Source organism: Vipera berus, assembly GCF_964194415.1.
Source record: "Vipera berus genome assembly, chromosome: 3".
In the NCBI taxonomy this organism is placed as follows: domain Eukaryota; kingdom Metazoa; phylum Chordata; class Lepidosauria; order Squamata; family Viperidae; genus Vipera; species Vipera berus.
Genome location: NC_138204.1, coordinates 203304368 through 203430368, shown reverse-complemented (window position 1 = coordinate 203430368; position 126001 = coordinate 203304368). Strand labels below are relative to the sequence as shown.

The 126001-nt window shown below is 43.3% G+C and overlaps 5 protein-coding genes across 7 annotated transcripts; 3 read left to right on the top strand and 2 right to left on the bottom strand.

The window, feature by feature from the left end:
* The first annotated feature begins 4624 nt into the window (after window positions 1-4624).
* ZHX1 (zinc fingers and homeoboxes 1) lies at window positions 4625-17836 on the top strand. Of its 3 annotated transcripts, none has more exons than XM_081324891.1 (4): window positions 4625-4903; window positions 8143-8279; window positions 10066-10217; window positions 14003-17836. In XM_081324891.1, the coding sequence occupies exon 4, from the start codon at window positions 14230-14232 to the stop codon at window positions 16828-16830; it is 2601 nt and encodes an 866-aa protein (XP_081181017.1). In that variant the 5' UTR covers window positions 4625-4903; window positions 8143-8279; window positions 10066-10217; window positions 14003-14229; the 3' UTR covers window positions 16831-17836. The 3 variants fall into 3 exon arrangements, with proteins under 3 accessions (XP_081181017.1, XP_081181018.1, XP_081181016.1); XM_081324890.1 differs by lacking the exon at window positions 8143-8279 and adding an exon at window positions 5273-5751 and having other exon boundaries at window positions 4881-4903; XM_081324892.1 differs by lacking the exon at window positions 8143-8279.
* Window positions 17837-23327: 5491 nt separating this feature from the next.
* On the top strand, window positions 23328-31245 carry LOC308666248 (zinc fingers and homeoboxes protein 1-like). Its single transcript, XM_081324900.1, has 6 exons — window positions 23328-23452; window positions 25232-25327; window positions 26049-26192; window positions 28068-28567; window positions 29652-29784; window positions 31012-31245. The coding sequence occupies exons 1-6, from the start codon at window positions 23339-23341 to the stop codon at window positions 31174-31176; spliced, it is 1152 nt and encodes a 383-aa protein (XP_081181026.1). The 5' UTR covers window positions 23328-23338; the 3' UTR covers window positions 31177-31245.
* A 5029-nt stretch (window positions 31246-36274) lies between these two features.
* Window positions 36275-68639, bottom strand: TBC1D31 (TBC1 domain family member 31). Its single transcript, XM_081323519.1, has 22 exons — window positions 68496-68639; window positions 67569-67715; window positions 66902-67017; window positions 65747-65925; window positions 63986-64137; window positions 61784-61943; window positions 60697-60897; window positions 58337-58510; window positions 56516-56595; window positions 56280-56426; window positions 55295-55428; window positions 54237-54370; window positions 52766-52945; window positions 51516-51748; window positions 49378-49530; window positions 46142-46277; window positions 44070-44162; window positions 42431-42571; window positions 40924-41118; window positions 39509-39659; window positions 37680-37805; window positions 36275-36535 (listed from the first exon to the last, which is right to left on the bottom strand). The coding sequence occupies exons 1-22, from the start codon at window positions 68570-68572 to the stop codon at window positions 36405-36407; spliced, it is 3240 nt and encodes a 1079-aa protein (XP_081179645.1). The 5' UTR covers window positions 68573-68639; the 3' UTR covers window positions 36275-36404.
* A 185-nt stretch (window positions 68640-68824) lies between these two features.
* DERL1 (derlin 1) lies at window positions 68825-89294 on the top strand. Its single transcript, XM_081324880.1, has 9 exons — window positions 68825-68974; window positions 70071-70426; window positions 73988-74099; window positions 76911-76975; window positions 77615-77641; window positions 79385-79480; window positions 80353-80405; window positions 83875-83985; window positions 88131-89294. Exons 2-9 carry the CDS (start codon window positions 70274-70276, stop codon window positions 88267-88269), a joined length of 756 nt encoding a protein of 251 aa, XP_081181006.1. The 5' UTR covers window positions 68825-68974; window positions 70071-70273; the 3' UTR covers window positions 88270-89294.
* A 4568-nt stretch (window positions 89295-93862) lies between these two features.
* Window positions 93863-109189, bottom strand: ZHX2 (zinc fingers and homeoboxes 2). Its single transcript, XM_081324897.1, has 2 exons — window positions 106629-109189; window positions 93863-94323 (listed from the first exon to the last, which is right to left on the bottom strand). Exon 1 carries the CDS (start codon window positions 109168-109170, stop codon window positions 106633-106635), a length of 2538 nt encoding a protein of 845 aa, XP_081181023.1. The 5' UTR covers window positions 109171-109189; the 3' UTR covers window positions 93863-94323; window positions 106629-106632.
* Between the last annotated feature and the right edge of the window lie 16812 nt (window positions 109190-126001).

Here is a 126001-nt window from a genome sequence, read left to right as displayed (position 1 = left end):
GACCTTCGTTCCTTCCGACGTGACCTAAAAACATATTTATTTGAACAAGCCGGCCTGGTCTGATGGGTTTAGGGGTATTTTAACGTTTTGTAATTTATTAAATTGGGCTATTGTATTTAATATTTTTTAATTTTTATATATTGTATTTTATTGTATTGCCCTGTACACCGCCCTGAGTCCTTCGGGAGAAGGGCGGTATAAAAATTAAATTAAATAAATAAATTAAATAAATAAATAAACTAGGAAAGTGATCTCAGGGTTGTGTGGATAGGAAAAAGAAAAGTCCACTCCAAATGCTATGATTTGGATGATCAGGGATGAGAAAATTGCCAGTACTGTAAAGCTTTCATCATTCAAAAAAAAAAAAAAAGCACGGCTGAATTTGCACAACACGCTAATCCAAAGCCAAGTAAATAACGCAGGTCAGCATATTTGTGTACAATATCCAGTTGGAGTTCGGCATTTGTAAGTGAGCCATCACGTTTTAGCTAGACCGTTCCCAGTGCTTCTGGCACTGCCCTCATGTTAATTATTTAGAAAAATGTAAAATATTGATGTGTAACAGTGCAATCCAATTTGCATCTAGAATGAACGGTGGGTCCTTTGTGCCCCGACTGGCTTTTAGGAGTGTTCAGTTTTTCCCTAGGCACTGTTCTTTTGTAGTGTTTGCTTTCATATTGTATACCACCCAAAGCTTTATAAAATTTCATAAACTGTTAGATGTTTAGTGCCAGCCATTGGCAGTTCCCCAAAAGGGTCATCAGATGGAGGCAAAGAGACTTCTTTGCTTCCACTGATGAGCCAAGGGTCCCAGACCCACAGCCCCATTGGCGAGAGAGTTTTATGGTCAAGGAGGGGCCAAGACCCCCCATAAATACCTCTGCACGAGGGGCTGTTCTTTGTTCTGATTCTAGTTTCTACTTCTTGTTCTGCTTCTACTCCTAGTTAGTTTAGTCATGTAATCCTAGCTTGTTTTGTTTTATTTTATTTCTCTCTCACATGCAGGCATGAATGCTTTCATGCCAAGTATTTCTTTCTCTTTGATCTATCATGAATAAAACTAATATGATTACATCTCTGCGTGATGCCTTTGCTTGGAAGCTCCTTTAACGATTCATTGTGAGAACACCTCACATAAACAAAATACAAAACCTGTGCAAAATACAGGAGATAATTGAAACGGAGTAGCTTAGGGCAGTTTCTCTCCCCCACCCCCCAATTTATCGCAAACCCTGGCCTATGGTGAAACTGGACAAAGGTTTTTTTATCCTAAATGCTGGAGAATTTCAATCTGATGCTCTTCAGATGAACTATGAAAATATCCCCAAAACTGATACCAGAGTATGGAGGAGCCAGCAACCCACGAGCAGGGGTGTCTAAGGAGATCCTCAGTCATCCAGGTCATGATTGTCCCAAAGGTACTTTTTCAAAAAGTAAATAAAGGTGCTTTTAAAAGATGTTTTTCTTTTCATCCAAGAAGCTTCAGTTCTTCATGAGAAGCGAAATGTCTTCAAAGAAAAAAAGTCCAGTTTCCAGCTTTTTTCCTTATTTGAAAAGGCATCATAACCTTCCGCAAAAGAGGTTTTAGGTGACTTGAAGTGCACGATCGACTGCTACACAAGGTGTGGAATCCAAGACTGATTCTCCCTTAAGAGTCGCCCAAATTTTTAAGATAAGATACAGTAACCTTTATTTTTTTATTATTTTTTAACACCATTTATATCCCGCCCTTCTTCGAAGAAGATTGTCGTTTTTTACTGTTGGCACACTGGCACACAAGAGTGAAATTGTTGCCTGCTCTCAAAAGTGTACACATAACACATATAGACATACTATACAGATACATATGTATATACCTACACCCTTACATATAAATGCATATAAATACTAATCACTGTCCACCTTGAATACATAGTGGAAAGAGGAAGCTTGAGAGTTCACAAGGCTGATACTGTACGGAACAAAAATGGCTGAATTGGAATGTTCTGCTTCGCATATCCCAAAGCCTCCCCCAGAAGGTAACAAGGAAAACAGGTCGTGAAGAGAATGTGTAGCATCCCAGTTAATCCTGCGGATCTTCCTTGAGCATCGCTCATATGCCATGTCCTGGATGGGAGGGAGGGAACTGCCAATAATCTTTTCTGCCATCCTCACCACTCTCTGCACCGCCTTCCTGTCTGAAGCAGTGATGCTTCCAAACCAAACTGTGATGCTGTATGACTGGATGCTCTCGATCGTCCCTCTGTAGAAAGTGGTAAGGTACCTTTATTGTCATTTTTTTTAGCGTGGGCACACTGAGACACATTAAAAAAATGAAATTCTGCTGCCTGATCTTAAAAGTGTACACATACAAAAATACACAACATGTAAGCATGCTATTGTAAGGTTTTACACTTAGCCTCACAATTGCCCCAGCATTACTCAGGAATTTAAAAGAGCCAAAAGAAACTCCTGAGCCGAGGTTTCAGCAAGCAAACAACTTTTATTTTAATCAAAATAGATTTGGGTGGCCACATCTCTCTTCGTGGCTGGTAGAGAGATGAAGGCAACAACCAGGAAAGATGTCTTCCACCTTTTATACTCCTTCAGAACAAAGAGATCTGGTCTTGGTACTAGGAACCAAAAGGTACAGAAAAATAATTCCTAGATGAGGACTCATACACAACAACACAGCCTCCACCACAGCTCCTTTTCCCCCTCCCCTTACTATGCTCTTTTCATGTAAGCAATCCCCTGTACCTAAAGCATGGAACATTTGCTTTTATATAACTAATTTCCTAATATAAAGCACCTAAAAAGCTGCTTGCACATATATATATACATACACGCATATACATATATATATATATACATATATATATACACATACACGCATATATATATATATATATATATATATATATATATATATATATATATATATATATATATATATATATATATATATATATATATATATATATATACACATATGCTCCCTTGGTGGAGCAGTGGGCTAATGCCTCCTTAAGTAACACCAGCTGCCTGCAATTAGTGCAGGTTCGCATCCCACCAGGCTCAAGGTTGACTCAGCCTTCCATCCTTCCGAGGTAGGTAAAATGAGGACCCAGATTGTTGGGGGCAATTAAGCTGACTTTGTAATAATGCCGCTTGGGGTGTGTGTGAAAGCCCTAACAAGCAGGCATATACATAGAATGAAGGCTACTGCTAAGCTTGTAAGCCGCCCTGAGTCTTCGGAGAAGGGCGGGATATAAATGGAATTAAAAAAAAAATATATACACACACACACATATATATATATACACACACATATACATATATATATACATATATATATACATATATATATACATATACATATATACATATATACGCACATATATATATACACATATACATACATACATATATATATATATACACGCATATACATATATATATACATATATATACACATATATATATACATATATATATACACATACACGCATATATATATATATATATACATAGACATAGACATATATACATATATACATATATACATATATACATATATACATACATACATACATACATACATACATATATATATATATATATATATATATATATAGATCTTTGGTCATTCGGGTTTTTTCCTGCGTAGAATTGAAGGTGTAGGAGCAACGTTTCGACGGAATCCCATCCGTCATCCTCAGGCTGGTGGCTTCAGCTTCCTTCTTCTGGGAGAAGCATTTGGTAGTGGCTGTTTGTTCCTCTTTTTTAAACTGCCAGAGGGGGTGTATTCTGTGGGTGGAGGTATGCTCTGATTGGGTGGGGGATAAGGTGTGTTCTGATTGGGTGGGGGTGTGTTTTGAATGATGGGTGTGTTCTGATTGGGTGGGGGGGTGTTTTGAGTGGATGGGCTGGTCTCAGCTGCCAGCCTATATACATATATATATACATACACGCATACACACACACACACACACACACACACACACACACACACATATATATATATATATATATATATGATTACAAAGTATCACTACTAATATCAATATTACTAACATCAACCTTAAGCATAATAAAATCCCTTCACTATATATAACATATGTATATACCTACACCCTTACATATGGGTAAGCCCCCATCTGGTGGCTCCCATAAAGGGCAGAATGAACTTCCAGACCGCTTTGAACCTCTGCCCTAATTTTCCCGGGACCGCTCGGATCCTCCCCTTGGTTTGCGGGTGGAAAGAAAGCGAGCGGCCATTGGGAATCCCGCGGAGCGTCCCGCCTTGCCTTGCCTTTTCAGCCCCGTCGAACGTGGCCGCGGCCAATCAGGCGCTTGCTTTCTTTTGCTCCGGCTCGCTCACGGGGAGGCGCTGACTCCACCCACCGCCTCCTTTCCCACACTCGGGGGAGGTGGGGGGGAGGAGTTAGAGACGCTCGCCGAGAGGGCTGGCCCCGCCCCTCGGCTGCTGCTCCTGCCTGCCCGTCCTCCGGGTTGAGCACGGAGGGATGCCCGGATCCGCTCGCCGCCGCTCGCTCCCTCCCTCCCTCCTCCCCTCCTCCCTCCCCCTTTAATAAAACAGATGCATTTTATAGCTCCGGACGCGCGTTACTTTCAACCGGGATTTCGCAAGCTGGATGGAAAAAGTGAATCGGGGAAAGGAGGTGGTGTATTTTTGTTGTTGTTTTGTTTAACCCCCCCCCCCAGCCCCGTCTCCCCCAAAAGGATTTTTTTTAATTTTTTTCTTTTTTTAAAAAGCTGGATTCCAGTTCAAAGTTCACAAAGCATCACTCCCCCCTCCCCCCAAAAAGTGCAGTAGATTTTTTTTTTAATGCAAGATGGCGGACTTTCCCTGAACAGGCACAATCCGAGGACTCGAGCAGCAGCCTGCAAACATTGCGAGGTAGGGCTTTTTTTTTTTTTGCAGCGGCTCTTTTCGCGCTGGGCACAAGCCGAGTCCAGTTTGTCGGACTTCTTCCCCCGGGGCGACGGTTAGCCCGCGGGCTGAAGAACGGCAAGGCAAGGGAAAAAAAAGCCCTGCCCTCCTTTCCTTCCATACAAACAATCGGGAGATCTCCCAAGCCCAGAGTCCCGGCCAGGAGGTTCGCCTCTCCCCGAGAAGATCCGTAGACGCTTTGGGGAGCGGAGGGAGAGGAGCCAAGGGCGGCACCCCCCCCCCCGATTTTCTGCCCGGGATCCCCTTCTTGGGCTAGGCTGGGTGGGAACCCGAACAGGAAAAGAGGACACCCTTCCCCCCCCCCCCCAAATTTAGGGGATTTCATGGCAGGAACGCAGGAGCCGAAGGGATGGGGGTCCTTGGAAGTCTTTCCAAGAGGGAAGAAGAGTTGGCCTCCTTGTGCAAGAAGGAGGTTTGGAAGCCCCCCCCCCCCATAAGCCCCTCCGCCTCTATTGTTTGCTGGTGGGTGTTCAGAGCCTTGTTGTGTTCTGGTTTTTATGATGATTCAGAGGTTGTTAGGAAACTGGAAGGACAGAGGTGGCGGGCCAGATCCAGGCCTATTCTGTAGGGAAGTGAGAAACTAAGTCGTGGTGGAAACATTCACACCACTTTTGGGCTTTAGAAAAAAGAAAAGAAAAAAAAAAGATCGCTGCGCTATGCACGGATACGTTGCACAAGGGTTGGGTTGGCCAAGGCCAACTGTGTGTGCCTCCACTGGTGACACCAATGTAGCTGCCTGCAGGTTAGGGTGCCCTCTGAAAAATACATGGGACATCAAGTCGTGAGAACGCTAGGTAGGTTTCGGGTTTGTGAGTTTAACACCCCCCCCATGCCCCCAGGTTGAAAGGAAAGGTGAACAAGCTGAAATAAATGGAATAGTTTCTGTGAATGGTTCCTCCAATCTTTCACTGAACTGGCAGTCCTCAACTTACCGATCACAGTGGAGCCCAAAATTTCTGTTGTTAAGTGAGGCATTTGTTACTTGAGTTTTGCCCTGCCATAGTTGTTAAGTGAATCACTGCGAGGGATAACATAGTAATAACATAGTAATCCGGTTGTTAAGTGAATCTGGTTTCTCCATTGACTTTGCTTGTCAGAAGGTGGCAAGAAGCAGTCACATGAACCCAGGACACTGCAAATATCATAAATATGAATCAGCTGCTAAGCATCTGAATTTGGATCATGTGACCATGGGGATGCTGCAGTGGTCGTAGGTGTGAAAAATGGTCCTAAGTCACTTCTGACAGTGCCGTTGTAACTTTGAATGGTCACTAAATGAACTGCTGTAAGTTGAGGACTACCTGTACTCAATTTATTGTAGAGTTTTTCTTATTATTCCTGTAGGCAGAAGAATTTCTCCAAGCTTAATTGTGCTCAATCAGGACTTTGTGGTGGGTTTCCCACTGCCAGCTCTGTAATCCTGGGATTCCAGATAGAACCCCTTCCCTTTGGGCATCTACCTGTCTCCGTGCTCTCTGTCAATCATTTGGTAAAAAGGATCCTTGCATTTTGTGTTTTTAAAGTCACATGGGAATAGCCATTAGTATGGAATAAGGAGTCCTGCCTTGGGCAGGGGATTGGACTAGAAGACTTCCAAGGTCCCTTCCAGCCTTATAATTCTACGTTCTTTCATATTTTCAAGGCTACTTGGGCCACATTGATGTTTAGAATAATAATCCTGATAGAAGTCAGTGTTTTCTTGAGGTGCTCATCCATCCAAGTTAGGGGGCAGGGGAAAAACAAGGCTGGGATGCTTCTGATTATCTGGACCATCAAAAGCAACTTCACCAGAAGGGAAGTGTTAGGGCTGGAAATTTTAAGTTTTAGGCTGCTGGAGAGAAGCACAAGAGGATGGAGTGGGGTAAAGCCTGTCCACATTTGGCTCTCTGTCCAGTCAGTATTCATGCTGCTGCTTCTTGCTGAAAGTTCCTTGTGAGGTCCAGCAGCCAATATGTAATAGACCAGGAGTGGGAACCATGGCCCTTTTATGACTTGTGGACTTCAGTTCCTCAGCCAACCACAAATTGAAGTCCATAAGTCATAAAAGAGCCATGGTTCCCCACCCCTGGTGGCTCAGGAACTGATGGCTGGCTCAGGAATTCTGGGAGTTGAAGTCCACAAGTCATTAAAGGGCCATGTTTCTCCACCCCTGGGTAGACTATTTAGCTGTGACACATTGCCAAGGATGCACCACGAGGAAGCTAGTCTCTATGGCACTGTGACTGTGGGAATGTCCCACAAACTACATCATATTGCGATGGGATGCCCCCTCAGAAGGTTCCCTAGATCCTTGCAAGAACTACATAATCTTGAGGGCACTGCTGTCCAATGGCTAAACAATCTACATACCCGGGCATAGGATTAACCACTTACTAATTGCTTGTACATAATCTAATGTTATTCATAATTTTAATTCATCATTTGTACTGTGTGTTTTTAAAATAATTCACTGTTCTGGTGTAGTATACAGGTAGACCTTGACTGACGGCCACAATTGAGCCCAAAATTCCCATTCCTATGTGAGAAATTTTGCCCCATTTTATGACGCTTTTTGCCATAGTTGTTAAGTGAATCACTGTAGTTGTCAAATTAGTAACACAGTTGTTAAACGAATCTAGTTTCCCCATTGACTTTGCTTGTCAGAACACCACAAATGGTGATCATATGACTCTGGGACACGGCAAACGTCATGAATACGAGTCAGTTGCCAAGCGTTTAAACTTGAATCACATGACCAAGGGGCTTCTGTTGTAAGTCGAGGACTACCTGTATGTTGATACACATTTTATATACCTCTGTTTTTGTGAATTTTATGCATTATGCATTAATTCTGTTACCTCATATGAAATAAATGAATAAAAATTGGTTCAGTCACTCCGTCTTGAGCTGCTAGACAGTGGTAGGCAACCTTGGCTCTTTTATGATTCGTGGACTTCAACTCCCAGAATTCCTGAGCCGGCCATGCTGAGGGGAAAGGGAGAGGTTTCCAAGCTGAGCCATGCTGGCTCTGGAATTCTGTGACTTGAAGTCTACAAGTCGTAAAAGAGCCAAGTTTGCCTACCCCTGTGCTAGAAAGCTTTCCCATAAATTAGGGGGAAGTGGTTCCTCATTCCTACACTGCCAAGTTGTGTTTCCTGGACGTATTATAACCTTATCAACAAAGTGTGTGCCATTTTGTTTTTCAGACCAAGCAATTATCATTGTGATACATGATGCTCATGCTTTCGTCCCAAGGACTGATGGAGCCTTAGAAGAGACTTAAATAAAGCATATGCACATAGAAAGTTCTAGGGCTCTGGAAGAATATCTGAACTCATGATAGGTACTCATGTTTAAGTTGAGGGGGGGGGGTTTATAGGTACTCCTGAATTTACCACTGGTCACTTAACAACCATTCAAAGTTATAACAAATTTTACTTAGGACTGTTGTCGAAGTTACAACAGCCCCCACACACTTCTGTGGTCACATGACTGCATTTTGGCACTTGACCAATTGAGCTCAACTTACATACATTTGCAGCATCCCGCAACCATGTTTTCTGGTGTTTTTCACCAGCTTCCGGTCTTTACTTCCAGTTTCTGGGGGAAAAAGGCCCATTGAGGAAAATTGATTTGCCTAATGACTGTGGTATTTGCTTAATGACCACGGTGCTTATTTAATGACTAAAATGCTGAAAAATTGAGTCTGGTCACCCAAAGCCTCTGCTTATGACCAGGCTTAATTACGGTGGTAGGTTGAGTGCTGTGTTGGATAAAATCTGCAAAAATTGTTTTCATCCTACAGCAGGGGTCTTCAAACTTGGCCCTTTTATGACTTGTGGACTTCAACTCCCAGAATTCCTCAGCCAGCGCGCCTGGCTGAGGAATTCTGGGCGTTGAAGTCCACAAGTCATAAAAGGGCCACGTTTGAAGACCCCTGTTCTACAGCCTTTCTCTCCTCATCTCTTGCTCTTCATTTGTGTCTGCAAAAAACGGCTAAATAGAGGTCACTATTGGCCAACCATGAGAAGGCTGCTTATTTAAGAAAAATCACCTAGCATAATTTTTCTGTGTAGGTTGTATTGACTCAAGGTTAGATGGATCCTCATCTCTGCCCCAATATTGACCTTAGATGACATTGGTCACATATGTGTTTATGCGCATCAGCAGAAGCTGTTTTTCATGCAAAGGGCCAGAATTAGCGCCTGCAGTAGGTAACATCACCTCACAGAACCCTTTTGTTACCTCAGCGGCAGTAGCCCAGTAGGGCAGGAAAACAATACCTAAGGCCATCTGCTGCCTGAGATGCACTAAGTAATTTACAGATAGTCCTCAACTTACAACAGTTCAATTAGTGACGGTTCCAAGTTACAACAGCACTGGAAAAAGGCTGCAATGGTCATAAGTCCCTTAAAAAAATGTGGCAAGAAAAGTTGTAAAAGGGGACAAAACTCACTTAACGAATGTCTCAGTTAGCAACAGAAATTATGGGCTCAGTTGTGGTCATCAGTCGAGAGCTACCTGTGTTATACGTATTATTAACATTTTAAGATTTGTATGGTTAGTATGTGATTGGGCAACTCAGTATTTTTCATAACCACATTTGTATGAGAGTACTGTGGAGCTAAGACCTATTTTAAACTCATTTGGAAATTGAACTTGTGGAGATCCGGGGAAAGGAAAGGGATTTACGAACAACTTCTCTCATTGATACTAGAAAGACTTTAAAAAGACAGTCTCTCATTTTCTTCAGCTAAAGTTCGCCCTTTTCTGCATCGTCAGCTTAGAAGAACTATTGGGAACCTATCCATCTATAGTTCAGAAGTGAGTTCCTGGAGGGAAAACAAGTTTAGGCCTGAGGGGTCCTTGCTGGTCTCTGAACTTGGTTGTTTTCTTGCAGATGTTTCATTACCCAACCAGGTAACATCAGCAGTGCTAGTGTTAGGTCTATGCTTCAGAAAAAGCAAAAGAGTCTTATGGCCCTTTAGAAACCAACAAATACAATGTGATACAGGTATATCCTCGTTTAGTGACCATAAAAGGGACTGGCAACTTTGTTGTTAAGTGAAGCAGTCACTAAGTGAAATCACAATTGTGCTTACCATCTTCACCTTTCTTTTTCTTTACAGACCTGCAAAGATCATAATATGAGGATTGGTCACGAAATTACTTTATCGTCACTATTGTAAGTCACTAAATGAGGTGTTGGTAAACAAGGACTACTGTGTACGTTTCCATTGACTTCAGCCACTTCTTCAGGGGCACGTGCTGTAGAATTCAGGTAAATGTGTGTAGAATTCAGCCTAATAGCCGCAAACCTTGTTAATTGACTTGGAAAAATGGCTGCATTATGATCAGTGAGATTTCTGTTAAGTAAATAGAAATACGTTTTTACACTGTAAATACTCTTCATCTTATTCCACTACCTGATTTCCTTCCTTAGGATTGCTTTAAATCTCATGATTTCATAGCTTCCTCTTTCATTTATTCCTTTTTACCTCAGAAGAAACGCAAAATAACAAGTGCAGAGAGTCGTCGACTTACACCAGTTTATTTGGTAATTGTTCAAACTTAACAATGGCACTGAAAAAAGCTGACTTATGACTGCTTTTCACACTTAGGACCGTTGCGGCATCCCCATGGTCACGTGATCAAAATTCAGGTGCTTGGCAACTGACTCATATTTATGACGGGTACAGTATCATCCCCTTTGGCGACATTCTGACAAGCAAAATCAATGGGGAAGTCAGATTCATTTTCACAACCGTGTTACTAATTTAACAACTATAGTGATTCATTTAACAACTGTGGCAAGAAAAGTCATAAAATAAGGCAAAACTCACTTAACAAATGTCTCACTTAGCAAGAAAAGTTTTGGGCTCAATTGTGGTTGTAAGTCGAGGACTACCCGAAGAGCATTCAGGAAAAGGATTAACAGCGGACTACTTAAAGGCCTCAGCTTCAATACCAGTTTTAATACAATTAGTTAATTACTGTAATTGGGACTGGCAACTCGATGCCATCATAAAGCGAAACATCACATGACCATATCAACATATGACAGCCATTTTGGTCATTAGATTTAAAATACTTGGAAATTCATTGAAAATAAGGATTTTATCTGTTTAATATTTAAAAATTAGACCTAAAAGGGAAAAGAAAATTAACTATTATGAATATATTTGATTTATAGATTAACCCAAGTAATATACATAATGGTTTTGATTTATTAAAGGGGATATTGTATTATTAAGTAGATGACTTAATAGGGTGGGAAATAGATAACTTTTAAGATTACATTCCAATAGATAAAATGTGTATTTTGGATATCATTTTTTGTTATGAATTGAGACAAGGGAAATCTTAGTTACCCAAAGCCTGAAAATTATAAATATCAAAGGTTAAATTGGAATATTGATGAGAAACAAAAAATTAATAATGGGATATGGATTCTTTATGAAGTTTGAATGTAATTAAGATATGTATAAGCTAAAAATGTATTGATAAATGTAACAATGATATTTTTATTGAATTGATATAACTAGAACTGTACTAGCTTGAATACGAGACAGTAAATGTTAAGAGAAAAAGAGAAGAAATATTTGATGTTGTAACCTGAAATTTGCGCTAAAGGTTTTGTTATTGAACTATTGATTAACCCAGTCACCACGTTGCTTTTTAAATACTTAAATGTAAAATTGGAAAATTAATAAAATATTATTAAAAGAAACATATGACAGCCGTTCTGACAGTGGCCTTTAAATGAATCACTCATGGGCATTAAGCACAATGTTACTCGACTGTGACTTGCGACTTCTTGCTAGCTTCCCCATTGACTTTGCTTGTCTGACCCATTGACTTTGCTTGTCCGAAGCCGATTGTGAAGATCACAAATAACAATCACATGGTTGCAGGGATGCTGTGACCACCATAATTGCGCTCTAGCTGCCAGGCACCCATATGAAAATTACATGACCACTGGGATGCTGTGACGGCCACAACTTGAGAAATGATCATGAGTCTCCTTCTTTAGCCCTATTGTAATTTTGAACAGTTGTTGAAATAGTAGTTAGTATCTGTATGGATTAACGGGTGGGGTAGTTTGCTTCAGTTTAATTAGTTTAAAAAATTGTTTACAAACAGGAAAAAAAAGTTGAGTTAGAAAAGCCATCAGCTATGATTTTAACGATGTAGAGCTGGCCATGCCCACCCAGTAGGCCATATGCACTTTAGCCACGCCCACCCATTAAGCCACGCCCACCCAGGCCACACCCACCTGGGCCCCTGAGGGCAACCGCAATGCTGATGCGGCCCTCAATGAAATTGAGTTTGACACCCCTGCTCTAAACCAATCCAGAAGAATGGAATAAAAAAAATTGGCTTCCAAACATCCATAGAATAGCATCTGCATATATAAGGCTACTCGGCACTTAGGAGCAGCAGAAGCTCACAGATAATTATTTACAACTTCCAGGGTTAAACCCAACCTCAACAACGTTAGGCAGGTTCTTTTCTCTCACAAAGACTGGACAGAAAACAGGCTAATTCTATTATCTCAATCTTGTTAAAGGAAACCACTGCTTCAGAGAATTACAGGCCAGTATTACATGAACATTTGCACACATTCTGAAGCATTGCACAGCCCTATTTCTTAGACTGAAATGTTTATGGAAGGTGAAATAATTGTATTTAGAAATCTGTACCAGGTATTCTTTCTGCATTGTAGCTTAGACCAGTGGCCCCCGACATTTTGGGCACCAGGGCCCTGGCTAAGGCTGAAGGATACAGTGATCTACCATACACGCTGTTTGTCCAGCTATGATAGCAGAATCCCATATGGCTCAGTGACAGCACTTTGCTGAGTCTCCTGACTGGAGGATCCCTGTTCCTATACGTGTGCAGGTAGCGCTCGACTTATGTCTATGTAATGATTGTTCAAAGTTACGATGGCACTAAAAAAAAGTGACTTACGATAGGCCTTCACATTTAACTATTGTTACCATGGCCCTGCAGTCACACGCTCAAAATTCAGGCAGCAATCTGCATGTATTAATGACCGTTGCTGTATCCTGGGGTCAACCTTCCCAGGGGGCTTCCGACAAGCTATGGGGGAAAGTGGCTTCTCTTAACAACCATAGATTTGCTTAGCAACCATGGCAAAAAAGGTAAAATATGGCATGACTCAAAAGCTGCATCACTTAGAGACTGAAGTTCTGTTCCCAATTGAGGATGTAGGTTGTAACCTGATCTCTTTTGAAAATTAGAGATAGAAGGGATTGAGTACAGGACTTTGGAGTTTTTTGCATGCATGCATGCGTGTGTGTGCCAGGAGCCTATGACAGAGTCTCTACCTTGAGTAGACTCTTAATAGAAGCATGGTTTCTGAACCCAGTCTTAGAATCCCATTAGTTAGGCGAGTTAAAATTCAGGCTTCCTTAATGAAGCGCGGGGTTAAGCTCTTTGCATTCCCAGAGTAAGTGCTTTATAGCGCAACACCTGTTTTAGTTTGGCAAGATTTCTGTCCATAGGTGAGGAACAATACAGGTGGTCTTCAACTTAAGACCACAGTTGAGCCCAACATTTACGTTATGTGAGTTTTGCCCCGTTTTATGACTTTTTCTTGGTGCATTTATTAGACAAATCACTGCAGTTGTTAAATTACTAACACAATTGTTAAATGCATCTGGTTTTCTCATGTCAGAAGGTTGCAAAAGGGGATGACATGACTCCGGGACACTGCAAATCATCATAAATGCGAGTCAATTTGTCAAACATCTGAATGTAAATCCCATGACCATGGGGATGCTGCAAAGGTCGTGAGGGTGAAAAATGGTCATAAGTTGCTTTTTTCAGTGCAGTTGTAACTTTGAACGGTCACTAAACGTACTGTTGTAAGTCGAGGACTGCCTGTAAAGGAAACTACTTAGAAGAAACTCAACATGTCTTTCTTGGTTTCCGGAGTTAGTATGAAATTAATTGAAATGCATATGGCCTCATACGATGAAAACAACTCTTTAAAAAAAATTCTCATTTTTCCCCCCTTCCCTTTTCTTTTTTTAAATCCAGGGTGCATGGATAGTTGTTAAGAAGTTGCTGCTCCTTGCCTTTTCCTTTGGACTGCAAGTTGTTGTCTTACTGAATTGCACTATGGCGATGCTGCTGAGGGCCGAAATTGGGAGAAGCCACCCTGCAGGGCTGTAGTGCCCAAAGCCCATGACCAGATAAGCCTCTGGAAAGCTTGAAGGGTTGAAACTTGAATTGGTGTGACTTGTTGCCTTTTCTTCGGAGGGGAAATGGCCAGCAAACGAAAATCCACCGTGCCTTGCATGGTCCTGGCGAGAGAGCCGGATATGGATCTAGAAGCCATATCTGATGCGGAGGAGGTGTTACCTCCTGCGGTGATGACCTCTGCGGGAAGCGTGTCAAGCGACGAGGACTCTCGAGAATGTGGAGATTCAGACAGCCAGCCAAATAAAAAAGTTGAAGGCGGCTACGAATGCAAATATTGTACCTTCCAGACTCCTGATTTAAATATGTTTACTTTCCACGTGGATTCTGAGCACCCCACTGTCGTCCTCAGCTCCTCTTATGTCTGCCTCGAATGCAAATTTGTTACCAAAAGGTATGATGCTCTTTCGGAACATAATACCAAATACCATCCTGGAGAGGAGAACTTTAAACTGAACATGGTGAAGCGCAACAATCAAACCATCTTTGAGCAAACGGTGAACGATCTTACTTTTGATGGGAGTTTTGTCCAAGAGGAGAAAACGGGAGAAGAATCCGAGGGCTCAGAAAGCCACTTGACTGGCATCTCCATCAGCAAAACCCCCATTATGAAAAGGATGAAGAATAAGAATGAAACAAAGCGAATTGTGGTTTTTCACAACGCAGCCGAAGATGATCCTACGGAAGAAAAAGATGGCGACACCGATTTGGAGTGTGAGGAAGTAGTAGAAAAAGGAGCCACTGCGAGTTCAGACACCAACACAGATAATTCCTTAGCTGTGGAAGCGGCCACCAATGTTGTGAACCCCACCACAGTGATTCAGCCTGCCCAGGTGATCACCACCCTCGCGTCTCCACCAACATCTAATTTAATTTCTAAAGTCTTGATCCCTATTAACAGCATCCCAGCCTATAACACCGCTTTGGATAACAATCCTCTCTTGCAGAACACTTACAATAAATTTCCATATCCAACCGTGTCAGAAATCGCGCTCCTGGCTACTCAAGCTAAATATACCGAGGAACAGATCAAAATCTGGTTTTCCGCCCAACGCTTGAAACACGGGGTCAGCTGGACCCCAGAAGAAGTAGAGGAGGCAAGAAGGAAGCAGTTTAACGGCACGGTGCACACCGTTCCTCAGACAATTACTGTGATTCCAGCACATATTTCGGCGGCTAACAACAGTCTACCTTCCATTTTGCAGACTTGCCAAATCGTTGGCCAACCGGGCCTCGTCCTTACGCAAGTCACGGGAACCGGCACACTTCCCGTGACGGCCCCCATCGCATTGGCGATGGCAGGAGTTCCAAATCCAGCCCAACTACAGAAAGCCCAGGGCCAAGCTACGCAGCCTGTTCCCGAAACTAAGCAAGTAGCGGCTGTTCCCGCGCCCCAGCTTACAAAATCGGAGGTGGTGGCGGCTGCAGCTACCACCAACATTGATACCGTTGCCGTCCGGGCGAAGAAGACGAAGGAGCAGCTGATGGAATTAAAAGTCAGCTATCTCAAAAGTCACTTTCCTCTTGATTCGGAGATAATCCGGCTGATGGAAACCACAGGATTGACGAAAGGGGAGATTAAAAAATGGTTCAGCGATACCAGGTACAACCAGAGGAATTCCAAGCACAATTATCACAATCATCAAAACAGTGATTCCTGCACTATCATTATCGACTCCAGTGATGAAACGAGTGAATCTCCCGCGCTGATCCAGGCACACCAGAAGCGGCCTGCAGCCTTGGATTTGGGCTCTCAGAAGTTCAAGGACAAGAGCGCGGAGCAACTGAAAGTCCTCCAGGACAGTTTCCACAACCACCCAGTCCTTTCTGAGGATGAACTAAGCAGGGTATGTTCAGAAACTAAGCTGGCCAGGGAAGAGATAGAGGCTTGGTTTCAAGAACAGAAAAAATTGAGTGGTTCTGGGGAAGAAGGTGAAGAATTGAATGCAGGTCATGGCGAGAGTCAGAAGGAAATTGCTGCAGCAGAAACCTCTGGAGGTGAAGGCTCTGGAGCCCAGAAGGCAGGGAAGCAGACCAAAAAATCCCCGGAGCAATTGCACATGCTCAAAATGTCATTTATCCGAACTCAGTGGCCTTCCTCCGAGGAGTATGACAAGTTGGCAAAAGAAACGGCGCTTCCTCGAACGGAGATTGTGAGTTGGTTTGGGGACACCCGCTACGCCTGGAAAAACGGTGGCTTGAAATGGTACTACTACTATCAAGGGAACAATGCCAACAGTGCGAATGGTCAGGGCCATTCCAGGCGGAGAGGGAGGGGAAGGCCCAAGGGGAGGGGTCGGGGTCGGTCACGTGGGAGGCTGACATCCAACAAAAGGATCAAACCCTGGGACCGAACCCCGGTCATCAAGTTTAAAACTGGAAAAGCAATCCTCAAGGATTATTACCTGAAACACAAGTTTCTTAACGAGCAGGATCTTGACGAACTGGTTGCCAAATCACACATGGGCTATGAACAGGTCAGGGAATGGTTTGGAGAGAAGCAGAGGCGAGCCGAACTTGGCCTTGAGTTGTTTGATGAAGAAGACGAAGAGATGCTAGATGAGCAGGAGGAGGAAGAGGAGGAGGAAGAGGAGGAAGAAACAGATGACAGTGACAACTGGGAGCCCCCACGGCACGTTAGGCGTAGGTTGTCAAAATCGGACTGACGTGGACATCCTTGGGCGTGTCAGGACCCAACCTTGCCACGTGATTGGCCTTGCCAAGCGATTGGTGCTGTCTACTTCTACTTCTAGCAAACTGTCTACTTTGAGTTTGCTCCACCTTGAAGGCGGAATTGAAAGGTTGACTCTTGCCTCCAATGCAAACTTGTTCCTTGTGTGGAGCAGAAATGGAAAAACCAAGTCTGGAATTTGGATCCCACAAGTCTCCAGAAAGTTAGCCGTTGTCCATATCTGCTGATAGGGGCACACTATGTGCTCAATTGCCTTATGTTTGCTTCCAAAAATCCCGTAAGGAAAGAGGTTCGTTTTTAAGAAAGTGACAACCCCTCTGGGTTGAAAGAACTGTCACTAAATGGAAAAAAAAAGTGATCACGGTGTCCCTATTGCTACGCTGCATGTCAGTTTTCTTCCCTCCAAACATAAGAAAGCCTTTGTAAGAAACTTCAGGTACCTGAAAAGATGTCCCACAGAAGAGAATCAAGATTTGTTGGCTATCTTCCCAGCATGCAAGATGTTAAATCATGGATTTCAGTTACAGGAAGACAGATTCTGGTAGAAGGTCAAGGGAGATAAAACCCCCATAGATAAGAGCAGTTCATAATTTCTCCAGAGAAGTGATGGGCACGTTGAGACTTGAGACTAAACTGCCATTGGTTGGACATGCACTCATTTGGATTCCTACCCTGAGGAGGTGGCTGGCCACAGTGACGCTTTTGGCTCTCTGCGACTAGAAAAATAAAACGATTTGGGGAGAAAGGATACCAAAAGTGGGAAACCAGGGAATGGTGACAGTCGCTTGAAGTTTTTGAGGGGTTTTTTTTAAAGGAAATTAGAGGAAAAAGACTATCTTTGTTACATAGAGAGCCTGTGTACTAGGTTTACAGAACTCCTGCTGAATGTGTCTCTCTAGCTGTGTTCAGGGAATTGGGGTCTGAACTATGTTTTTATATTAAAACTAATCAGTGTATATCATATTTAAATACTAGAATCAATTAATGCAGCCAATACCAAAAACTTAGCCTTGTTTGTGCAATTCTTTTTTTCCCCCCTTCCATCTATCAAAGAGGAAAAACCCACTTCCCCTAAAATTCTGCAGGACAGTTTCTTTAATGAAAGGTTCATGGCTGAGAGGTCACTTGGGACCTTATTGAAAGGGAGACTCATGACATTTTTTGTCTTCAGAGGACCTTTAATTGTCTTCTTCCACCCCCTTGTATCAAGACTCTTTGGATCAGTGTTTCTCAGTCTTGGCAGCTTCAAAAATGTGTGGACGTCAAAAATGTGTGGGCGCCTGTTACTTGTCCCAGCTTCTGCCAACCTAGCAGTTTGAAAGCACGTAACCACATGACCACGGAGTCGTCCTCAGACAAGCGGTGGCTCTTCGGCTTTGAAATGGAGATGAGCACCGGCCCCTAGAGTTGGAAACTACTCGCACGCATGTGCGGGGGAACCTTTACCTTTACCTTTACGTAAACGCAAGGTTGGGATTGAAACAAGTTTAGCAGGTTGACAGCTAATCTTGGTAGGTTAGTCTCTTTAACACAGACATGTCAAACACAAGGCCCGGGGGCCAGATCCAGCCCGCGAAGTGGTTTCATGTGGCCCGCGAAGCCATCCTAGAAACAGTGAGGGAACAGCCCCCACTGCCTTGGCCCTGGCCCAGAGACCCTCCTTCTGCCAGAGACCCTCAGATCTGTCCCACTCCTGCCCGGGCCCCCATAGGCACCCTTGATGCGAATGATGTAGAGCTGGCCATGCCCACCCAGTAGGCCATACACACTTTAGCCACGCCCACACAGTAGGCCACACCCACCTAGGCCACACCCACCCGGCCCCTTGAGGGCAACTGCAATGCTGATGCGGCCCTCAATGAAATTGAGTTTGACACCCCTGCTTTAACAGGATGTCAGTAAGGCAATTGCCTAGCTGGCCTTTGGTTCCATAACGCTTCCCCCCCCCCCCCCGCTCTCCCCTCAAATGAGTAGAATCTTATATACGGATGCAAAGACTTGCAAGATTCTGCCATTTTGGCAATCTCATGCAAGGTCTCGCCCTAAAATATCTGGGCTTACTCTCAGTGGGACCTGTAGGAGGGAGAAGGAAAGTAGGGACAGATAGACAGAAGCAGAGTTGAAGGACTAACACACATCTTGTTCCTGTTTTGTGTGCACCACCACTTACAAAAGGAAAAGGTGTAGTAACGCTGCTTTTGTCATGGTTACAATGGCAAGAACTAGCAAATGTTGCTGCCTAAATTACATTGTGGGGTGTGGCCATAATTGGGCGTAACCTAAGACTCAATAAGCAACTCAACTGGCTTTACTAAGTCTGGACTTGCAGGTTTGTGGATGGTCAAACTGCAAAGAGCAAAGCAAAGGGAAAATTGGCCCTTTTCAATTAATGCCAAAAGATTGTAATACAGATAAGTCCTTGACTTACAACCATTGGTTTAGCGATCATTCAAAGTTATAGCACTGTCGCGGCATCCCCAGGGTCGTGTGATCAAAATTTGTCAACCAGTATGTATTTATGATAGTTACAGAGTGCCTAAGTCACATGATTACCATCTATATCCTTCCCAGCAATTTCCAACAAGCAAAGTGGGGGGGGGGAGCTGGATTTGCTTAATGACCATATGTTTCGGTTAACAACTGCAGTGATTCACACCATAATTGTGGCAAACAAAAAAGTCTCACTTAAAGTCATTAACCACTTTGCTTAGCCACAGGAATTCTGGTCCCTATTGTAATAACTTGAGAACCTCCTTAACAAGCAGAACTGAAGCCACCACTTCTGTTGCTAAGAGACATTTGTTAAGTGAGTTTTCCTCCATTTTACCACCTTTCTTGTCACAGTTGTTTAGTGAATCACTGCAGTTGTTAAGTTAGTAACGTAGTTGTTCAGAAAATGTGGCTTCCCCATTGACTTTGCTTGTCAGAAGGTTGAAAGGGGATCATATGAGCCCTGGACACTGCAACTGTCATAAATATGAGTTAGTTGCCAAGCATATGAATTTTGATGACATGCCCATGGGGATGCTGCAACTATCATAAGTGTGAAAAATGATCATTTTTCAGTGCCGTTGTAACACTGAACAGTCACTAAATGAACTGTTGTAAGTCAAGGACTACCTCTCGTTGGCAGTTGTTGCAATTAAAGGTTGCAATTAAGAGTTTCAACTTGTCATGCCTCCAAGCTGTGCAGTGTGGAGATTTCATGAATTGGCCCAGGTGCACATACTTAGCAGAAATGTTCAGTCAGCCGTGCAGTCTTGAAACCTGAGATTTACAGCACAGATTGACCAGCGAGAAGTAAAAAAGCATTAACAGATTCTTATAGGAGATTCTTTTAACAGAGATCCAGTGTGGCAAAACTTAAAATACAGTAATGACATTTCCTGCTATTCAGGCTTTAGCGTATTGCTAAATCTTTCCTGTATTTCATGCAATTCATCATTGCTTAATCCACCTTCCTTTCCATTTACTAGTTTGTGCGAATTAATCTCTGCAACTGCCTAATTTGAACAGGCCTTTATCATACTGAAGTAATGGAATTAATTTTTTTATGGAATGCAGTTGCTCATATTCCCTTTTAGAGTTGTTTTAGAGTGAAGCTTCCCCCCACCCCAGTGTCTTTTAGTTGGGAAGATTTATTTTAGGAGATTCAATGTAAATGTTGGAGCTGTGTTTCTTCAAATTTTGGAAGGGTCAACTTCAAAATACAGGTAGGCCTCAAAGTATGACTATCACTTGGTGATGTGTCAAACTGCCAGCCTGCGGGCTGCACGCGTCGTCCGGGAGCTGCGCCCACCCCATTGCCAGCAATGGCAAAACTCTCCCAATTCGTTGCGCGACATCACGTGACATCACGAGTTTGACATGTCTGCAGGCTTACAACCCGGATTTGAAATTACAATGGCCGCTCCCTAGTCAATGTGAATGCATTTTGGATGCTTAGCAACTGGCCCACATTCAGAGCTATTTGCAGCGTCCTGTAGTCATATGACCAGGATTGACAACTTTTTTTTTTTTACCAGAAACAGATATTTATTTCCAGTTTCTGGTAGAAATGCCCAATAGCAAACCATGGGTTTGCTTAATGACCATGGCATTCACTTAAAGACTGTAGTGTTCATTTTATGACCGCTGCATTTGCTTTATGACCACTGCAAAAAAAAGTAAAATCTGTTGCAGTCTCATGGTGATTTTTTTTCCCAATCAAGGGTCATATTCCCTTCCTGAGTAATCTGTATGGGATTAAGCATTAAGTGGGCAAACAATGGTTAGAGTAATCCATTTAGTAACTGTTCACTTTTATTCCCAAACTGCAGAGGAAGGATAGAAGGCTTTCATCAGAGATCAGAACTTATTTCTTGCAAAAATAAAGGTGGGGTTAAATTTTATTTATTCAATTTCTATAGCTACCCAACTCAACCAAGTGACTCTAAATAATACTGATTATGTGCTACCCTGTTATTTTTACTTATTGATCACATAGATTTTCTCCATGATGATCTGTCCCTCACCTAGTTTTTCCAAGTCTCAACTGCACTCATGGCCACTGAGACGGACACCATCCTCCTTACTGTTGGTCATCCTCTTTCCTTCCACCTTTCCCAGCCTTTTTCACAGATTTATTCTTTGTATAATATGTAGGATATAATTTGAGTATGGTCATTTGTGCCTGTGGGTTGATTCATCCAATGATCCATTCAATGATAAATAATCACATTGTTATGTATAATAATAGTTTGGTTCCACAATAACTGGACTGGAAGGCCAACAGCATTCTGCATCTATAACTTTGAAAAAGCATACATTTTAAAAATTTATACTTATTAAGCATTTTACCTGAAATAAATAACAAATCTAAAGAAAATCAAAGGGGAAAAAAGTGCAATAAAGAAAAAGAAATTAAAGTTACAATCACTTTCAACCCTCACTACAACAAATAATTACAATATTATACTCTTATAATTACAACCTTATAATCTTCCCTGAATTACTTTAATTAGACTTCAATTCTCAGAATAGGCTGAGGAATTCTGGGAGTTGAAGTCCACCTATCTTAAAAGTTGTCAAGATTGGGAAACACTGCTTTAGGGTCTCCAGATCAGCAGTGATTTCATATGAATAGGTAGTCCTCAAACAGGTAGTCCTCAAACTTACGACCACAACTGAATCAAAAATTTCTGTTGCTACGTGAGACATTTGTTAAGGGTTTTTTTTTGCTCCATATTATGAATTAGAGTGAATTGCTGCACTATTTATTTATTTATTTATTTATTTATTTATTTATTTATTAAATTTATATACTGCCCTTCTCCCGAGGGACTCAGGGTGGTGAACAGGGCACATATAAATAACAAATACAAAAATTAAAAAGAATTAAATAATCGCCCAATAAAACAATACAGTATAAAAACTCATTAAAAACCCTAAAATCCCCCCATCAGGCCAGGCCAGCTTGTTCGAATAAGTGGGTCTTCAGACCGCGTCGGAAGGAGCGAAGGTCCGGTGCCGTCCGGAGCTCGACCGGCAGCTGGTTCCCTAAGGCTGGAGCGCCCACAGAGAAGGATCTCCCCCTGGGGGCCACCAGCCGACATTCTCTGACCGGTGGCACCCTGAGGAGGCCCTCTCTGTGGGAACGCACAGGGTGGAGGGAAGTTGACGCCGGCAGCAGGAGTAACATGGTTGAATGGATTTGGTTTTCCCATTGACTGCTTGTCAAAAGGTCAAAAAAAGGTGATCACATGACCACAGAAGACAACAACAACCATAAACGCGAGTCAGTTCCCAAGCACCAGAATTTTGATCACACTACCATGGGGATTTGCAATGGTCATAAGTGTGAAAAATGGTCATAAGTCACTTTTTTCAGTGCTGTTGTAACTTTGAACAGTCACTAAATGAAATGTTTTAAAGTTCTACCTGTACTGATCAAGAGAAAGCAGGAACTATGGGAGACTATTGTCTTTCACCCAGTCACCTTTTAGTTAGCTTGTTGTGTGAACTTAACTAAAAAAAATGCTGACTGGGGGATTCTGGGAGTTGAAGCCCACACCACCTCAGTCTCCCATTTCAAAAGCATTGAATTAAGTTGTAGCACAGTTTGCTATGCAAACCGGCTCAACTGAGTCAACTGAAATGCACCGAAGTGAAGTTAACAGGTTGCATGAGCTTGTGTTCTCCTCCATGCTACTGGCTCAGCCATTTCGGAAAGGCAGCCCCGCCGCATCTGAAGACCATCGCTTCCCAAAAGCGCTGATCTACACGTGAATAGCTCTCTCTTCCTCACCGAGAAAGAACTTCTAAAGCGAACCCGAAAACTCGAAGCAGCGGATGAGTCCCCACTGGACAGAGTGGTACTCGTAAGTCTAGGACAGCATCGTTCGGTTTGAGACCATCTAGCCGGGATCGACGGCGTCGTCTATGATCCGGCGAAGCCGCTCTAGCAGCGAAGCCTCTGGGGTTGTAGCTCACCGGCGCGGAGGATGGCGTTGCTACCGTTTGCGTTCGAGGACTCGGTCTTCGAGGAGGGCGGCGGGGCGTCCAGGGCCGGCAGCCCCCTTGCTTCCCACTACAGCGCCCGGTGCTGCGAGCCCGAGGTGACAGGGACAGGGACATTCGTGCCCCCAGACCCACGTGTTGGGGCTGGGCTGTCCGACTGGGTTGGAGGAAGGACATTGCACTCTGCACATGCTCTGGGGCAAGCTGTTCTTCAGCTAGCCCGCAGGAACTAAGGGCAGACGTGGCTGGATTTAATTTAGTGTGGTGCGGTGGGGCATTGCCCCACTTAGATGACCGTCCCAATCCTTGCAGATCTGAACAGGCTGGGATTCGGGGCTGTTGTTATTGATCATCTATGCTGAAATCAGAGCAGGTTGCTGCTGGAGGTCAGGGCCTGGAAAGGAGACCACCAGGAAAGCCGGAGAAGCTCTCAATCCCAGCCATATAAAAGCTAGAGTTCCAGTGGTGTTCTTCAGGGTGCCTTTTCTCTTACTATTAAATAGTTGGTTGCACAGTCAGCCAGATGCTTAGACTGGATTTGGCAGTTTTGTCCACCTATTGAGCCCTTCCCAAGGACCTGGAATAAATTTGATGATATGAAAGGTGTCTTTTGCAAGATGGAAGCTGTTCCTAGTAAGGCATTCAAGTGGTGCTCCAGTTGTTTTGGGATTGCATCCACGGCACTTATTACTATTGGCACTATCTTTGTTTTCTTTTGTCACAGTTCTTCTAATTCTGTCTGCAGGTCCTTGTATTTTGTTACCTTCTCCAGTTCTTTCTCTTCTCTTCTGCTGCCTCTAGGTATCGTAAGGTCCTCTAGTCTAGCCAGATTTTTTTTTAGCTTTCTTATCAACAATTGTTAAGCATGGGATACCACATCATAATATTTTTTTCCCTGTCATTTGTATATTGTGTGTGTGTGTGTAAGTAAAAATAACCGAAGGCAGCGAACACACCTAACTGTTCTGCCTCCTGTTTTCCCCACTACAACAGCCTTGTGAGGTGGGCTGGGATGAAAGATAGTGACTGTCCAAAGTCACCCAACCAGCTTTTGTGCCTAAGGGAAGACTAGAACACACAGCACCCTGATTTCTAAGCCAGCTACTCATCATCACTATCTCAAATTGGTTTTCGATTATCTAGTCAAAGCTATGATCTCCTGGTGGTGTCCTCTCTGGGCTCTAACCTCCGACAGTCAATGGTGTCACTAGAACAGTGATGGTGAACCTTTTAGAGAGCGGGTGCCCAAAAACCTGCCCGCCCCCTCCACCCTGTTCCGCCCTCAGGGCTATCCATAGCCCACCGCATATCACCCAGGCAGCCCTGCGGCGCCATAGTGGCCACGCCCTCCACCCACACCCCGAAGCATCATCTGCTGCCCAGCTGCCATGTGCTTGGCTATGCTGCTCCGCATGAGCCACACCCAGGGGTGAGACTCCTCTGGAGGGGGCTGCGGGGGGAGGAGGGGCTGGGGCGACGGCGTGCGTGCCCACAGAGAGGGCTCCGAGTGCCGCCTCTGGCACTCGTGCCGTAGGTTCGCCACCACTGCACTAGAAGTTAAATTCCACTTGGAGCCTTTACCTTTCTCGATGGTGGAAGGAAGAAATGGGGGATGGAAGGGAAAACCTGTTAGGGCACTGCGGTTGTCTGGCCAAGTAGTTCTTGTATGGTCACTCCCCGAATTCAGGGAGGTTCCAACTAAATTCTTTGGAGGGGTGGATTTGTCATTGGGAGGAAATTGTAGGAACTAATAGTAAAGCATCCCTGAGTTGTTTAAGAGAGACTACGTAAAATTTGGTTTCACCTTTACAGTGTATTATACTGGTATTCCTTTGTAGTAATGCAACAAAATGTCTCCCCCTTCTTCCTCTTGACAGTGGTTTTGTGAACAGGTTGATTGCCAGGATGATCTTGAAAGGATCAACACAAAAAAGTTCAGAGGAGATCTGGCTTATAAACAACAAGAATTTCAGGTATTTTCATGCTTGCTCTGTATTGATACACACACACATTCTGGAAAGGCCAGACATTATTTGGGAAGTAGATTAATAATCCAGATCTAGGAAAAAGAGCCTTTTTGAGTTGGATGGAACTTAAAAACCAAGAAAATGTCCATGTGATGCTCGTGTTTACTTTTAATCACATACAGTTGTTGTTAGCTGCGAAGTCGTGTCCGACCCATCGCGACCCTATGGACAATGTTCCTCCAGGCCTTCCTGTCCTCTACCATCTTCTGGAGTCCATCTAAGCTCACGCCTACTGCTTCAGTGACTCCATCCAGCCACCTCATTCTCTGTTGTCCCCTTCTTCTATTGCCCTCGATCTTTCCCAGCATTAGGCTCTTCTCCAGTGAGTCCTTCCTTCTCATTAGGTGGCCAAAGTATTTGAGTTTTAGCTTCAGGATCTGGCCTTCTAAAGAGCAGTCAGGGTTGATCTCCTCTAGGACTAACTGGTTTGATCGCCTTGCAGTCCAAGGGACTCACAGGAGTCTTCTCCAGCACCATAGTTCAAAGGCCTCAGTTCTTTGGCGCTCAGCCTTTCTTATGGTCCAACTTTCACTGCCATACATTGCAGCTGGGAAGACCATATCCTTGACTATATGCACTTTTGTTGACAGGGTGATGTTGAATAATTTGGGACAGTTCACAACCCACTCACACTTTTGGAGTTACACTAAAATTTTATTAATTTCAGAAGGCTCTTCAGGAATATTCCAGTTGCCTTGCCCTTGTACCTTCCAGTAATGCTGCCATGAGAAGAGATTTGAAAGAGAGCCAGGCCCGCTGTTTAGCTCATCTAGGGAAACACGAGGAAGCCTTGAGAATTGCGGAAAACCTGGTTGGTATTTTTCCAAGTGACTTTTCTTTTTATAGATCAGCTTGGATCCTCAACATATCTATGTCAGTATATCTGGGGCTATTTTTTTTTTCATGCCTGTCACCTCCCATCCGATTCTTTTTTAAGTTTTTTAATTAAAAAAGGCTATTGGCAAAAAAACCAAAAAGGCAGCAAATAAATTTAAATAAATAAGAGAAACTAGCATGCTGTCAAGTAAGTGCTATCATTAAGCACTTACTTAATCTCTGTTTTCAGGAATGCTTCTGGGCCCACATGTACACTGGAGACGTTCTTGGAAAATAAATGTTAGAACGATATTACCTCAGTTTTTATATGGGAGTATGTCCCTCTGTCCAGAAAAAAATAAAAGGTGAAAGTCGAGGGAGGTAAAACATTTTGAAATGGCAATATTTTGTGCTTGAAACACAAGCACAAAGTTTGAAAGAAAAGTTATTCTGGCCTCCCAAAAGATTTTGGAATACTTTCGATATTCAGTCTGTTCTGAACTCAAGAGTATTTCAAATGCACCAATTTCCCTTTGATGAATGGACCTTTTGTGCCTGGCTAGAGCTATTAGGGCAGCCATTTCAGGAAGCATCCTTCAGTATCACTTAAAATTGCAGACATGTGCTTTGTTCTTGAAAGCTGGTGTAATGTACAGGTAGTCCTCAACTTACAACTGTTCATTTAGTGACCATTCAAAGTTACAACGACACTGGAAAAAGTGACCTATGACTGTTTTTCACACTTACAACCGTTGCAGCAACTCCACAGTCATGTGATCAAAATTTGAAAGCTTGGCAACATGTATTTATGACGGTTGCAGTGTCCTGGGGTCATGTGATCATCTTTTGTGACCTGACAGAGAAAGCCAATGGGCAAGACAGATTCACTTAACAACCGTGTTACTAACTTAACAACGGCAGTGATCCACTTAACAGCTGTGGCAAGAAAGGTCGTAAGATGGAGCAAAACTTACTTAACAATCGTCTTTCTTAGCAATAGAAATTTGGGGCTGAGTTGTGGTCGTAGGTTCAGGACTACTATAATGGGTAAATTGCACTTGAAAGACTAAAATTCTAGTCCAGCCTTAGGCATGGAAACCACTTGGGTCTCTTTTGGCCAGTCACGCTCTCTCACCCCAACCCACCTCACAGGGCTGTTGTTGCCAGGGAAAATGGGAGGAGGGGATGCTATGAATACCACTTTGCACTCTTGGCAGAAAGGAAGGGTAATAAATAAATGTTGGGGATTCAGCATTCTTGTCCATCAGCTTTCGGCTGGTTTTTGTATTTTATCTTCTGCAAAATCAATCAACCAGTCAATCCATTGCCACTCTATTGGGAGACCATCTAAACCAGGGGTGTCAAACTGCCGGCCCACGGGCCAGATGGGTCATGACAAAACCACGCCCACCCCATTGCCGGCAATGAGGAAAAAGCTCCGATACGTCGCGCGACGTCACGTGACGTCTCGAGTTTGACACCCCTGATCTAAACAGAAAAAAAATCACATTGGTGTGTATTGCACTGAATAGCTCGCCGTACCATAAAATATACCAGCTGGATGATTTCTAGAATGTATTGTGAATTAAATTTTTAGATTGCCATTTCAGTAGATTGTGGGTTTAGTTTTATCGGGGAAAGTATACTTTGTCATTTCCAAGTTTAGGGTAAGAAGACGTTGGCACTGTTTTTTTTCAAACTTGGCCACTTTAAGATGTCTGGACTTCAACTCCCAGAATACCCCAGCCATCTTATGCTGGCTGGGGAATTCTGGGAGTTGAAGTCAAACATCTTAGTTAACAAGGTTACAAAACATCACGTTAGAGCATTAACTCTTATTCACCCTTCACTCCTTTTTCTTTTTTTCTAGAGAAACGGGGCAACGAATACTGACCATGTAACAGCCGTACTTAATCTGCAGTATGCCATTTATCACCACCTGGAGGATATTGAGAACGTAATTGGATGCTTGCAAAAATTGATCTTGTTGCACCCGTTTCATCCACAGACTTGGAATTTACTTGCTGAAGCTTACATGAGTTTGTTGCAATTTCCACCCCCCTTGTCTGCAAGTGAAGCCAGTGTGTCACAAAGTGATGGCTTAATTGCAGGCAGCTGCCTCCCGGTAGCATCAAAAGAGGCCAGCTTTGTGTGTCATCAGACACAGAGCCAGAGGAAGGATGATCTTTTGTTGTGTACTGTCCACCCAAACGACAGCTTTGGATCTTGTGTGGAATGCCAAAGTGTGCAGAGACCTGTTTGTACGCTGGGAAATTCAGGGACACGACCCACAATGAAGAGAGCTTCCTTAGGGGAGCGAAGACTGAGCAATATTTGTATTTATGCATGTGCCTCCTTTGTTAGAGCCAGGTACGATACTCTCTTTTCAGTCAATCAGAATAGAGCTGGAAGGGACCTTCGAGGTCATCTAGTCCAATCCCCTGCTCAAGCAGGAGACCCTGTACCATTTCAGACAAGTGACTATCCAATCTCTTCTTTAAAAACCTCCAGTGATGAAGCACCCATAACATCTGAAGGCAAGCTGTTCCACTGGTTAATTGTTCTCACTGTTAGGAAGTTTCTCCTTAATTCCAGGTTGCTTGTCTCCGTGATTAGTTTCCATCCGTTGCTTCTTGTTTTGCTTTCAGGTGCTTTGGAAAATAAGTTGACCCCTTCTTCTTTGTGGCAGCCCCTCAAATACTGGAATACTGCTATTATGTCACCCCCAATCCTTCTTTTCTCTAGAACAGCCATACCCAGTTCCTGCAACCGTTCTTCATGTGTTTTAGTCTCCAGGCCTTTAATCATCTTAGTTGCTCTTCTCTGTACTTTTTCCACTTTTTTTGTAATGTGGTGACCGAAACTGGATGCAATATCCCAGATGTGGCCTTACTAAGGCTTTATAAAGCAGTAGTACTACTTCATGTGATTTTGATTCTATGCCTCTGTTTACACAACCAAGGATTGTATTAGCTTTTTTGGTTACTGCTGCCACACCCCGTCCTTATTTGCATATAGAGTACAGGTGGGTCTCGACTTACAACCATTCAAAGTTGGAACAGTGGTGGGAAAAGTGACTTAGAGCTGTCCCTGTGGTCATGTGATCAGACTTTGGGCACGTGGGAACAGGCATAAACAGGCAGTCCACAACTTAACAACAGTTCATTTAAGTGACCGTTGAAAGTTTCAGTGGCACTGAAAAAAAAGTGATTTAATGACCATTTTTACATTTACGACCATTCTAGCGTTCCCCACAGTAGTGTGATAAAAATACAGACACTTGGCAACTGACTCATACTTAGGACAGTTGCAGTGTCCTGGGGTCATGTGATCCCCTTTTGCAACTTTCTGACAAGGAGAGTCAGTGGGGAGGCCAGATTCACTTAACAACCACGTTATAACAACTGCAGTTATTAACTCTGGCTTTAACTCTTCATTTCTCTCTCGTTTCTAGGCTTTTGTTTCAGCATATGCAGCTGACTCAGTCTTCTTTCGCTTTAGAGAATAACCTGAGAACGCAACAGGAAATTGAAGACAAAATTAGATTTTTTGAATTGGAGGCAGATAGCTTGTCCCTGATGGCTGAGGTCAGTCACCATTCAGCAAGGGTTGTGTAAACACTCACCGTTAAGTATGAATCGTGAATTAAGAAATAGCATCCAATAATTTGCAGCTAGCTGCTTTAACTATTTTTCTCCCATTAGCCTTTCAGAAATATAAGAGGTGATGGCGACAGTCATGTAAAGGAGTGCCTGTTCAAAAATGTCAGGATGTGGGTAGTTGCAAGCTATCCTAGGGGTCATCTCCTCTATCGCTCCAATACAACAGGAATTCTGCAGTTAACAGGATTAATTAAAATGTTTTTTGCTTAAGATAGTTGTCGACTTAACATTTGTTTAGTGACAATTGAAACCCTGCCCATTAACGGGCGTTGCAGATGCCATCTTGACTTTCGTGACCACATCTGTGAATACTTTTTCTGCTCCAAACAGTAGCTGTCCCACCCCAAAGGCTAGCTAGGGAAACTCTTAACTAATTTTACTTACTAAGCCAGCCAAATCTAAAAGTGAAAGGGGTCTCTGACTTTGAGAAGATGTGTTTCACCTAGGCCAGGGGTAGGCAACCTTGGCTCTTTTATGACTCGTGACTTCAACTCCCAGAATTCCTGAGCCAGCATGGAATTCTGGGAGTTGAAGTCCATGAGTCATAAAAGAGCCAAGGTTGCCTACCGCTGACTAGGCCTCTGCCCTAAAGTTGCATTCCTGGATGAGATTTCACCGTCCTGTTTAGGAGAAAATTCACCCCATCCAGAAGGACAAGCTGGATTGCGGGGGGAAAAAAAGCATTTATAGTACTCGACTTACAGCCATTTGTTTAGTGAACATTTGAAATTACAACAGCACTAATAAAAGTGACTTACGACTGTTTTTCACACTTATGACTGTTGCATCATCCCATGGTCATGTGACCAAAACCAGGACGCTTAGCAACCTGCACGTGTTTGTCTGTTGTAGTGCCATGGGATCATGGGATCCCTTTTGTGACTGACAAGGAAAGTCAGTGGGAAAGCCAGATTCCCTTGACAACTGTGTTTGCTAACTTAACAGCTGCAGTGATTCACTTAACAGCCGTGGCAAGAAAGGTCATAAAATGGGGCAAATCTCACTTAACCACTGTCTCACTTAGCAGCAGAAATTTTGGGCTCGATTGTGGTCATAAGTCGAGGAATATCTGTATTTGCAGTTAAATCTGAATGCTTTTAAAGCTACTGTAAAACTAAAACTTGTGCTTCCCGCATACACATTTTCTCGTAGGTTATGGGAGAAGATCTTGTTCCAGAAAAGCTGAAAGGAGACGCTCAGGAAGAGGTTAAATGTCTCTCTTCAGCATCCATCAGGGCTGAATCCACCGTGGAGTTTGAAAGAAAATGGTTCCGGCAACTCAAAGATTGCTTTTCTCACATGGACTGTCCGACGTAACACCCAATGGCTGCACTGAAGCGCTTCTCCAGTTTTTCAGTTCATCTGTTGCAAACCCTTGTGTAGAAGCGGCTTAAAGGTCTCCACAGTGGACCACCTGTATTTTAACAGAATAACAGAGTTGGACCTTGGAGATCTTCTAGTCCAGAAGTGTCAAACACAAGGCCCGCGGGTTAGGATTAGATTTAGGGTTATTGAGTTGGACACCCCATTCTAGTCTAGCCCCCTGCTCAAACAGGAAGAACCCCACATCATTCCAGACAAGTGGATCAGCTTGCCAAGAGAACATATGAATAGGAACTCAGCCTTCCGTTGTACCTCTGTTGATATTGGGGTGTTTTTTACAATTGGGAAGAATGAGCCGTTTCATTTGAAAAGCACTTGTAACATCTGGCCCCTCTTATACCTGTTTTTGCCAGCTGTGGTGCCATCACTTTCTCTCTCTAGACCTTGCCCACCCTTCCTCCCCAGCTTTTAATTGAGGCTCGGTAATTGGATCTTGACAGTATTTTGTGTCTTAGGTTTTGCATAGTTTTTATCTCTTTAAGATTGTAAGCTGCCCAGTTACCCTGTGGAAAGATAGATGAGATAGGTAGGTAGGTAGATAGATGATAGATAGATTAATTCTGTTCAATAGACTTTTAATTCATCACCATTTGAAAAACCTTAGTCAACAGAAAACGGATTTTTATCATTATTATTGCTTTAGAAATGATAACACTAATATTTTGAATGAATAAAAGTGTAAAAACAGTTGACTTGAGAGGGTAGGGCAGGGTGCTCCTGAGCAGTTCTTTGGGGTAACTTAAGTTTAATCCATGTAAGTAGTCCTCAACAATTCATTTAGTGACAGTTTGAAGTTATGCTGACACCAAAAAAGGGACTTATAAGCATTTTTCATACTAACGACCGTTGGAGAATCCTAATGGTCACATGATCAAAATTCAGATGCTGTTATAAAATGCAGTCATGTGACTGCAGGATGCTGCAAATTGCTAAATGTCCAAATTTTGGTCACGTGACCGCAAAGGGGGCCTGACTGTCAGAATTTTGGATTCAGGACATAAGTCCCCTTTTTTGGGGTCAGTTGCAATGTCGAACAGTCACTAAGTGACTGATCATAAGTCAAGGATTATATACACACGCTGGCACACAAACACACAGACAAACCCTTTTTAAGTAACAATTTTAAGGGAGACTTTATTGAGAAATCAGATTGGTACCTCTAGTATATAACAATTATTTTGTTGTAAGTTGTGGTTCTCCACCATCCAATCTTATCCTCAAATTTGGTTTAAAAAACTAAATAATGCTTGTAATATTGCCTTCCAAATTGTAACACCAATAGAATATTTTTCCATCCCATTTTTTAGTCTCAATACTCTATTTATAGAACCAAATGTTAACAAATTTCTAATCATATTGTGCAAATATCAATGGACGGAACAATACCAGCTACTAAGATTTATAACCATAATAAAAAGGGAGGGAAAAGCATTAAAAATGCCATCTTTTGTCTTTTACTGATTTGACTGCAATTTATTTCTTTGATGGTTATGAGTCACCCCAAATTTCTGGGACTCGGGCAAGATACATGTTTCATTTTTTAAAAAAAATCACCACCACCACCATCATCATCATTATGACAAAAGGCAGACACACTGGTCTTCGTTCACAGGGCTGCTATGTGTGGGGTGACCACTAGAGGGCAGCAGAGGCCTGAAGTCTTCTCATGGCTGCCCTCTAGCGGGCATCCAGAATTATGCTGCCTATTGTTTTGCTCCTTGGTCGATCCCTGCTTGCCTTTCAAACCCAGCCGAGGTAGCAAGATCCCCCCGATCCACGGGTCCCCTCGATGGATGGTCCAGCCCCTGGACAGAATCTGCAACTCTTTGACCACCCGCATTCCTTTCACTGCATTTTTCTCCCGAGGGCGGGTGGAGAACGTGAGAACGGCTTGTCGGGAGAGGCGGAAATCTTTCCTACCTCCCATTCGTTCATTCCGGGGCTGTTTCTCACCGATGCAACTCGTTTCTCTACAGAAGGAGACATTTTATTTTCCTGCTTGATACTTAAATACGTTAAGCCTGTGGAAGATGCGATCCTCCCCCCCCCTTTTTTTTAATTTAGTTAAGGAATTAGGACGTCGCTTCTGCAGACTTTTCCTCTTTATGAGGAGATTTTCTGCCCTTCTCTCCGTGCGCCTCGTTAGCGCAGTAGGCAGCGCGTCAGTCTCATAATCTGAAGGTCGTGAGTTCGAGCCTCACACGGGGCAGCGCAACTTTTTCGCCCCGAGAAGAAATAAAAATACCTACTCATTGGACCTTTAGTTAGGTAAAGAGACCCCTGGTGCCATCCCAACGACCTTACGTTTCGAGTTGCAAACGCCTGCGCCTGCTTCCGGAAGGAGAGCAAAGATGAAATGGCTAAAGTGGGCAGAAATGGCTTTTTGCCTCTTCCAACTTAGAATTTAATCCATGCTCAAGTATATTTCTTACACATTTACTTCTCTGCATTTGCACTAAATTTTTCTTTTGTTAAAAAAAAAAAAAGATTCTGGCATTTATTTTAGGACCCAACATTTGGATTTGCTTTTCCTTCGAGCAGGGCAGCTTGTGATTTTCAGCCAAAGTGCCAGATATTGTTTTAAAATGTCCCTATCTTTTATCACAGCAGTCTTTGGATCTTTTATTTTAGATAAGATAGCCTTTATTGTCATTTTTTTTTACTGTGGGCACACTGGCGCACATTAAAAATGAAATTCTGTTGCCTGCTCTCAAAAGTATACACGTACACAGCACATTTTATTCAAAAAGTACATGCAGAAATCCTTTGATTTTTTTTTCTTAAGCAAAAAAAAACCTGTGAGAAATGAACTGAAGCAGTGATTCTCAATCTCAACAATTTTAAGACAGGTGTACTTCAACTCTCATGGCTGACTGGGGCACTCTGGGAGTTGAAGTCCATACATCTTAAAGGCTTGCAGCTTGCATTCCCACAGAACACCACATTTGGTTTTTGTGATAGCTAGCCTGCGATGATACCACTCTAATGGCAGAAAGTGAAGAGGAACTGAAGAGTCTCTTGTTGCGGGTGAAGAAGGAGAGTGCAAAAGTTGGGTTGAAACTTAACATTAAGAAAACCAAGATCATGGCATCCAGCCCTCTCGATTCCTACCAAATAGATGGGGAAGAAATGGAGGTAGTGACAGATTGTATTTTCCTGGGCTCCAAGATCACTGCAGATGGGGACTGTAGCCAAGAAATTAAAAGACGCTTGCTCCTCGGGAGGAAAGCCATGACAAATCTAGACAGCACACTAAAAAGCAGAGACATCACCCTGTCAACAAAAGTGCGTATAGTCAAGGCTATGGTCTTCCCAGTTGCAATGTATGGCAGTGAAAGTTGGACCATAAGAAAGGCTGAGCGCCAAAGAATTGAGGCCTTTGAACTATGGTGCTGGAGAAGACTCCTGCGAGTCCCTTGGACTGCAAGGCGATCAAACCGGTCAGTCCTAGAGGAGATCAACCCTGACTGCTCTTTAGAAGGCCAGATCCTGAAGTTGAAACTCAAATACTTTGGCCACCTTATGAGAAGGAAGGAGGGCGGGATATAAATGGAATTAAAATAAAAATAATGCTAGGAAAGGTTGAGGGCAAGAGAAGAAGGGGACGACAGAGAATGAGATGGCTGGATGGAGTCACTGAAGCAGTAGGCTTGAGCTTAAATGGACTCCAGAAGATGGTAGAGGACAGGAAGGCCTGGAGGAACGTTGTCCATGGGGTCGCAATGGGTCGGACACGACTTCGCAGCTAACAACAACAGCCTGCGATGCTAAATGTTGGCTAATTTTTAATACTGCGGATGAAAACTTTCCCTCTGGCCATCTTTAGTATTTCAAAATAGGATTCATGTGCTAAGATAAGTACACGGTGTGTCTTTGGGGTTTCTGGAGAATGAATGTGGTCACTAGGCCCATAAATCCTGGCTTCTGGGATTCACAAATGGCAGCCATTCCAGGTATGAATGACACTGGAAGCCAGATGCCTCTTAGGGATTCAAATATGTGAACAACCAGTTCTCTGCCACTTTCGGAAGTACATTCTGGGCCTGGGCAACAAAAAATTAGCTACCAGTTCTGCTGAAGTGGTGAGAACTGCCTGAATCCCACCACTGGCCCTGTGTGCTTATTATCTACAACGTTGATCAGAACTGTACAATCACAGCACAATGAAGAGGTTTAGTAGACGAACCCTTTCACAAGGCTACGGTTTGCAGTTGCGACATCCCTCGGAATGGCTGCCCAGCTTTCTCTTGGTCAAACAACTCTTCCATTGAGAATTTTCCATTAGGATACAGCAACCAAAATAGATGCCCGCCAGGGGATAGCATTGACCAACCTTGTGGGCTTCTGAAGTTAAGTAGGGCCAGGCTGGGCTGGCATTTGGTTGGGAGACCAATGTATAGCTGTTGGTTTCCCTGTGAGGCTGAGAGGGAAACAGCAGACTTCTTCTGGGTTATGGCCAAAGTAATGATCTGGATGTGTCAAAATTTCCAAGGAGGCTTTATTGGCCTGGGGTCAGTATGATGACTGCAACTGGTCAGGCTCAGGCTGCCACTGGAAACCTGAACTAAAGATGATCTTTGGAATGGATTTCAGAGGGCTTATTCAACAATGCACAAGTGCAAATGCAACAAGCCATTGTCTCCTAGAGATGCTTGAAAACAAGTCTATTTCCAGGCTCAAGTAGATGTACAACAGGTATGCCTACATGCAGCAATTTTTCCCCAATGTATCACTCTCCAAACATTACTCCTAGCATCTCTTCGTCTGTAAAATCCTAATGATCCTTTCGTATTAAGCATTCAGGGTTTAGTGCTATTATTATTATTTTTTAAAAAGCCTCAAATCAGCTGATACAAGGCCGACAGACCAAGAGATCAACAGAAATAAAGCCATTCCTGAAGGAAAAAATCCCCATCCATTTTTTTTCCAGCTCTTACCCAGCAGCAATTCTGTGATTGAAGATAGATTGCAACTCTTTACTTAAAACTTATTCAAACTGCTGGCTAAAAGTTTAAAAGATCCAATGTTTGTTCAAATGTTTTATTTTTATGTACAAAAATAATTTTAAAAAGTATTTTGAAAACATGATACAAAATCAATCTTGTCTTCCCGGAATCTCATTGAACAAGACCATGGACAGTTGGATCAGGACTCTTCAACTTTCACTGGACATCTGGTGGTAAACCTGGCTTCCCCCGAGCGTGAGACATGAGCTTCTTTCTGAGTTGTCTAACTTCAGCCATTATTTCCCGTTCTTTCGATTCCAGCTCCTGCCGTCCTCGGTCTAAAGAGACTTGAAAGGTGAAAGGAGTTCTTAAAAATGATAGGTTACAACATCAACATCACAAGCTCAGTGACTATATCTTGTAAGACCTAAGAAGCATCCAGCTGTTTTATTTTGAAAGGACAAATATTCCTAGAGATTCTATAAGCAATCCCTATTCTATAAGGAAGGGTATCTGTTTGTTTGTCTATCTATTTATCTTCTATCATCAATCCAATTTATTTGCTGCCCATGCTGGCTCAGGAATTCTGGGAGTTGAAGTCCACAAGTCATAAAAGAGCCAAGGTTGCCTATCCCTGGTTTAGGCAATTCAGGGTACGTTGAGGGTTGCATCTATTGTGGATGTACATCTGGTGGGATCACGAAAAAGGGTCTTTTCAGTGGTGGCTCCTTCTCTATGGAACATCATTCCCCTAAGTAAGATTGGCTCCCCACTTTGTTGCTTTTCCAAAAGGCCGCAAAGGCCATTTTGTTAGTGGGCATGGGGACCACAAATGGTTTTTATTTTTGTGGATTTTTAATGTTGTAAGCCGCCTGGAGTTAACCTGGGTGTGAGGTTAGGCAGCCATATAAATTTGTATAATGAAATAAATAAAAGCAAACAGAACTTAACCATCCAAATGGACTCCGGAAGGCAAAGGAAATATGCAATTATTCTGGAGAGACTGTTTAAAAAATAAATCACTGTTTGTCCTTCCATTGCTGATTCAAGAAGCTTGGGTCACATCTGGATCTGAGGAGCTGTAGAACTTGTAATCCCAATACACCTGAACAGCACCAGGATGGGGAAACTGTCTGCACCCTGATTTCAATCTTGTCCTTGTTTGTATAGAAGAAGGAAGATGACCTTGATGGAGAATTTAAGTTCAAACCAAGCAGAAATTATGTGGAAGAGGCTCAGACAGACACTTCCTTAATTCACATGAGTATAAGAAGGGGAGGAAGTACAACCCCAATCAGATAGTTATTACAGCTCCTCTTAATAAAAATAGCTTTAACCTTCTCAATGAGTTGATTCCTAATTTGGTTGGCATCTTTCCACCTTCAACAAGCAATTTGATTGCAAGTATTATGGCTACCCACAACAACAGACGCAAGAGCAGATTATCACACCTAAGGCTTTCTCCTTCAAAACCCATGTTTTGCCACTTACAGTGGATGGAAGAGTTTCCGCCTGAGGATTCGTTTAAACAAGCATTGCCCACTTGCATCTTCCAGGGTTCCTGATGGCCTTGTGAACCTTGTTGGCTCTTGGAGGTTCTCAGATCCCGCAGTCGCTCTGTAGAAAGTGGACACGTTACATTATCAGCCAGATAACGTACTCCTGGTTTATAGGTATAGGGCCCGGGTCGGCAACACGCTGCTCTGGAGCCCTTGTCCTGCGGCTCCCAATTGTCCTCCGCCTGTCAGAACCCACCCCAATTCACATCTTAGGAAATAAGGACTCTTGGAGCCGAGTTGTCCAAAAAGAAAAAAATTACTAAGAATAAGATTGGTTGTGGAGATATGAGACAGGATCTGGTCTTGAGTCACATTTCAAATCTATATAAGCATTCCCGGTTCAACCCACTCCCCTCAAAACTCCATTTGGTTAGGATCCCATCAATTTGGTTGTCAGGTCCTTCCGTGGGAAGAAAGGAACTTCATGTATTCCTTTGTTGATTACCATTTTCCTACAGCCCCAACAGACAGATCACTTCCCCCCCTTTGTTCCCCCAGATCAAAGGTTCTTTGAAAGCAGCTACAGATAGACTGAATAAACAATCCCCCCTCCTTCTACCAGTATGGCAGAATCCCGGTAGACACAGTATTTTAACCATACATTTATGAATGTGATATCAATGGATTCTGACACAGCCATTTGCAGACAGAGACAGAGAGAGGCACTTGCGCTTCCCTTCTCTCTCTCTCTCTCTCTGTGTGTGTGTGTAAAAGAGAGTGGCCTCACGCTGTTCTCCAAGAAGCTGACAAGCCTTTGCTGCGTCTCCACAGGAAGCAGCAGAAAGCAGGGCAGGAGAGCCAGCCCAATAAGAACGTGTGTCAGCTTGTCCGAGAACAGCGTGAGCAGAAGATCAGAGAGAGGGAGAGAGAGAAGAGGGGGGAGAGGGAGGGAGGAAGGAAGGGAGGGAGAGAGAAAACGGATGCACAGCAGCCTCTATTTCTTTTTAATTATACTCTTCAATCAAGCTCTCCTCCTGTGTGTCCGTGCGTGTGCACACGCACGTGGGTTTTGCGACTCTCAGTGGTTTTTTTCCCTCTGGGAAATGGGTCCAAGTGGCTCTTTGAGTGTTTAAGGTTGCCGACCCCTGGTATAGGGTATTCCTTGGGTTGGCTTATAAAACACTTACTTACTTATTTATTTAATAATTCAGAGTATGGGACATAAACTGCCCCCAAATCATCTGGGACCAAGCAGCCATAATAAATTTATTATCTTTTTTTTAAAAAAAGATTCTAATACCATCTCAAGTAGCTGTAATGTTTGGCAAGGTGTAGTTTTAAAAAAAATGAGACCGGTTACAATGTGACCTACGGCAAAAGTGAAGAGGTGGATTGCGCTCTCTCTCTCTCTCTCTCTCTCTCTCTCTCTCTCTCTCTCTCTCAAGCAGTGCTCCCCAACCTTTCCAAGTTGGCGGCCTGGTGCAGGGAGGGGGAGAGAAGAGGGGATGGTTTTGTGCCAGGGGCATGCGTACCGATGCCCACTACTCACGGTCAGAGTGGTCCTGCGAGCGCCGGCCTGCCGCTCGCGGGGCCCGGTTGCAAATAGCCCACAGCCCGGGAGTGGGCTGCGGCCCACAGGTTGGGGGGACCCCTGCTCTAAAGTCTTCGGGGCAGTGCTTCTCAACCTTGGTAAGTTTCAGATGGGTGGACCTCAACTCCCAGAAGTCCCAGCCAGCGTAATACATACAGTATCACGCGAACGAAATAACGGAAATTTCTATCGGTCTGTTCTGCTGTGTACAAACAGCTCCTCCCGCTCACCAAAATAGCCATCTTCATCCTGAAGTTTCACTGCCAGTTCTATGGCGTCGTTCATTTCTTGGTTCAGAAACCGCTTCCTGTTGGCATCCGAAGCAGCAGCGATGTCTTGCTGGGCCATCAGCTGCTCTTTTTTTTCTACGGTGTCCTCCAGCTAAAAGGCGATAGAAAAGCAGGACATTTCCGTTAGAAAAGGAGAAAGCAGGAAGGATTATCTCCAGAATGGAAGGCCGCTTAAAGTGACACCATCGGGGGGGTGGGGGGGGGGGAAAAGAAAAGACACCAGAAATGTGACCGTGTCTCAAGGAAGTACAAGTAGTCCTCGACTTACAACAGTTCATTTAATGACCAAGTTACAACGGTACTGGAAAAAGTGATTGATGACTTTTTTTTTAAGGACCGTTTTTAGGACCATTTTTCACACTTACAGTCGTTGCAGCATCCCCATGGTCATGTGATCAAAATATGGACCCTTGGCCACTGAGGGTCACAGTGTTCCAGGGCGATGTGATCCACCTTTTGCGCCCTTCTGACAAGCAACGTGAACGGGGGAAGCCAGATTCATTTAACAACTGTTTTACTAACTTTAACACCTGCAAGGATTCCCTTAACAACTGTGACAAGAAAGGTTGTAAAATGGGGCAAAATTCACTTAACACATGTCTCGTTGAGCACAGAGTTTTGGGGGGTCAATTGGGTTGTGAGTCAAGGACTACCTGTACAAGAGTTTGCTCCAGCATATTGTGATCCAACTCCGAGAATTCTCCAATCGACACGCAGCTTGAGAATTCGGAGAGTAACAGGCCCAACACTGTGTTAAGAGCCCCACTGAATGGAATATTCCAAATCTTCCAAATCAGTGGGAGTGTAGCAGACAGGGCTTCAACTGATCCAAATCATGGCCAGATCAATTGGCACCAGATGAGGAAGAAGACAGAAATGAACAAGACCAGGTGCTCATTTGCCTGGGAGACAGAGCAACCCAAATCTTAATTTTTATCACACGGTTAACTACAATACCCCAAATGAAAGCCACGAGTTCCTTTGGGCTTGTGTGAACTGGCTTCACGGACTTCATCGGTCACCATAGCAGCAGTGGAGAAGATTTCTGGTTCCAATAAAGGAGACTATCTGAAGCTCAGGGTTGAAACGAGGGGTCCTTGGTGGCCTCTGAGCTTGCTTGTTTTCTTGCAGACGTTTCATTACCCAAACTGTGTCACCTCATCAGGGCTAGTCTGCTATCACTAACACCAATAGCACTGATGAGGTTAACCTGGTTTGGGTAATGAAGCGTCTGCAAGAAAACAACCAAGTTCAGAGAGCATCAAGGACCCCCTCAGATTTCAGGTTCTCATCCTTTCACCCTGCCGTGGACAGAACAGCAGAGGCCAGTCTTTAACAGACTTTTATCCACTCACCTTTTCGGCCAATTCTTCTTTCATTGCCTCAAGCAGCTTAACTTCTGCCATTCTGGTCTTGTGAAGGAGTTTGGCCACCTCTTGGTATCGCTGGTCCCGGTCCATGTCGTCACGGATTCGCTTGTGGAGGAGTTCCACTTGCCAATTCACGTCAATGTTTTCTTGATGGGCTTTGGCCAAAGATTCCTCAAGCACCTAAGATGGCACAAATTGTGTCAGAGAGCACCAGACAATGAAGCTGCACAACTTCCTTCCAGCTTATGAGCTTGCCAGTTGTATGGTTGTCTGTGACTAAAAATCTGCCTCAGGTAATTGAGAAGGATTAGTTTATCTACAAATTATTTCCTCAGCCTGGATTGGTCTAAAAAAAAAAAGTGGGAGATGATATTTACTAGGTATTTGTGAGACTGAGACAGACAACAATCATTTTCTCTAAGTAGGGGAAAGAATCTTCAAGGAGAGAGAATGAGAAACTACTTTGGATATGTAGGAATTTGGTCCGCTAAGACAGGGGTCGTCTTCAAACTTGGCCCTTTTATGACTTGTGGATTTCAACTCCCAGAATTCCTCAGCCAGCGTACGCTGGCTAAAGAATTCTGGGAGTTGAAGTCCACAAGTCATAAAAGGGCCAAGTTTGAAGACCCCTGAGCTAGGATGTACCTGCTTGAAGGAACTGCAAACAGAGTTTGTGTGAATGCTCCCTCCATATTCTGAAGCCCTTTTTTTTGCTTTTAAATCCAAAGTAGCACTCAGAGCTACAAGTAGTCCTCACTTAATGACTGGTTGCTTAGCAACTGTTCAAAGTTTCAATGGATCTCCCCAGAGCTACTTATGATCTGGCTCTGGAGGACAGCTGGACCCAGCGCAAAGCTCACTTTTATGGGAGCAAAGCAGCAGCATCCCATGGTCATGTCACCATGATTTTTTTGCCAGTTTTTGCCGGTTTCAAGCATTTACTTCTGGTTTTTGGCAAAAAAAAATCTACTGAAGAAAATGAGGTTTGTTTAATGACTGCGGCATTCGCTTAACAATGTGGCATTTGCTTAACAGTTCCTAAAACTGGGCAGAGTTACACGGCACCTGCTTAATGACCACCACTTAGAACTGTAATTCTGGGCTTAGTTACAGTCACAAGTTGAGGAGTACCTGTACAAGATAATCCTACGTCAATGACGTAAAGGAATTCATCCTGGAAACTTCCAAATGTCCTAGGACAGGGGTAGGCAACCTTGGCTCTTTTATGACTCCTGGACTTCATGCTGGCTCAGGAATTCTGGGAGTTGAAGTCCACGAGTCATAAAAGAGCCAAGGTTGCCTACCCCTGTCCTAGAATCTTTTGCACCAATTAAAAAGCAAAGCAACCTTTTTATAAGCTCCCCACTTCCCCCCCACCCGCCCACCCTTCATTCCTATTCATCCTGCCTGGCATGGCCAATGGAGAGTGAATATAGGAACAGAAGCCCCAATTATCTGGAGCACATTCAATAGTCTTGCGTGAGGCCCTCACTTCGTGAGCTTTCTGGTTTCCTCCGTGTTTTGCTTCAATCAACCTCTGAAACAAACGTTCTTCGAGATCAGCTTTCCTCTGGCTGGTGTCCACCTCCCCTTTGACTTCTTGTGTCATGGCTTCCTGCTCTTTGACAAGTTTCTGATTAAAAAAAGGAAAGACACTCAGCGGGATGACGAAGTCCAAATCAAAACTAAAAAGATTTCTCACAAGGGGGTGGGGATAGCTGCATTGTGGTCAGTATGCCTCCTTCGGCTGTCTTTTAATGATTGGATATAAATTGTATGGATGTATTATATAAATATCGGAATATTGAGGATTATTTTGGAGAACTGAGCCATCTTCTCTTTTCCCAGCCCACTTTTCTTGAATCAAATCTCAGACACAAAGACCATCTTTGGAGAAGTTATTGGTCTCTGACGCATTTGGTCTTATTCTTATTAAAAGTAAAGGTAAAGGTTCCCCCGCACATGCGTGCTAGTCGTTTCCCACTCTAGGGGCCGGTGCTTATCTCCGTTTCAAAGCCGAAGAGCCAGCGCTTGTCCGAGGACGTCTCCGTGGTCATGTGGCCAGCATGACTAGACGCCAAAGGCGCATGAACGCTGTTACCTTCCCACCAGAGTGGTCCCTATTTTTCTACTTGCATTTTTACGTGCTTTCGAACTGCTAGGTTGGCAGAAGCTGGGACGAGTAAGAGGCACTCACTCTGTTACGCGGCACTCGGGATTCGACCCGCCAAACTGCCGACCATCTGATCGACAACCTCAGCGTCCTAACCCACTGAGCCATCGCGTCCCTTTTATTCTTATTCATTATTATTATTATTATCATTATCATTATTATTATTATTAAATACACCCTAAAACCAAAATAATCGAGAATAGAAACAATGAATTTAATTCCCTCCCCTCCATGAAGCTGGGAATCATTTAATGAATTATGGCAAGCTCAGAGCAACATAGTCCTTCAAAAATGACTAGAGGGCATCTGCAAATTCCTACGTTTAAAAAATTAACAGGGGTATTCATAATGCATTTGTATATGCCCATACATTAATTTTCCAGGCACTGGTGTTATATCTCAATAGTTAAAAATGTGCAAGATGATTTAACTCCTACAGATTTTTGTGTTCTTTCTTGGAAGAGAAAAGCATTGTCATTTTGTTTGCTTCGTTGTTTGTAGCCCACCTTTATTATTTTTACAAATAACTCAATGGGACAAACATATTCAGCATACTTTCCCCCTTCTATTTTCCCTAGAATGCCAAACTCTGTGTGAAAGAGAGAGAGTTCACCCAGTTGGCTTTCACTAGATCAAACCTGACTGTTCAAATACTTTTTTTAAAAAAATTACTTCTGATGCGTGGGCCACAGTGAACAGTAGCATCTGAAGATGTTGCTGACCTCTAACTTGGAATAGCAATCACGCATTCAAGACTTCTATCACTCTGCAACCTGGGCAAATCTAACTCTAGCAGTAGCAGCCCTTCATACTGATTTGCAAGATTCCAAATCTAATTTCTACCAGAAGCCAGCGCAAGCTAAGTGTATAAGCTAGAAGGATTTCTTTGGCACTCACAGAACAGACCTAGATGTCTGGTTATTTGGCCTCAGGAACACCACACGTTCTGGTCACGTACCTGTTCAAACAGTCGTCGCTGAGTTTCGAGCTCCATCTGCCTCACCTCGACGTCTCGAATGGTAGCTGCTGTTTCTTCTTCTCTCATGGAGGCCTACAGCGAACGCAGGTGGTTACACCAAACCAGTAAAATTGCTTACCCTTTGCTACCATCTCTTTGTTTAATTCAGGGGTCTTCAAACTTGGCAACTTTAAGACTTGTGTTGTGATTCCTCGCCAGCCAGTGGATCCGGCAGCTGAGTCTGAGGAATCAGAGGAGGAGGAGGAGGGGCCTGGAGTGACATCAGAGTCAGAGAAAGGTTCTGAGGAGCTCCAAGACTTACAGTCGGACGAGGAGCTTGGCCCCTCTATTTGCGCTCAGGCTGAGACACAGCTGTGCTGGGAGCCTGAGGCGGACAGTGATGAAGAACAGCTGGGACAAATCCAGGATGCACAAAAGCACAGGCAACAGAAGCGAGTAGGACAGAGGAATACAATGGGGCGGCTTCAAAGGCAAAGGAGAAGGCATTAGGAAGCCACGGCTTGGCTGAATTATAACAGGGAAGGGGTGGGAGGTGCTGGTTGCCAAAGGCAACCGTTCGTGTTGAGGATCGAGTTTCTGTGGACTGTATTTGTTTGCCTTGGACATTGACTCAGGTCTGTGAGAATAAAAGGGGTTGTTTTTTCTTGCAGTTCCTGCCTATTTCTTGGAAGAGGGGTTTCTCCTTGTGAGCATAACAAGGACTCACGTCGGCTGAGGAATTCTGGCTGAGGAATTCTGGGAGTCGAAGTCCACAAGTCTTAAAGTTGCCAAGTTTGAAGACCGCTGGTTTAATCCTTTGCTTTGGGTTTAAAAAAAAACTGCAGGAGTTGCATTCTAACTGCTTGTGAAAAGTATTTTACCCCATGTTTTTCCTATTTCTAAACCAGGAATGCATGTAGTCCTCAACTTACAACAGTTCATTCAGTGATCCGTTCAAAGCTGCAATGGCACTGAAAAAGTGACTTCTGGCCATTTTTCACACTTATGACTGTTGCAGCATCCCCATGATCTTGTGTGATTTATATTTAGATGCTTGACAACTGACTCATATATATGATGGATGCAGTGTCCAGAGTCATGTGATCCCCTTTAGTGACCTTCTGACAAGCAAAGTTAATGGGAAAACCAGATTCACTTAATAACCATGTTACTAATTTAAGAATTGTAGTGATTCACTTCTTCTGTAGTGATTCACCTAATCACATCCTCCTGTTCTTATTCTCCACTGCCTGATACTGGAGATTGTAATCTATCCATCATGGCTACTAACCTGTCAACTTGTAGGAGTTTAATTTGCCCCCCTTTTAATCCCAGCCAAATTGGCCATCACTCATTTCAATAACAAGTATCACAATTTCTTTATGGATGGTGTTAAGTAGGACAACACTAATCTATCCTTAATCTACACCAGTCTCCAGTTTCCTAGAGGACCTATGGGAAAAAAATCCTAAAACCTTTGGTTAACATTCTTGAGATCTGTTGGATTCCAACTCCCCGCCAGCAGGGCCAATGATTGGAGCTGTGTGTCATGGCTCCGACTAATGAGACAGTTCAAAGAACATTCAGGCATTGTTTCTTCTAAAAAGTCTATAATAATGAGAACAAAGCATCGGCACTCATCGATGGATGCCAGAATCTGAATTCTCCACCCTTGAATACATCGTATCAAACACAATTCCCTCCCTTAATTTAAACGTCATAAATCACATTCTCCAATTAGTTTAACATGCAGAGCTTCTCTTCCATTCTCTTTCCCGCCATTCCTTATTAAAAAAAAAACAACCGGGGTAGCATTCTCCTCCCCCCCACCCCCCAGCTTCATTTTTCAAAAGCAAAACAGTTTAAAGGGAAAGGTTGCCTCTTACAAGGCAAAAACCTCCAATGTTTGCAGCGTTGACACTGTGGTCTAATAAGCCTGGGAGAGACCAGGAACAGCGAATTGCGGTCTAGACTTATTCCCTGGGAGGAACTGAGGAAGCCGATCAAACAAAATTGCCAGCACTGCAGAGGTCCCTGTTCTCTTGCCCACAGGTGAAGTGGTCACAGGTTACCTTCCTTGCAATTTCATCGTCGAGCCTTTTAAGCTCCATTTCCCGCTGATCTTGCTGGTATTTTAGAAAGCGCCTCCGTGCGCCTTCCACCAACTGCAGCTCCTTCACTTTCAGTTCTCTCTTGACGGCAGCCAACCTTCAGGGTCAAAAAGGAAAAAAAAACGGGCTTGAGAAGGGCAGGAGCACAGGGATGGATGCAAACAGGCCAGGTGAAACTTTGGGCAGCTCATCTTACATTCATTCAGTTGGAGTAGGGAAAGGAGTCTCGTGATGCTGCATTCTGTTGGTGGCCAGTCAGGTATCTGAGAATACTACGTAGAACAGTGATGGCAAACCTTTTAGAGACAGAGTGCCCAAACCGCAACCCAAAACACATTTATCGCAAAGTGCCAGGGCTGCATCAGCATTGTGGTGCCCTCAGGGGGGGCAGGGAGGCGCCTCTGAGTGCCGCCTCTGGCATGCAAAACCCAGGGGCACAAAAATGGTCCACTGTGCTGCAAGGGGCAAAAACGGCCTCCGCAGCACTGTGGGGTGCAGATACAAGACGCTGCACCACGGAAGAACGGGGCAGGGCTAGTGAGTATCATGCAGGCACTCGACCTGCCCCATTTGTAGCGTGAGTCTGCTTGCAGCCCTGTGCGTGCATGCATGCATGTAAAATGCTTCCCCCTCCCTTTTGTTCCAGTCCGCCAATCGACAATGGTTAGTGACCTCTGCTCTACCACCTCTACTCAAGCTTGCTAGTCGGCCGCTTCGTCTCCTTTGTGCTGGGCGGGGCTCCTGCTCTGGGTGGCGGTGGTGGCCTGATGGACCTGCTGCTGGCGGCGGTGGCGCGTGTGCCAACAGAGAGGGCTCTGAGTGCCGTCTCTGGCACTCGTGCCATAGGTTCGCCACCACTGACATAGAAGAAAGAAGACAATAGATCTCTCTCTTGATTTAAACTTTTGCCCTCCCATTAGGCTTCTAGATGCAACTCAATGTGTTGGTTGTACAAGGGCCTTCATGGGATGGGGGGGGCCAAGAGATTTGAGGGACTATGTGTCTCCAGTTGTCTTTACCCTCCCATGAATTCCAGTAAGAGGGGCATGCTTTGGGTTCCACTGATTAAAGAATGCCAGGGGACATTTTTGGCCACGGTGCCTATCCTTTGGAAACGCCTATTTCATGGAATCAGATGGGATCTGATACTGCTGGCCTTTGGCCCAGAGTTAGTGCAGCCCAAGTGGCTTGTTACTGTTGGAGAGAGTGGCCATTCTTTTGCTTTGATTGTGTGTGATCTTTGTTTTGTATTGTCATCAGCACCTCTGTTTTTAAACTTGTTTGCTGCCCAAAGTCACACTGAGAAGATGAGCCACCGTATCAGTAAAAGCAAATACAACATAAAATAAATGGTTGTGCTTGAGTTAACTATATTTGAGATGCATTCTGTCTTGGTTTTAAAACTGGAGGAAGAAACATCACGAACCCCGGGCTATGCCAATGATGTTACTCCGACAGCTAAAAATGCATAGGATCTGGAAGCTCTGGTAATAAACTCCAGGAGCACAGACATAAAGAAGATCAAACTAATGACAACAAGTACAACAATCAACCTTAGAATTGATCGTGAAGGTGTGGAAGTGGTATAGAGCTTCTGCCTTTTAGCATCCAGCATCAGCGATAAAGGAACAAACAGTCAAAAAAATCTGTTACAGACTAGCATGTGGGAGAACAGCCACGAAGGTCTTGCAAAAGATATTCAAATATGTCTGTATATAGAAAGGTCAGAACTGGGCAAACCATGGGTATTCTCTGTGACAGTAATAATAATAATAAACCTTTATTGTCAAAGTACAACATGTGTACATTGAGATTAGCTGAGCCTCCCCCCATGCTCTCTCCCCCCAACACACAGTGACAACAAACCCTCCATCCTACCACACCATGTGAACCAACTACACCACCACAGTCTATGGAAGTGAGAGCAGGACTTTGAAGCAGCAGCACAGGAAATGTCTTGATGCTTGTGAAATTTGGTGTTGGAAAAGGCTTTTCAGAATATCATGGAAAGCCAAGAAAACAAACTGAGGGATAATTGAGCAAAACAACCCAGAGTATTCACTTTAGGCACAAATGACCAAGCTCAAATTATCTCACTTTGGACACATAATGTGAAGATCCAACTCTCTGGGAAAAGTAGTATTTGTCCACTCATGATGCAGCTTCACTGGGCAGCCCCGGGTTCCAGTTATTACAAAAGAAACCAAAACATTTTCCCATTCGTTTTATCCCGCCTGTGCATAGTTTTATATACCTGTCACATCCTTCTCTCACTTATCTTTTTCTCAGGCATAAATGGTTTTCATCCAGAGACACAGAGATCTCTACAAAGGGGTGATCTAAGCAGGCAAACTCCATTTTGGAAGAGGAATGGATATCAACTGAATAATGGAGTAGACAACAATTAGGGCAGGGGTCCCCAACCCCAGGTCCGTGGACCAGTACCAGGCCGCGGCATGCCAGCAACCGGTCCGCACAAACAAGCAAAGCCCCATCCATGGGATGCAGGCAGCACACAAAACCAGGCCCCCTCCGGACCGCGGAAAAAACTCTCTCCATGGAACTGGTCCTTGATGCCCAAAAGGTTGGGGACCTCTGAATTAGGGTGTTGAGACAGGCTTAGATACCATGGTCGGTATATGTTAGTTAAGTGCAGCCCCGTGTTTGGCTTATGATCACTCGTCGGCACACAGCCTGGACCATGAAGTGTGATCCTGCTGCCTCCACTTGCTTTCTACCTGGGCTTTCCAGACAGGAGCAGGTCGGTTGCTGAATGCCTGACATGCGGTCTTGTCACCACGGGGTTGGGGGCAACCGGCTGTCAGGATTCAGAACTAGGGGTGTAGGTACCCCCCAGAATGATCCATTATTGTTGGACGAAAACTATCTGAAGCAGGTATCCTCCTGAAGCTCAGCATTCAGTTTCCTGATAACTACCACTAGGAGCAAAGATGGAGAAGAGCCTAATGCTGGGAAAGTTTGAGGGCAACAGAAGAAAGGGACAACAGAGAACGAGGTGGCTGGATGGAGTCCCTGAAGCAGTAGGCGTGAGCCTAAATGGACTCCAGAAGATGGTAGAGGACAGGAAGGCCCGGAGGAACGTTGTCGATGGGGTCGCGATGGGTCGGACACGACTTCGCAGCTAACAACAACAACAACAACAACAACAAGGAGCAAAGATGTAAGACTGAACCTACCGCCGTCTCTGCTCCACTAGTTTTTCCTCTTCGGTGAGTAGCATCTTCCTCCTTTGCTCCTCAGCTTCTTGAAGCAGCTCCTGCTTTCGATACCATGTTTCATCCTCCACTCGGTGCTCGATTGCTTTAGCTTCTATTTCATGCAGCAGCTGCCTGCAAGGAAGTATTTAATCAGGGAGGCTCTACTGGGTGTGTGTGTGTGTGTGTGTGTGTGTGTGTGTGTGTGTGTGTCAAGGAATCCTGTTGTCCTCTCCGGACAGGCAGGGAAAGGAGGTTAATCTTGCTTTCAGCCATGGAATGACTTGCGTTTCATCTGATCAGCAGGAAAACATATTCTGGCTAATGGGCTCAAAGTCAACTCTCTCCACATTGGAGAACACGTGGACCAAAGCAATTCATAGCACGCAAGGGTGGTGTCAAGACCCTAACCCAATCCACATCCCAGGAAAGAACGAACTCTTGAAACAGAAATTGTCCAAAAGGAGTTTTTACTGAAACATGATTGGTAATGGGAATACAAGACAGGATCTGAACTGTTTTACAGTTTGGTGCTTTTTTAAAGAGACCCCAGGTCGAACCACCCACCCCCCTCCAAGCCATCTGGTTTGTCCTGGATCAATTTAAATTCAGGTGTCAAATCCTTCCATGGGAAAGAGGGAACTCTCATATCTTCACAATTGCTCCCTTCCTTTAGAGATTCTAATCTGAGATACAAACCAGATCTCTTCCCCCCACTTCCTTTGTTGTTCTCAGTTCAAAGGTTCTTCCCCTGGTCTTTGAAGACAGCCTCCCTGGCAGGCTGAATACACATCCTCTCTTCTCCTCCTTGGAGAAATGGCAGAATCCAGGGGGAGGGATAAGATTTTAAAAACATACAGATAGAGTTTTATGAATGGGGTATAAATGGATTCTGACAGGTGGTGATACTCATTTTTCTTTCTGACAATCATTTCCCCCCCCCCCCAAACACTTTATTCTCTATCTCCCAAACATCAGGCAGGGAAAGTCAGACAGTTCATCTCCCAAACAGAGGCTCAATTTACGCTGGGTTCATACACGGATCAGGTTACAACTTCAAATTGGATTGCCTTAAGACCTTCAGACTGAACTCACAAGGAAGAGTAAAACCGATATAGCTTATTGTCTGTGGAGGGTTTCAGCCATCCGGGTCAGGGTTGCCCCAAAAGTGCTTTTTTCAGAAGGGAATTGGACTTTCTTTGTTTTTTTCCTTGAAGACATTTCCCTTCTCATCCAAGAAGCTTCTTCAGCTCTGACCTGGTCTAGTCGCCTTTTGAAAAAGCACTTTTGGAACAATCTAGCTCAGTGATGGTGAACCTTTTAGAGACCGAGTGTCCAAACTGCAGCCCAAAACTCACTTATGTATCGTCAGGTGCCGGGTGGGCATGGCCCGTTGGGTGGGTGTGGCCAATTGAGTGGGCATGGGTGCAGTGGTAACGGCAGACTGGGTGGGACTAAAACGTTCAATCAATCAATTCCAACTTTGCAAGATCTTTTTTTTTCCCGCGAGAAGTTGAAATTGATTGATTGAAGCTTTTTTTTTTTGGCCCACGCTGGCGGAGGCCTAAAGCGAAAAGGTTTTATAAAAACCAGCTGAAGGCCTAGGACTGGGGCAACGGCACGCGTGCCCACAAAGAGGGCTCTGCGTGCCACCTGTGCCATAGGTTCGCCACCACGGATCTAGCTTATATTCTATAAAAGTCCAGAACAGGTTTTTCCAACCTCCCAGCTGTCTTGGACTGTAATTCAATCATCTTGGTCAGCAAAGATGCTGTGTTTGCTAGAATAATGGATGGATATTGTAGTATAATAGTTTGCTTTCTTCAGACACTAGTGCTTTCAGGGCACTGAATTGCATTAATAATGATTGGGGATGTGAAGATGTGCTTGGACATTTTTTTCCCCTGATGCTCCCCATCTGGTCTGATTAGGTGAAGATTACTCTGTGTAAATCAGATCAAAAATGTGGAGAAAAAGGTAAATGTATGAGGCGTAATCCTCTATTGGCATTGAATATCTGAGCCCATGGGTCTGAGTGAGCCTCTAACAGTGTTATTATGATGTTCCTCCATCTAAATTATGTTCATATTTATCTTTCCATCGGATCCAAGAATACCTACCTCTCCCTTAGGTACTCAATCTCCTCCTGCCTGATCCGTTCTCGCTCCTGGGACTGGTAATCCACAATGAACTTGGGGTACTTATTAAAGATGGGGTACTGCCCTTTGGTCAGTGGTGCAAAGTCCTCCAGCATACGGGCGGGATGGATGTCGTCTGGGGTGCACTCCATGAGATGGTAGGCCTCTCGGATCACCACGCTGACGTCCAGGTGGTTCCGATGGTGGAAGAAGTACTGCAGACCAACATTTAATAAATTTAGTAAGGTAAAGGTAAAGGTTCCCCCGCACATGCGTGCTAGTCATTTCCCACTTTAGGGGCCGGTGCTCATCTCCGTTTCAAAGCTGAAGAGCCAGCGCTTGTCCGAGGACGTCTCTGTGGTCATGTGGCCGGCATGACTAGATGCCAAAGGCGCACGGAACGCTGTTACCTTCCCACCGTAGTGGTCCCTATTTTTCTATTTGCATTTTTACGTGCTTTCGAACTGCTAGGTTGGCAGAAGCTGGGACGAGTAACAGGCGCTCACTCTGTTACGCGGCACTCGGGATTCGACCCGCCAAACTGCCAACCTTCTGATCGACACGCTCAGCGTCCTAACTCACTGAGCCACCGCGTCCCTAAATTAATAAATTTACATCTATTAAAAAAGGATTGGGGGGTAGAAGATGTACGAGGCCTTCCTGACACCTTCCTTAAGTTGGAGGGCTGATTCTTCCAGGGATCCCCTTTTCATTTTGTCCAACTTCCAAGTTAAAGATCCATTTTCCAGGTTCCAAACTTTGCAGAGGGTTTCTAGAAGTGGCCATGAGTTTCTTCTGAGGGCAAAGCTACATCCATTATTTCTTCTCTTTCTTCTCTAGTGATTTTAGGAGCTTTACTATAGGGCCTGACCTATGTTTCGTGTGTCAGACAGGAAAATCCAGGTTTCTAAACCCATTTCCAGAAAGTGGACTAGAACTTTGCTGAGCCCAGGATCATACTGCTTGGTCAAATTTTTAACGCACCAGGCTCAAAAGTGGGAGACCCTGAGTTCAAGTCCCGTCTTAGCTATGAAAGCCAGCTGGCAGATTTTGGGCCAGTCCCTCTCTTTCAGCTCAACCTACCTCACAGGGTTGCTGTTGCGGTGGGGAAAAAGAGCAGGAGGAAGATGAGTTGGATACATTCGCTGCCTTGAGTTATTTGTAAAAATTAATAAAGGCGGGATACGAATAAATAAGTAAATAAATATACATACATACAGTGAGGGACTTACCTCAAAGTCCTCCTTCTGATTGCAATGCAGCAATGGAGCCCTGGAGCAGATAAGGTAGGCAGCCACCACCATCAGCAAGTAGGAGGGGTGGTTGGAGAAGATATTATCAAACATTTTAAGCCATTCTTCCCTCGTCAGGACTTCAGAGAACATGGTTTCCAGAAGGGGCCAGGCATAGCCCTGCAGTTACAGGCAGAGAGATCAGTTACAATCGCTGTATCCTGCGCATCAAAACAGAAGATCAGCTCAAGCACAAAATGTCCACGGGGGGAAAAAAAAGCTCATTATGTCTTGGAAAATTCATATTCCAATTGTCCCAGGTTCACATACCTTGTCGAGGAACAACTTGACTTGGAGTGGCAGGAATGATAATCCGGCCATTTTAGAGGATACCAGTTTTAAAAGGAAGTTTTATTGTATACAGAATTACAACTTAACAGATTGATTGAAGCCCTGGTGGTACGTGATTAAAGTGCAGCATTGCAGGCAAACTCTGCCCACAGCCTGGCGTTCGATCCTGACCGGCTCAAGATTGACTTAGCCTTCCATCCTTCGGAGGTTGGTAAAATGAGGACCCAGATTGTTGGGGGACAAGATGCAAATAATTCTTCGATACTGTAAATCACCCAGAGAGTGCTGTAAAGAACTATAGGGCAGTATAGAAGCCTTAATATTGCTACTGAAGGCTGTAATCTTTGGTTATAAATTGGGGCTAGGAATTTGGGATCATGGAGCCTTCTATGATTTCTGAAACCCTCCTGCATGATTGTTTCCTACTACAACTGTCAGACTAGAGGCAAGAAATGCAGAAAAAAATGTACCATAAACCTCGAATAGACATAACCTAATTTACACAAAAATGTAAGGTACCACTTTGGATGCTCATGTTGCCGGACATACCACAAGCATACAAAGTACAAGTTGAAAATATGAGGGCCCAAGTCCCTTAGAGTGGTGTGGTGACTGCAAGATAAATGTTTACTTGAGCATATGCGATGCCCACCTTGAATTTGCATTCTCACAATAAAGAGATGGTGATAAATTTTCAGAGGTTTTGACACCTTAATGCAGGGATGTCAAACTCGCAACATCACGTGACATGTCGTGACATATCACGGCTTTTCCCCCATTGCCGGCAATGGGGTGGGCATGGTTTTGGCCAGCAGTTTGACACCCCTGCCTTAATGCCTTGTATTGGTGTTTCCCAACCTCAACAACTTTAAGAGGTGTGGACTACAACTCCCAGAATTCCCCAGACGCTGGAGTCCACACTTAAAGTCCCCCAGGTTGAAAAACATTGCTGTATACAATGACAAACTGTCTTCCCACATTTTTCTTAAGAAACAGTGTGGTTTGTTTGATACCATACACCCTTCAGGAAAAAAAACAAAAATCTCAGTTGCTTGCAAACCATGGTTTACGGCTCATCTCAATGTAAAAAGCAGTTTCCTTTTTCTTTCTTTCCTTTTACCTGAGAGGTTATATTGTACTTCATTAAATGGTGAAGAAGCTCTTTGTCATGATGTGCCAGAATATTTTCCACCATACTGAGGACATTGACAGGAGGATTTGGGAAAAATTCAAACCAGTGCTGACACCAATTGACTGAAAAAAGAAAACATAAAAAGAATCTCAGCAGTTATCGGCTAGTATCTCAATGAAGTGTTACCAGAATGTAAGGCAAAGATTTCTTTCACGATGGCAAATAAAGGGCCTCTGAGTGGCCCCTTCTTTCCTCAGCCAATCTGAGGAACATTAAGAACTACAGTCCAACATATCTGAAAGGCACAAAACTGAGGAAATAATAAGGGACCTGAAGGGGTCCTCTGGATTTCTCTACCACCTGCTTTGTTTTTCCTTGGCGAAAAAGAAGGCCGGAGCCGCAACTGGCAAATTGGATTCCTCCCCCTTCCCAAGATGCTCAGAGGCTCCGAAGGGAAACCGAGTTGCTCCAGAGTTTCAGCTGGCCGTGGTTTTGTTTGGAATACAGGTAGCCTGCGACTTAAAACCATTCATTTACTGGCCGTTCAGTTACAATGAGATCGAAAACTGACTAATGACTAATGGCCGTTTTTCCAACTTAGGGCCTTTGCAGCATCCTCGTAGTCACGTGATCAAGATTTGGACCTTTGGCAACTGCCATCTCTTTATGACAGTTGCGATATCCTGGGGTCATAGTGATCACTTTTCGGACCTTCTGACAAGCAAAGTCAATGGGGAGGCCAGGTTCACTTAGCAACCATGTTACTAACTGAACGACTCCAGTGATTCGCTTAACGACTGTGTCAAGGAAGATTGTGAAATGGGAGCAAAATTCAACAACTGTCGTGCTTGGCAACAGAAATTTGGAACTGAATTGTGATCGTACGTCGCGGACTAGCAGTACTCAACTTCCATCTTTCCACCTAGCTGTGATGAACACGGGCAGCTCTCTATGCAGAAATGAGCTCCAATGTCCCATCAGCAACATTTGACCTCTGCCAGACACTGAACTGTTTGGTGACCTTTCCATCAAAAACCCTTCCTTACTTATAACGGTAGCCACCACCTCGAAGCAGATAAGCTGGTTGTTCTGGAAGAGTTTGACAAAGGGGAAAACCAGCAAAGGAATGTAAGGCATCTCTCCAAAGATGGTGGACCAGTGAGCCAGGCCAGACAGGGTCCTGAGGACAAAGAGAAGGAGCTTCGTGGAAAAGATAGGCAAGAATTCTGCACAATAAAAAAACAGATCCTTCTAAAACAGTGTTTTCCAACCTGGGCAACTTTAAGAGGTGCGGATTTCAATTTCCAGAATTTCCCAGCCAGCCATGTCGGTTTGTCTTTGAAACCCATTTTGGAGAGATACAGTAAAGTTTTGTTTCTCTCAAAGCCTCTGCCCTTGTTGTGATTCAGGGTCAGCCTGTGGGTTCGGCAGTTGGGTCGGACGATTCAGAGGAGGAGGAGGGGGGTGTTGGAGAGCCTGCAGAGGATAGCCCTGATGCTTTGCAGAGCCCTCAGCCAGGCCCCTCCCATCTGGTCACGACGCAGACCCAGCTGTGTGAGCCTGACAGCGTGGATGAAGATGACCCACAGCTGGCCCTGTTCAAGGACGCCCGACGTAGGAGGCAGTCAATCAGGAGTAAACAGAGGAAGGCAATGGGGCACCTCAGAAGGAGGCAGAGAGAAGCCACGCCTTGAACTGTTTAAAAGGGGAATGTGTGGGAGGGCTGGTTTGCTGAAGGCAACCGTTTGAATAGCTCCTGTTTCATGGTTCGTGTTTGGTTTTGCTCTGTTTTATGTCAATAAATTTGGCAGGCTTAGTTCCAGCCTCTTGCCTTTTTGTAAAGGGGTTGTCCCTGCCTTTTCTGCAGGGCCGGTAGTAGGCTGGTACAGAACAGCCCTCCCACCCATCCTCCTTAAAATTCATGGCAGATAATAAACGGTTGGTGAAGGGCAAGCGTGAGGTGGCATCTGACATTCTATCTGTACAACAAATGCAACTCACATCTCTGGCATAAAATAATCCGACCCTTACCTTTGTAGGACTCTCAAGAGCTTCCTGCTTTTAATTGGGTATTCATTCTGAAGGTGTGCGACGGCAGAATGGGTCCCTTTATCCAACAGGCTGTTAAAGGCCAAGTGATTTTCTGGCAGGCGAAGCAAGGAGCGCCAAATAAACATCCTGCAATCGTAAAGCAAATGAGCAGGGCCAATTTTGACTACCTGTTTAGAATGCAGGACACCGGGCTCGGCGTGCAGGACTTCACAGACCTGTATTTTGCTGGGTACTCTCCAAACCCTTTCAGCAAAGCTTGGAGACGCTTCTTATTCAGCCCCTCTGGCAACTCATTCTGCAATAGGAGTGAGAGGGTTATTTCTTCCCTGTGTGGGCTGCAATTCACCCCAAGAATCTTCCCTCCATTCTAAATGTGGCAATTTGAGGAAACTATCTCTGCTTTTCCTTTATGTCAGATTAGCATTCTCTGTGGCTAGCACTGATGATGTTACCTAGTTTGGTAATGAAATGTCTGCAAGAAAACCACTAAGCTCAGAGAGCACCAAGGACTCCACAGTTCAACCCTGAGCTACAAATATTTTCTTCTGTCGGTACCACGTAAGGGCGTCCAGCGCTTCAGAAAGCACACAAATGTGAGAAATTTGCACGTAGGCACAGTTCCACCAGCTAGCACTGACGATGTTACCTAGTTTGATAATGAAATGTCTGCAAGAAAACGATTAAGCTCAGAGAGCACCATTCTGTTTGCCACTTTTTTTTAAAAAAGAGAATGTAAACACACACGCACAAACCTTATTCTGATTTTTAATCTAGCTTTGTAATGGCCATTCTGCAAGTTTAGTCTCCAACACTATCATTCCATGCTTTCCACCAGACTGGATACTTCCGTTTTCTAAAACGACTCTATTATGATAGGCATGTCCTAAATCACAATCTGAATATTTAGAGGTATAACCAACTCCCTCCAAGCCTTGGACAGAAGTGCCATCACACTGAAATTTTTAGTGGATGGAGAAAAGTGGGGAGCAGTCAGGTCAAGGTATTGGTTTAAAAGCTAACCAGCTGATGTAATGTAGGATGTGAGATGTAATGATGGGAATGACTCAGCAGGGTCTGTGTCTCTTTAAGAGCAAGCAGGGCCTGTGTCTCTTTAAGAGCTTTGTATAAAAGGGAAGGCTCCGCAAATATGTGCTCTCTCTTCCCTTTTCCTCCTGGATTCTGATGTATTAGAACATGTATGTATATTGTTCCTGGTGTATGATATTGTAGTTAGTGTGAGATAAACCACCATTTACTATAGACCACTGCTTACTGTGTTTACTCCTGGGTTATCTCAGCGCAATAAGACTGTGCATGCCCTGACAAGTCATATCAACAGTTTTTATTTTCAGTTTAATGTGAAGCACATTTAAATGTCAAAATAAATCTTTTTTTGGGGGGGCTTCAGCCTTTGTTCTGTTCCTTTCTGCTGTAGTCTCTTTTCCCCACTTCCCCCACTGTGTTCCTTGGCTTAAAAATAGCTGCTCAACCTCTCCAATAAAGGATCATAGATTTTTGTGATCTAGCTTAACTTCCATAGTCAGCCACTCAGGATTATAGCGCTGGAGATTTTCAGAGGCTGAACAGCCATCTGATGGGAGGGTGGAATTCAGAGTTTGGCTTCCACAGAGAGAGAACAATGCAATCCCCCAACTCTGACCCCAGTTCACCTGAGTGCAGTCAGGGGCATCTGCAGCAATTTTGCTAAGTTACAGTGGAAAGTTGCGGACGGGGGGAAGGATCTCCCTAGAAAGAAAACATCATGACTGATGTTTTGGTGATCACTGGTTCACCTAACCTAACCCCTAACCCTAACCCCTCCACTCACACCTATGAACAAATGCCCAAACGGAATCTCTCTCTTAATTCTATTCCCAGTTAGCTGTAGTGGGGGTGTGTGTGGCAAGGGTGGGGGGAGGAAAGAGGGAAAAGCATTTCTAAAATTATGTAAAAGAGGCTCTTCAATGGAAACCATTAGGTTTGCCTTTCCTACCTCAGTCACCGAGTTTGGGGTTCAGTCCTGAGGCAGCTCTTACCTCTTTGTCCTCATACGACACGTCAAGCGGAGGCTTCAACACCTTGGACTGGATTTTGCCTTTTTTGGCTTTCCATGGCCTCTCTGAGGTTCTGGATGTGACTCTCACGCTACGTTTGTTGGCATCCAACTTGTTTTTAGATTCCTCGATCACTTTAAACAGAGGTGGGGGAGGCTGAAAAAGCCAAGATTTCGGGTATCTGTTAAAAATCCTCCCTGGTTGGGACTAAAAGATTCACAGGAGGCTCTGGGGATGGGAAAGCCCATTTTTAACCACCAAAACAATCTATCTAAATATGAAGCAAACTTCCTATGTTGCAGAACCAGAACATAAACCTCACTTCATTCTAGGAGTCAGTTATTCCATCTAATTTCTGCCCCATTGAGAACACTAAAAAAAAACCCAACAACAACAAGCAGAAAAGATAATTTGCAAAAGCAGAGCTGGAAAACTGAGTATCTTCCATGTGTAAATTGTAGCTGGCTTGGCGCATGCAACTATAGCAGGGGTCTCCAAACTTGGCAATTTTAAGACTTGTGGGCTTCATCTCCTAGAATTCCTCAGCTAGCCATGCTGGCTAGGGAATTCTGGGGGTTGAAGTCCACATGCCTTTTTTTTTACAAGTTTTATTAGAAGTCCACATGTCTTAAAGTTGCCAAGTTTGGAGACCCCCCGCCCTATACTACAGGTGATCCTCGACTTATAGCCATTCGCTTAGCAACCGTTTGAAGTTACAAAGAGCACTGGAAAATGCCCTGACGCTTAACAACCATCGAAAGCTTTCCCGATCATAGGATCAAAATTTGGCCATTGGCAACTGGCATGTATTTGTGAAGGTTGCAGTGTCCCAGGGCCACGGGATAGCAGTCAATGGGGAAAGTCAGATTCACTTAACAACTGTGTGATTCACTGAACAACTATAGCGATTTGCTTAATAACCATGGCAAAAAAAGCTCATAAAAATGGATGCAACTCATTTAACAAATGTCTTGCTTAGTGACAGAAATTCTGGTCCCTACTGTGATTCATATTGAGGACTATCTGTATAGACCAGTGTTTGTCAATTGTGGCAATTTTCAGCTATGTGGATTTCAACTCCCAGCAAGGCTAGCTGGGAAATTCTGGGAGTTAGGTCCACACACCTGAAAGTTGTCAAGCTTGAGAAACACTAAACTAGACTAAAATGAAATCTGACTGTTTGTGATCAACCAAATAGTGGGAGGCCAGACGCAGGAGGAGGAGGAGGAGGAGGTGTGGCAGAACTTGGGGGCAGAGAGTTAAAAGCAAGGATCAGCCAAGAATCCCTACGTAGCCACAAGCAAATTAAATCCAACCCCTCTGGGATTTGGTTGATTCTTATCTAACTCCAAGCAGTTGCTAATTTTATCTAACTCCAAGCAGTTGTTAATTGAGAAGATTCCTGGGTGTGTTTTTTAAAAGTAATAAATCGGTTTAATTGGACCTTCAGGTATGGATCTTCCAAGCCTGATACTGGCCATTATATTAGCAGGCAGCACTGTGAAGAGGCATTCACATTCAGTTGTGGTATAATTCATATATTTAGACATGGTGTATAAATATAAGGTAAAGGTAAAGGTTCCCCCGCACATGCATGCTAGTCGTTTCCGACTCTAGGGGCCGGTGCTCATCTCCGTTTCAAAGCCGAAGAGCCAGCGCTTGTCCGAGGACGTCTCCGTGGTCATGTGGCCGGCATGACTAGACGCCAAAGGCGCACGGAACGCTGTTACCTTCCCACCGTAGTGGTCCCTATTTTCCTACTTGCATTTTTACGTGCTTTCGAACTGCTAGGTTGGCAGAAGCTGGGACGAGTAACAGGCGCTCACTCTGTTACGCGGCACTCGGGATTCGACCCGCCAAACTGCCAACCTTCCGATCGACAAGCTCAGCGTCCTAACCCACTGAGCCACCGCGTCCCATGTATAAATATAGGATGTGTATTTTTCTTTTAGCCTGGGTTTTAAGATGCACGCATTGGGGTACATCTCTCCTTATTACGCCATACTGAGGGCCATGACTATTGGATGGAAAAGCACCTTTTGCTGTCGGTTTCCTTTTGGCTATTCCAAAACAGGCGTGAGAAACGAAGAATAACACGCACTGATAGTTTTCACTGGGATGTCGCCCCCGAACAGCCTCTTTGCATGTGCCTAGGCCAGGGGTGGGGAACCTTGGCTCTTTTATGACTTGTGGACTTCAACTCCCAGAATTCCTGAGCCAGCCATGGAGCTTCATGGGAGTTGAAGTCCACAAGTCATAAAAGAGCCAAGGTTGCCCACCCCTGGCCTAGACCAAACACACTAGGGAGAAATGGGAATTTTGGAGGTTTCCTCCCAGCCTACCTTGTTGACCTCTTGGGTCAGAGCCTGGACGCTGTAGATGCTAAGGCTGCCGTTCTCCATCACGGCTGCAATGTATCTTCCAGAAGGGCTCACCGCAGCAACGCTGATTCCCTCTTCGTGACTGCCAAGGTCAAACAGCAGTTTGCAAGTGCTGATGTTGATAAATCTTATGATGTTATCCTGGCTCAGCACTCCAAGGACCTGGGGTTGGTGGGGGGGGGGGGGGAGAAAGAGATTTAAAAGACAATTCGTTTGCATTCATTTTAGTAATTTATTAAAAAAAAAACCAAAAGCAAACCTTGAATTACTGCAATTCAAGATATTTAGAACTACAGACCGCAATTGAACCCACAGCTTCCGTTGCTAAACAAGGCAGTTGTTGAGGGAGTTTTGCCCTACTGTACGACTTTTGCCACAACGAATTGCTACAGTCCTTAAGTGAATCTGGCTTCTCCCATTGACTTTGCCTCTTGGAAGCTGGCTGGGAAGGTTATTCACGTGACCGTAGGGGATGCTGCAACGGTCGTTAAGTGCGAAAACCAGCCATAAGTTACTTTTTTCAGGGCTGTTGTAACTCTGGTCACTAAATAAGCGGTCGTTGAGTCGAGGACTACCTGTAGTGGGTCATGCATCTGAGGAAGAAAAAAAATCTTTCAAGGTTTTTGGCTGCAGCTTCAAACAGACTCTGGCTGATTCATACTATTGTGTAGTGGGTCTGGACCGCATGGCAAGGAAGAAACGGATGAGTACCGCATGTCAGCTCTTTATTAGTGGTAGGCGTGTACTAGGCAAAGGGGGTTACCTGGACCCCTTATATACCTAGCCAGGTATCACTCTGGCCAATCCATCCATCCGAATCTCCAGCCGAAAACCCTTCGGCCAATCCAGCCACAGCACAGCGCCACCTGGTGGTACCTGCAGAGCTGCTGCTCCTACCCCATACATAACACATACCACATGCTAAATCTTAAACCTGGATCAGAAAGGGAGGTGGAATAAGGTGGTGTAAAGTGTGAATAATACCCATTCGATGGCTATCTGATTCTGATCAATACTCTTCATCCTGTGCTTCAGCTTGTCAACTCACCTGATTAGAGCCCCCATCAAAACTGTCAGAAAGAAACTCCAGCTGACGCATGGCTCGCACTTGGGTTGGCATCTGGATAATTCGTAGCAGCTGCTTAGACTCCAAGCACCAGAGGTGGAGGTGATTTGATTTGCCTCCCGCTGCCAGGATGCGGCCATCTCTGAAACCCCGCGCAAGACAATGGGCATTCATTTACTCATCTTCGTGGCAGCTTACATCTCAAACTCAGCTTACTCTCACAGCGCTCAAGTATGACTTGCGAAGGACGGCTCAGTCCGGGTAAGGAATCAGCCTGATGTACAGGATCTCTGGTTTCAAGATGGTATAAATCAAGTGATTCCTTGTCTGGATTGAAACCATCTCTGGTTGGGACAATGAAATAATCCCTTACGATGACTAATTTAACATTCTGCAAACAGGCTTATGTTTGTGGACACTACATCTCATTGAGTTCGGGGGGATTGATCTCAAGGTTAAATGTGTTTAACTCCAGGAGGCAACCCGATGCTCTTGCCAGGCATTTTGGACTGTCGCTTGCTTGGAGGGTCATTAAGATCTGGGAAAACTGGAGTCTAAAGTCTCTAGAAAGCTCTTAAACCAACTTGTAGCCTAGAGGCAACTGGGCAACGGCTGTAACTCGCTCAGAGAGAATCAGCTTTGGATATCAAAATGCCAGGATCCATGCTCTACATCAGGGCTCTTCAAACTGAATCCCCCAAAGCTACTACTAGCTGATGGACAGAGAGGTTTCAGGCAGAGAGAGAGAGCACAATTTCTTATAAGTCATGGCTTATGTTTTCACAGGCTATTGAAAGACATCCAGAGAGCTGGGAAGCCATGACCTCAAACCACGAAAGTGCCCTTGAGATCCTTTTTTCTGACTCCTGGTGCCCTTTAAGATCACATCAACAAATTATTGTGTGCAACCTTTCCCTTCCTCTTGGTACAAATAATAATGCAACACGGTGTACAGTAATAACTTCATGCACCTACAGGTAGCCCTCGACTTACAACATTCATTTAGTGAGCATTCGAAGTTACAATGGCACTGAAAAAAATGACTTTTAACCATTTTTCACATTTTTTTTTAATCCCATTTATATCCCGCCCTTCTCTGAAGACTCAGGGCGGCTTACAATCTAAGAAGCACAAATCAATGGGCTTAGCAATAGCCTTCATTCTATGTATATGCCTGCTCATTAGGGCTTTCACACACACCCCAAGCGGCATTATTACAAAGTCAGCTTAATTGCCCCCAACAATCTGGGTCCTCATTTTACCTACCTCGGAAGGATGGAAGGCTGAGTCAACCTTGAGCCTGGTGGGATGCGAACCTGCACTAATTGCAGGCAGCTGGTGTTATTTAAGGAGGCATTAGCCCACTGCTCCACCAAGGCTCTTTATGACCATTGCAGCATCCCCATGGTCCAAGTTATTTACATTTGGATGCTTGACAACTGACTCACATTTATGACGGTTGCAGCGTCCCGGGGGTCATGTGATCCCCTTTTGCGACCTTCTGACAAGCAAAGTCAAGGGGGAAACCAGAGTCACTTAAAGAACCGTGTTACTAATTTAACAACTGCAGTGATTCACCTAAGAAATGGGCCAAGAAAAGTCGTAAAACGGGGCAAAACTCACTTAAGAAATGTTCTCACTTAGCAGCATAAGTTTGGGGCTCAATTGTAGTCATAAGCTGAGGACTACCTGTATTTTACAGTTCCTCTCAGTTATAATTTCAGTATTTTAATTGCATGGCATTGTTCCTCTGCAGGACTAAGCCCTGCGTTTAGTAAAGTCCAAAAGCCTTGGTGGAGCAGTGGGCTAATGCCTCCTTAAGTAACACCAGCTGCCTGCCATTAGTGCAGGTTCGCATCCCACCAGGCTCAAGGTTGACTCAGCCTTCCATCCTTCCGAGGTAGGTAAAATGAGGACCCAGATTGTTGGGGGCAATTAAGCTGACTTTGTAATAATGCCGCTTGGGGTGTGTGTGAAAGCCCTAACAAGCAGGCGTATACATAGAATGAAGGCTACTGCTAAGCTTGTAAGCTGCCCTGAGTCTTCGGAGAAGGGCGGGATATAAATGGAATAAAAATAAAAATAAAATAAATAAATAAAAAATAAATAAAATCTGGACTTTAGCGAAAACTAAATTCAAAGAGGACGAGGTCGGAGATTTGCAGGCTGAAAGACTAGGCCTACCGGGTCATGGCAAAGACCTTGTAGCGCAACGAAGAACCTTCGATGGGCGCTGGCAGCTGATACTTGCAACGAAGAGTATCAAAGTCCCACGCAAAGACCGAGTTATCCTTGAAGCAGCTGAGAATGGTGTTACTCAGTGGAAGAAAGAATACCTGAAAGCACAGGGACAAAAAAGCACATGGAAAAGACGTTTTAAAACGAGCAGCTGTCTCTCTTCAGAGTGAGTATTAGACTGGTACTCTCATAATTGCCTGTGGTCACAGCTGGGACTGGAAGTTCCCTTGCTAACTGAAGCGACTGTTAAAAAGAGTCACACCGAACTGTATGATTTTTGATACACTCGTTAAACAGACCCTGCAGTCATTAAGTGAATTTGGCTTTCCTACTGACTTTGCTTGTTGGAAGCCTCCTGGGAAGATCACGAAGGGCGACCACGGGATCCTGCAACTATTGTATGTACATGCCGTTTGCTAACCAGGGATGCTGTGATGGTCGCCAGTGCTAGGACCCGTTGTAAATCACATTTTTCAGCACCCTGCAGCTTTGAACAATTACTAAACAAATGGTCATAAGTAGAGGACTACCTGACATTAAAGAAACATATAAGTTTCATGTTTTCTCATTTTTTTGATTGAGGCTTCTGAAAGCCTTGATTAGGCTGTGTTTATTGGCTTTGAGAATGCCTTGCAAATGTGGCAGGGCTCTCTGATAAGGATCACAAACGGATCACATGTTCAGGGTGACAAAGACTCCCATCTTAGCTTCCCAGACCAAATCAGGTGGCACTGATTTGCTGAGTTCATAGAGAAGGCAACGTGTTTTCTTCTCTATTTTTATCTCCATTCCAAAAGTCCATGACTGCATTGTGATTTTTTGTAATGGTGAACCCCCTCCCCCCAAAAGTGATTGTGGTTGGTTCCTAGAATGGTTCCCCCTCACCTTCTGCTGGGGTCTAATGCCCCTAATATACAGAGACCAAACAGGAAGCAGAAATCCACTCTCGGCCCCAATCATCAGTTAAATCAGTTTATCAGCAACAACTGAACTAAGACAATTTACAACAGGTGTCATAATCCATTTATATCACATTCATAAAGGTATGTTTAAAACATTATCCCACCCCCCTGGATTCTGCCATCTCCTGAGGAAGGAGGAGCGCATGTGGATTCAGCCTGCCTTAGGTTATTTCAGAGACCAAGGGAAACCTTTTGAACTGGGGGAACAAAAGGGAGGGTTAGAGAAGAAGGCATCTGGCTTGTGTCTTCTTTAAATTCTGGAGAGGAAGAAGGCAATAACCATAAAGTTCCCTTTTTCCCACGAAAGGGATGACACGAAGTAAAATGATGGGGGGCTGACCAAATGAGGTTGAGGGAAGGGGGGTTGAACCGGGAACTCTTTATAAAGTTTCAGTTTGTAAAACAAGACCAAGTCCTGTCTTGTATTTCCACAACCAAGCATGTCCTAGTAAAAATTCCTTTTGGACTAGAACTGACTCCAAGAGTTTTTGTTTTCCTAAGACGTGGATTGGGGTGGGTCCTGACAACAGGAGCAGCTGCCAGACAAATGCAAATTAAGGAATACCTAACACTGGGATCCAGGGGTCAAAAGGCTAAAGTGGATGTTAACCAAGGAGAAAGTTTCCTTCCATAAAGTCAGTTTTACTGTGATCCTGATTGGGACCTGACAAAAATTGAAAATGGCCACAGATTTCAGGAGACCAGAGCATTAATTTGGCAATGGAGGACTATCTCAAAAATTCACCTTCTGGATCCCCACAGAATGGCGGACGTTCAGCTTCCTTTTGCGCTGGAACGTGTCCAGGTCCCAAAGCTGGGCTGTATCTGTAGAACACGTGATGGCATATCTGCCAGAGCCATGAACTGAGATTGAAGACACTGAAGAGTCGTGTCCTCTCATCCAGCTGACAAGTTCTTTGGTTGCTGTGGAAGGAAGGAAGAGGGGGGAAAGGTCAGAATCAACTCAGAAAGAACCAGGAGACTTTTAAGATTTCAAATTTGAAAGAAACATGACTTCAGAGATTGTGCTAACTTCTCTAGAAATGGCCCAGTGGTGATTTGACCATTGCAGCATTCTAAGCCTGGAGTAGAACAGTTGGAACTAAAACTATTCCTTCTTTAGAGCTCAGTCTAGCTCAAAGGTAGGCAACCTTGGCTCTTTTATGACTCGTGGACTTCAACTCCCAGAATTCCTGAGCTGGCTGTGCCTCCGATCAAAGAATGTCGATTGGTGGCCCCCAGGGGGAGGGCGTTCTCTGTGGGCGCGCCAGACCTGTGGAACCGCTTGCCGGTCGAGCTCAGGATGGCTCCCGACCTTCGCTCCTTCCGGCGGGATCTAAAAACTTATTTATTTGAGCAATCCGGCCTGGTTTGATGGGTTAGGGTCGGGGTTTTAACATGGTTTTAATTACTGTTTATATCGGGCATAATATTTAATTGTTTTTTAACTTTTGTACTTCGTTTTTATATTTATTGCCCTGTACACCGCCCTGAGTCCTTCGGGAGAAGGGCGGTATAAAAATTTAATAAATAATAATAATAATAAGTCCACGAGTCATAAAAGAGCCAAGGTTGCCTACCCCTTCACAAACCTAAGTGGTTTTGCACAAACCTAGGCAGATCATTTCTACCAGTAAGTTTTGTACCAGTTGAGATGAATGAGTACGTGGTCAAAATAACTGTTTCAAACTTGAAATAGTCTGCACACCATTATATTACATGACAGCAGTGTTTTTCAAACTTGGCACAAGATGTGTGGATTTCAACTGCCAGAATTCTGGCTGAGGAACTCTGGGAGTTGGTGCACTATGGAATTATGAAGTCCATTAGGAATTATGGGAGCTGTTGTCCCTGCACCTTTGACAAGCTGTCTACTATGGATTGGAATTTTTTAAATTACCTGTATCGAAGCATTTGATGGAATAATCTGCCAAAGCCACAAGGAATTCTGTTTTCCTACGAAGAGTAAATGCCAGAGCAGTGCAAGCTTGTCCTGTTCGTTGAACCAGGTTAAACCTGTTGGGTCAAAACAAATTTATTCCGACAGAGCATAAGACATCAGTTACAGCAGCTGTCAGTCAAGCAATCTGTAATGTTTCATAGACTCCTTACACGCTGGCTAACAGATAACCATGCTAATGCTAAAAGAGAACCATTTAACCAGAGGATTCAACTTATTCTAAAACACGGCAGATCTTCTTGTATTTATGTATATGTCTCTCTGTATGTGTGTCCGTGTACTGTTTGTGTGTGTCTCTGTTTATATCTATGTCTAAAGATGTATTTCTATAGATCTCTCTTTTTATCTATAGGTTGTTAAAGAGTCTGACGGCCTTGAAATGGGAGAAGTAAAATAAATTTAGGCCATAATCAATCCTCAACAAAATATTATTTTATTAACAATGCAATAATTATTTCAATATTAATAATTATTATTATTCATTGTGTGGATGGAGAGCATCTTGGGAAAAGCCCACATGGCATTAGCATACTTGTACTGCTATCTCAAGCAATTCATATATTTTAAGCAAGCATAAACTAAACAATGAGAGATATGACATACCAACCTGTTGCCCACCAAATCAAAAATATAAATATTCCCTTGATGATCTCCAGCAAGTAGAAACTCGCCTGAACAGTCGAAAGTCACATTCAAAAAACGTATTGTCTTGGAATGATATCCTGTGGTAGTATGAATAATATTTACAATGATTCTGGAAAGAAAGCAAAATAAAGTTAATATATGGAGAACTGTAGGAGAAAGGAGATCTAGAGGGAGAGAATGGATGGCCTTGCATATTTTTTGGCAGTTGTCTTACACACTGCTTAATTCCCTGACTGGGATGAAATGAGTCCACCACCCATGTTATGGGGATACCAATCCCCAACTGAAAAGGAGATGCTTGCCCCTATGACAGAGTTTCAATGGGTCACATCCCTATCAAATAAATCCACTTCAAATGATAGCTCTTTTTTAACTTTTTATGGATGTAATAACAGATTATCCTGGGAGAGAACGCACACACCTACCTACCTTTCCCTTATATGATGTCAGCCACTTTTTGCAAAGAAATAGGGACTTTTTAATCTGGAGTGGTTTCTTCTTATCAATTAAAGATGAGAAACCCTATTTAGTACAGTGAGTATATTTAAGGCAGTTGCACCATGTCCTATCCATGCATTCTGCATTTTTCCAAAATTCTTTTTATTAGCGTAAAGCAAAGGGACACTGACCCCTTCATTGTATCACCTGTGCACCCCACATATCCCATCCGGCCTCCCCAAAGTGCTCCCTCTTCCCTTGTTGGGGGGGCTGATGGAAGTTGGGAGTCCAGCTCTTTTAGAGGGCCATGGACTACTTTAACGCCTGAGCAGAAGGTGGTGAAAAGCGTCAGTCTTGCTGGAAACAGATAGACTATCACTGAAGATGGAAGCTCCATTGTTGAATAGCTGCTAAAAATGCAACCAATGATGCTGCAGCTGCGGAAAGTTACCCCTGCTGTGTTGCCGGGGAGGGCCTGCGGTGCCAGATTTTGCCCTGTTCCCTGTTGCCCAAATCCGAACTCTGCATCCCGGCGGCAAAGAAAGCAGAATCGCCGCCGCCGCCGCCGGACCGAATCCACCCCAACGGCCGCTTCTCCTGCCAGACCGCTCTGACTTAGGAAGATAGCAATGCCTATCGGAGGGGGGATAGGAAAGGAACGCCTCCCATCGGCGTGGAATCAGGAAGGCAGAGGCAGGAGACTTTCCCCCTATCTGTGTGGAGCATTCCAAGCAAAGCCTCTTGGGAATTGTAGTTTTCTTGGCCGTTGGATGGTCCAAGTGCGGCTCAGTCCAGAATGTTGTGTTGCAGCCGAGAGGAGGAAGCAAACCAATCTCCCGAAATCTACCTGTTGAGTTTGCAGTTGTTGAAGTCAAGGGACTCTTTCAGGATGTCTTGAAAATAAATAAAGAGCTGAAGTCCTCAGAACAAGTATACTGTATTGTTCCTCCATCTATTCAGTATGTGTTCCTTCATGTATTCAGTATGTAATTATTTTAAAATATTTGTCTGATTTGCCCTTAGGAAACGATGCCCACAGGAGAGGAAGGTTTGTCTACTAAATAAAAGGCAACCCTAACTGTATACAGAGCCGCAAAAGATAGTGTTTCTCAAACATGACAATTTGAAGACATGTGGACATGATGGTTGGGGAATTCTGGGAGCTGAAGTTCACAGGTCTTAAAACTTACTGATGTGAAGTTTTCTTAAAACTTACTGATGTTAACACTGTGATTTGGGATGAGACAAAGCCCTTACTCTGAGTAATCTGCCTATAAGATAGTGTCACACAAGCTGCTTTCCTGAGTTCCCCAAGAGTGCTTTTTACAGCTGGCTCAGGAATTCTGGGAGTTGAAGTCCATGAGTCATAAAAGAGCCGAGGTTGCCTACCCCTGCCCTAGAGGAATGTGAGCCTTTAATGATTTGAATAGATACAAATGTCAATGAAACTTGTTTAGATAGCATGACAACTTATACCACTGCTTCTCTACAATAGCAACTTTAAGATGCTAGCTGGGGAATTCTGAGAGTTGAAGGCCACACATCTTAAAGTTGCCAAGGTGGAGAACTACTATCTTCGAGATGTAATGCATCATTCTTTTGCCCAGAGAGACCGAGACAGTACAATCCAGTGAAAACCCCAAGGGACCATTAATTTAAACACTGAATTAAAATATATCTCTTGTTTATCAATCATGTGCAGCAAAAGCAATGTTTAATAATTAAGAAACCCAACTAAATTAAAAGAATGTTGATACATCTATGCAATACATCAGGGGTCTTCAAACTTGGCCCTTTTATGACTTGTGGACTTCAACTCCCAGAATTCCTCAGCCAGCTTTGCTGGCTGAGGAATTCTGGGAGTTGAAGTCCACAAGTCATAAAAGGGCCAAGTTTGAAGACCCCTGCAATACATAGATGCATCTATTTACAGGAAACGAGAGAGTGAAAAATGCCCGGTTCCTTTAAGAGTGAAACTTCCGGTGACGCTCCTTTCCCCCACCTTTATTTTTGTTCCGTTGCTTAGCAAACGGAAGGCGGAAGCCGGAAGTAGCCGTCTGGCCGAATTCGGTGTGGCCACGTCGAAAGAAGGCGGGCTCCACCCACCGGCCAGCTCAGCCCCTCTCGGAGCTCCGCTCTTTGGCTGAAAAAGAAGCACCGGCGGGAGCGAGGAGCGCAAGGCCCGGCCTCCAGGCCTCCCAGTTACAGCGGCACAGTGGCGAAGGGGAGATGTCGGACCTCGGGGACTGGTTCCGGAGCATCCCGCTTATTACCCGCTACTGGTTTGCAGCTTCCATCGTGGTGCCCCTCGTTGGCAAGCTAGGCCTGATAAGCCCAGTTTATCTCTTCCTGTGGCCCGATGCCTTCATCAACCGCTTCCAGGTAGGCTATCTGGACTATAGCTCCCAGCATGCACTGCGCGCTCTTTCCTATAGCCCCTAAAAGCAATGCTGCGCTGGGTGTGTTGGGAATTGTAGTCAGTTATTGAAAGTACGGGGATGGTACTCCAGCCTTGTGTAACTTTTTTTTTTTTTAGCTATGGTGGAAGTGCCATTATTGATTTGGGTGGGAGGCACCGTAACTTGACCTTATATAAAACAAGTCTTTTTTAAAATAAGAGATTGGTGCTTACCTAAGCAAGGGACATTTGTTTGATAGACTTAAAGTACCTTTCAGAAAATGATTGACTGATTAAGGGCGATCAAGTCGTTTTCGATTTCTAATGGCCACATTGATTTTTTCCCCATGATGATTTATCCCTAACCTGGTTTCTCAGGTCTTTTAATGGTATAGTCATCATCACTATAACTTGAAGTCCATCCACCGTGCTGCTGATCATCCTCTTCTTTCCTGGTATCTTTCCCAGGATCAGAGATTTCTTCAGAGAAATCTTTCCTTAATGTGCCCAAGCTTGATATTCTGGTTAGGACTAATTTCAACCAATATGGAAAATTAATAGATAGCCTCTTAAACTTTACTAGAGCATACCAGTGGGATTCAGTTTCTCATTCATTTATTTATTTATTTATTTATTTATTTATTTATTTATTTATTTATTTATTTATTTATTGTGAAATTGGAATTGATATACGCATATGTGGGTGCATGCACGTATGTATGAATGTGGGGTTTCCATTGTAGCTCCCCATCCAAATACTGACCAACCCCCATGTGCTTTTCTTTGTATGAATGACACACTGGTCGGAAGGTTAATAGTCATGTGAAACTAGGGGTCATTCCAAGCCACAGCAGATTTTACTTCCAACGCTCTTGGCTGAACATGATGTATAGACTTAATCGTAACTTCTTTACTACATGGTGCGATCATGTCACTGAGTGATCTTTGCCTAAGAGTTGAAAATGATCAAAAGTGAAGCGCTTTGTAAGGTAGCTCTGAAATTGAAAGTGGGAAAATTTGCATACTGCCTGGTGGGAAATATTTGGTCTCAGCAGGGAGAGGCAGATAGAATAGCAGAGGGCTGAGAAAAAAACTCTGTAAGGAGTGCTGTGCAAATATTAAACTACCGCACACAAGCTCCTACAGTTATGGTACTATTTTGTATTGGCTGCAGAAGCCAGCTTCTTGAGAGATTCAGTTTTTCATCGTCCCCGTTTCTCTTTGGTAAGATAAGTGTGAAAAAGTATGTGTCGTGTCACTCATGGAACACATTAAATAAGCCGGCTCAGGAATTCTGGGAGTTGAAGTCCATGAGTCATAAAAGAGCCAAGGTTGCCTACCTCTGAGCTAGACTGAGCTCTAAAGAAGGAATAGTTTTAGTTCCAACTGTTCTACTCCAGGCTTAGAATGGATGCGTGGGAGGTGTTTCCGTTTTCAGTAATCATGGAAACAGTTGAGCTGCTTGAATTTCTGGCCATTGCTAACAAAAAACAAACAACCCGAAGTAGGAAGTAATATAGGATAAAAGAATAGCATAAGAGATCAATTGAATTGTTTGATTTATCTTGGTAACAGACTTCACTATTGCCTTTTATCTTGTTGCAGAGCTACAAGATAAAGATTTTTTAGTGCCAAGAATGTAAACAATCATTAAGATTCAAGAGGGCTTCTGGCATTTTGATAGGCACCAAATAGTGGAAAAAATGTGGAGTAATTTAAGCGGGAAGTGGTTGGTTAGTCTCTCTTTTTTTTTGAGGAGGCCAGAGTAATTTAAATCACTATTGTGGAAGATTTGATTCTTTTGTTCAATATTTGTGTTAGCTGAACAAAATGAGTTCTTTTAGGAAGATGTTTAATATGCTTAGCTATGTGAAATTGCTTTCCCCTAATTATTCCTTGCAATTAGACATGGATCACTGGGCTTAGGAAAATAAATAATACAAATGTAGGCTTGAAAGAATTCTCTAAACATGATTTTTCATTTACAGATATTTCATCACCTGCCTAAATAACATAACTACGTATGTTCTCTGCAGGATAATAAAAGTGCTTCCTATGAATAAACCATTTTATCAAATTATGTAAAATATGATAGGAATTAAAGTTATGCGATAAATCAGCTTTCTAACTATCAGTCTTTTTCCATTGCCACCTGGACTGGTATGCTAAGAAAAGCAGGGACTGGAGCGTAGAATGTACATTTCAGCATTTTGGTATGCCAATTCCTTTGCATTTTAGTGCAACCTCAGAGGAATGCAAAGGGAAATATAGTGATAAGATAGGTTGATAGATGCAAGACTATATTTCTCAAGATTGGAGGAGAAATGTGCTTCTTTGGAAGACATTTTATTTTGAGAGACATGCAGTATCTTAGACACTCAGATCGCAGGTATATTTCCCTCTCTGTTCTTTGCTTTTGTACTGAGAATGCCAACACATAGACTTGAGGTAGATATATCATTCTTTTACCATAGAGAGATGCAGCAATTATCTAGATAGGAACTAATTGCTTTATAGCATGATCTTACTTGATAGGATACCTTCTAAACATGTTTGACTGTAGCTCAACCTCTGCTGTTGCAGCTATTGTCCATATTGGCTTTGGACAAGGAAAATTATCCTCCAGTGCATCCAAGGGTTATGCTGTTAGGGGATATTCCAAATCCAAATGAAAACATGGCTTGCCTTTTGCAGGACGGCTATTTATGTAGTGGCTGCCATTTGCTTGGTTAGCTGGGCTATTCTTAACATGTGACAGACAGGAAAGTCCCTATAACAGGTGGAAGGTTGCTAAAGTTCACATGTGACAGGCAGCTGATGGCAATCATAGTAAATAGCATGTAGAAAGCATCCGTCCAGTTATCATAAATCTCTAGACTCTAAGTGAAGTCTCAGATGTTGCCTGTGCTTCTGTGTTTATGTCTTATAGTACAGTATATAGATCTGTTTTCTTCCCCAAATCCACAGCCAACCACCCAGAACCCATACCAAGGGCACCCAAATCACTTGAAATAGTGTCACCTGTGAATGTTGAAAGTTTGGGACGTTCTCTGTGCTGTCAACCACCTATTGTCTCTTCCAAGAAAGTTCCTTTCTGTCTTCCATTATTTTATGGCCAGATAGCATCTCTAAATCTTACTAAATCACTTTGAGAGACTCTTTATTTTTTTTCCTTAAAAGTTTTTTGTCCCCGTTTGTGACCCTTATTGAAGCTTGATATTTTCTTGTAGGGCTAGTGCAGGGGTAGGCAACCTCGGCTCTTTTATGACTCATGGACGTCAACTCCCAGAATCCCTGAGTCAGCATAGCTGGTGTTCATGACCCATCAGACTGGCACTGATGGGGGCTCAATATTCTTATGGAGTGGTGGGCTGGGAGCTTCCCCCCTCCAATAATCCATCAGATAATTACAGATTTAATTTTGTTAATATGTAGTACAATATCTTACCAATCACTGATACTGCCTGATACAAATAGTTTTGGTATTGTTTAAACAAGTTCTCAAATAATACTAGTTTACACATCTGCTGTTTTTGTCTGAACAGATCTGGAGGCCAATCACTGCCACATTTTATTTCCCTATTGGCCCAGGGACAGGCTTTCTGTATATGGTGAACCTCTATTTTTTGTATCAGTATTCAGCACGTCTGGAAACAGGTAAACATACAACCACAGCATTATAATGTTCAATTCTTGTTCACTTTTGAGGGTGGTAGGGGAAAAAAAGTCAGTTTATATATTCAGTTCACAACCTGTATGGACTTGTAGAAAGGTACATAAATGTCTAAAACTGTCTTTGGACAGTTGAGTGTATTAAAAAAATGCATATATTAGAACAGGGCTTTTCAACTAGTGGTACGGGTACCACCTGTGGTACATTGGCACCTGGCAGGTGGTACGCGACCATCCTAGAAAAGTGGTAGCGGGGAAGGGGAATGAGCTGAACCGGTGGCAGCAACGCACAAGCCTGAGCAAGAGATGGCTGGAGCTGCAGGGCTGTCAGGGCTCAGCGGAAGCTCCAGGATCAGTGCCAGGCTCCAGCTGGAGCTCAGTGCTGATTCCAGTGCTTCTGCTAAGCCCAGAAGAAGCACCAATCAGCTGGAATTTATTTATTTTTATTTATTTTAATCCCATTTATATCCCGCCCTTCTCTGAAGAGTCAGGGCGGCTTACAATCTAAGCACAAATCAAATGTGCTTAGCAATAGCCTTCATTCTATGTATATGCCTGCTTATTAGGGCTTTCGGGGGGGCCCCCAAGCGGCATTATTACAAAGTCAGCTTATTGCCCCCAACAATCTGGGTCCTCATTTTACCTACCTCGGAAGGATGGAAGGCTGAGTCAACCTTGAGCCTGGTGGGACTCGAACCTACACTAATTGCAGGTAGCTGGTGTTACTTAAGGAGGCATTAGCCCACTGCTCCACCAAGGCTCTGCTTGGATGTTGCCATACCCTAAAAGTGGTACAATGGGTGAAAAGGTTGAAAAGCCCTGTGTTAGAACAAAGTAAATGAAAAGGTCTATAAAACGTTTTGCAAGCCAAGGCAGAAAACTAGCAGTTGCAAAAAGTTACCTTGGCTTGGGAATCACTTGAATATTTAGATTTCCCTCTACAAGCTACAAAGACCTCAGGGAAAATATCCAAAAGATAACATCTCCCCCCCCCCCTTATCAGTGAAAACTGAACTTCCTCCAGCACACAGTAATAGAATGAATAAATTCTAAAAAAAAAACCTCTGCCATATTGTACATATTGATGTATATTTCAAATTAGTTCAACTTGCTAGAATTCTAACGCCGGTGCTCTTTCGTTTTAATAAGTTCTGGTAAAAAAAACTTTGTGAATGTGTTTTGGGAGAAAAAAGAACTCCAGTCTCAGGCAACTGCTAAAGGTTTGGCAGAAGTGAAAGGGTTTGAAAGATTTAAAAATCCTGCTAATTGTATTTTTAACTTGGCCAAGTATCTTAATTGCTTATTTCTCATCATTGAGAACTAGTAAATTAAAAGTGCATGCGGGGCCATTTTCTTTTGATGTAGTACAATAATTTATGATATGCTTGATTATTACTAAGTGTTAAGCACATTTTAAATACAAGGAACACAACAATTGCTTTTTGTTCTCCTTACAATAAATCAAATCTGAAGCCAACCATTTAAGTTACTTTGGGATTGTTCTTATGTAGTTTATTTAGAAACAAGTTCTAGCATAACCAGTTATTCCCATTTGCAGTAATTATGTAAGAATTGCAACCTTAGCTGATGGAACTTTGCAAACAAAGAATTTTGTAATACATTTCTCAAACTCAGATTATGCTGCAGGAGATGTAGAGTTTATAATGTTGACTTATATTGTGGACCTTGTACAGTTAGTCCTTGACTTACAACAATTCATTACTGACTGTTTGAAGTTAGAACGGCACTGAAAAAAGTGACATGACCGATTTTCACCCTTACAAATGTAGAAGCATCTCCATGGTCCAAATGTAGATGCTTGTTTGGCAACTGGTTCATCTTTATGACGGTTTGCAGTGTCCCAGGGTCATGCAACCTCCCAACAAGCAAAGTCAGTGAGGAAGCCAGAATCACTTAACGACCATGTTACTAACTGAACAACTGCACTGATTCGCTTAACAGCTGTGCAAGAAAGATCGTAAAATGGGACAAAATATTTAAACAAATTTCTTGCTTAGCAACCACAAGTTTGGGCTCAGTTGTGGTCATAAGTCGAGGACTACCTGTAGTATGTTAATTTTGGGCAATTTTTGTGGGAAAACAAAAAAATACATATAAAATACATATATATACATACATATATTCGATGCTAGAGTTTTTGTGTAATTGTGTGAAAACAAAACAAAAATGCTAGAATTCATATTGTGTATAGGGACGTGGTGGCTCAGTGGGTTAGGACGCTGAGCTTGTTGATCAGAAGGTCGGCAGTTTGGCGGGTCGAATCCCGAGTGCCGCGTAACAGAGTGAGCGCCTGTTACTCGTCCCAGCTTCTGCCAACCTAGCAGTTCGAAAGCACGTAAAAATGCAAGTAGAAAAATAGGGACCTTTGGCATCTAGTCATGCCGGCCACATGACCACGGAGACGTCCTCGGACAAGCACTGGCTCTTCGGCTTTGAAACGGAGATGAGCACCGGCCCCTAGAGTCGGAAACGACTAGCACGCTTGTGCGGGTGAACCTTTACCTTTACCTTTATAGAGACTCTCCATATATAGAGGTAGTAATTTAGATTTTCCTACAAAAACTGGCCTTTCAGATACATTTTCCCATCAAATACCCTCACCAAGCAGAGCAGTCTCTTATTGCCTTCTCAGAGCAAAAGTTAAAGTTGCATCCTGCGATTTAATCACAGCCTTCTGGAGGCTCCCACTGCCTCTTGGGGAAAGGGAGCAAAAAAACAACAACAACAATTGCCAGGGATTACATTCACAGCAGCAATGCCATTCTTTGTTCGCAGGTGCTTTTGATGGAAGGCCTGCCGACTACGTGTTCATGCTGCTGTTTAACTGGATATGCATAGTTGTATCCTTTCCTGAATCTGCTGCCAAACGTTTGGACAAGTTTGGGTCTTGGAAAAGCATTCCCTCCCCTGCAGGGGATGCAGAGATTGGTTGTGGCTGCTTTCGTGGCCTTAGGGAAGCCATTCCCAGCTTCTCCCATTTCTTTTCTGATAATCCTGAGTCCACATGTTTGGGTGGGAAAGGTGATTAATTCAGAAACAACCACTATATAAATGAATGGGAGCTTAAGGTTTGCTTAAGACTTAATGGCTGGGTTCACACAAGAGCTGGGTTAACAAAGCATGATTAGTACGACAGTGGGCCAAATGAATGAACCGTATCATGGCCTAACGTGATTGTCTATTTTGCACAAACATGCTGGGTTTCTGTACTCTGAATCTCAAAGTACCCAACCCTGCTATGCCTTGCTGTTAATCTGTTGTTTGACCCAAACTTGCCTATGACTGAGAGAGTTTTTACAGGCTCAGTTAAAGCCAGGTGGAGCAGATGGGCAGAGATCCAAATATATTCCACTGGATCAAGAGGGCTTCAATATGATAACAAGGATTAGCATTAATTATTCTACTTGCCTACAATTGAATCATTATAAATTAAGTATCAATGTTTGCTTAGTTTGGATTTCCTTAATTAAAATTAAAAGATTACTGGCTTAGCAATGAATATGCAAGTAAGTATATCCTTTTTTTGAAAACTGGGTTTATTAGGACTTTTGGTGCACATCCTTCCAGAATTACAAATGACGTTAAGAAACAGCCATTGGAGAACATGGCAACTTGAAACATAGTGGTAGCCTCTGATTCCTGCCCTTTGCTCTCTCTATATGGCTGCAAAGAGACAGCTGGAAGCTTTTTCCGTTTTGTAATGAGTAATGTTTAAGCTTGTGTTTAAACCCATACATATAGCTTTACTATTAGTTACTGAAACAAGTCAATCTCAAATCTTGATGTATACATGTGTTTTCAGTAAACGAAAGTTAACATTAATCACAACTATAGTTATAGTGCTAAATTGCAGTTAATTGATAAAGAAACATTTTTTGCAGGATCCAATCTGAGTCATTCACCAAGATCAAAGGTTTATTCTTCCAAGCTTTTGGGCTCATGCTGAAGCCCATTCACAGCGAAGTTCTTTCTCTCTCTCTCTCTGTTCCCTAAGGATGGGGTCCAACATGAGCCCCAAAGTTTGGAAGAATAAAACTTTGGTCCTGGTGACAGAGTGGATCATGCAGTATTATCCTGGAACATGTATATTTACCTTCACTTAAAAATAGTTTAAAGGGACGTGGTGGCTCAGTGGGTTAGGACGCTGAGCTTGTCGATCAGAAGGTCGGCAGTTTGGCGGGTCGAATCCCGAGTGCCGCATAACAGAGTGAGCGCCTGTTACTCGTCGCAGCCTCTGCCAACCTAGCAGTTCGAAAGCATGTAAAAATGCAAGTAGAAAAATAGTCCCCACTACGGTGGGAAGGTAACAGCGTTCCGTGCGCCTTTGGCGTCTAGTCATGCCAGCCACATGACCACGGAGACATCCTCGGACAAGTGCTGGCTCTTCGGCTTTGAAACGGAGATGAGCACCGGCCCCTAGAGTTGGAAACGACTAGCATGCATGTGCGGGGGAACCTTTAAAGGTAAAGGTAAAGGTTCCCCCGCACATGCGTGCTAGTCGTTTCCGACTCTAGGGGCCGGTGCTCATCTCCGTTTCAAAGCCGAAGAGCCAGCGCTTGTCCGAGGACGTCTCCGTGGTCATGTAGCCGGCATGAGTAGACGCCAAAGAGTTGGAAACGACTAGCATGCATGTGCGGGGAAACCTTTACCTAAAAATAGTTTTTGAATGTACTTTGTTAGCATCCTGCCGTGGCTGATTTCCATAGAGCAGACATGTCAAACTCGTGATGTCATGTGACATTGCGCAATATATTAGAGCTTTTTCCCCATTGCTGGCAATAGGTTAGGCGCGGTTTCCTTGTGACGTGTTTGGCCCATGGGCTGGCAGTTTGACACCCCTACCATAGAGCTATCAGCTTTATGTGGGTTTATGTGGTTATTGTAGCGCAGGGGTGTCAAATTGCCAGCCCACGGGCTGGATGCGTCGTGCCAAAACCACACCCACCCCAGCTCCGACAATGGGGGAAAAGTCACAAAACGTTATGACAGGTTACGTGATGTTGCGAGTTCGACACCCTTGATTTAGAGGGTCATGGATTATGGAGAAAACTGCAAAATGTCTTTTTTCCTCCAAAATGTTCTTGTTCCAAATTCATTTCTTTTTTTTTCCCCCTGAGGGAAAAAAAAAGATTGAACAGGACAGAGGTGTATCTTTAATTGAACAGGAATTTTCTTTGTAAGATTTTTAGTTCATTTTGCGAGTCTTTCTATCTGATTTAAACCATGTTGGATCCTTTCTCCTCTTATAGTTGCTGATGATCCCCCTGATCATGTCAGTACTTTATGTTTGGGCCCAGCTGAACAGAGACATGATTGTGTCATTTTGGTTTGGGACTCGGTTTAAGGTGAGTGGCTTAAGAGATGGGCTTCTGCCTTGGGAGGTTTGGCCCAAATCAGTGGAATTTCAACATCTGATTGAATCATGGTAGCAATTCCTTGATTCCTTCCAGATTTTTGAGAGAAGTTTGGCATTTACATATCTGACATCTGTGTGATCTTTTTCTTCTTGACACTGCTCCATATACAGTTTCTTAATGGAAGAAAAATTACAGAAGTAGGAAGAAGATATTATAAAACAAAAGTTTGTCCCATGTGTAATAGCTAACGAATTTTAGAACAAAATCGTTAGGGAGACATGGCTGCATTCTGCAAGTAAAGAGACCATATAGTACATGCAATTTAAATGTTAAAAGTGTCTGTCTTTGCAACATCTAAGGAACATTGTAAAGACCCAGAAGTTAACATTGCAGGTCACTCCACTGTATTTTTGCTCCACTTAGTATAGTGATGGCGAACGTTTTGGGCTCCACATATCAAACGTTCAGAAAATGCCTATTTTAACTCATGAATTTCTTCCTTCCAGCCTGGTATTTTGTAGGCTTATCAATCTAGCTCCCTGACTCAATAGCTGAGAAAACATGGCAGCCTAGGGAAAAAAATCACATAAAAGCAAGTTTATTCAACATGCTAAGCTTGGCTTGGTGTTAATCATAGCAAATGAAATGTAGCAAACTGATGCGAACACAGTTCGGATAGTAGGATAGTCTACCGTCCAGCCAATATCCCAACCAACATTGTTTTCAGCGGCAGCTCAACAGGCATTTCCTTGTTAGAAATAGGGCCCAACCAAGTTCAGGATCTTAGCACATGAGGTGAAAAAACAATGTTGTCCTTCAGGTTCGTTATGGTCAACATATATGTGTTGTTGTTTTTCTAGGCATGCTATCTGCCATGGGTTATCCTGGGATTCAACTATATCATTGGAGGCTCGTAAGTATCTCCAGCTAGCTTGTCTGTGCCTTGTTAGTTTGTTTTGATTTATATACCCACTGATATCACTGCATTAACTCTGTGCAGATAACAGCATTTAAAATAAAAATTCAGGTAATAAAGCCACAGTACTATAATAGTGGCCAAGTAAGAATTTGCAAACAATCAGCAATCTCATGGGCTCCAATCAACAGTCTGGTCTCTGTGCTTAAGAACAGATCCAAAGCCTCAAGGCTTTATGAAAGTTGCCAGGATTGGGGCCAATCTAATTTGGTGGTGGTGGTGGGGGGAACGAGGTTGCAAAAGGCCGGTGCTGTGTCATAAAAGGCATGTTTTCTGCTCTAGAAAGAAAGCACACCTTAACCATTGGGACCCAGAGCATGTTTCTGTTGTCAGATCTGATGGGATGTGGAGAGACAGGCAGGATGTGATACTTTTGTAAATCAGTGTTTCTTAACCTTGGCCACTTTCAGATGTGTGGGCTTAACTCCCAGAATTCCCCAGACCCCTGTGTATGCTGAGGGACGGATTTTAAATCTGGCAAAAACGTTAGCGAACACCCAACATTTTACGATGGTGGGGAGAGAACCTAGGACTCCTGGGTGTGACGGGAGGCCCAGATCCTCTTCCCATCCCACCATGCTTGGGAGGCCCGGGCCCTATTCTCCAACGGTCTGCTTAATGACTGCAACTGGGAGAGCTGGGATTGCGATCGTTGAGCAAAGCGGTCACATGTCTCAACTGCTTTGCTCAACAACCAAGAGTCTGGGCTCAGTTGTGGCCCTAGGAGGTGGAGAACTACTTGTATTGCCTTCGTAGTGATTTAACGGATTAATAAAGAAGTGCATACTGTATATTATTATATTACACGTTTGTTGTTTGTAACATTTTGATAATTGTATTGGAGCATATCTGCTTTCCTTTGTCAAACAGGTTATACCTGTACAGTATTTCCTTACGCATTTAAATTCTTTTTCTAAGGAAGGGTCCAGGGCAGGGGTCGGCAACCTCGGCTCTTTTATGACTCGTGGACTTCAACTCCCAGAATTCCTGAGCCAGCTATGCTGGCTCAGGAATTCTGGGAGTTGAAGTCCACGAGTCATAAAAGAGCCGAGGTTGCCGACCCCTGGTCCAGGGCATGAAACTTAAGATGCTCTGCTGTAGCTGATCTGAGAGGAAGGGTGTACTGTAGGTCAGGGGTCCCCAACCCCAGGGCCATAGCCCACTACCGGGCCATGGTCCGTTCAGGACCAGGCTGTGGAAGCGGCGGGCGAGCGCACACATGCAGCTCCACTTGTGTGTGCAGTGGACAGGTGAGCACGTGTGCGCAGTTCCATTTGTGTGAATGGTGGTCTCACATGCTTGCTGCTTGCGCAAATGGAGCTGCGCATGCTTGCCTGCCTATGCACAGAACCGTCTCCTCTGCCCCCCTCTCCTGCTGGTCTGCAAAGCTGGAAAGGTTAGGGACTGCTGTACAAATGTAGTAATAGTGCTGGAGGAGGTAAGGGCAAAAATTTCAGCCATTTGTTTAGAGGCAGTTAACTTTGTATTAAGGCTATTGCAGGCTGCCTGCCTCTATTTTATGGTGGCTGTTTTTTTTTTTTAAAATAATGCTGCCAAAACGGGCTGTTTGCTAGATCTGCGCAGACCAGTGTTGATTCAGTTTGAAGAGGGCTTGATTGAATCCAAACCGCCCTTTTGATCGGACAGTACCTAATTTGATTTGGGATGCAAGATTCAGTTTGGTGAAAGGTTTGTCTTTAGGCTGTTGTGGGAAGCTTCAAAATAGCCGACGCTGTTTCAGTTTCAGGTAAAATGGTCCGAAGACAGTAGGGAGGATTGGGCCTTATGCAGATGTGAACCTAGACCCATTTCAGCCACTTGACCTGAAGGGCTTTGCTACCAGACCTGCTTGAAATATTCCCTTCCACCTCTTTCTTCGAGGATGGAGAAGGCCCTTTGTCTGAACTGTCCTTAAAAATGCAAACTTTAAAAACTGATTTTTGTAAACTAAAAACATGTACCCCTTTCACATGTTTTCTGGGGTGCCACAGGCTTGTGCTTTACTGCCTGTGATTGTTGGCTTTCCTGGGCTCTAGCTGTGATAAATGCTTGGTCTCTCTTGGGAAGGACACCCTTGACACTGTTCAGGTTCAGTTGTATCAAGGTTGGGACTTCCTGATAATATCTTTGTTAGTGACTTAGCAGAGGCAGATTGTCCCAGCGAGACCCATATCTATGGTCCAAGAATCTGGTTTGGAATGAGTGGCATTTATAGCCTTGCCCTCTTCATTCTTAAAGAAGGCAAATCTTCAGATCCGCCATTGTTAATGTAAACTTGCTTCACAGTCACTCATTGTTACATCAAGCGTCTTCAACCCGTGCCAGTCATGCTGACTACAAAAGTAAAGAGCAAGTACTGGCTTGGGTGCTTCTGTCAGTCAAAGAGCCTATTCCAGTGTTCAGCCAATTCAGGATTTACCCAGCTATATGAAACTTAAGTTGCAACATGGCACATTGTCTGAAGTAACCCCAGAAACTCTGGAAAAGCCCTAGAATCAATTCTGAAACCTCCAGCTAGATTGGAAACCACCGAATTGATTCTGTTGCTCCAGATCTGCTCTCCTTCTTGATCCGAGAGTCACTCTTGAAAGGTTGATCAAAACAAGACTCCAGTGAATTGTCTTTCTGCGCTCAGATTTTGCACAGCACTGGCTACTTAATTTTGAGAGCTCAATTCTGGAGGTCTTCTAAAGTTGGAAACAATGGCTGGGAGGTGGCGTGAAGGCCATCCGTTGTTGCCCTGCTTAATTTCTGCCCTGCATAGGAAATATTGAAGCTACTAAGTTGCGTATTTGTAAATTGAGTAACTCTACTAAGAGTCTTGGGTATCAACTTCCAACAATGAAGTTTCCCAAGGAAAGCCAACTTAATATCCGTCTTCCTTCTGAAATTATAGCCCAATACTAAACATTCTTCTCTAATCTTCCTTATTATTGATTTTGCAATGGCACTCTACTTTCTGTTTACATAGCTGGAAGAAGGATTAATACTTAAGTGACTTAGAATGCATTGAACTTGTAACAGTCTCCCATAATTATGAATTGTGCTGTCTCAAGGCTTCTGAAGGTAGAGCTCAAATACATGCAGTTGATGATGGAGATTGTGACTTTCGTCATTCCTAGGTTGTATTTTTACGGCACTTGCTTTTTTTAAATTTTCAGTATCTAGTCCATTAGCACTGTCTTCCCCACAGGTTGGCAGAAGTGTATTTTTCAAAAATGTTTGCAGACAAGTATGCAACCCTTGGATAGCTTGTCTGGGTTATTTCCAGTCTTGGCAGCTCTTCAGTAGTGCAAACCCATTAGAAATTGGCCCCACCGATTAAGATACTTTCACTTTATTAGTGGGAAATGCTTCAATCGCTAATTTTTAACACTGTAAAATGCTGTTTCCTAATATCCTACAGCATCATCAATGAACTGATCGGCAACTTGGTTGGTCATCTGTACTTTTTCTTAATGTTTAAATATCCTGTGGATTTGGGAGGAAGAAATTTTCTGTCAACACCTCAGTTCCTGTAAGTTGGTTTATCTTTTTCTTTTTTTAAAAAAAAAAATCAGACTTGAATACTTTGGAATGTTGAGACGTTAGTCTAATTAAAATTGAAAACAAAAGTACAATGGCAGTAATGAGACCCCTGCACATTTTTTTCCTGATGGATGGATACGTAGTTAGATCAGGTGCTGCATTTCATTCATGTTTTGTTTCTGGGAAATGTTGATTCAGTCAAACTATTACAAGCTCCCAAATGCCAAATTTGTTCACTTCCAACTTTATTTTCCTGAAATGTTGCTCTAATGGCAATAGGCTCCAGAGTTTGTCTGTCTTGCCCTCTCTGTTCTTTAACTTCTGCTTAAAAATGCTCTCTTGTCTATATTACGTTTACAACTAAGTGGTGCTTTTCTTATTTAAACTGAAGGAGCACCGCATGTACAAGAACCCTTGCAGAGGGTTTGTCTTCCATTCTCCTTCCAGATGAGCTATACAGGGAGTGCAGAATTATTAGGCAAATGAGTATTTTGACCACATCATCCTCTTTATGCATGTTGTCTTACTCCAAGCTGTATAGGCTCGAAAGCCTACTACCAATTAAGCATATTAGGTGATGTGCATCTCTGTAATGAGAAGGGGTGTGGTCTAATGACATCAACACCCTGTATCAGGTGTGCATAATTATTAGGCAACTTCCTTTCCTTTGGCAAAATGGGTCAAAAGAAGGACTTGACAGGCTCAGAAAAGTCAAAAATAGTGAGATATCTTGCAGAGGGATGCAGCACTCTTAAAATTGCAAAGCTTCTGAAGCGTGATCATCGAACAATCAAGCGTTTCATTCAAAATAGTCAACAGGGTCGCAAGAAGCGTGTGGAGAAACCAAGGCGCAAAATAACTGCCCATGAACTGAGAAAAGTCAAGCGTGCAGCTGCCAAGATGCCACTTGCCACCAGTTTGGCCATATTTCAGAGCTGCAACATCACTGGAGTGCCCAAAAGCACAAGGTGTGCAATACTCAGAGACATGGCCAAGGTAAGAAAGGCTGAAAGACGACCACCACTGAACAAGACACACAAGCTGAAACGTCAAGACTGGGCCAAGAAATATCTCAAGACTGATTTTTCTAAGGTTTTATGGACTGATGAAATGAGAGTGAGTCTTGATGGGCCAGATGGATGGGCCCGTGGCTGGATTGGTAAAGGGCAGAGAGCTCCAGTCCGACTCAGACGCCAGCAAGGTGGAGGTGGAGTACTGGTTTGGGCTGGTATCATCAAAGATGAGCTTGTGGGGCCTTTTCGGGTTGAGGATGGAGTCAAGCTCAACTCCCAGTCCTACTGCCAGTTTCTGGAAGACACCTTCTTCAAGCAGTGGTACAGGAAGAAGTCTGCATCCTTCAAGAAAAACATGATTTTCATGCAGGACAATGCTCCATCACACGCGTCCAAGTACTCCACAGCGTGGCTGGCAAGAAAGGGTATAAAAAGGAAATCTAATGACATGGCCTCCTTGTTCACCTGATCTGAACCCCATTGAGAACCTGTGGTCCATCATCAAATGTGAGATTTACAAGGAGGGAAAACAGTACACCTCTCTGAACAGTGTCTGGGAGGCTGTGGTTGCTGCTGCACGCAATGTTGATGGTGAACAGATCAAAACACTGACAGAATCCATGGATGGCAGGCTTTTGAGTGTCCTTGCAAAGAAAGGTGGCTATATTGGTCACTGATTTGTTTTTGTTATGTTTTTGAATGTCAGAAATGTATATTTGTGAATGTTGAGATGTTATATTGGTTTCACTGGTAAAAATAAATAATTGAAATGGGTATATATTTGTTTTTTGTTAAGTTGCCTAATAATTATGCACAGTAATAGTCACCTGCAAACACAGATATCCCCCTAAAATAGCTATAACTAAAAACAAACTAAAAACTACTTCCAAGAATATTCAGCTTTGATATTAATGAGTTTTTTGGGTTCATTGAGAACATGGTTGTTGTTCAATAATAAAATTAATCCTCAAAAATACAACTTGCCTAATAATTCTGCACTCCCTGTAAGGATTGCTTTTTATTTATTTATTTATCCCACCTTTATCATTTATAGATAAGGCAGTCAACATACCTAATATTATTTCCTCCTTCTATTTTCCCGACAATCCTGTGAGGTGGGGTGGCCGAGTGATCGGCCGAAAGTCAACCCGCTGCCCTTAATGCCTAAGGTGGGACTAAAACTCACAGTCACCTGGTGATTTGGCTCAAAGTCATTCAGCCACCCTTCATGCCTAAGGCAGGACTAGAACTCACCGTCTCCTGGCTTTTCGCCACTAAACCAAACTGGCTTTCTTACTAACGCAAGAGAAAGGACCCTAAAGATGAGGCTTAGCTCACATGTTGAGGTTTCCTGTCCAGGAAGCTGTTGGACACCTGGAATATCCAAGGGCAGCATTTGGGGTGCGCTATGGCTTCTATGTTGTCTGTCACAGAAATTAAAGAAAGCAAGGAATAAGTCTGTAGCAAAATGACTGGTGTCCTTGTGAGCAGTGGGAGCTGGTACGTCTGACTCTGTGACATAGGGCTAAGCTGCGGCTAGATGCTTTTCTTAATCACCTATTTTAGAGATAGATATGGCATCACACCCATGTGCTTTGTGGTCATTAGTAATCTCAGCCTTGGCACACAAGGATCATCGGACTCCTGGGTAAGAACACTCACAGGCTAAGCCACGGGTAGGCCACCTTGGCTCTTTTATGACTCGTGGACTTCAACTCCCAGAATTCCTAAGCTAGCCATGCTGAGGGGAAAGGGAGAGTTTCTAAGCTGAGCCATGCTGGCTCAGGAATTCTGGGAGTTGAAGTCCACGAGTCATAAAAGAGCCAAGGTTGCCTACCCCTGGGCTAAGCAGAAAAGCAAAATCCCCTCATTTCCAGTCGGAATCAATAAAGGAGAAGAGAATTGGAGATAGTTTTAAAAATAAAATTAAATTTAATGAGCTAAGAACGTAAGGAACCTTCATCTCTGAGGATGCATGACCTGTTCAGCAGCCAAGGAAAGTTTCCTGGGAGGAAAATCTGTTTTTCGCTAGCTGTTGGAAAACAAGTAGAAAAGAGAAAGCTGATAGAGAGCTCTAGACTTGCATTAACAGAGATCTGCAGAGAATAGCAGGGAGAGTTGGGTAGAAAACCAAAGGTAAGATTTATCCCTGTCCTGAGATGGATGCTGAAATTTAGCCACACCCCCATTTACAGGTTAATCCTCAACTTATGACCACAATGGAACCCAACATTTCCATAGCTCAGCGAGACTGTTGAGTTTTGCCCCATTTTACAAACTTTCTTGCCATTACTTGTTAAGTGAATCCTGCAGTTGTTCAGTTAGTAACACGGTTGTTAAGTGAATCTGGCTTCCCCATTGACTTTGCTTGTCAGAAGGTTGCAAAAGGGGATCACCTGACCCTGGGACACTGCAACGGTCATAAATATGAACCAGTTGCCAAGCATCTAAATTTTGATCACGTGATTACAGGGACGTTGCAACGGTCACAAGTGTGGAAAAGGGTCAGGTCACAAAATGCCGTTGTAATTTTGAATGGTCACTAAACGAATGGTTGTAAGTTGAGGACTACCTGTAAACCCCATTTACAAAATACTTCCCCTTTCTTTCCGGGATCTTTACCAGCTTTAGAAGCTCCAGCAAGCACTCTTTGCAGTAATGGCCTCCGTGTTGACTCTCATGTTAAGCTGGAAGGCCTCTTGTAACAGTGGCTTGATTTTCAGTAACACACAGAAGCCAGCTTTTACACTATTTCTCAGAATTTTTGATAGAGTCTAAACTGGTTTAAAAAAAAAGAAGAAGAAGAAGGCGGCAAAGCTTTCCAGCTGCTTTGTCCTGAAACTCCAGCCTAAGTTGGCTTCTCTTGCTTCTTCAGCTTCAATTCTCTGCTAAAGTCTCGTTCAGCTGTTACAGTGGAGTAAGTGCTACTAGGGTCAGTGGTGGGATTCAGATACGTGAAGAACCGGTTCTCTGTGTGGATGCCGCTTCCGGAAGTCCATTCTGGGCCTGGGCAACAAACAAAAAAAATTTAGCTGCCGGTTCTGCCGAAGTGGTGCGAACCGGCTGAATCCCACCACTGGCTAGGGTGGTCTTCTGAATTCCTTCTTCTCTTAACCTGCAGGTACAGTTGGCTGCCCAACAGAAGAGGAGGGGTATCTGGATTTGGGGTTCCTCCTGCCAGTATGCGAAGACCTGTAGATAATCGCCAGGGAGACACAAGACACAATTGGGGCCAGGGCTTCCGGTTGGGTGATCAATGAAAAAAAAAAACTTTCTGCTCTATTTTTTTTCTTCCTTTTCTGTGAGGAACATCTCCGACAACACACGGGAATGTTTCTTGCTGTGGAGGGTGTTCGAGGACCAGGTTTGCTCTCGTGTTGTTGGCTCTGACCCATTACGAATTCTCGTTTGTTCCTGGTGGAAGACAACATAACTGAAGAGACAAGATAGATTTTATTCCAGGCCATTAACTTGTTTAATTCACTGCTGCCATTAAAACAAAACAAAACAGAAACATACTTTTTTTTAAGGGTGTCCAACACAGTGTACGTTCTGTAACTGCTCTCTCAAGGGAATTCATGTTTTGTCAATTGGTCTTGTAGGCCTCATTTCATGTAAAAGCCCTACAAAAACCTTCCTGACTCCAATTTGGGGGTCAAAAAAAAAGTTGTCTTGAGACTTTTCTTCCTCCAGTTTGAATTAATTAAAATGTTTTGAGTCCACAGCAACGCTAAGAAAACCCTTCAGGTACCTACAGTTGCATTTCTCTTTATTTTGGAAACAACTTTTTTTTAATGGACTTTTGAGTGACAAGTACTGTTTAGCTAAATCAAATTCGATTGGTAACGGATTCTACCTGGAACCCACCAAGCAAAGGAAGAAAAGGTTTGGCTGAGTAATGCTAGCTTTTAATTTGCAAACTTATTGCAGCTCTGTCCTCCCAGCATAGCAAATGTGGTGCATTTTAAATGCCCAGTTCTGTGTGCACTGACTTTGGAGCAAGTCCTATTCATCCTGATTTTGATGGGGTTTTAATCCTATGCATATTTAATTGGAAATGAGGGGGGGAAAATGTGCTCTGTTGTCTCAAATGTATAATGGTGGCTTTGGTGTGTGTATCCTGGCATGAAGGACTGGGGAATGCTTCTCCTTTTGCACATGAGTGTGAGGACAGACTGAATGCAGAAAAATCTGTTGAATGATTAATGTAGAAATACCTCTTTGTATAATGCTAAAGGCAACAGGAGTCAGATAGCTGAGCCTTAATAAAACAGATACTAACTTCCTCCAGCATTTTTCATTTTTGAATGAAACACCAGCACATAAACAGTGTGTAGGAATCGCTGATGGAAGGTGGGGATTAGTTTTCATGTAAGAAGCCAGTGTCATGTCATAATGTGGAGCTGTTGAGAGGTGATGTTGGAGAACGTTGCCAGATGTGCTGTGATAAGGATGAGTCAGACTTCTCTCTGTTTTTTAAATTGGTGTTTCCCAACCGTGGTGATTTCCAGGTGGGTGGATTTCCAGAATTCTCCTGAATGGCCATGTTGGCTGTGGAATTCTGTAGTTGTAATCCACCCAGCTGGTAATTGCAGTGATTGGGAAACAGTGCTTTAAATGATCGGCCTTCTCTAGAGTTTGACTTTCTTTGACTTAAATGTTTATTAGACAACAAGACCCGGCTATGGAAATTCAAGAAACATCATAGCAATTCTAGTCTTGTCCTCATCTACTAATTACATTAGCCCAGGGGTGGGGAACAGTGGCCCTTTTATGACTTGTGGACTTCAACTCCCAGAATTCCTGAGCCAGCATGTTTAGTTTACAATCCCTTTATGGTTTCTGAGGAAAGCAGTAATATGTAGACAAAGGATTCAGTTAACACCAATTTCTTGATTCTTTATCAATCTGGCCCTGGTTTTTATTTATATCTAATGAGCTGACAAAAGACCCAGATTATGTTACTTCTAATTGCTTGTTTTTTTTAAAAAAAAATACAGGAACCCAAGTTTGTTTTAAATGTCATTGGATACTCTTGTGTTTCTATGAGTTGTTACCCCAAAGAGGAAAATGACAAAGAGGACGGGATGGTGTGCATACCTCAGCGATTGGTTGCTCAGATTCTTCGGCCAAAGAACCAAGCAACGGTTTTAAATTAACTTTTTGGGTGTTGCTATGCAAATTAGAAAGCAGCTATGGGCTTGTATAGTTCTTTTTTTTTCTTTTCTCCTCGCGGCTGAATGCTGTGTTTTAGATGTTAATTGAAGAAAAATATTGCAAACATTATTTTGGCCATAGCTAGCCTATTTGTAAAGCAAGAAGTCAGCTGTTAAGATCTAGAATACACGGTAGGTGAAATCCAAGACCAACCCATTGCTGCATTTTCAGCTACATTTCTTATGTTCGCTGCATCTTTGCAGTTTTCAGAACACACGAATAAAAGACCAGAGATTGCTTCCTTATAGAGACAATTGTGGTGGCTCAGTGGGCTAGGACGCTGAGCTTGTCGATCAGATGGTCAGCAGTTTGGCGGGTCAAATCCCGAGTGCCGCGTAACAAAGTGAGCGCCTGTTACTCGTCCCAGCTTCTGCCAACCTAGCAGTTCGAAAGCACGTAAAAATGCAAGTAGAAAAATAGGGACCACTATGGTGGGAAGGTAACAGCGTTCCGTGCCGGCCACATGACCACGGAGACGTCCTCGGACAAGCGCTGGCTCTGGCTTTGAAACGGAGGTGAGCACCAGCCCCTAGAGTCGGAAACGACTAGCACGCGTGTGCGGGGGAACCTTTACCTTTACCTTATAGACAATTAATATGTCATCTCTTTAGATTAAAAATAAAAAGAGGAATCGAGATTAGAACACTTATCCTAGTTATGCTGCTTTTTTATTGATTATAAATTCTTTGACTCGGGAGAAAGAACAAAAATAAATAAATCTCCAAATGAAATTCTCCCATTGTTACCAATGGTTATTATGGTAGTTCTTCAGAAGGGTATTGCTTGGTTATTACTGAGTGATCCTTCACTTGGACCTTTCTGTTGGATTTCTATGGAGGCATGCTTCTACTGTTTCATTAAGCAACCAGGGGTGGTTTTCTCTATGGAGCATGGCACTCACATAAATAATGAAAAAATAATGGTTTCTCTTATCTTCCCAGCATTTTTCACTGCAAAAGAGGTGTTCTGATGAAGAGAACAGCAATTTTGCTCTTCCAATTGTGGGAACTGGTAATGACAATTTACCTCCCGTTTGCAGGAACATATAAGAGATCAATACCTAATGTGTTCCACCCCTTACTAGCATAAAGTAAGAAAGAAAATGGAGATTAGGTTTGCTTGTTTATCTCTGAATAACTTCAGATAATCAGGAAGGACACGTAGATAACCATTGTATGTGGGAATGCCTTGATAGTGAGTTGTGGTCTACGGACACCTTGCAGTAGTTCAGATAGGCGTGGATAGGTGAGGGAAGACAGTTCTATCCTCAAAATTGGATTTGGTTCTTTGCATCTCCACATCGGCATACCTGTGCACGTGGAAATCCTATCTATTAAGGAAACAGCCTCTCGTCTACATTTTTCTCGATATGCTGGTTTTTCCGGAGCAATGGTTTCATTCAGCGGTCTGCAACAGACACCATATTGCTTTCCTAAATGTAATTCACTCTTACCACTTTTCAGCATTGCTTCGTTTACTTGAAGCACTTTACTCCCGGTTTCAAGTTGATACTGTCAAGGGCAGATTCTGTTGTGAAACAAGGCAACCTCTATTCTTTTGTATTGACAACTTCTCTTTTTTGTAACTGAATTCTTTTTTTTTGTTGTTGTTCTTGTCATTGGTAAAGTTTTAAATTAAAGCTGTAAAAGTGTAACTGGTTGTTTATTTTGGTTCTGTATCTCTTTATTATTACCGTGTTGTAACTTCAAGAGAGTTTTGAACCCACCACAGGGTGCTCAAAACAGTATGAGCAGATATTTTTCCTAGCTTGGAAAAAAAAATAGAACTCTACTTTTCCACTAAACCATATAACAATTCCCAAGATAGCATAGTAATTTGGTTGTCTACAAGTGAGAAACCTGTGTCTCTCTAGAAGTTGCTGAAGTATAACCAATTTCTTCTCCAAACTTCTGGGAAGATTTTGAAAAATTCTGCCCTATCTTCTACAAAACCTTCAGACATTTCGAGACAGAATTACCGTGTCTCTGCAATTTTCCCACACTTCCAACCATTTCTCATAATCCTCTCCTCCCAGGCTCTTTAATATCATAAATGTTCTGCTCTGGATGTGCATCAGTTCGTCTGGAATGGAACCAATGGCTGCGGCCAACACACCGCTTACAACTTGCTGTGGGACAATTCGATTATTTAAAATAATTTTTAAAAATGTTTTATTTTTTGTCATTCATATTTCATCTACTCTCTCCCTTTGCATCCTTTCTTTCATGATTCTATTCCACCATCTCTTTGGTATGTGTAACTCTTAGCCCGTGGTGAGTTGGCTGTGGTGAGTTGTCCCGCAGCAAGTTGGGTGCGATGAGTTGGCTGCAGCGAGTTGTCCTAGATCAGGGGTCCCCAACCCCCGGTCCGTGGATCGGCACCGGGCCATGGCATGCTAGCAACCAGTCTGCACAAACAAGCCAAGTCCCATCTGCGAGATGCAGGCAGCACACAAAACCACGCGCCCTCCGGTCCACGGAAAACCCTTTCTCCACAGAACTGGTTCCTGCTGCCCAAAAGGTTGGAGACCTCTGTCCTAGACCTCAGTTTGCCAAGGGCTTTTCTAACATGTAGTGCTCAGAAGAAAGATATATTCTATAACTCAAAGGAACAATGACTTAAATCGTAGTTCTAATAAATTTATCTTACGTTATCAGGGTAGTTTTGTTTCTATCCAAATCCTCAAGTTAATGCGGGATAACTGATTTATCCACGTGTTACACAGAAGATTTAGCATCCTGGTGTCTTCTAGATGAGTTGAACCAACTCAAGTACAAATTACTGCTTTTAAAAAACAGGCAAGAGGAAGATCTCATCAGAAACATGGTTTCTGCTTGAATTACCACAAACAATTGTTAGAAAAGTCTCTTTAATTAAAATCTCTAGGATCAGGTTTATGGAGGGTATATTGGAGGGAAATGGAACATTCTCTCCAAACCATGCGAAAGTAGCCTAATTTTTTTTTTATCAAAGAGAGGCCGTAATTCAGTATTTCTCCCTTTTCTCAGCAGTCACAAGAATAAAAGTGCACTCAGACATAGAATCAAGCTGAAAACTTGCCAACCCCCCCCCCCATAAAACAGGTTAAGGTATAAAGCTTGAGCCCTCCGTTGCAAAGTCTTTTTGTGTTTCGGATTGTACTACCACTAGTAGAAAAGCACTTGGATCAAGCAATAGCCCTTGACATCTCTAGCGTTCTGGGTCCAGCTGTTTGGCAAATGGTGAATGACTGGGTGCATTAACGGATTTGTTCTCCTAATCTGACGAAGATTAGTTTCCATGCAAAGAGAATGGCCACCAGCAAAATGTGTAAAATGTGTGGAAAAAGCAAACGTGTAAAATGTGAATGAGATGAATGCAAACGAATGGTTTGAGAGGAGCAAATGTGCAAAACGAGATGAATACAACTTCCACTGAAACAATTCTTGCCATCATCCATCAAGTCACCCTGACTCCTGATACTGTAGGAACAAGTCCCAGCAGTTTTCTTGGCAACGTTGTCATAAGCAGCTTGTCAGAATCTTCTTCCTAGATTCAGAGACAGTGTGACTGGCCTACGTCACCCAGTTGGCTTTGTGCCTAGGGCAGAACTAGAACCCGCTCCCCTGATTTCTAATCCAATCCACTGCACCAAGCTTATGGTAGTACATTTTTAGTGGTAGAAATTAATACAGTAGGCCAAACGGTTTCAAACCATCACAAGGATACAGGCAGGAATTTAGCAATTTGTAGGAAATGGATTGGATGAAGCACTGCTTTCACATCTATTGTGCTTAACAAAAAAGGTAACAAAAAAATTCTGCAGTGCAAGTATACAAAAAGTCATCAAGAAACGGAGAAAGTAACACACTACAGGAAAAGCTTATATACAAGAACCTCAATTTTTTTTTTTTTTAAGAAAAATCCGCCAAGTGAGATTTTGGCATATGAAACTTCTCCAGATAAGCCAGAAATGATCTCTTCTTCCATCTTGACCGTGATTCTGGAGTCCAAACGTGTGACTATCCTACTTCCGAAGACCTTACGTAATCGCAGGATTAGTAACCATGTGCTCTCACGAGAGTCAAAAGATAGGACTAGAAAGTTGACTGAAATGCCTATAAATGAGAAAAAGCAAATGCTTAGCCAGAAGTTATAGCAAGCTGGAAAGTTTGAGTTTTTCCAGCAGCCTAATATTAATATGCAGGGTGGGCAATCTACAAACATGTTCTATTATTCCAGGTGCTTTATGAACAGACCTAATGTAGGCAGTAAAATAAGGAGACCTAGCACGGTCTCTGATATTGGAGTCCCACCCTTTCTTGGCATGCAAATTGGCTAAATTGCATTTATGCAAACAACACACTTACTGCATTCCTATTGCCATGTAATGGGACGTGCAGAAAAAAAGAGAGTAAGAAATCGCAAGTCAAAAGATTTGAAGATATGAAGAAGAGAATCCAGAAGCTTCATCTGGTACAGAATATAAACAGCACAGGCAGTTATATGTGTTTCTTGAAGAACACATTATATCTCCACCCACTCCGCTAGCGGCATCGGATGCCAGTCTGTTTCCAGGGTCAATTCAAGGTGCTAATTTTGATCTTTAAAGCCCTACATGGCATGGGGCTGAGTTACTTGAGGGACTTCCTCTCCCCAATTATATCTGCCCATCTCACCAAACCCAGCAGAGGGCATGCTGCAGGTCCTGTTGAGTAGGGAGCAACACTTGGCAGACCCTAGGCAGCGGGGCCTCTTCAGTTGTGGTGCCCACATTATGGTGTCTTCTCCTCCCTGAAATGAGGCCGGCTTCTTCCATTTTGTCTCTCTGGAAGTCCATCAAGGCCCGGTTGTGCCATTAGGCCTGGGGACCCCAGGGGCCTGCTGAAATAATGAGGTGTCCCCACTGTTATTAACATCTGCTCTCTACCCAATAGGTTTTTTTTCTTTTAGTTTTATGTTTTTTTATAATCATAAACGTTTTTAATAATGATAACAATTATTTTGTATGCACCGTGTTTCTCTGAAAGTAAGGCCTACTCTGAAAATAAGCCCTAGCTTGATTTCTGCGGGTGGGCCTAGTATAAGCCCTACCCCAAAAAATTAAGCCCTGGTTTTGGGGCAAGGCACACTTACCTTGCAGCCAGGCCTCTCCTCATCAACCCACTTCTTCTGCGGTGTCTTTTGCAGTCAGGCCTGCATTTCTCAGTCACAGGCCTTTCTGGAAGGCCTGTGCAGCCAAGAACCAAGCTATGGATTCAATCCTAGCTCTGTTCTGCAAAACCTCTGCAGCTGAGGACCAAGCTATGGATTGAATCCATAGTTTGGTCCTCGGCTTCAGAGGCCTTCTGGAAAGGCCTGACTGCAAAATGCAGGCTGGAATGCAGCTGCAGGCTCAAGAATTGGACCGGCTGGACGGGGCTGTTGATGCCGAGGTGAGTATAAAAGACATCCCCCCAAAACAAGTCCTGGTGCCTCTTTTGGAGGCAAAAAAAAAGACCTGGTCTTATTTTTGGGGAAACATGGTATTGTTTGATTTAGTTCTGGTGTATGCTGCCCACCTGTTTATGAGATGGGGGGTCTATAAATGTGACAAAAATGAAAAAAATAAATGTATACATACAAACGAGATAGGTAAAAAGAAATGTGATGAAATGTAGTTCACACCATTCAGCCACTCAGACCGTTTTATTCTTGCAAATCCTTGCTTCAGTCACATCCAGATAAGGCTTCCTACACTGTCTTTGATCCATTAAATTGCCTGCCTCCTTCATTCTCAGGAGAACCAATTTCATTCAATCATCATCATTTCATCCATTCGTGACTTTTAATTTCATCCAGTCATGACTTTCTCAGTTTTCTTCCTCTGGACCCATTCTCTCTTCCTTTACATGACGATTTTGCATTTCAGTCCTGATTCATTTTCTCCAACAGACTTCTTGTGGCCCCTCACTTGCTTTTTTTGTGTTGAATCCATTTTCTTCCAGAACCCTTTCAGAGCAGAATCTGAAAGTTTGGTCAGAATGAATTGAGCACGATGTGCACAACGTCATGACACACATACAAAAACAGGGGTGGATAAGCAAGAGGTGTGTGTGTGTGGAGTGGCACAATTTTTTCTTGAAACTCAGCTCCAATTCTTTCAGTATTGTCCCTTGGGACCTAACCTGGAGTTATTAGCAATGATGAAATCCTACTTGGATATGTACCCAGAACTATTTAGATAAAACCAATTCATAGTTTCAGGGGCAGGTTCACCTATATCTTCAGAAGTCACCTGTTCTACCTTTCTTCCTGGGGCTAAGAGAGAGAAATGGCCTACTCATTTAGATAGCTTTAAGTCCAACATGGGCCTAGAACTCCACTGTAAATTTTCAGGTTCGGGTGCCTTTAATGACTACACTACAACCTGCTCTTGGTCATCCATCTAGGCTAGATTAGAGATTCGCCATCTCTAATTTTACTGACAGTCAGTAAAATTTTATGACCTCCCTCCAATTACTGTTGCCCATTTAGTAAGACCTGGCAGGCTTGGTTTTCTCCAGATCCTATCTCTTGTATAGCCACTTTTGATAAATGGCTCAGGATGGCATACAATTATCCCAGCTGTAGAAATAGACAAGCGACAATGAAATGGAATAAAGCATGAAACAAATTATCCTGGAGGCATTCGGCAACTGAAATACTCAATCCAGATAGGTTTACTAATCCTCCTGACTCACAGCCCGAGAAAGAAGAAGGTCCTCAAGGGTTTGCAAAAGAAAGGCAAGACTAGTACTGTCTGAATCATGACAGGAATACTATTCCTAAGGGCAGATGCAGCATCAGACAAAGCATGCTTCCTGTGTCCCGTAAGATGTCATAACTTAAACCAGAGATTTCCAAACATGGCAGCTTTAAGACTTATGGACTTCAACTCCCAGAATTCCCCAGCCAACTCTCAGAATTCTGAGTTGAAGTCCACAAGTCTTAAAGATGTCAAGTCTGGAGACCCTTGGCTAAAGAGATAGGATCTGGAGCACACCATGCCTACCAGATCTTACCGAATGGGCCAAAATAATTGAAGATAGGTCATTCAGCAAGTAACAAGGCTTTGATCCATGAAGGACTTTAAAAAATACTTTAATGTAATTTTGAACTGCATCCAGAAGCCAACTAGTAACCGTGTACTCACCAAATACTGGCATTATATGGACGTATTGAGGTTCTCCCATAACCATTAGCACTATGGCATTCTGACCAGCTGTAGCTTCTGAGTGATTTTAAAGGCAGCTCCATAGAGATTGCATTGCATTAATCCAGAAGTAAAATATTTTCTACCCCTTCTGTTCGTCTGCTTTCTGACAGGTGGATGTACCCACACTTCCAGCCACCCCCAATTTTAATTTTCAATGGGTGGCTCTGGAGCATATGTGAAACCCACGGGGATTTTTGGAAATGAAAATAATGCTGGAAGCAACATACTTTTTAGTCTGGAACAGCTTTCGTTTTATCAGCAGACAGCAGGTATCCGTTTTCAATAGTCTTTTAAAAAAGTGAAATGGGTATCATCCTGATTTACAGATATTACAGGATAATCATGGGCCCATTTGATCCACTAATCTGAATGAACTCAGTAAATTTAAACATTGTTTATTCTATACTGGAATGTGATTTAAATTCAAGACAATTGTTAAGAATACTGGAGTTTTTCCCCACTAGAGGGCACATATTTGGATCTTCAATTGGAAGGTTGAAATATGAAGGAAAGAGCAGAGTTATCCAAACAGGAAGAAAAGGAACAGCACACATGGGTGGAGTATATAAAAAAATCTTCTTGGATTTTTAATACTGTTTTTGTGTTTAATCAATTAAAATAAATTGATCTTAAACCTTAAAGGCTACTGTGGCCCTTTCTCCTGAATACAAGTAGTCTTCAACTTGTGACTGTCATTGTGACCACAATTTTGGTGGTAAGTTATGACAATAGTAAAGTGGGTCACTTTACTGCACTTAATTCTATCCTCTTTTTTGCAGTGGTCATTAAGCGAACAAGGCAGTTGTAAGGCAAACACCACAGTTCAGTGAACTCATTATTTGCTATGGGATGGTTTGAAATCGTGCAAGGAATTACAATTAAAGGAGGATACAGCTGAAGGATCTGATCTCCCTTATACTACTTGGAGGATAGGTTGAGAGTTAGAGAGGCTAAATGTAAAACCAATATGCTCAAGTGGAGACTCCTAGCGGATAGCAACACGCTATGTGAATGTGGAGAGACACAGAGTCTAGCCTATCTGCTGTTATATTGGCTACCAGAAAGAAACATGTATTGATAATTATTTTTGGCCAACAACAAAGCCAAGAAGGTGGCTTCATTCTGGCAGTTTCAAGTTTGATCTAGACACGGAAGAACAACATATGGGACAGTTTTTGCAATTAACTGGAAATAAACACGGGTTTCTGGCAAAAACATCATAAGTCACGGTCTTGTGACCATAAATGCAGGCCAGTTGTATAGTGTCCAAAATGCAGTCACATTTTAATTTATTGGGTTGTAAAATGAGGTGGAAGTGGGTGGGGGGGAGAAGAGAGAGATACTTTCAGCCTTGCGACATAGATGATATAGCAAACATGGTCAAGATGAGCTAATTCTATTTTATCGTAAAGTTACACTAGCAGAATCTTGTAGGTCTGAAAATATGTCTCTGGCCCTTGTCCGTTTTATAGACCAAGAAACCAGGAAGCCTCCATTCTCAGCCTACGGCCCCACCCACATTCCTGTTGTGAGGTAAAACTGCATCTTCTCTTGATCGTTCCCTTAGCTCAGGGGTAGGCAACCTTGGCTCTTTTATGACTCGTGGACTTCAATTCCCAGAATTTCTGAGCCAGCATGGCTGGCTCAGGAATTCTGGGAATTGAAGTCCACAAGTCATAAAAGAGCCAAGGTTGCCTACCCCTGCCTTAGCTGCATCTCTTTGCCCAGTCTCCCAAAGTCATCTTCTCATACCATTACACATTCTTTCCTCCTATTTTCTCGCTACAACCCTGTGAGTTAGGCTGGGCTGAGCAACAGTGACCGGCCCTAAGTCCTTCAGTGAGCCTCTTGGCTGAGAGTATTGGGGTTCCATCGGTCTCCCCAGTTCTAGTCCCAACACCTCAATCACTACCTAAGTCCACCATTCTGAAGTTCAGACTTGATCTTATCTTCATGTTGCTCAGAAGTCAGAATCAGAATAGCGTTGGAAGGGAACTTGGAGGTCTTCCAGTATAGGCCCCCTATACCATTTCAGACAAGTGGCTGTCGAGTCTCTTCTTAAAATCCTACAGTGATAAAGCATCCACAATGTCTGAAATGCAAACTGTTCCTCTGGTTAATTGTTCTTACTGTTAGGAAGTTTCTCCTTAATTGCAGGTTGCTTCTCTCCTTGATTAGTTTCCATGCATTGTTTCTTGTCCTGCCCTCTGGGGCTTTGGAAAATAAGTTGACCCCTCCTCTTTGTTGCAACCCCTCAAATATTGAAATACTGGTATCATGTCATCCCTAGTCCTTCTTTTCTCTAGACTAGCCATACCCAAATCCTGCAACTGTTCTTCATCTGTTTTTGTCTCCAGGCCTTTAATCATCATAGTTGCTCTTTGCATTTGTTTCCAAAGTCTCAACAACTTTTTTTGTAATGTGGTGACCAAAACTGGATGCAGTATTCCAGGTGTGGCCTTACTAAGGCTTTATAAAGCGGTACTGCTTCATGTGTTTTTAAGACTATGCCTCAAGGATTGTATTAGCTTTTTTGGCTGCTGCTGCACACTGCTGGCTCATATTGAAAGGATTGTCCGCTAGGACTCCAAGGTCCCTCTCACAGTTATTGTTTTTGAGCCAGGTTTCAACTAATCTGTCCTTGTACCTTTGGTTTTTCCTGCCTAAGTGTAAAACCTCGCTTTTCTCCACATTAAATTTAATTTTGTTGGATAGGGCCCAAGTCTGTCAAGATCTTTTTGAATCCTGAGTTTGTCTTCTGGGGTGTTGGCTATTCCTGCCAGCTTAGTGTCATCTGCAAATTTGATGAGATCCCCTTCTATTCCCTCGTCTAAGTCATTTATGAAGATATTGAAGAGTACTGGGCCTAAGATAGACTCTTGTGGCACCCCACTGCTTACTTCCCTCCATGTAGATGTAGTTTTTAAGCAATGGATACATAACTGCTGCCACACACTGCTGACTCATGTTTAAGTTGTGGAGCACCACCACATGTTTACTGGACCCGTGCCCTTCCTGGCTGGTTTATGCAGCCAGGGAGAGGACACGCAGCTGGTTCCAGGCAGTTATATCGGCTTCTTTGAGTGAGGGTATCTTCCCCACCGTCTTGAAGGAGGCGGTGGTGAGGCCTCTCCTCAAGAAGCCTGCTCTGGACCCGGCTGTATTGAACAACTTTCGTCCTGTCTCCAACCTTCGCTTTCTTGCGAAGGTTGTTGAGAGTGTGGTGGCGCATCAGCTCCCTCTGGTCCTGGATGAAGCGGATTATCTAGACCCGTACCAATCGGGTTTCAGGCCCGGGCACAGCACGGAGACGGCATTGGTCGCGCTGGTGAATGATCTCTGGAGGGCTCGGGACAGGGGGCATTCCTCTGTCCTAGTCCTATTAGACCTCTCGGCGGCTTTCGATACCATCGACCATGGTATCTTGCTGCGGCGTCTCAGGGGATTGGGAGTGGGAGGCACAGTTTTACAGTGGTTCTCCTCCTATCTCTTGGGACGTTCGCAGTCGGTGTTGGCAGGGGGGCAGAGGTCGACCGCGAGGTCTCTCATTTGTGGAGTTCCTCAGGGGTCGGTCCTCTCGCCTCTCCTGTTCAACATCTACATGAAGCCGCTGGGTGAGATCATTCGTGGCTTTGGAGTTGGGTATCATCAGTACGCTGATGATACCCAACTTTTCTTTTCGACCCCAAACCACCCCAGTGATGCCCTCAACGTGATGTCCCGTTGCCTGGAGGCGGTTCGGGTCTGGATGGGGAGGAACAGACTCCAGCTCAACCCCGACAAGACTGAGTGGCTTTGCATATCTTCATCCCGGGTTTATTCGGACATTCCACCTCTAGCTATGGGGGGTGAATTATTACCCCCCGTAGATAGGGCTCGCAACTTGGGGGTCCTCCTAGATTCACGGCTCGCCTTGGAAGATCATATAGGAGCCGTGACTAGGGGGGCCTTCGCACAGGTTCGCCTGGTGCGTCAGTTGCGGCCCTATCTTAGCCGGGATGATCTATGCACGGTCACTCATGCGCTCGTGTCCTCTCGTCTGGACTACTGCAACGCTCTCTACATGGGGCTGCCCTTGAGGACCACTCGGAAGCTCCAACTGGTACAGAATGCAGCCGCGAGAGTGGTGTTGGGAGTCTCCCGATACTCCCACGTTACACCTCTGCTCCGTGAGCTGCATTGGTTGCCAGTTGTCTTCCGGGTGAGATTCAAGGTACTGGTAACGGTATTCAAAGCACTCCATGGCATGGGGCCGGAGTACCTCAGGGAACATCTGCTGCCGGCATCAAGCTCCCTGCGCCCTGTGCGTTCCCACAGAGAGGGCCTCCTCAGGGTGCCACCGATCAGAGAATGTCGATTGGTGGCCCCCAGGGGGAGATCCTTCTCTGTGGGCGCTCCGGAGCTGTGGAATCAGCTACCGGTAGAGCTCCGGACGGCGCCCGATCTTCGCTCCTTTCGTCGCGATCTCAAGACATTTTTGTTTGTACAAGCCGGCCTAGCCTGAGGGGGGGGGTGTTGGGGTTGTTTTATCTTTCGCTTTTTAATTTTTCTGGGGGTTTTTAGCGTTGTATTTATATTGTTTTTAACTAGGGCAATTGTTTAATCTTTTTTAATGTTTGTATTTGCTATTTTATTCTGCCCTGTGAACCGCCCTGAGTCCTCAGGGAGAAGGGCGGTATATAAATGTTATTAAATTAAATTAAATTAAAATTAAGTGATCGTCCACTAGGGCTTCAAGTTCCCTCTCATAGTCACTGTTTCTGAGCCAGGTTTTGTCTTAATCTGTACTTGTACCTTTTCCTGCCCAAGTATAAAACCTTGCTTTTCTCCACATTAAATGGGGCCCTTTGTTCAAGTCTGTCAGGATCTTTTTTTGATCCTGAGCTTGTCTCGTGGACTGTTGACGATTCCTGCCAGCTTAGTGTCATCTCAAACAAATACCCACTGACATTTTTATATCAAATTATACTTTGATAATCCAATACCTAAAGAGTGTTTCATGTGATGCAAACGGGCTTTGTTTTTAACTGCCATTTCAAACCAGTATGGGGTAGCAGTTGAGGGGGCTGGACTAAAAGCCAGGAAACTATGACGAAGGTCTGAAGTTCAACCAGGAAATTTTGCTGATCACAATCTGCCATCATTCACTTTCAATCAACCTTTGCAGGACTGAGACTATAGAAGCAGAAAGGCAAGATATAAAAGGGATCAATAACAAAATCTATGAAAAGCTTTACTGGATTACGTAGGTTTCTGTTGTCCAGCTTTCAGTAGCCAGTCAGATGCATTTAGGAAACTCATAAGCATGTCAGAAGGGTAAGACCTCAATTCCACTCATGCCGTCTTCCTGTGGGTCTATAGGATAGTAATGAAGAATTCTGGAAGCAATCCACAGCCACCAAGACTGGTAGTCTGATCCTCCATGCATTTGTTCAATCCCCACTTAATGTATGACCCATCATCATATTTGATAGCCCCAAACTCCCAACGTTCAGCCATATGTTATATAACCAAGTGCGTTTTTAAATCTGTCCTGAACTCAATGTCTTTAATGAATAGTATTTGGGAGAGGAAGAAAAGAGAGCCAGTTTGGTCTAGACTCTAGTGGTTAAGGAACCAGCTAGAAAGCAGGAGGCTGTGAGTTCTAATCCTGCCTTAGCCATGAAAGCCAGCCGGGTTACCTTGGGCCAGTCATCAGGAGACTGTGAGTTCTAGTCCCTCCTTAGCCATGAAAGCCAGATGGGTTACCTTGAGCCAATCACTGCCTCTCAGTCCAACACACCTCACAGGGTTGCTATTGTGGGGAAACAGGAAGCAAAAGGTATGTTGGATATGTTGGTTGCCTCGAGTTATTTGTAAAAATAATAAAAGCGGGCTATAAATAAAACCTCCAAATGTAGCTTGAAACGATATCATGGATAATCATGACAATAATGATAACAACAGCGATCAAGCACAGAACACAATTTTACACTTCTAAAGCAAAAGCAGGCTATACATCTAACCATTTTGTGTGACAGTCATGTGTGGCTGGTAACCATTTTGTGTGACAGGTTGTACTGAGATAGCTAGCTAGTCTTTTGTGGACAAACAATGCTGTTGAGGCATTTGAACACTAGCCCAGTTGTTGCAGGAACGAGATGAAACAGTCAAAGTGCTTTTTTAAAAATTAAGACTGAAATCGTATAATGTCGGCAAATATGTTTTAGGGGACATCTCTGAATTTAAAATGTGAAGAAATACATTTCATAATGAAAGAGAAACCTTTCATTAAGTCAGTCTTGAATCGCTAATTCCATACGTTGGGAAAACTCCTCAAAATTACAATGTAGGATGCAATCAATGGCTCTGCGCCATATAAGGTTTTTAATGTCAACTGCAGCAAGTTAAATTATGCTGGCAGGCAAGTGACAACTAGAGCAGATCTTTCAATACAGCCATTGTACCATCCCTGTGCCACGCATGGGTTAATAGCCTAACCACCATACTTTTTTCATCAGTTGCAATCCCTGAATGCTTTCCAAGGACAATCCTAAATAAAGCTTACTGCAATAGTCAAGACAGGATGTAACGTCTGGAAGAGTTATATAGCTGGCTCACTAATTGTTGTGCAATTATGTTTATTGCCACAGCTGTCATCAGCTTTCTGAGGGACTGCAACCCATCCGAAATCCATGTTCAACTTTCTCCTAACAGTATCTTGTCTGGATTTAGTCTCAGCTTGTTCTGCTCCTCTAAGGAGATTAAATTATTATCAAATTTAAGCAACATTCAAAGGGGCAAACTGCTAATGGTAAGGAGCAACAGAGCTTCATGAGCACATTGGTGGCACTCCATCCCAGATCTGCTGGTCATTATACCCAGTGGTTTCATGTAGATGTTAGACAACTTAGGGACAAGATAGAACCCTACGAGATAATGCAATAACTTAGGGACTGACAGTAATTCCACAACAGCATCTTCTGGGTGCATTTGAACAGGAGGGCCCTACGATCCAACCTCCTCAAATAGTCTCAGAAGATATGAAAGTGGGATTGAAGATACTAGAACTGAGGAACACAAGAGAACCAACCATGTTGCACTGCCTCCATTTAGTTTCTGGCTTAGGTCATCCACCAGGGTGACCAAAGGAAGCCTCAAAACCGTATCTGGGGTGATATGGAAATGAGTATAGCTAATCAGTTTCTTCCAGATGCATCTGGAGCTATGAGGTCTTCACTGCTCAATGTCCTTACAACTGGAAAATTAGAGAATTTGTCATTATAAAGATCTTCTGTGTCCAGGAACAACAATTTTTTTTAAATAAAGACTGCATTAATAACTTTTTAAAAGAAGTATAATCTCCACTACACAATGGAAAGTTTTTTTTAATTTGTTTTTATGCTCATAACACATTTCTCCTCTGAAAGCTGAGAGGATTGACAGGAGGGTCTCTCCTCAATTCATCCCCACAATGTGAAATAAGCTCTGTTGCTTCCAAAAGAACTAGCCCAAAGCCACCTCCTGAACTTCAAGGACATGTAGGACCTTGAACATAGGATTCACCTCCCCACATATACACACACACACTGGTCACACGTAACACATTCATATTCTATACTCCGTTTCCTTGTAAGGGTAAACACAACAACAGATGGAGAAGGTGGGATCCTGGAATTAAGACTAGGAGATGAAGGAAGAAGGATGAAGGTCAAGATTATTGAGAAAGTGACAGAGCAACCAAGGGGATGGGGTTGGTGAGGAATACAAAGCTGAGCACCGGCAGAAGACAGAAAGAGGTGCAAGACTGTACAAAACCCCCAAAAGAGCAGACAAATAGGGGGGAGGAAGCAGAGAGTAACAGTGAAATAACCTGTCAATAGGTAGTACAATGTTTGGGGTCTTGACTCCAAACCCTTTAAGAACTATATAGCTAACCTGGACTTTTAATCGTATATGTATGTATGTTTGTGTGTATGTACACACACACACACACACACACACACACACACACACACACACACACTTGTGGCTCAATGAAGCATTCAGGGTCTCAATATCAAATTATGTAACACAGATAACCTGATAACTTTGTCAGGATTCAGCAGTGCCATGGGATTCATCTAAAATCCACACTAAATATCCCACGAGAGCAATGCCCAAGAAGAAACAAATTTTTGAGCAGTCTTGTGACAAACTGGATTATTTTGCACAGGATTGCCAGGCAACCCTCTCTCTCTCCCCTTCCTAACCCAAAGGGCATCAGAGGACTTCAGTATCTTGATGGGCTACTTTACCTTACAGCCCCCCTCTTCTCCTCATTATGAAATATATAAATAAACAATGATAGATCCACCTACACATAGTGGCAGGGTCACTTTTTTGGAACCGAGAAAGCAAAATCAATCTTAGAGATATTACCGACTCTTTATTATCTGTCCCACTTTTTGTTTTTCAGCCAGTACGTTACTATATAACTGTATATCGCAAGCTGCAATTTCAGAATCAAGGATTTTTTCATTTAGCTGCTGAAAATTGTTTCTCAGCAAGGAAGATTAAAACAAAAAAAAAAAAAATAAAAATAAAAAACCCTTTCCCCGGGCAGTATTTGTGCCAACTATTAACACTGTTTGTTCAAGGGCTAACAACACTGCAAAGCAGGAAGAGCCTTCTATAAGAGGCAGAAAGGTGACTTCAGATTTTGCTTTATAACACTGTTTCTACAAGGGCTAAAGGCTAGCCCTTCTTTTAAAAAAAATGAAAACTGGGGATTTTGGCAATTATTGTTTATCTTGGAAGGCAAGTTCATAGCAAACTCTTCTGCCAGCTGAAACGGGCAATACTCAGCTAGACTGAAAATATTCTTAATCTAATATCAGGAGAGGATCTATGTTCCAAATTCATTTCCTTCAAGCACGGGGGGGGGGGGGTGTCACCAAACTTGACAACTTTAAGGCTTGTGGACTTCAACTCCCTGAATTCCTCAGCCAGCCATGGGGAATTCTGGGGTTTGAGGTCCACAAATCTTAAAATTGCCAAGTTTGGAGACTCCTGTTTCTATCTAGAGCATCACTGGGCACATTCTTTTTTTTTTAAATAAAAATACTCTGCTCAAAATATGCTGGCACACAGAGGAAAAAAAAGTAAATCAAGAAGAAGGAAGAGGCAGGGCTAAAATTAGATTGACAAAAGCACCAGTGTTATTACCTGTCTAGCTGTGAGCGTTATCACCAGATATACTTTCAGAATCAAAATCTGTTTTGCTTTTAGGTCCTATTTCGTTCCAACTCTCTATGCAGTCTGAAGCAGAATCGTCATCTAGAGTCAGCTGCACCCAATTTACACTGCTGGCATTGGGTTTTTCTTCACCACCCTGACTATTATGACTAATCTGAAGCTCAGGCTGTTCTGGACTTTCTGCGCTTCGCTTCCCAACTTTCTGGATCTCCTTGTTGGGTAGCTGAACTTCGTCATGATTACTCTTTGGTCCAGGTGGCTTTGGACCCTTAGTTTCTGCACAGCCATCAATGACGCTCTGCTGTTGATGTTGGTCTAGCCATTTTAAGGTCCCCATTCTTAGTGAGCTCCTGTTCTCCTTGAACCAACGGACTATTTCTGTTCTGGTGAGTCCCGTCTGAGCGGCCAATTCATCATACTCCTGTGGAGAAGGCCACTGAGTTCTAAGAAACATACTCTTCAGTAAGCGGACCTGTTCTTGACTGCTTGGAGCAAAAGCTGTGGAGCACTTGGGCAAAGAGGCTGGACGTTGGGAGATGGTGACCTGCTCTGTTTGATTGATTGCACCATTGGAAGCAACTGGGTCCTTATTCTTTATACTTGATCCCATTGAGTCTAAGACAGCTTGTTCCATATTATCCCTAAGTTTTCTCCGCTCAGCAAACCAGCATTCAACCTCTTTTCTGGTCATCCTGACATCGGTCCTAAGTCTTTCCAACTCAATATGTGTCGGGAAAGAGTTTTTAAGGAAACTTTCTTCAAGGATTGCAATTTGTTTTTGAGTTTTTCCTTTGAACTGCTGGAAAATGAAGTCCGGATAGGGATGATAGGTGGGGTCCTGCCGCACACTACCTAGAGCAAGATGGTCCTTGGCTACAGATTCACTTGTGATATGGCTAATTCCCCGCTGACTCCGGTAACGATAGTCACTAAACCACTTCTTGATCTCACTCCTTGAAAGCCCAGTGACTTCAATTAGCCTGTAAATTTCTGCATCGTCAGGAAACTGGGTGACAATGAAGCTTGCCTTCAGAGCTGCAATCTGTTCCTTGGTTTTTTTGCGGTCGCTGGTTGACGTTGGCAGCACAGTAGAGTGTGGCATTGTTGCTGTGCTTACCGGTGCAGCAGACACGTTCTGTTTGGGCAGGAATTCTGTTGGGTTGACATGCTGACGTTTGGCTTCTGGGACAGCCAGCTGGTTCTGCACACCTCGTTTCTGACACTGGTTGGCTGCCATAGCGAGGGTAATTGGGGGAATGTTTGATCCGTTTGAGACTTGGGTCAGTACTAGGCCGGTCTGACTGAGTATCTGACAAGGCACAGCTGTCTGAATCAGTGGCTGTGGCATCTTGGCTGTGGCAACATGAGCTGGGAGAACAGCAATCGTCTGGTGTGTTGCCTGGATGGTGCCATTGAACATCTTCTTCCTTGCCTCTTCCACCTCTTCAGGAGACCAGCTGATGCCGTGCTTCAAACGTTGAGTGGCAAACCAAATTCGAATTTGTTCTTCAGGGTGCTTGGAGGCGGCCGTCAGCCATGATAATTCCGCTTGCGTAGGATACGGAAACTTGTTGAAGGAGCTGATCATGGTAGAATTAGTGTCTAGTGCAGAATTGTATTTGGTACTATTCAGGGGAACGGGGACTTTGGGAACTAGGTTGATATTTGGCGGGAGCTGTACAGAGGGCATCACGTGGGCCAGGATATCTTGGAGGACATCTGCTCCATTAATACATGTAATCGGCTCAGTGATATCTGGAAGAAATTGAGGAATCCCATCAAGATGGCTGTCCACAGAAGCTTTCTTGGTCTCACCTTTAGGCTTTCCTATGTGAATGATCTGTGTTGCTTTGTTTGTATCACCTGCCCCTTCATAGTCAGGGGTTTCAACCACAGCTGGATTGCCTGTCACCTCAATGGATTGTTCTAAGACAGTCTGATTGTTGAGCTTGATCAACTTCAGCTTGAAATTGATTTCTCCTGGATGGAGCTTGGTGTTGTGCTCAGATAAGGAATCATACTTTTTGGTTGTGAAGTTACATTCCGAGCATACGTAGAGGGGGTTGAGAATCACATTGGGGTGTTGCGTATCTATATGCTCTGTGAATTCATTCAGGTTCTGGGTGGAGAATGGGCAGTACTTACATTCGTAACCACCAAGGGGTTTCCTCGTTGGGTTGGCTGGAGATGATTTCCCCTCGATCACTTCACAGTCATTCTCAAAAACATCCTTGCTGGCTGTCAAATTATTTCCTAAGTCCTGCTCAGAAGCACCAGGTGCTTTTTCTGCACTGCAGTCCATGGAGTCACTGGACTCCGTAGCTCCAGAGGCTCGTACCAGACACGGAGTTGTTGACTTCCTTTTGCTTGCCATGACCGCTGTAGACGTGCCCTTGGAAACAACAGTCCCAAAGGTGCCCTCTTCAATGCTTTTAGCACTTCCAGGAATAATCCCAGGCTGGACTCTAAAGGAGTCTAGTGCCATCCATGGCTTTTGGTCGTGACCCACCATACAAAGTGGTCTGCATTACACCTGCATTACAAAACAAGACACACATTGTTAAAAGGTGCACAGCTTCTTTCTCTCTGAAGGCAGAAAGGGCAATCAGGGCCTGCTTTAAATTCTGTCTTTGGAAAGGCCAAAAGCTACGAATTGCATGTAGTCCTCAGCCTACGGCCAGAACTGAGGCCACAATTTCTGTTGCTGAGTGAGACAGTTACGACCTTGCTTGCCACAGCTGTGAAGGGACTCCACTGCAGCTGTCAAGTTAGTAGCAAGGTTCTTAAGTGAATCTGGCTGCCCCATCGACTTTGCTCGTCAGAAGGTCTCAAAAGAGGATCATGTGACCCCGGGACAACGCAACCGTCATAAATACATGCCAGTTGCCCTGTGTCTGAATTTTGATCACGTGACCATGGGGATGTGACAATGGTTGCAAGTACGCAAAATAACCATAAGTCACTTTTTCGGTGCCGTTATAACTTCGGTCACGAGACAAACTGTTGTAAGTTGAAGACTACCTGTATTTTCAAACTTAGTTGCCTCCCTTGATGGTGGGGGGGGTCAAGGGAAGTGGGTGCATTTGAACACTCCACGCTGGGGCATCCTTAAGTGCTTACTGTTACTGGTTTGGACTGCCCTATGCCTTCCAGGAAGGAAAGAGGCCTTAATTATGACCCCATGGGCCAGATTTTCCCTTGGAGATAGGCTTTCAAACATCTCCTTCATTTTCTTGTCTCCCCCTTCTCTTCTCTTCCTGCCACTCAGGACCGTCCTGACATTGCTGAACTTCCAACTCCCAACAGTTTTAGCCAGTATGACCAAGGCGATCCTGGGAAATGTAGCCCCACAACATTCAATTCCTGATAGCAGAGGTAAAATCTGATCTTTTGAGTTGTGCAGGCAGAACAGGAAAAGACACTAGACTCTCCTTCTCCTCACCCATGTTATATTTTATATCTTTGGAAACTGCAGGGAACAGATGAATTCCAAGCAATCCTCCACTTACCACCACAACTGAGCCGAACGTTCCCATTGCTCAGCAGGACAGTTGTTACGTGAATTTTGCCCCATTTTGTGACCTTTGTTGCCACAATTGTTGAGTGGATCACGACAGTTGTTAAGTTAGTAACACAGCTGTTAAGTGAATCTGGCTTCTCCGTTGACTTTAGTTGTCAGAAGGTCGCAAGAGGATCACGTCACACACACACACACACACACACACACACAGAGGACACTGCAAACTTCCTGAGTCAGTTGTCGAGTATCTAAACTTTGATTACGTGACTATGGGGATGTGGCAATGGTTGCAAGTGTGAAAAATGGTCACAAGTCACTTTTTTCAATGCCTTTGAACGGTCACTGAACAGAGAAGAGCAACAAAGATGATTGGGGGACTGGAGGCTAAAACATATAGGGAACGGTTGCTGGAATTGGGCATGTCTAGTTTAATGAAGAGAAGGGCGAGGGGAGACAGGATAGCAGTCTTCCAATATCTCAGGGGCCGCCACAAAGAAGAGGGAGTCAAGCTATTCTCCAAAGTGCTCGAAGGCAGGACAAGAAGCAACGGATGGAAACTGATCAAGGAGAGAAGCAACCTAGAACTAAGGAGAAACTTCCTGACAGTCAGAACAATTAACCAGTGGAACAACCTGCCTCCAGAAGCTGTGAATGCTCCAATATTGGAAGTTTTTAAGAAGAGACTGGACAGCCATTTGTCCAAAATGATATAGGGCTTCCTGCCTGAGCAGGGGGTTGGACTAGATGACCTCCAAGGTCCCTTCCAATTTTTATTATTATTATATAAAACTTTTATTCATAAAACATGAAACTCAGTCAACTGAACACTCAAATTGACTGGCACTAATGGTTGGCATGGGTTGCTGCCAGCATCCTAGGTATCAACCAGGTATCTCCTTAAAATGTAAGATGTTCCGAGTAGCACAGTTTTTTGTAGCTTTGCTGGAGTTATTGCAGGAAGCTGCAATTTCTTGATGTATTTTGCAAAGTTTTTGGACATAGTTCCCAGTGCCCCAATGACAATGGATATCACTGTTACACATTTCTATTATTATTATTATTATTATTATTATTATTATTATTATTATTATTATTATTATTATTATTATTATTATTTATTATTATTATTATTATTATTATTATTATTATTATTATTATCATCATCATCATCATCATCATCATCATCTGCTGTAAGTCAAGGACTACCTGTATCCTTTTAATAATAGTGTCAACAAAACTAAGGCTTTTTGCCCTGGTTAGTAATTAGATGGTGATTATCTGAGAAATCCAGGGGGATATACGAGAGAGGAAAGAGTCAAGAAATATGCTGGGGAAAAAGCAAAAATAAACAAATTTTATTAGGCTGCCAAGAAAATGCATCCAAATATACTATGTATCTCATCTGGTCTCATGAATGACCCAACAATAACTTGGCTTATTATAAAGAAATCTATAACAATTGAGTCTCAGGGAAATTCATACCCCAGAACATTTTTCATTTATTTTATAACAAGCATCCTAAAGGTCTTTAAACCCAACTGAAATGCATGAAATATATCTGCCAGATGAGCCTCAATTCCCCAATGCTCTGTCTCCAGCTGCTTTTATTTATTTCAAATGAAAGGGAGCATATTAAGATTTGTTCTACCTCCACACAACACGGCTGGTGACCACTTATCTATTAATAAATCAATAAAGAACTAGGATTGTCAGAGGATGTTTTAACATGTTTTCCTTAACGTGCTCTCAATGAGACAGAACTGGTGCATAAGGCAGAAAACTCTGCAGGAGGGAACAATTGGATTACCAAGATACTAGCATGTTTTATTGGAGAAAAACATGTACCGGAAAATTTAACAGTCCCAAAGTTTTGCATGATTGCGGTTTTGGCTTCATAAGCAAAGCATATTAAAACACCAAGATAATATCCAATCCCTGGGATATCCCACAGGTGCTTTTTCACAAGGCAACTGGACTTTGTTTTTTTCTTTGAAGATGTTTCACTTCTCATCCAAGAAGCCTCTTCAGCTCTGACTGGATGGTGGGGAATGGAAGGATTTATACTCCTTGCAGACAGCTGGTCATTTGCATTCTTTTAGAGCCGTTGAGACCCCCTGGAGATTTATCTGTGTCTTCAGGGACACCTGAGTAGTGCAAATGGGTTTTGGAGCCTTCCTGGAACTGCTGAAAGGACTGTGTTGTAGACTGGAGATAGATGATGTCGTTATTCCTTCTCCTCTATTGAGAGGGCTGTTCAGTTTTGACATATAGGGCTTCCTTGACCCTTGTTTCAAACCAGCGGTCCTCTCTGTCCAAAATGTAGATTTTTGACCAGCTGTCTGCAAGGAGTATAAAACCTTCCATTCCCTGCCATCCAGTCAGAGCTGAAGAAGCTTCTTGGATGAGAAGAAAAAAGAAAGTCCAGTGAAAAAGTCCCTTTGGAATAACTATCACCTGGGTGACTCAGAATCTCCGTAGACAATCCCTGGGATAGGACTGCAATATTTAAAATGACTGTGCATACCGAATGTGTAAACCAGGGGTCTTCAAACTTGGCCCTTTTATGACTTATGGACTTCAACTCCCAGAATTCAGCAATCCCAGAACAATAAACCCCCGAAATAGAATTCAGAAAAGGGGTATCCATGGTCTGTTTCCGAGAAAATTGAGCATGACAAGACATGGCACATTCCAAAGATTGAATTGCTCGCAAAGTTATATCTTTCCTCACTAAACTAGGCAAGTGATTCTGGAAGATATCTACCCCCTCTTTCTCCTTGTGCTTTTTTCATTCAAAATTCATCTTTGGGGGGATGGATCAACAACCATGGATGCTGAGAGTTGCACGGATCTTGGAGTTTCATACTGGGGACACTCATTTGGTCATTCCTAATTTTAAAAGCAAAAGATCTGAAATACCTTAAATAGGCATAGCCTTTTGCAGCCTCCAGATATGAGAGATCTTGCATACCAAAAACTTTTCTGGGCAAAGAAAGATGTAAAAGTTATTTTAAATTTAAATGTAATTAAATTTGAATACAATTAAGTAAATAACACTTCCCTCTTCTCATCCCTTAAAATGACCACAGAAAAGGAGTTTAAAAGCATGCCAGGGGCCAGCCAGGTACTCTTGTTGGTAGAAGTTATCTGATGCTTCTGTTTTCTTTGTACCTGGTCATCTTCTCACAAAACTTTACTTTGATAGCCAGGGCTTTTTTTCTCATAGAACGCTCAGAATGGAGTTCCGGCACCTTTTTTGGATAGAACCTTGTAGGGTAGGCAATGCGGGTTGTATGACATGTGTGAGTTCCGGCACCTTTTTCTTTTACAAAAAAAGCACTGTTGATAGCAAAGTAAAGTTTACTTGGATAGCAAAGTATTCCATAGTTGGAATGACAAAAGATTCAGGCTCCAGGTTGCTGTTTAAAATCCAATACTGGCCAAATCAGTAGAACATTTTTCATCAAGCTGACCTCTTGTCAAGGCATCGAAGTCTATAAATGGTGGCTTGAAATCTCCATCACACTTCTTGATCAAACCCTTCAAAGATTTTACTAAGAGGAAAGCCCCTCTTTCTTCGTTTCACATTAGCTCATGCAAAAAGGGAGACTAGCTTATTAACATTAGGTGCGCTACTTCCCTGGCTCCTTGGCTTGAATGAGTTGTAAAAAAAAAATGTAAAAACAACAACAACTTTGTGTGACTTTGAGAAATAGAACTTGGGTTTTAGAGGGGACTAATTCAAGAGCATAGCCAGAAGTGATCTGTTCTGAAATAAACCATCAATCAATTAAACTGCTACCAGCAACAGTGATTTGGCGCATTTCCCAAGCCGCACTTAATTAAATTTTTGATCCAGAAGATCCATGGATAGAATTAGTGATAGGGCTCATTATCATTCAGAACTTATCCTTCCATTTAGTTGAGCTAAGAATGCGTTGGAAGCCATACATGAGTAGAAGGTTGGATTGAGATGGATTCATCCATCTCTCAAGAGTGAAGTGGAATCCATCAGTCAATAAACATCATGGTTCCTCAACTGAGAAATCATAGGATGAGGATTTTCTTATGCATGGCTTTTAAACATACATAATTATGTTTATGTTTATCTGAGGGAACACCTGCTGCCGGCATCAATTTCCCATCGTCCTGTGTGCTCCCAAAGGGAGGGCCTTCTTAGGATACTGCCGGTGAAGGATTGCCGGCAGGTGACTCCAAGAGAGAGGGCCTTCTCTGTGGGTGCGCCTGCCCTCTGGAACCAGCTTCCGATGGAACTTAGGACTGCCTCCGACCTCCACTCATTCCGCTGGGACCTGAAACCTTGGCTCTTTGAGCTGTCGGGCCTAGACTGACGGGTTTTTAATTGGTTTTAAATGTTTTTTAACTTTTAAATTCTGGGCTTTCAATTTAATTAATTGTTTTAACTTTTTCTAATTTTTGTATGTTATGATGTTATGATTTTAACTGCCCTGTAAACCGCCCTGAGTCCTACGGGAATTGGGCGGTATATAAGTGAAATAAATAAATTATTATTATTATTATTATTATTATTAATAATAATAATAATAATAATAATAATAATAATAATAATAATAATAATAATAATAATAATAATAATAATAATAAAAGAAATATGGGACCTCCATCTCCAGAAATAGTATATAAGGCCAATCAAGCTGCTTCTTGAGGTGAAGACAAAGCTCTCCTTCCTTGTTCCTTGGAAGCTGAGTCTTATTTCATCGCTGATGTCAAGAATGCTTAGTAAATTTAGGGCATCCACAGCGCTCTGCTGTACCAACACCTCTACACCACTTGCTATTCCCCAGCTTTTACTACATGAAGTGGCTCCTTGCCTCTTCCACAAGGAAGGGTCTGTCTCTCTTAAGTACCATGTGCTGGGATTTCCTCAGAGTATTCCTCCAAGTATGGGACAAATGAGAAAGACCTCTTGCTGGCTTCAGCTGGAAACAGAATGCTGGGTTATCTTCAGCAGGAATTTTCCTGTGTTCTCAAGACACCATGTTTCTCAATCATGGCAACTTTAAGATATGTGGACTTCAACTCCCAGAATTTCCCAGCCAGCACGGGGAACCCCCAGCCATCTGGGAGCTGAAGGTCACACATCTTTATGTTGCCAAGTTTGAGAAACACTGCTATAGAGGGAATAGTTTCCAGCACTGGGATAGTCATTACTAACCGAGCCAAGTTCTGTCTATTTTGTCCCTACCATCTGTCATTTAAGTTCTTCCTAAGTAGAATCATGTGAGAACTTGGTGGAAATAGGACAAATGACTCCCTTTTTCCTGGATTACAATACAGTCTGCAGTGCCTTTTTTTCTTCCTTTTTAAATCCTTCTAAACAGCTTTGAACCACTACCAGCAGAACAAGTTCACAACTATTTACAGTCTAAGGGTTCTTTCACAAACAATTTCCTGTGTGAAAGTCAGCACATCTCTACTCAAGTGTAAAGTTGGATGAAGTTGGGTCATTCAAATGTTTACTTTGACCCACTCAAGTGTGTTTATAAATAATTTGTAAATCGTATATGTCTAATATAGCCTAAGGGCACCAAAAGAAGACAGTCGTAAATTTAACATTATCTTCTCTCTCTCTCTCTCTCTCTCTCTCTCTCTCTCTCTCTCACACACACACACACACACACACACACACACACACACACACAACCAGTACCACAGAATAATAAATAGAGGAAAAATGTACAAGCCCAGACTCAACTCCTATGCAATACAGGTAGTTCTCAACTTACAACCATTCATTTAGTGACTGTTTGAAGTTATAACAGCACTGAAAAAAGTGGTACCGTTTTTTTCACACTTACAACAGTTGCAGCATCACCATGGTCACTTGATCAAAATTCAAATGCTGGGCAACTGGTTCATATTTATGACAATTGCAATGTACCAGGGTTATGCGATCATTTTTTGTGACCTTCTGACAAGCAAAGTCAATGGGGAAGCCGAATTCATTTAACAAACATGTTGCTAACTTAACAACTACAGTGAACAACTACACTCAACAACTCTGGCAAGGTCATAAACTGGGGCAAAATTCATTTAACAACTGTCTCGCTTAGCAACAGAAATTTTGCTCTCAGTTGTGGTCATAAGTTGAGGACTACCTGCACCTAGTACTCCCATAGTATCAACCTAGGGCCAGGGGTAGGCAACCTTGGCTCTTTTATGACTCGTGGACTTCAACTCCCAGAATTCCTGAACCGGCCTTGCTGAGGGGAAAGGGAGAGGTTTCCAAGCTGAGCCATGCTGGCTTAGGAATTCTGGGAGTTGAAGTCCACGAGTCATAAAAGAGCCAAGGTTGCCTACGCCTGGCTATTTTTCAATCAATCAATCAATCAATCAATCAATCAATCAATCAATCAATCAATTCTGCTTTCTTGTAATTAATGTAGGGCATAGTTGTGTATGTTTGTGTGTGCTCAGGCTAATTTGTTTACACTCTATGGCTTTCAGAAGCCACACTCCAGAAAAAAGTGCAGAGACATGACAAAAACAATAACTATTGATTTAAATCAGTGGCTAAAAAAAGTACTGTGTTGCCTTAAAATTGGCCATTTATAAAATTAATTGGTTCGTTATTCTGCATATACCAATCATTCTGTTTCACAATTACAAAGAAGAGAGAGGGGAGGGAGGGAGAGGGGGAGCTTCATCTAGGTGCTGAAAAGTTAAATATGTACTCTTTAAAAAATAACAACACTGTTGTTTTTTATAGCGTACAGCAGTATTTTTCAACCATGGCAACTTTAAAATGTGTGTACTTCAACTACCAGAATTCCCCAGCCAGCATGTAAACTGCACTCTGGAAAATCTCTCACAGCTTCTGAAAGCATGTTCACATTTTAAGTTGATAAAGTTAAGAAATACTGTTTTAAAGTATGCCTTTCTTATCTCATTGAAAAAGACCTGCTTCACCAGGATAAGTAACTTTGTTATCTGATTTCACCCTCAATGGCTATACTTCTCTCTCTGGTTGAGTGCAAACTAAGATCTCTTACATCTAAGCCAACATGTAAGGTGAGGATGAGAGAGAAGCATAACCATGATGGGTGAAATGCATACTTTAGAACATCGTTTCTCAAGCTTATCAACCTCAGGAGGGGTGAATTTCAACTTCCTGAATTTCCCAGCCAGGATGCTGGGAGATTTATGTCCACAAAAGTTGCCACGGTTGAGAAACATTGGCTTAGAACAGGGTTCTTCAAACTTGGCCCTTTTATGACTTGTGGACTTCAACTCCCAGAATTCCTCAGCCAGGCTTAGAATATCAACATTCTCACCTCACAGGTTATTGCTTCTTGCTCTCTCCAAAATAAAGTTATACGGCACTGTCTTTTCAAAATGAAGCATTTTGAGCCCTTCTAACTTTGATACAAAAAATTACTGTGTGATCTTGTGTACTGGTGTGATGATCTACAAGGCCTACATATTCTCTACTGAGAACAGCAATAACCCAGCTGCAGACTGCGCTCTAAAGGCGAAAAACAAATTCAAATTCAATTCACTGGGACTATTTCGCTGAATTTTCCCCCGTGAAAAACAAATGGAAACAAGGGCAAGAATATAAGTAGTCCTCGGCTTATAACAGTTTGCTTAGTGACTCTTCGAAGTTACAGTGATACTGGAAAAAGTGATTTATGACTGTTTTTCACACTTATGACCGTTGCAGCATCCCCAGGGTCACGTGATCAAAATTGGGAGGCTTGGCAACCAGTTCATATTTATACCGGATGCAGTATTCCGGGGTCACCTTTTGCAACCTTCTGACAAGCAAAATCCATGGGGAAGCCAGATTCACTTAACAGCCATGTGACTAACTTAACAACTGCAGTGGTTCAACTCAACAACTGTGGCAAGAAAAGTGGTAAAACGGGACGAAATTCGCTTAACCAATGTCTTGTTTAGCAACAGACATGTTGAGCTCAATTGTCTACCTGTACTAAAACTCAAATACTTTGGCCACCTAATGAGAAGGAAGGACTCATTGGAGAAGAGCCTAATGCTGGGAAAGATTGAGGGCAATAGAAGAAGGGGACGACAGAGAATGAGGTGGCTGGATGGAGTCATTGAAGCAGTGGGTGTGAGCCTAAATGGCCTCCAGAAGATGGTAGAGGACAGGAAGGCCTGGAGGAACATTGTCCATAGGGTCGCGATGGGTCGGACACGACTTCGCAACTAACAACAACAACTGTTTTTGAAACCTTGGAAATCTTCAGTCCAAATGCAGAATATTGTGTTATATAGGACCAACAACGTCACTTACTGCCTTTTGTACAATACGTGCACTCATTTTTTTTCAACCAGCTGGTTTTTTTCTTGGTAGGAAAAAAATAATAATCAAGCTATTCTCTGATCTGGCAACTGAGCTGCCCAATGCACAATTCAACAAACAGACTGACTGCATCAATGAACGATGCTTCAAGTGGCTGAACAGCAAGCAGAAATCCAGATGTTTCTCCTTTGGCTAACTCTGCATCTGCACCCTGAATCATTTCAGCCTTCACTTTTTGTTCATCCCATATAGTTGTTAAACTCTGTTTTGGACACAAACTGACCCTCCCCCTGCCAATCACTGACAAGCCTTCTGCGCAACCTTTGCATTTCGATTTCAGCTGTTTTGTTCACAAGCTTGGCTGCCAATGGAAACCAAGACATCTGACCATCTCTCTGGATGGATGTTACTGCTTGATGCCCGAGGCAGCGGGTAAAGAGCAAGCTTTGTTCCTGATTCCCTCCAACAATGGTGAAGAGCCGAGTAAAAGCAGAGAAAAGGGACGCAGTGGCTATGGAGTCAGAGATCTGATTCATTTGGACTGGAAACTGAAGGCAAGCCACACAGAGGCCAAAAGGTCTTCAGCTTGCCAATAGTCACATAGTCTATTTCTCCCCAGATAATAAACAGAAATCAAAATCTGCATGATTTTTTTTAAAAAAGTGGTTTCTGGTTGGGACAGTCAGTATCAAAGCCAAGGGTAAACAACCCTGCTGCTGTTTTAGTCATTCCACGGCACTAATAAATTTTGCAAAGAAGGGAAAGAAAAGTGTAAAAGGAACAGAAATTGGGAGGTTTCGTGGAATAAGCCCCCCTCTAAAAGTGGAATCAATAAATTAAATAGGATAGAAGGCAGAAGCCGATGAACAACAATTTAGACCAGCAGTCCCCAACCTTTCTGGTTCTGTGGACTGGTGGTGGTGGCGGGCGGGGGAAAGGGATGGCTTTGTGTCTGCACCCATCACTTGCACAAATGGAGCTTCGCCTGCTTGCATGTTTGCCCCGCCCCCCTCCGTGAGATCCAATTCCCAATGGGTTGCAGCCCAGTACCGGGCCACAGACCAGGGCTTGAGGACCCTGATTTAGACAACTAGCTGTATTCATAAAAATGTTAAATCCATCCTCTGAAACCAGAACTCAACTGGATTTTAAAATTAAGATACACATTTTCCTTGAAATGCATTGTAAAAAAAGAAATCTCAAAAACTTCAGAAGTAATAATAACTGCTTCGGATTATATCCTTGTGAGCAAGATGAATGCCATCCTTCTCATTAACAAAACATTCTATGGAGATGAGTAAGATGTGGGAGGTGGCCATTGGAACTTCAAAACTGGGTTGTAAGTAACTCTGGGGAGGTCTGTGTAACTTCGAATGGACACTAAGCAATTGGGCATAAGTCAAGGACAACCTGTATAAGCCAGATGTTGATGACATGCTTTTCTAACAGAGATCCAAGTAGGCTGATTTGCAACTTCACCCAAGCCAGTATTCAGAGTTAGCTCTGGAAAGCTCAGTGGTTTCCCCAACCTATGTAAAGTCATAATGGGGTGCATGAAGGACAACTATGCTTCTCATCACTTTTTTTGAAAGCAACATTTTCTAACTCAGCATGGTTTTGGGGATAACTGATATCATAGATAGTTAACATCGATTTTGATAAGATGGTACAGCTCTGAACTGGCATTGGAAAATCAACAAAAACCAAGCTGAACTGAAATATGAAGCCAAATCTTCCATCGGGGCCACTGAAAAAAACAAACAAACAAGATATGACTCATTTATTTATTAACCCAACATCTACTCGGTCCAAGCCTCGTTCCTCAGCTAAGCCTACAAATGAAGTGACTTTCTCCAAAACATACAAATGTAATAAACATCGTGAAATGCTTGCTTAAACATGCACTTGCATATTTATGAAGAAAGATGAGCAGGAAGAAATGTTTGGCAGGTCCAGAAATACACGTGGGAATATCTCATGGACGCGAGAAAATTATCCTATCACAAATTAAATGCCCAATGGAACCTTTCAAAGTCTCTTGCCTTGGGCATAATGGAATTTGTTCTGATAGTCCAGGCTGTCAGGCGATACGCCAGGATATAACTTATTGATGATCTGCTCTTCAGTAAGAAAGACTCCAGAATTCACCATGTCCTTTTCTTCTAAAATAATGGGAATTTTTTTTTGTTCCTTTATCTTTCCTCTTGGTTTTTCATAAGGTAAAGGTAAAGGTTCCCCCACACATGCGTGCTAGTCGTTTCCAACTCTAGGGGCCGGTGCTCATCTCCGTTTCAAAGCCGAAGAGCCAGCGCTTGTCCGAGGACGTCTCCGTGGTCATGTGGCCGGCATGACTAGACACCAAAGGCACACAGAACGCTGTTACCTTCCCACCGTAGTGGGGACTATTTTTCTACTTGCATTTTTACGTGCTTTCGAACTGCTAGGTTGGCAGAAGCTGGAACGAGTAACAGGCGCTCAGTCTGTTATGCGGCACTCGGGATTCGACCCACCAAACTGCCGATCTTCTGATCGACAAGCTCAGTGTCCTAACCCACTGAGCCACCGCATCCCTCTGGTTTTTCATACTGTCCTCCTTATTTTAGTGGTACATGTGAGTGACCTTAGGACCACGGTCTCTAACCTTTCCAGCTTTGCAGACCGGTCCGGGTGGTGGTGGTGGAGGGAGAGGGGATAGTTTTGTATGAGCGGCAGGGGAGCACTCACGCAAAGGGAGCTGCACGCATGTTTGTCTATCCACTGCATGTACAACTGAAGCTCCAAGAGCATGTGTGCTCACTTGCCACTTCTGTGGCCCAGTTCCGTGGCCTGGTAATAGGTTGCGGCCTGGGGCTTGGGGAACCCCTGCCTTGGGAGACAGGAGGAAGAGCTACAGATTAGGTAATACCAGTGTGTAAAAGTCAGCCCACCAAAGGAAGGAAGATGTAGGAGATGTTTCAGAAGGACCCTCCCTTCCAGAGAGTAAAAGGAAAGGAGGTGAAAAACACTTTCAGTCTTGCCAGAGTCTGTTAATGTAACCTTCCAACAAAGATAAGTTTTTATTCCTGGTTGTGCTTTGGATCTGGACTACAGGTAGTCCTTGACTTATAATCACAATTGGGAACAGAATGTCCATTTTTAAGCAAGGTGGTTTTTAAATGAGTCATTTTATGATCTTTTTGCCATGGTTAGTAAGCAAATCTCTGCAGATGTTCAGTGAATCATGAAGTGGTTAAGTAAATCTGGCTGTTAAGCCTGATTGGCACTTTCACCTCTATTCCGCTTCGCTTGCAGCTTGACAAAGAAAAGGGGGGAGGAATGCAAGGGTGGGGGACAGTTGCAACTGAGCATCATCTGTTCCCATAAGAGAGTGCCCAACCCAAGGACACATCAAGCAAATGGACTAGCGTGCATCACTGGTGTCCCAGAACAAAACGAACAGAAGTGATTAGTGAACGTAATGGATTGTGGGTGGCACACAGGGATAGGGGGGAATTAACTATGCTAGCTTTTGTGTGGGAAACCCAGAGCTGGTTTTGCTTCGTCTGTGCCAACATGGTTTATTCAGTAAAGTTTATACTCTTGGTAAAATTATGTCCCACGAGGTTTTTTTTCCTGGATCCGCCAACTGGACAGTTGACACTGGCTTCCCACTTTGCTTGTTAGAAGCTGGCTGGGAAGATTGGCAATCACAAGACCCTGGGATGCTGCACCTGTCGAAAATTCATGCTGGTGATTAAGCGCCCAAATTTTAATCATGCGACTGTGGGGATGCTCCAATAGTTGTAAGTGCGAGGACCCAGCTGCAAGTCACATTTTTCAATGTCCTTGTAACTTCGGTCTCTAAATGAATGGATGTAAGCTGAGGACTACCTGCATGGCTAACACCTTCACATTTTCCCTAATTACTACAAATAAAGTAATAATCTGCCCAAAATTATTCAGCTTTTTTTAATTCCCCAGACTTTTCTCTGTGCCCTTCTTTGCTCTTGGCAGAAGGTGATGGTTCTGCGCAAGCAGCTTGCAAGCGGGCTTGTATGCGCTGCTCCATTTATGCAGACATCTGCCGCCTGCACAAATGGAGCTTCGTGTGCAAGTGCACGCACCTACTACTGCTTGGGCAAGTAGAGTTGCGTGTGCAAGCGCACTCAACCTCTGGTTATGCAGCCTGGTTCCAAATAGGCCGCAGCCCAGTACCGGGCTACAGCCCGGGGGGCGAGGACCTCTGATATAAATGTGTTAAATAATAAATAAAGCACTCAGTAGAAGGAGAAGAAGCTTGACACTTGACAACAGTCCTTTCAATTAAAGCTTGTTCAAAATTTTGGACGCAGCCTGGAGCCATTCATGATATCCCCAAGTTAAAATTTGTAATGTGACAGACAGTAATTAAATACTTAGGGCAGGGGTCAGCAACCTGAAACAGTGAAAGAGCCACTCGGAACCGCTTCCCTCACAAAAGGAAAAACTGGGAGCCGCAAAAAAATTGTGCGCATGTGTTTACATGCGCGCATGTGCAGAACAGGGTTTGACTGAAGAGTGGAGCCAAGGCGAGATATGCACCTACCCTGCATATTTGAATTGATTGGTTAAACTTTTTTAGTCCCACTTTTTTTTGGGGACTGCACATGGCAGAGGACTGGGAGCCGCAGGAGACGGCTGAAAAAGCCGCATGCGGCTCCAGAGCCGCGGGTTGCAGACCTGTGACTTAGGGAGTAATGATTTAAATTGCACTCAATGATGAAAGTTCGAATATCTTTCTTTTGACTTGATCCCTGTGTTGAAGTGTGGCTTTTGTTACAGAGTCCAAATACGCATGGCTGACCTTGGAGAGAAAAAAGACATTTCCACCATTTTTCAAGCTACAGTGAAAACCTGAATTAATACCTCAATTTTGAGGAGACAATGTTATTATTCTTGAATATTCCTTCTGATTCTTCTTTCACAATTAGGTCATCTGGGGCTTAGCTTCAGGGTGGAAAAATCTGCATTAAAGTTACAATAGTAATTAAATTCCAAAGATCCAAATTTATATATAATATATTTGGGAATGGGCAATCTATACATTTGCAAGAAAAGAGATTAAATGAAAGTTTTACAGTAGTAAATTAAAAGGCATAGTGGAAGATGACTTTTTTCATTCTAAGTTTCTGCACAGATTTCTGCACAGAAATCTGTGCATTGATGTCATCTGAAAATTAACCCAACCTTCCATTCACTTCAAAACCCTTCATTCATGATATAAGTACATCTATCTGCTAACACCCCTTCATGGATTACTGCCTTGTCGTGGTGAAGGAGCTTGCGTAATTCAATGAAGCTATGAGCTATGTTGTGCAGGGCCACCTAAGCCGGACAGGTCATAGCAGAGAGTTCTGACAAAACGTGATCCACTGGAGAAGGAAATGGCAACCCACTCCAGTATCTTTGTCATGAAAACCCCATGGAAAAGGTAAGTTTGGCCTTGGAGTACAAAATGATGAAGGGCACAGGCTGATAGAATTTTGTCAAGAGAATATGATGGTCATAGCAAATACTCTTTTCTAACAACCCAAGAGATGGCTCTACACATGGACATCACCAGACGGTCAACACAGAAATCAGATTGACTACGTGCTCTGCAGCCAAAGTTGGAGAAGCTCTATACAGTCAGTAAAAACAAAACCAGGAGCTGACTGTGGCTCAGAACATGAGCTTCTCGTTGCAAAATTTAGGCTTAAACTGAAGAAAGTAGGGAAAAGCACTAGGCCACTCAGGTATGAACTAAATCATATCCCTGATGAATATACAGTAGAGGTGACAAATAGATTTAAGGAATTAGATCTGATAAACAGAGTGCCTGAAGAACTATGGACGGAGGTTCGCAACATTGTACAAGAGGTAGGAACTAAAACCATCCCAAAGAAAAAGAAATGCAAGAAAGCAAAATGGCTGTCTGAGGAAGCTTTGCAAATAGCTGAGGAAAGGGAAGCGAAAGGCAAGGGAGAAAAAGAAAGATACACCCAACTGAATTCAGAATTCCAGAGAATAGCTAGAAGAAATAAGAATGCCTTCTTAAATGAACAGTGCAAAGAAATAGAAGAAAACAATAGAATAGGGAGGACCAGAGATCTCTTTAAGAAAATTGGAGAGATGAAGAGAATGTTTCATGCAAAAATGGGCATGATAAAGGACCAAAATGGCAGGGACCTAACAAGAACGAGCTTAATGTCCCTGATAACCACGATGAGGTGGTCACTAACCTAGAGCCAGACATCCTAGAATGTGAAGTTAAATGGGCCTTAGGAAAGCTGAGCAACAACAAAGCTAGTGGAGGTGACAGTATTCCAGCTGAGCTATTCAAAATCGTAAAAGACGATGCAGTAAAAGTGCTACACTCAATTTGCCAGCAAATTTGGAAAACTCAACAGTGGCCACAGGATTGGAAAAGATCAGTTTACATTCCAATTCCAAAGAAAGGCAGTGCCAAAGAATGTTCAAACTATCGCACCATTGCACTCATTTCACATGCTAGTAAAGTTATGCTTAAAATCCTACAAGCTAGACTCCAGCAGTATGTGGATCGAGAACTACCAGAAGTACAGGCAGGATTTCAAAGAGGCAGAGGAACTAGAGATCAAATTGCCAACATACGCTGGATCATGGAGAAAGCTAGGGAGTTCCAGAAAAACATCTACTTCTGCTTCATTGACTATGCTAAAGCATTTAATTGTGTGGATCACAACAAACTCTGGCAAGTTCTTAAAGAGATGGGAGTACCAGACCATCTTATTTGTCTCTTGAGAACCTATATGCGGGTTAAGAAGCAACAGTGAGAACTGGACACGGAACCACTGATTGGTTCAAAATTGGGAAAGGAGTCCGGCAAGGCTGTATACTGTCGTCCTGCCTGTTTAACTTATATGCAGAGCACATCATGAGAAAGGCAGGGCTAGATGAATCAAAAGTTGGAATTAAGATTGCCGGGAGAAATATCAACAACCTAAGATATGCAGATGATACCACTCTAATGGCAGAAAGTGAAGAAGAACTAAAGAGCCTCTTGTCGCGGGTGAAGAAGAAGAGTTGGGTTGAAACTTAACATTAAGAAAACCAAGATCATGGCATCCGGCCCTCTCAATTCCTGGCAAATAGACGGGGAAGAAATGGAGGTAGTGACAGATTTTATTTTCCTGGGCTCCAAGATCACTGCAGATGGGGACTATAGCCAAAAAATTAAAAGACGCTTGCTCCTGGGGAGGAAAGCCATGACAAATCTAGACAGCACACTAAAAAGCAGAGATATCACCCTGCCAACAAAAGTGCGTATAGTCAAGGCTATGGTCTTCCCAGTTGCAATGTATGGCAGTGAAATTTACACCATAAGAAAGGCTGAGCATCAAAGAATTGAGGCCTTTGAGCTATGGTGCTGGAGAAGACTCCTGCAAGTCCCTTGGACTGCAAGGCGATCAAACCAGTCAGTCCTAGAGGAGATCAATCCTGACTGCTCTTTAGAAGGCCAGATCCTGAAGCTGAAAC

Coding starts and splice junctions, on each gene's coding strand:
- ZHX1 (XM_081324892.1), top strand. CDS start 14,230: ATGGCCAGCAAACGAAAATCCACCGTGCCTTGCATGGTCCTGGCGAGA.
- LOC308666248 (XM_081324900.1), top strand. CDS start 23,339: ATGGCGTTGCTACCGTTTGCGTTCGAGGACTCGGTCTTCGAGGAGGGC. Junction 25,328..26,048: donor ATAAACAACAAGAATTTCAG/GTATTTTCATGC, acceptor TATTAATTTCAG/AAGGCTCTTCAGGAATATTC. Junction 26,193..28,067: donor TGAGAATTGCGGAAAACCTG/GTTGGTATTTTT, acceptor CTTTTTTTCTAG/AGAAACGGGGCAACGAATAC.
- TBC1D31 (XM_081323519.1), bottom strand. CDS start 68,572: ATGCAGAGTTCGGATTTGGGCAACAGGGAACAGGGCAAAATCTGGCAC. Junction 64,138..65,746: donor ATTCTGTGGGGATCCAGAAG/GTGAATTTTTGA, acceptor CTGTGCTTTCAG/GTATTCTTTCTTCCACTGAG. Junction 60,898..61,783: donor TTGATGGGGGCTCTAATCAG/GTGAGTTGACAA, acceptor CACCAACCCCAG/GTCCTTGGAGTGCTGAGCCA.
- DERL1 (XM_081324880.1), top strand. CDS start 70,274: ATGTCGGACCTCGGGGACTGGTTCCGGAGCATCCCGCTTATTACCCGC. Junction 79,481..80,352: donor GGTTTGGGACTCGGTTTAAG/GTGAGTGGCTTA, acceptor TTGTTTTTCTAG/GCATGCTATCTGCCATGGGT. Junction 80,406..83,874: donor AACTATATCATTGGAGGCTC/GTAAGTATCTCC, acceptor AATATCCTACAG/CATCATCAATGAACTGATCG.
- ZHX2 (XM_081324897.1), bottom strand. CDS start 109,170: ATGGTGGGTCACGACCAAAAGCCATGGATGGCACTAGACTCCTTTAGA.